The sequence below is a fragment of the Geotrypetes seraphini genome, chromosome 17 (genome assembly GCF_902459505.1).
Source record: "Geotrypetes seraphini chromosome 17, aGeoSer1.1, whole genome shotgun sequence".
Lineage (NCBI taxonomy): Eukaryota > Metazoa > Chordata > Amphibia > Gymnophiona > Dermophiidae > Geotrypetes > Geotrypetes seraphini.
In genome coordinates this window covers 46,785,046-46,890,189 of record NC_047100.1, presented here as the reverse complement: position 1 = coordinate 46,890,189, position 105,144 = coordinate 46,785,046, and the positions used below count along the sequence as shown (strand labels likewise).

Below are 105,144 nucleotides of genomic sequence, written 5' to 3'. Positions count from 1 at the left end.
GCATCTTTTAGTGACCCCTTCCCCACGCCATATCTTTTATGACACTATCTTGATAAAATTCTTCTCAGTTACAGCATCTACAGCCTGGAACTCCCTGCCTTCACATCTTCGGGAAGAGATCCCGTTCGATAAATTTAAATCTAACTTTAAAACTTTCCTTTTTAAAGATGCCTAATCAATAATAACTAATGGCAAGTCAAAGGAAGAGCATTCCCCTATCTCATGTACTGATCCAATTATGGTCTCCTTTCTTTAACTAACTTGTATTTCTCCCTTAATCCTTTCGTCTCCAATTTGTCAATTTAATCTAATTCGTCAATGTTTCCCCCCTTGATTTTAATAATTATAATTTTGTGAACCGCTTAGACAATTTTTGAAGCAGTATATCAAATTTTAAATAAAACTTGAAAATTTGAAACTGAAAAAAAAGGTTGAATCCTTCCAAAACAAACTATTTTTCCCATCTTTTTTTCAGCAACATACGGGTAGAGAAGAAAATCCCCACCCGAGGAGCTCTCATTCTGCAAGTACCCAATGCCGGTTGCATAACGGCTTGTATCAACTCTGGTGTCTGTTAAAAAGCACATCGCCTGGCACTGCTCATGGGCAGGGGACTGTTCGAGTTGTCGTTCACTTTCTGTTGGCCTTTGCATTTGAAAATGATTTGCATCTGAATAAATTATTGACATAAAGGTGCAAGGTTTGGTCACCAGTTGCCAGTCTTTGAGCCACTTGATTTCTTTCTTTTTTTCATGCCAGATCTACCACATACCGTAATTACAAACTGCCACGAAGAATCAGAGTTCATGATGTCTTTTTCTCTAATTCTGGGATCTGAGGTCCTGCTGCACCAGTTCATGTACTAAGGCCTAGATTCACTAACCTTACCGCTCGTGTCCTGACCACTTTGCGAACCCGACCCGATTCACTAACCTTCCTCCCGATCCGATCCGTGCATGCAAATGAGGGGGAAATGGCATGCAAATGTAGGAAGGCAGCGATTCAGTAAACAATTTCAGGAACACCGACTGGGCTGGCCGATCAAAAAAGAAGCGACTGCTGAGGAGCAGTCGCTCACATCCTTTCCGACTGAAATAACATATCCCTTGGGCAAAAGCCCTGCTCTTTGCCGCCCCGCTTTCTGCCGCCCTTCGAGCCCGTGGTTTTAACCCAAGGGTTAAAAGCGTGTTCTGTTCCTGGCTGTAGTGGGGCTCTTGACCTGCAGCGATCCCTGTGGAGCATGCCACCAATCACGTTCATTTGCATAAGGCCTAGTAGTGAATTGGTCAGCCTGCCACGGATCAGATAGGATCGGTAAGCTAAGTGAATCCAGCTTAAGTCAAAGTGCAGTGCTACAAAGTAGCCTTAAAAACTCAGGATTAGACCCAGAGCTCCTGAAAACAGCATGAGTGTAAGTGTACACCCGGCTGCCAGAAATGAGAACAGGTGGCAGCTGGAATGCAGCATGTCTGAGTTTTGGCTAGCTCAGGGCTTCATTTCTTCCTGGGAAGGTTATGCACTGGGTTATTTGCTTTTTTGCACAGTAGGTGGTGTTGGGACAAGTCGGAACATTCCATCTACATTCCAATCATTTGCAAGGCCTGGACAAAACAAAGGAGATCTGATAAAGAGAGGGAAGAGGGGGTACTTTATGTGATTCCCACAATAGTGACAAAGAGTAACAGATGTGTTTCTTGCAGGCCATATGTGGGAACAGCAAATTCAAACAAGTCATTTTCAGGATGGCTTTCCAGGCTAATACAGATAGATGCCTGTTTGAAAACACTCACTATTTCTACAAATTGACTACAGATCTCACAGATAGAGTTAATTCTTTTGCATGATGATTGCATCCATTGGCAGATTTACTTATAATCATGAGTTACTATTAAGATTTGCTACGCAAAAGACTTAACTCTTATCTGTAAGATCAGCAGTCAATAGATGATGGCAGGAAAAGACTCTCATGGTCCATCCAGTCTGCCCAACAAGGCGGCCAGAGCCACACCTGCTACTCTTTACAGACCCCAGTCACCCATGTTCAAGTTCCAGTTTTGAAGTCACCACTATGCTAATCATATATGTAGTCTAACATTGTAACATAGTAGATGACGGCAGATAAAGACCCAAATGGTCCATCTAGTCTGCCCAACCTGATTCAATCCAAAAATTTGTTGAGTTTTTTTTTTTTCTTCTTCTTCTTCTTAGCTATTTCTGGGCAAGAATCCAAAGCTCTGCCCTGTACTGTTCCAACTACTGAAGTGTCCGTCAAAGCTCACTCCAGTCCATCTACACCCTCCCAGCCATTGAAGCCCTCCCCAGCCCATCCTCCACCAAACGGCCATATACAGACACAGACCGTGCAAGTCTGCCCAGTCTTGGCCTTAGTTCTTCAATATTTACTATTATTTTCTGATTCTAGATCCTCTGTGTTCATCCCACGCTTTTTTTGAACTCCGTCACCGTTTTCATCTCCACCACCTGTCTCGGGAGCACATTCCAGGCATCCACCACCCTCTCCATAAAGCAGAATTTCCTAACATTGCTCTTGAGTCGCCCACCCCTCAGCCTCAAATTATGCCATCTGGTTTTACCATTTTCCTTTCTCTGGAGATGATATGTGATTATAACCAAGACTCCAAGAAATGTTGACCAATGTTTAACTTACCAATCAAGATGCCGTCCTCTCTGCCCTAAGCTACACAGCACCCCAAATACAATGATCTAACATATTGGAGGTGTCAAAACGTCACCTATCTCTTGCCGTTTGTGGGATACAAGCTGTAGAACATAGGGTGTGTCAATTTTAGGGATAGATTTTAATTTTTTCAAACTATACAAACTCCCAGTGACTGAATTATGCAGTTTTGCATGCCGAATCTGAAGCTATCTTCAGAAACTGCTTAAAGTGAGTTTTACCTACATCACATCACAGCTGAAATATGTAAAAATTAAGTCATATTTATTTGAATGGACAAATAGTTTGACCTACATCTGTAGCCACATAATTGTCTTTAAAATGTCATTTATGCAGTAAATGTTATTTAAACCTTTAGTTGGCGCTATTGCTCTGGTTCAACATCAAGGACTCCTTTTACAAAGCCGCGCTAGGGCCTTAACGCTTGGAATAGCACGCCCTAGATTGCCGCACGCTTTAGCCGCTACCACCTCCTTTTGAGCAGGCGGTAGATTTCCGGCTAGCACGCGCTAATCCGGTGCATGCAATAAAACCGCTAGCGCGGCTTTGTAAAAGGACCCCCAAGTTACGTAAAGCAGTCGTTTCGCCATTTGCCAATGAAAAGGTTAACAAAATCCAGTAACACGGCCATATCTTGTTTGCTTCTGTTTCAGCTCATGAGCTCCCTGTTGACCATCTGATCCCTAATATAATGTTCCTGCCTCTCCTGATTGCATACATGACCAGCAGCTTCAGTTGTAATTTTTACACAGCTTTCTATGGACTAGGCGTGTGATGGTCAGTCTAGACCAGTGGTCTCAAACTCAAATAAGAACATAAGAAGTTGCCTCCGCTGAGGCAGACCAGAGGTCCATCTCGCCCAGTGGTCCGCTCTCGCGGCGGCCCATCAGGCCCACTGCCTGAACAGTGGTCTCTGACTAATTTTACAAATTACCTCTAATCCTATCCCTCTAACCTTACCTCTACTCTTATCTGTACCCCTCAATCCCTTTGTCCTCCAGGTACCTGTCCAGACCCTCTTTGAAGCCCTGTAGCGTGCTTCTGCTTATCACATCCTCCGGTAGCGCGTTCCATGTATCCACCACCCTCTGGGTGAAAAAGAATTTCCTGGCATTTGTTCTAAACCTTCCCCTCTCAATTTCTCTGAGTGCCCCCTTGTAGGGCCACATTTTGGATTTGTAGGTACTTGGAGGGCCTCAGAAAAAATAGTTAGAACATAAGCAATGCCTCTGCTGGGTCAGACCTGAGGTCCATCATGCCCAGCAGTCCGCTCACGCGGCGGCCCAACAGGTCCAAGACCTGTGCAGAAATCCTCTATTTATACCCTTCTATCCTCTTTTCCAGCAGGAAACTGTCCAATCCTTTCTTAAATCCCAGTACCGTACTCTGCCCTATTACATTCTCTGGAAGTGCATTCCAGGTGTCCACCACACGTTGGGTAAAAAAGAACTTCCTAGCATTTGTTTTGAATCTGTCCCCTTTCAACTTTTCCAGATGCCCTCTTGTTCTTTTATTTTTTGAAAGTGTGAAGAATCTGTCCCTCTCTACTCTCTCTATGCCCTTCATGATCTTATAAGTCTCTATCATATCCCCTCTAAGTCTCCTCTTCTCTAGGGAAAAGAGACCCAGTTTCTCCAATCTCTCAGCATATGGAAGGTTTTCCATCCCTTTTATCAGACGTGTCGCTCTCCTCTGAACCCTCTCGAGTATCGCCATATCCTTCTTAAGGTACGGCGACCAATATTGGACGCAGTATTCCAGATTCGGGCGCACCATCGCCCGATACAACGGCAGGATAACTTCTTTCGTCCTGGTTGTGATACCCTTCTTGATTATACCTAGCATTCTATTTGCTTTCTTAGCGGCCGCTGCGCACTGTGCCGTCGGCTTCATTGTCATGTCCACCATTACCCCTAAGTCCCTTTCCTGGGTACTCTCATTCAATAACATCCCTCCCATTGTATAGTTGTACCTCAGGTTTCTGCTTCCCACATGCAGTACTTTACATTTCTCAACGTTGAACTTCATCTGCCATCTTGTCGCCCATTCCCCTAGTTTATTCAGGTCCCTTTGCAATTCTTCGCAGTCCTCTTTAGTCCGAGCTCCACTGAATAGTTTGGTGTCGTCTGCAAATTTTATTATCTCACACGTCGTCCCTATTTCTAGATCACTAGTTAATGTCTTATTAAAGAAACAACTATTTTGCATGAGGTAAAACAATTTATAGTTTATACATCTTTCCTTTTGGCTAAGTCTTAATAATAATATTGCCATTTATAGCTAAAGAGACATATGATCAAGAAACGGTTTTATTTTACTTTTGTGATTATGATAAACATACCGAGGGCCTCAAAGTAGTACCTGGCGGGCCACATGTGGTCCCCGGTCCGCAAGTTTGAGACCACTGGTCTAGACCCACCATGGACTTGCTCAGAAATGCCTTGATCTCTGTTGTTGTCATGGTACAGATAAGAGGTGGCTCAGAGACTCCGGAGCTCCAGTCGAGTAATTGGGTGTGTGTACTTGCCTCAGTGTCGATGGATGGCGTTTTCCTGGGTCTTACCTGGCTGTCTCCAAGGTATATCGTCTCATCTCCTTCTCCTCTAATCTTCTGCACTGCATCTCTTCTCTCCTGTTCCTCCTCACTGCACAGCATAGCTTACAGAAAACAGTTCTTTAACTATACCAAGTTGACCTTCTCAATGTAGGCATGACCATCTTCCTTTCCTCTTCTCATTGTTATTTTAACAGTTGCACCTGGAACAGGAGATGCCTCGGACCTTGTGTCCAATTGCTATTCATTTTTATATTGAACCGGTTTACCGTTTAAAATCCAGCACAGTACTTTACAATCATTCTTAAGTTTTTCAGATTCTTTCCTTTCAGGTTATGCTTGGAAATCCATATTCTCATGAACCGTAGAGCTGTTGTGTACTGAGTCTACTTGACTACTGTAACATCGCCTATTTAGCAATTTCCCAAAAGAACATGCAGCGTTTACAATTGATGCAAAATACAGCGGTCAAACTGATCTTTGGGCTGAGGAATTTGACCCTACTACCGGCAGCTGCATTGGCTGCCAATGGAGGCACGCGTAAAGTTTAAATTTGCCTGCTTCTGCTTCAAAGCACTACACGGACTTGCCCCTAAATATATAACTGACCTTTTTGTCTTCTCAGCCAACAGACACAAGAGAAGCTCACATTCCAACTTCGTTTCGCCCCCAGTGAGAGGTTGTAAACTGAAAAAACACCATGAACATCTTCTCTCGCACCAAGCAGCATCATGAGGTAAAGACCTAGAACAATTGCTTTTGCCCACTACTTATGAGGAATTTAGGAAACATCTGAAAACACACCTGTTCCTAAAGTATCTAGACAACTGATCCTCTCTTCTCTCTCCCCTCTATAGCGATTAACTTGTTCTATTGATCACTCTCTCCTCAAAAATGGATTTCCTGTCCTATTAACCCTCTTTCTTCCTCCCCTCTTAAAGTCAATCAATTTGTACCTTTGCTTAATCTTTGTAAACCACATAGAACTTCACGGTATTGCGGTATATAAGCTGTTATTATTATTATTATTATTGTGTGAGCCATCTTCAGTATGACAAAGGTCCTATTTCCAACAGAGCCGGATCCTTTGGCAAGACACCTGATAGTTCTGTAGCCACAGCTTTGATCTGTGCTTAAGCCTTTGATCACTTCATTGCTGAGCTGAGGAATATCAGGGCCAACAGCGATCTAGAGCAGTGTTCTTCAACTGCCAGTCCGTGGACTGGTGCCAGTCCGCAGAAATTTTCTGCCGGTCTACAGGGCTGGCACGTCCATCGGGCAGAAGACAGTGTTCGTCAGCTGACGGTCCATAATGCGATCAACGTGGCGTCTTCGGGCCGGCTCCCTGAGTGCTGCAGTGCAGGGAAAAGGCTCCTGCGCCTGAACCGGAAGCCTTCTCTCTGATGTCACAACGTCAGAGGGAAGGCTTCCAGATGAGGCGCGGGACGTGCGCTGCCCACAGCTTTGTGCAATGCAGTACTCAGGGAGCCGGCCCAAAGATGCCGCGTTGATCGCACCGTGGACCGGACCAAAGATAACACCGGGGGGCAGGCCAGAAGGCAAGGCACAGTATGGAGAGATAGAGACAACAACGGTAGGGGGAATGTTTTTATTTTTTTATTTAGTGATTGATTGACATCTGCTTGTCTGTTCAAGAAGAAATGCATTTGTTTCTTTTCCTTTTGGGGTTGAACTGCATCTTAGGGTTTGTTTGTAAATATTAGTACTTTTAGTTTATGGTCCTGCATTTGCACAGGGTTATCTGTTTTCTGGTAGGAATGAATGTTGAGAAGCATACAGTGTGCTTTGTGTAGTTTAATTTTGTGGTTAACCATTATGTGTTGTTAATATAAGATTATATTTTGTGTGTGTATATAAGAAGAATGAATGGAAAAAATAGTGTTACAATTAGTACTGTTATGGGGGCGGGGTCTGGGCAGAGATGGGCGGGGTCTGGCCCATGACTTAGCCCAGTGTTCTTCAACTGCTGGTCTGCAGACTGGTGTCAGTCCACAAAATAATTATTTTATTTCCACCGGTCCATAGGTGTCAAAAGGTTGAAGAACACTGTTCTAGAGGACTTAAATGTGCAGGGAAGCTTCGTGAATCTATGACATTTAAATTGGTGGAGATTTGGAACAAACTCCCAGACTCTTTAAGACTGTTAGATCAGCTACAGCAATTCCAGAAAGATTTAAAAAAACTTGGCTGTTTACACAATAGTATTCAAGATTATTAACTGACAAACTGTAATAAGTACATTTTATTTTTTTAAATTCTTATCTCAACTTAATTAATAGTACTGATTTAGGCATTTAGGCATTAATGTCTTCCCATCTAAAGCAGCCCCCAAGTGCCTGAATGGTACAAATAAATTATTGTCTCACAAAACTAGGGAGATAGCTGATATGAATCTGTGATGAATATATGAAATCACTTATCTTAAATCACAGCTCTTAAGATAACTTAGTAAAAAATAAATATTTCTATATTTGCTTTTTTTTTCCCAAAAGTTTATTGATAAAATGCAAAAAGATACATAACCATGAACAAGACAACCAACATCCCAGACAGTCACATCCCCCCACCCCGCCAAAAGTCATACTGGGATTCTTCAGTACGAGACAAAACAGTCCAAAGTAGAACAAGACCCCCCGTCCACAGCTGTTTAAATTGTAAGCTCTTTGAGCAGGGACTGTTTTCTTCTTCTTTGTGACTGCGTAAGTCTAGTAGCGCTATAGAAATAATTAATAGCAGTTGTAAATAGATTTATAAACAATAAGGCTACCTGAGGGAGAGGAAGTGTCATGGGAAGATTCAGTAAACTGAGGAGTAAAGTTTACCTGCAAAGGAAGATTGAAGCATAAGAACCTTATTACAAAAAACCCCCAAACCAGTAGCAATTTGTCATTGGAGGCAAGGATTAGAAGGAGGTGGCAGTCATGTGATGAAGAAATCTAGAAGGATTAGAATCTTGTTGAATGAGTGAATTGTCTTTAAATTGTACCTGATGGGAAGGCAAAGTTGCTGCTTCATATGTCGTAGATCAGAATGGCACCAAGGATACATTTTATTACAATGAAGAGGGACTGGACATGAGGGAGCAAGCGAGTCCAAGTGGAGTGAGTGAAATAGTAGGATCTTTTCCAGATAAGTCCCGCCAAAAAGTTAACCCCCACCACCCAAAAAAGATTATAAAAAAGAGGCGCGATCTGTATAAAGTAAAGTGGGGGGGTTCCCCCCCCCCCGTCGGAGCCCTTAAAAAAAAATGGTTGACAGTTTATCCTATTTTTTATAATGTTAAGTTTCATATCCTCTTTTTTATAATCTTTTTTGGGTGCTCTGACTTTACTTTATACACATTGCGCCGCGTTGTGGGGCTGTTGTGCTGAGAACTTCACTGGTAAGGTTGCGTGCGCTTAACTTTCGGCACGTCCACTTTTTCCATTAGTGGCGGGGCTTATCTGGAAAAGATCCAAATAGTATTCCAGGAGGAGATTGGCTGTGTCAAAGGAAGGTCACCAAAATCATTAGACAGTGAGACAGAAAGGAGCCGAGATCAAGAATAGATGTTTGGCAGGAGAATCTTGTAGAAGAAAAACCTGAACCAATAGCAAGTGAGGAATCAATAGTCCAGGTGAAAGAAATGAATGATCAGTCCCTGGGAGAGACAAGTACAGCGGTGATTGGCAAAGGCAGTCGATAACAGAGAGGGAATGAAAAGATCTAGAGCAGGGGTGTCCAACCTTTTGGCTTCCCTGGGCCACATTGGCCCCAAAATTTTTTTCTGGGGCCGCGCAAACGCTGCAGCAAAACAGAGGAGGGACCCAGCAAGACAGTAAACACCCGGGGGCAGCAGAGGAAAACACTGCATCGCCCTCGACCAGGGCCGCACAAAATACTTCATTGGGCCGCAGGTTGGACACCCCTGATCTAGAGCATTCACCATAGAAAAGTGGCAAAGAATGAGTCCAAATCGCAAGTCCAGACATCAAAGAGCATCAAATTAAACTAAAACTAAACTAAACCTTGGGTTTGTATACCGCACCATCTCCATAGTTGCGGAGCTCGGCACGGTTTACAGGAATTGTAATGAGAAGGAACTCCAAGGAAGGGCTAGATGAAGATTAGAGGAGAGAAGAATGTTAGAGGGCTAGGGTGTCAGAAGAGGGGGGAGTGTTAGGTTTTAGAGAAAAGCCAGGTTTTCAGATGTTTACGGAAGGGTTGAAGAGCACTCAGGTTTCGAAGAGGGGAGGTAAGGTTGTTCCAGAGCTCGGTGAATCTGAAGGAGAGGGAAGTCCCCAGTTTTCCTGGGTGGGAAATGCCTTTTAATGAGGGGAAGGATAATTTCGATTTTTGGGTAGGTTTGGTGTTATTAAGATTTGAGGAATTCCAAGAAAGTGGAATTAATGGAGGAAGGATGCCATGGAGGATCTTGAAAGTTAGGCAGATGCATTTGAAGTGAACTCTGGAAATTATCAGGAGCCAATGAAGCATCAACACACTAACCAGTGACCATAAATTAAAACAGTTCTTTTAAATCAAAGCAACCTTCCAAGGTGGTGCGAGTCAGAACAATAAAGTCTCTCAGATGTTAAAAATAAACGCCTGCTTCAGGGGCACCTTAAAATGCTCAAAACTGTAGAATCACACTTATTCAATTTTCTATGCTGTTCTCCCAGGGAAGATCAGAACGGTTTGCATGAATTTATTCAGGTACTCAAGCATTCTTCCTTGTCTGTCCTGGGAGACTCACAATCTATCTAATATATTTGAGGTAATTGGGTGGCTTGCCCAGGGTCACAGGGAGTAGAGTGGGATTTGAGCCTACAATCTCAACTTGCTGAGGCTGTAGCTTTAACCACTGTGCCACAGCCTCCCCCGGCTATTAACTGTTTAAAAGCACAAAGGGCCAGATTCTACAAAATCCTGAGTGGAGTAGAACAGGTACAAGTGGATCGATTTTTCACTCCGTCAAAAATTACAAAGACTAGGGGACACTCGATGAAGTTACAGGGAAATACTTTTAAAATCAATAGGGGGGAAATATTTTTTCACCCAGAGAATAGTTAAGCTCTGGAACTAAACTAACTAAACTAAACCTTAAGTTTGTATACCACATCATCTCCACAGAAGTAGAACTCGGCATAGAATTGGTATAGAAAGGAACTACAAAGAAAGTAGAAGGACTTAGAAAGAGAAGTTTAGAGAGAATTAGTATATCGATGAGGGAGGTTTGCTAGAGGTTGTGGTAAGAGTGGATAACGTAGCTGGTTTTAGGAAAGGTTTGGACAAATTCCTGGAGGAAAAGTCCATAGTCTGTTATTGAGAAAGACATGGGGGAAGCCACTGCTTGCCCTGGATTGGTAGCATGGAATGTTGCTACTCTGGGGATTCCGCATGGAATGTTGCACTCCTTGGAATTCTGGAATCTTGCTACTCTGAGATTCTGGAATGTTGCTACTCCTTGGGTTTTGGCCAGGTACCAGTGACCTGGATTGGCCACCGTGAGAACGGGCTACTGAGCTTGTTGGACCATTGATCTGACCCAGTAAGGCTAGTCTTATGTTCCTATGTTCCCACATGCCAAGTTTCATTCCTTTCCATTAATTTCTCTATGCTACAGAATCTGGAAATTCTCCCATAGAAATGTATTGGGGGTGTTTTTTTATGTTTTGGTTTGTTTTTTTTTGGGGGGGTGAGTTTATTTCTCTGGAATCCCCAGTCTGATTCAGCCCATTGTTGAGCTCTAATATAAATTTTTTTTTTTAGCAGTTTTTCCCTCATGCCAAGTTTCATCCAGTTCTTTTAAATGTTTGGAGAGTTGTTTTGCCTCCAGCCACACAGACATTTTTATCCCTTATGTCTAAATTCTTTCCTACTTCCATTGGATTAGAAATCATAAAAACAAAGGCTCTGGCATGTAGAATACAATAGAACGAGAGTTTAAATAATTAGATTGTCCCCTACAAAAAGCCCACTGGCCAGTTTACAATTCTAGTGGAAGTGCAAGCTGGTGTGTTTATGCCAACATTGCTTCGAAGGGAGGAGATGCGTGGGAGTTGTAAGAGCCTCTGGAATTCTGTCTGCAGGGACACATTACTGAAACTTCAAGCACAAATCCTTCAAGGACTGAATAAGGCTCCTTGTTCCTGACTCACTGTATCTCCTTGTTACACCAAACTCTGAATGTCAGACAAGAAACCCATTTAATCTTCCTGCTCTTTGTAGTAGGTATACATCCCCTGTACGGCCAGAGTAACGTCCCCCTCCCCCCCAGCCTCCTTCACCAGCACATATCGGGTGCAAAGTTTAGGACTGGATCCTTTAGAGAGACAAAATTGTCCTCAATCAGAGTATTTGTCTTAAAATGCCATTATGTTTCTGAATAACACACAGCGTATCTATTGTCAGTAGGGATGTGTTTGCTCTTTCAAATTACATGAAGCTTCTAAATATTCCTAGGTGAAGAGAACGAGAGGGTACTCGCTAAAGTTAGAAGGGAATAGATTCCGTACAAATGTAAGGAAATTCTTCTTCACCCAGAGAGTGGTAGAAATCTGGAACGCTCTTCCGGAGGCTGTTATAGGGGAAAGCACCCTTCGGGGATTCAAGACAAGGTTGGATAAGTTCCTACTGGAACAGAACATACGTAGGTAAGGCTAGACTCAAATAGGGCACTGGTCTTTGACCTAAGAGCCGCCGCGTGAGCAGACTGCTGGGCACGACGGAACACTGGTCTGACCCAGCAGCGGCAAATCTTATGTTCTTATAGCTCTACTAGATATACACTGTGCTGTGGAAATTCATGAAACATTGACAGCCCTGCCCTGTGGAAATTATAGGCGTCCTTTTATGAAGCTGAGGTAAGAAATAACTTTTGCATGCTCTTACAAGGGTCCTTCCCACACACTTAGGTGATAGATGCATGGAACAGTCTCCCAGAAGAGGTGGTGGAGACAGAGACTGGGTCTGAATTCAAAAGGGCCTGGGATAGGCACGTGGGATCTCTCGGCGAGAGAAAGAGATAATGGTTACTGCGGATGGGCAGCTCGATGACCTCACAATGCAGGTGCACAGTGCTTTAGCCTATAGGAAGAGGAGATGCAAATGTTAAGAGCCTTAGCCAATAGGGAGAGGAGGAGATAATGGTTACTGCGGATGGGCCATTTGGCCGTTATCTGCCATCATGTTTCTATTATCTCCGCAGCCATGAGCTATTTTCCATTTTTCAATGTATGGCTGCACGCTGAGATTGTCAGCACACGGTCTTTTACAAAAATTACTGCCGGGAGCACTTACCATCACCAATTTTGGAGGCAGTAAATGCTCCAGCTTAACTGTGTGCTAACCAGTTAACATATGGTAGATGCGTTTGTGCTCAAAAAAATTCAAGAAAAAATGATTACCGTGTGCTTCAGGTGTCCTAATAAATTTCCTTAAGAAATTGCAGGGAAACTTCCGATTGAAAACAGAAGGAAGTCAGAAAGTGCTTGTATCAAAAAGTAAACTGATCTCACTTAAAACCTGTCTATGGAGATTGATCAAAAACCTCCCATATTTGGTAGCTGTTTTCAGCAGTGGTGTGTTTACATCACCAATTCAAAATAGTTATTTAAAGCTTTAAAGGACTCTCAGTACTTTTACTATTGGGTCTCCTGAAGAAGAAAAATGAAACGGGGCCAAGTTGGGACCCCCAAACTTTTCATAAAGCTAAGTAAGTCACCTATTTCAAGTGATGTTTGCTTTCATGAAACATACAAACAAAGAATGCCATCATTTTTTAAGTAGTTTTAAAAGACTGTGATATATTCTTTAAATTTCCCTGGCTTGGAGCGTGATCATTATTGAAAAAGCTGCAATGACTGGAAGGTAAACTCTGTACCCATACTGGGGAGGTATATACCTTCCCTGAAGAGTTTCACGTCTCTGAGCAACTTCCAAATTTTTGATCAATCTCCTTAGACAGGTTTTAAGTGAGGTCAGGTGTCCTAATGGCAAAACTATGGTGGAATGCTTCTGCTCGCTTTGAGAGTGCCTTCGACTCCTAACTCCTCTCACCTTGGGTTCTGCACCCCCAACCCTCTATGTCATGTTAGATTGTAAGCTTTTCCAAGCAGGAGCCATCTATAAATGTCAAAATGTACAGAGCTGCGTAAATATTTCAGCACTATATAAGCGATTAGTAGTAGTATTTCCCTCCTGTTAGACCATTTTTGCTGAGTTAGGCATGAATTAGCCATTAGGGGCCAATAATTAAGAGAGCTTATCTGGTTAGTAAGACCTGATAACCCTGTAAGTCCTAGTAATACGAGAATTCAGAAGCACTGAATATTTCCTCTGAGTGCCCAGCCACTAGTGGTGGAGCAGTCCATGGCAATTAACTGGATAATTATCTAGGTGGGCACAGGCTATCATCTGGAGAAGTACCTGCATACTGTAAATTAAGACTGAAATAAATCTGTTCTAAGTTTATGTGGATTGGTTGACTATGGTTGCCATCCAGAGAACTGCAGTGCTGACCCTAAACATCTGTTATTTAACAGAAGCCACTATGCAAATTTCTCTTACTCAGAGTGGCCAGTGTTACGTTATGTTAATCAGATTTTCTATTCCGCCTTTATCTATTTAGAAGATGCGGTATATAAGCCTAAGGTTTAGTTTAGTTTAGTTCAAAGTCAGATTACACTAGAAGAGGTTGGGTCGGTTACCCAGAAAGTTACAATGGACAGTTTGACACAGACATTCAATAAAATACAGTTCGTAGTACAGGTAAAATCAGTACACCTATTAATACAATTAGGTTTGTAGTTACAAATACAGAGTTACAAGTAAGTCATCATTGGCTCTTTGTTTTGTCCCAGGAGTTGCATTAGACAGTTTAGAAATGGGCCTTTACAATTGCCATTCAGTTACTTCAGGGTTGGCGCCCTGTCTTGGTCGAGAAATGCTTTTAAAAATGTTCTGGACCTGAGATACGAGAGGCATTCAATAATTTATCTACCTCAGTAGGAAAGAAAAGAGTTTTCAAAAAGATTTTGTTTTATTTTTCAGCATGGTCCACTGATAACTCCATACATTTCACCTACTTTTCCTGCAGTGATTTTAACCCCTTTGAAAAAAATTCTATTTGACCTTCAGTTTCCTCGACGTCTTCATCACGGAGAGATTTCTTCAAAACTTGGAAAAGGAATTCATCCGAGAGTGCCAGGTCAGGAATGTAAGGTGGATGGTTCAGCTGCTGAAGCCCACGTTCTTGGATGGCAGCCTGTGATTGTCGTGACATGTGTATGGCACATTGTCATGAAGAAGTAGCACACCTGCTGTGAGTTTTCCTCGTCTTTCCTCCTTGATTGACTCCTGCAAAGCAATCATTGTGTTAGCCTAACTCTCCCCAGCTATGGTTGTCTTATGTGGCATGAACTCCATGAGCAAAAGTCCTTCATCATCCCGGAAGACAGTTGCCACGACTTTGCCTTTAGATTTTTCTGTCTTGAACTTTTTGGGGGTGGGGAATGACTTGTGCTTCCACTGCATTGACTCCATTTTGGACTCGGGATCTCATCTCCAGTCACCAAACAATGAAACAAATTCACTGAGCATCTCCAAGTTCTTCTGACAGCACTGGAGTCTCGTGGCCTTCTGACATGGCATTGGCATTGTTGGAGGGAATGGGACAATTCAGCACGGCTGTTTCAGAGCAGTCACTTCAGCATGGGACAGTTCATCGCAGCTGTTTCATCACAGCCCTTGGGTGTGTGAAGGGAAAGGAAAGAAGCACCAATGGGGAGAGGGGAGTAAATAGAAGATTAGATTATTCCTCCCCTCTCTTTCAAACCTCGGAGCTTCAGCAAGGTAAGCACTCACTATTACAACGGTCGCAATGAAACAGCCGCGGTTGAATGGCCGTGCTGAAATGGCTGTGCAGAACTGTCCACACTAAAATGACTGTGCTAAACTGGCCACGCTGAATCGTCCTAGAGGCATCAAAGAAAACATTTTTTATCTTATGTTTGTTTTATTCCTCACTGAAATCTATGGGAAAATTGCATTTTTTTTAAACTAAGTTGGCTGTAACAGCTAAAGCCGTACAAACCATGGTAAAATCTTTGCGGAACTCTACGGCTCCTGGACCCGACGGGTTTACATCAGAGTTTTATGAATTGTTGTTTCCCCGGGTCTGCGCTCCGCTGCTTTCCCATCTTGATCACTCCATCGCACAAGGGGGATTTTCCCAACACTCCAATGCTGCATACATAACTTTACTTCCTAAGCTGGGTAAAGACCCTCACCATCCGGAGTCTTAGCGGCCAATATCTCTTCTAAATGTGGACTTGAAATTTCTTTCTCATATATTAGCTGATAGACTCTCAGATATACTTCCTGATTTAATCTATCTGAAGCAAGTGGGTTTTGTTAAAGGCCGCCAATCTGTAGTCAGTGGTAGTCTGGATGCCAAAAAGATGTTTGGTAAAGTCCATTGGAACTACTTGTTCGCTGTTTTGCAATACATAGGCATTTTGGGTTGGTTCTATGGGGTCCTCCAGATCCCGTACCACGATCCTGTAGCTTCTGTATTAGTGAATGGCCGGGTAACTCCAGCCTTCTCTATCTTGCGGGGCACACGTCAAGGCCGCCTGCTCTCGCCCTTACACTTTATGATATACTTGGAGCCTTTACTCCATATTATTTTGAAAGATGGGAAAATGCGCGGTGTAGTGGTGGGGGAAAAGCAGATGAAGGTCTTGGCTTTTGCCGATGATATACTTTTAGTCTTACCCAATGTACAGCCTTCTTTGACAGCTTTATTGGGGCTGGTGGATAAATTGGGTTTTACTCAGGATTTAAGTTCAATAACATCAAATCTGTTGTCCTCCCGCTGTACCCTGCCATCCCTGCTGCTTGACAGGGAGCCTTCCCCTTAACATGGGCAGAGGGAGCTATAAAATATTTAGGAGTTATGATGCCCATTGATCTGACTCAGCTTTACACTCATCACTATCCGATTACGTTTCATGCAACAGAAGCTGGCGGTCTGGAGGGCCTATCCTATTTCCCTCTTGGGCAAGATTGCACTGTACAACATGTTGTTATTGCTCTGTTGGCTTTCAGATGCTACCCTTAACATTTACGCCTCGCACTCACATCAGTATAATTCGGGCCATAAACAAATACTTATGGAATGGAAAGAGACCAAGGTAGGCATATAGAGTTTTTGCTTCCCTGAGGGACAAGGGAGGGCTGGGTATCCTCAATATTCAACAAATCGCAATGGCGTGCCAACTTTACCATATTAACGACTGCTTTAGGGATCATTCAACTTTCTCTTTCACATCGGCAGAGACATCTCTACTACATTCCATTCATTTCAGTGCCTTATTTCACGCATCTCAGAAACACTTTTGCTCTCTTTTCCAGGCCTATCTGACTTACCGTACTCCGTTATGTGCATAGCTTGGAGATAGCTCTGTTCACTCTTAAAGGCTCGATCTGATTCTTCACCCTTGCTGCCTATACCAGGAAACCCTGATTTTGATCTGGGATGGACCTCTAAAGTAGTCCAACATTGGAGGGCCCGGGGCATCTGTTACCTCCATCAGGTTCTCATAGACGAAGGGGTACTATGACCCTTTTCATCTTTGCAAACAGAGTTTTTGTTACCCATTCAGGACTCCTATGCCTATTGGCAACTACAACCATTACATTTTTCCTTTCCTTCCGCATCTTTGACATTAGAATCTTACAAACAACTGAAGGAGGCCCTTTGCTTGGACACGCAATACGCTATCCCTTTAAGGTTCCACCACAAAAGTCTTCTGGAACTGCTGCCAGATTACGATTACTCGTGTCTAAGCACACAATGGTCTGCTGATTTGGGTGTGGCTTTATCAGTCGACAAATTCAAATATTACCTTCGAATGAAGTCTCTACTACAACTCTCAGTTCCCCTTTGGGCAATCACTTATATGTTGGCTATACAATATTACATCTCACCTAGTCATGCCTACCTTATGACCCTTTGTATGGACTCCAAGTGTCTGATATGTGGTAACTCCAATGCTACCCTGGGTCATATGTTTTACCCTTGCCCAGTTGTTCAGTGTTTCTGAAAAAAGATATTGCAACATACCTCTCTCTTGTGGTAGGCATGCTGTGTCTTAATCCCTCTGGTAATTTTTTCCCAATGTCCAACAGTCGCGCCTGTACTCAAGGGCATATGAGCCTTCCTCAAAATAGCTTTTATCTTAGGCATTAAGGCTATACTACTGCAATGGCTAATCCCAGAGACTCCTACTTTGGTGCAAAGAGGGGGGCTTATTATACAACATTTACAGATGGAATAGCGGAGAATACTCAACTTACACTCTCCTGGAGGCAGAAGGTTACAGTCTACTTGGAAGCCCCTTTGGAACTCGCTGACACCAACTACCCAAAGCAGATTATTCAACTTGCAATCTACAGTCTAGTATTTCTATCAAAGCAGGCCTGAATACTCTTAGCCGTCAGGGGAGGGTGGAAGGTGGGTAGGAGTGGTGGAGAAAATATAAAACTGTTTGCTTCAATGCATTTTCTCTATCTTCTATTTACTGCACTATAACATTGTTGATGCATATATGCTTTTTTGCATTGACTTAATAAAATATGTAAAAAAAACCCCTAAGTTGGCTGAGTGAGGACCTATATAATCACCAGGAAGGCAGAATTTTTCTTTTTTAGTTAAAAATTTCTGAAAAATTTGTTACAAAAAAATTAGGGATATATATAATCACTAGAAATAACTTTAAAAATTTCATTCTTTAAAGTAAATGTATCTAGCCCACCATACTGAGAGAAAACATTTCCAAATAGAAGGATGGAAAAAAAATGTAAAGGAAATGATTAGGACTAAATGTCTTAAAATTATCAGAAACCAGATTGTTAATTACATCCCTTATTTTAAGTCAAAAACTAAACAGATCATTTCAATTTATTTCTCATAAGTTTAAAGAAAAGATTCTAGTTGTGTTGGGTCGAAAAAAAAAACATAATTCTTATTTTGAAAATGTAGGAGACATTTATAGGGAAATTTTAAGAAGGTGGCTCCCAGACTCACAACTTTAGGTTTCAAGGCCAAAAAGGCCTTCCTCCTAAGTTACTTAGGTCTGGCCACATCTAGAAAAATCAAAATCCTGTCTCCACAAAATTTTGCATCTTTATTTTTGAAGTAAAGTTTCATGATCAAAATTCTTTCGCACAAGTGACCAACAGAGGGGATCTTTCTTGTATCATATCCTGAGAGTCCTCCAGGAAATTTGTAAGGTTAAATTCAATAGAAAAAAATTGATCCACTCCTTGGTTCAATATTTGTAACTTATTTTGAGATACAGTATATAGTAATAGTTAGAAAAAATCATAGTGTCAGCTGTATCCTGCTTACCCATTTAAACTGTATCTTCATTTGCTGATTGTACTTATTTTCGCTGACTTCCCAACCCCCCTCTCTGTTATACCTATATTCACTGATTGTACCCCTTTATTATACGTACATTCATGATTTGAACCTTTACGCAGACTGTCCTGCCCTTCTTTGTTGTACCTATTTTCTCTGACTGTACCTATATTCGCTGATTGTCCAGTCCTTCTTTGTTGTAAAACGCCTCGAACTATGGCTTTGGCGGTATATAAGAAATAAATTATTATTATTATTTACCAATCCCAATATCTCCTTGAGATACTTCCTAAAAAGTATCTCAGGAGCAGTGTTCCCGCTAAGCTGCGTTGACGTGCGCACGCGCACAAAATATTACCTCGCAGCGCACAAGTTTCTCGTCACAGCGCACACAGTGTAGAGCACAGTTCTTCAACCGCCGGTCCGCAAACAAAATCTTGCCGGTCCGCGAAGGATTCGGTCCCCGCCGCAACGAAAGGCCGGCGTCAGCTGACTTGCAACTTCCTGTTGCAGTCGCTGTGCCGGGACTCCTGCCTTCCACCGCGTTTGCCTCCTGCCTTGTCTCCGCACCTCCAGACCAGCAGCGGCAGCTGTGTATGCTTTTAACTTCGGCACAGAGCTGCCCCTAATCAATAGTTTAGCGCGGTTTCATAAGGCAGCCTCGGGGCCTTTGCTAGGCCGGCCCACATCGCATCATCGAAGCGGGCCGGCTATCAAAGGCCCCGAGGCTGCCTCATGAAACCGCGCTAAACTATTGATTAGGGGCAGCTCTGTGCCGAAGTTAAAAGCATACAGAGCTGCCGCTGCTGGTCTGAACTCTTGGGCCGCTGAAGGAGGGCAAAAAGCAGCTGTCCTGGAGGTTTCCCTTCCTCTCGCCTTTACAGGTTCCTTTTTTCCACCTTTTTTTTTTTCCTTCAAACGGCAACGGGCCCCCGCATCGACATCAATCAAGTAAGTTCCACTGTCAATCAAGCGGTTCTGCTCGGCCAAAGCTTCCCCTGTGACATGAGCCACCCTCAGGGGAAAGAAAGTGACCCACAAAGGTGAGGGGAAGGGGGGCAGATGATGGAAGTTGGGGGGGGGGGGAGAGAGAGAGAGAAGGGGCAGATGATGGAATGGAGGAGATGAGAGAGAGAGAGAAGGGGACAGATGATGGAAGTGAGAAGAAGGGAGAGAGAGCAGAAGGCAGATGGATGTCAGTTGAGAAGGGAGAGCAGATGCTGAATGGAAGTGGGGAAAGAACACATACTGGATGGAAGGAGGAGATAAATAAAGGGGGAAGAAAATAGTAAGATAATGGAGGGGTGAGGGAAAGGGGTGACAAGCTGTGTGTAGACACAGTGAAAAGAGGGAAACGGGACTAAATAGTAAGAAAGAATTTAATTTAGATGGAGGCAGAAAATAGAGAAGGAAGACCAGAGAAGAAAAGGGAAGAGAGAGCAGAGAATGATCAGATCTGAGTGGAGGAAATGAGAAGAGAGATATGCTAAAAACCACAGGGGGGAGGGAAGGATAGAGATGCCAGACCATGAGGGGAACAGAAGGAAGATGATGGATGCTAGACCAAATTGGGGGGTGGGGGGGGGCAGGAGGAGAGATGGCAGGGAAAGACAGACAGTGAATGGAAGGGGCAGATGCTGGACTGAAGAGACAGAGAAGGTTATCATGCTGCTGTACCGGGCCATGGTACGCCCTCACCTGGAGTACTGCGTCCAGCACTGGTACTTTAAGAAGGACACGGTACTACTCGAAAGGATCCAGAGAAGAGCAACTAAAATGGTTAAGGGGCTGGAGGAGTTGCCGTACAGCGAAAGATTAGAGAAACTGGGCCTCTTCTCCCTTGAGCAGAGGAGATTGAGAGGGGACATGATAGAAACATTCAAGGTACTGAAGGGAATAGACTTAGTAGCTAAGGCAGGGAGAACGAGAGGGCACTCTCTAAAGTTGAAAGGGGATAGATTCCATACAAACGTAAGGAAGTTCTGTGGTAGAAAGCAACATATTTATTTGGCTCATAACTTGCTGGCGCCCGATATTTTTAGCTCACAGTGAAAAAAGTTTGCTCACAACACCCGCCCGCTTAGAGGGAACACTGCTCAGGAGATATTAGGTGGGTCACTGGAAAATTAAGTAAACGTAAGTTCCTAGACCTAGCAGCATTTTCCATCGCTTCAAGTTTTAAGTGAATATTATAGGAATCTTTACTTGTCGATACTGAAAAAGATTTCAGGTTTAGGAGCTGGTTTTCAGTTGACCCGATGTTGGGTAGGTGGCTTATACAGTGCCTGATATCCCATGGCACTGTGAAGAGAAGAAAAACCGTCCAGAAGCCACAAATGATAAGGAAATTAGGCGCAGAGACAACGGAGCAAGAACCAATGTTATCCGTTGTCAGTGTCTTGCTAGGACATACTTCCTCTCACCAGGAAGGCAGATTTTGCGTAATTTTTTTTTCTTATTTTAATTGAGGCTCAAACACTATTAAAGGTAACCAATGTGTATTATGGGAATAATCTGTGGTGTAGTAGGGGGCATAAGAACATAAGAATTGCCGCTACTGGGTCAGACCAGTGGTCCATCATGCCCAGCAGTCTACTCCTACGATGGCCCTTAGGTCAAAGACCAGTGCCCTAATTGAGTCTAAAGACTGCTCTGGGTACCATCTTCATGGGGGGTGCCAATGTCAGCACCTCTCCTCCTCCCTGCCTCCCCCCCTCCCCCGCATACCTCTTTAAATGTTCAGGTCCAGGACATGACAGAAGGGATCCAAGGCTGGCACAAGCAGTAGGTGGAATATGCTGTTCACACTCATGCATTTATATTCATTAGGGATATCTTGAAAACCCGACTGACTGAGGGTCACCCAGGACAGGTTTAAGAACCCCTGAACTACTGCATAGTATTGATTTCTGTACCCACATTTGGGTGCCAGGATGTACGCCTGTTGGAAGCACGTGTAATCCCTGGTGCCCAATTTGGGGGCTCTCAACCCCCAATATTCTGTAACGCTATGTGCAAATTTTCAGAAAGTCCCTGACCCGTCCATGCCCTCCCATGGCTATGCTCCCATGGCTATGCCCCCTTTGGCGTGGCGTAGATTTGGGTACACAGTCAGATGCATGAACAAATCCTAATTGTGCCAATTAACATCAAAAATTATTGTTAGCACCAAGTTATTACAGTTAATTAACCAAGTTGCACGTGCTTCTCAGAATCACGCCCCCAAATTTCCCAGCACATACTTGGGTATCCTTTCTAGAATCCAGGGGTAAATGCCCACAAAGCACCATAAGTTAAATAATAAAATGCAAATGCATACAAAATGACTCATCATTCTGCAAAGTGAGTAAAGGAGCTTATGTTTCACCTTGCAAGCTGCATTATTCATGGAATGATAGCGATGGCATTATTTTTCCGCCGTAGGAGCATCTTAACGGGACCAGTGCAGGTTCTAGAACTCCACCTCTGATATCTTCAATCAGCACTCTCCATCCTTGAAAGCCTTTTCATCAAAACTGTGAGTATCCTTTCGCTATCTGCCTAGAACTTTGGATAGTGCAGAATACAAATATATAAATAATTAAATAAATAATACCCTCCATCCCCCAAAGTCTCTTCTTAGACAGCCCACCCCCCCCCCCATTACCCTCATCTCTCCAGAACTTACCAGTAGTCTCCCTGGTGACTAATAGAGAGGAGCAATTCTCTCCTGCCTCATCAGACCCATGTTCAAATAGCATCAAAATCAGGGAGGATTAATTAACTGGATGTGAATCAAGTAGGCGGAGCTTGTCACCATACTGATTCACTCAAAACAGCCTATTAGAAACCAAAGAGGATTGACAGGAAACTGCACCAATCAAAGACTGTGGTTTGAGTATATCAAGATGGCAGCATTGTGAGGAGACAGCTCCAGCATTATCATGTGATACCGTCTCCTGTTAATTAAACCTCCTTGGCCCCAAAATTCCCATAGTGTTACTTCCCTTACTATCACTAGGAGTCAGCTGACAAATAAGAAAGCGCGCCTTTATTTAGTAGCATATTGTCAGGACATCTGAGCCTTCCGACAGGGCCCACATTTGTGTTATCAGCATTTGACTGCAGAGGTGTTTGGTTAGCTCTATAATTCCAATCGTCCACTATAGCCTAAGCCATATGCACTTGACTGTAACTCGTTACATTAAGCATGTTTATTGAGATCACAGTCAGCCATGAAACTCAACTGAGTCTGTTGGAGAAACACATCAAAAGAGAACGCAAGTGACAGTAATATCAGTGGTAGGTTCACAGTTATGGAATTGTTTGCCTGACTATTTCAGGTTATGCAGGGATGTTAAATCTTGTTGTAGGAGAGAAACTCATTTGTTTGTGCAAGCTTTTTATTAGAATTAAGGCGATTTTGGAAGTGAAAACTGTGGAGACAGACGTGAGATTTTGTGGGATTTGTAATTGTTATTGTCAAACTGATGTGTGATTTTATGTTTGTTCTAAGAGGAATAGAAATGTTTAAACTAAATAAACTGAGCACTCGGCTGTGCTCCACTTGTTGGATCGTGGAGCTTTGCCAGAAGTAATGGGGCCCCATCATTATCTAAGGGCTGCTACCTCCATTGCAGAAACCGGCTCCCGTGGATGCATTCCACTGGTGCAGTAAGCTGTGAGTTAAGGATTTAGAAGAGATCAAGGACTCTGTTGTACTGATATGCAAAGTGTTCACAAAGCTGTAACTTTATCAGGGCTATTTTGTGGGCAAGGACCAGGTCCTCATAGCATCATAAAGCATTTGGTAGGGCTCTTCAGTGCTCCATTGCTAAATCGAGCCATTGAAGTTTGTGATATGCAGAGCTCGTGTAACAGTCCAAAAATAAAAACGTTAACACCAAGGTATGTATTAAAGTTCATGTACTAAGCAAGCCTGTAAATATTTGAGATCAGGCCAAAAAAGGCAACGCCCTGCTTAGTTTCTGGACGCCAAAGTGCACTGTACATTACCAGGTCAGTTTTGGATAGCGAAAGTGGGCTCTTGAGATTTGAAACCCCCGTTCTTCCTTGCATGTTTGCTGCTGCAGGATTACATTTGGGGGCATGAAAAATGCTGGCAGTTATAGTCTCAAGTTCTTTATACATTGTGCCTCGGGACTGCTACGTACTGGATTATACATCAGCAAGCGTCGGGTGCTTTCCCTCATGACACGTGGGGGTGATTACAAAATGTATCCTTCAAATAGTTTTCCTGTACAGTTAGAAAAGTGTAGCCTAAGAAGGCAGATTTCAGATGAACTGTCCTTCGATTTCTTCCTTCACGCAAGCAATATTTAGGGACTAGCTGTGCAGCGGCAGGAAAGAGGCGTGCGAGTCTGAGGTTGTCACTAGTAGAGGACAACGTAGAAAAGTACCACAGGCTCAGCCATGTGACTATTGTATGGTATAAAAAACAAAAAAACTCAAGTAAGGATGCTAATAAATAGTTACTCAGTAACAAAAAACATCCAATATTATTCACAGCATTATGTACTACACTTCCCCCTCCGTATTCGCGGTTTCTGTATCTACGGAGTCACTTATTCACGATTTTAAACCAAAAATTCCTTTTTCTTTTTTTGGGCTATTTTAAGCCCCTTCTTAAGCTTTACCTGATGGTCAGGGCAGGAGCGATCTTCCCACGCTCCTGCCCCATGCAGATCGCTCACAGGAAATGGCTGCCTTGAGCTCCTATCGTCGTCTCAAGAGACGACGGGAGCTCAAGGTAGCCATTTCCTGTGAGCGATCTGCACGGGGCAGGAGCGTGGGAAGATCGCTCCTGCCCCGAAAACCTGCTAGACCACCAGGTAAGGCTTAAGGGGGGGCTAACAGGGCTTAAAATAGCCAGGGGAAGCAGGGGTTATCCCAGGACAAGCAGGCAGCATATTCTTGACAGATGGGTGACGGCACCGACGGAGCCCCGGTACGGACAATTTTAGAGTGATTGCACTCTAAGAACTTGGAAAGTTCTGGTAGGCCGCACCGCGCACGTGCGAGTGCCTTCCCGCCCGACAGAGGCGCGCGGTCCCCAGTTTCTTAGTTTCCGCGGAGCTAAGAAGACATGTGTTCAACGGCTGTTGAATATTTTTTTTTCGATTTTTGCCTTCCACGCTCGCGTAAACCCATTGGAAAATATCATTTTCCTCACTTTTTCTTTATTTCATTGTAAAAAAAAATAAATTATAACTTAGTTATTTTTTCTTTTCTTTTGGTTTCGCCCCAGCGGGGCCTATTGCCACTATCGAAGCCTCGGGCTTCGATTTGGCTGAAGCCGTTTTTCCATTCATGCCCCCTCAACCTGGGTTTAAAAAGTGCCAGCGGTGCGCTCGGCCAATTTCACTAACAGACCCACATAACTGGTGTCTGCAGTGTCTTGGTCTTGATCATCGAGCGTCATCTTGTACCCGCTGCGCATCGTTAAAGAAAAGGACTCTAAAAAACCGCCAGATCCAACAGCGGTTACTTTTCGGTGCCGAGATGTCCAACTCCGCTGCACCGGCACCGACATCGGTTCCATCTCAGTCGGCACCTTCTTCATCGACACCGCGCGATACCGCGCCGGCGTCGCACCCCCCAGGTAAGCCGGCTAAGAAGCCTTCCCCGCTGGAGCGTCCTCCGGTCTCCTCTGCAGTGAGCCCAATCCTGCCGACCGTGAAACGCCAGCGGAAGCGCTCCGCTCCGATCGAGGTTAGCCCTTCGACATCGGGATCCTCTTCGGAGTGTAGAGCGGCACCCAAGGTACCACAGAAGAAAAAAGCGGTACCGATGCCCTCATTAGATGAGCGCATTGCCGCTGTCTTACAGGTTCAGCTCAGGGAACAACTCCAGCAGCTGCTTCCTGCTATCTTAACCCCGAACCTTCCAGACCCAGTCCGGTCTGAGCCGCCGGTACTGGTAGTGCAGCAACCCCTTCTTTCTGCTTCCACTACTTCGGTACCGGTCCACTCGGCCTCATCGACATCGATGCCACTCCTTGCTCCGGAGCCGAGACATCAGTCGGTGCAGACTTCGGCACCAGTACAACCGATGACATCTCCCGGTACCGTGTCGATGAGATCGGGTAAGTCAATGCGCAAATCACGACATTTAGAACCCTCGACTCCAGAATCCCGGGACCGTACATCTCATGTAAGAGACCCTGATCTGTGGGGTGACTCTGAAGAGCCTTTTCTTTCTGAGGGTGAGTGTTCCTCTGAAGAATATAATTCTGCGGTACCTGATCCATCTTCAAAGCAAGAATCCACATCTTTCACTTCCTTTTTGAAAGATATGTGTGATTCCATGTCCATTCCTTTGGAGGCTGAGTCTAAAAAATCTAAAGCTTTTTTAGACGCTCTTGACTTTGACCAGCCTCCCAAGGAATTCTTGAAACTACCTCTGCATGACATCTTAAGGGAGACATTCTACAAGAATCTAGAGACTCCTTTAACAATTCCTGGAGCTCCCCGTAAACTAGATTCTTTGTACAAGGTAATCCCTATTCCTGGATTCGACAAACCCCAGCTTCCACATGAATCATTATTAGTGGAATCTACCCTAAAAAAATCCTCAGGAGCTAGTGTATATGCTTCTGTACCTCCTGGCAGAGAGGGCAAAGCCATGGATAAATTTGGTAAGAGGCTTTACCAAAATGCAATGTTGGCTAATAGATCTGGCAACTATGCGTTCCATTTTTCATTTTATTTGAAACATCTCCTTACCACCATGGCTTCATTTGAACAGTACCTTCCCCAACGAAAACAACAGGCTTTTCATCAATGCTCCTCTTCTCTATTCCAACTTCGAAAATTTATGGTTAGGTCCATCTATGATATCTTCGAGCTTACCTCCAGAGCAACAGCTATGTCTGTGGCCATGCGTCGACTTGCCTGGCTTCGGGTATCCGAGCTTGATGTTAATCATCAAGATCGGTTAGCCAATGCACCGTGCCTGGGGGATGAGCTCTTTGGTGAATCCATGGACTCCACCACTCAAAAGCTTTCGGCTTATGAAACACGCTGGGATACTCTGCTCAAAACTAAAAAGAAGCCCCCTACTACACGGCCTTTCAGACAGCAGTCGGCTTATCAGCGCCGCTATGCAGCTCGACCATTGCAGACATCTTCCCAGCCACCTAGACGTCAACGTCAACAACAACGTCAACCTCCAAGAACTCAACAGCAACAGCAGCCTGTGAAGCCATCTCCACAGCCAAAGTCACAACCCTTTTGACTTAATTCTCCAAAGCATAGCCAGGGTTCAAATCTCCACCCACCTTCCTCAACCCATAGGTGGTCGTCTATCTCTTTTCCTCAGCCGATGGGAAATCATCACCTCGGACCAATGGGTCCTCAACATCATCCACCACGGCTACTCTCTCAACTTTCAAACTCTACCGGCTCTAAGTCCGCCAAAAGAGTCTGCTTTGAACACTCCTCAATCTGCTCTCCTTATTCAGGAAGTTCAATCCCTTCTCCTTTTAAACGCTATAGAGGAGGTTCCTCCAGATCAGCAGGGACAGGGATTCTACTCCCGTTACTTTCTAGTCCCCAAAAAAACAGGGGACCTCAGACCAATCCTAGATCTTCGCGATCTCAACAAATGTTTGGTCAAGGAGAAATTCAAAATGCTTTCTCTGGCCACTCTTTACCCTCTTCTCAATCAAAACGACTGGCTATGCTCTCTCAATCTCAAAGAAGCATACACTCACATACCGGTCAATCTAAACTCCAGACAATATCTTCGCTTCATGATCAATCGTCGGCATTACCAATACAAGGTGCTTCCTTTCGGTCTTGCCTCCTCTCCAAGAGTGTTCACCAAGTGCCTCATTGCGGTGGCAGCATTTCTACGCTCTCATCACCTTCAGGTCTTTCCTTACCTAGACGACTGGTTAATCAAGGCCGTCTCATCTCAGTCAGTTCTTCTGGCCACAAATCAAACCATCTTTTTTCTACAAATCCTGGGATTCGAGATCAATCTACCAAAATCTCACCTCATTCCCACTCAAAGGCTGCAGTTCATTGGAGCAATACTGGACACAATCCTGATGAGATCATTCCTACAATCCAATCGTCTTCACACTCTCCAATTTCTCTGTCAGCAGATACTTCCTCAACGTTCCATCTCTGCCAAGCAGATGATGGTTCTTTTAGGTCACATGGCCTCCACGGTTCATGTCACTCCCCTTGCGCGTCTCCACCTGCGCACTCCACAATGGACCTTGGCTTCTCAGTGGTCCCAGGCGACAGATCCTTGCTCACGACACATATCTGTGACATCATCGCTTCGTCAGTCTCTGCAATGGTGGTTGATATCCTCGAATCTGTCCAGAGGTCTTCTATTTCACCTACCTCCACATCAGCTTGTCATCACCACCGACGCCTCCCCTTATGCCTGGGGAGCGCATTTGGATGAGTTTCAAACTCAGGGGCTTTGGACACCTCAGGAAATGAAGCATCACATCAATTTCCTGGAACTCAGAGCAATGTTTTATGCCCTCAAAGCATTTCAACATCTTCTCTTTCCTCAGGTCCTCCTGCTATGCACAGACAATCAGGTTGCGATGTACTACATCAACAAACAAGGTGGGACAGGCTCTCGCCTCTTGTGCCAAGAAGCCCAGAGAATCTGGACTTGGACCATAGATCACCACTTATTCCTGAAGGCGATCTACATCCAGGGAGAGCAGAACTCGTTAGCAGACAAGCTCAGCAGAGTTCTACAGCCACACGAATGGACTCTCGACCCCTCGACCTTGCAGTCCATCTTCGACCAGTGGGGCACTCCTCAAGTGGACCTCTTTGCAGCTCCTCACAATCATCAACTGCCCCACTTCTGCTCAAGACTCTACACTCCTCACCATCTGGCAGCGGATGCTTTCCTACTAGATTGGTCCAATCTGTTCCTGTATGCTTTCCCTCCGCTACCACTCATGTTACGCACCTTGTTCAAGCTCAAGAGGGACAGAGCCACCATGATTCTGATTGCTCCAAAATGGCCCAGGCAGCATTGGTTCTCCCTTCTACTTCAACTCAGTTCCAGGGAACCTTTTCAACTTCCAATATTTCCTTCTCTGCTTACGCAACATCAGGAGACCCTTCTGCATCCCAACCTCCAGTCTCTACACCTGACAGCTTGGTATCTCTCGGGCTGACTTCACATGATTCTCTGCTGTCTCAGCCCGTTCGTTCTGTTCTGGATGCTTCCAGGAAACCGGCCACTCTTCAATGTTACCATCAGAAGTGGACACGGTTTTCTTCTTGGTGTCTTCATCATCATCATAATCCTACGTCCCTTGCAGTGGAGACATTGTTGGATTATCTGCTTTCTCTGTCTGACTCTGGCCTCAAATCTACCTCCATCAGAGTCCATCTCAGTGCTATCGTGGCTTTTCATGAGCCAGTCCATGGGAAACTCCTTTCAGCTCATCCCCTGGTCTCCAGATTCATGCGAGGTCTTTTCAATGTAAAACCACCTCTTAAAACACCTCCTGTAATCTGGGATCTTAATGTGGTTCTCTCCGCTTTGATGAAGCCTCCATTTGAACCTTTAGCTACTGCCACTTTCAAGTTTCTCACTTGGAAGGTACTTTTCCTTATTGCTCTCACCTCTGCCAGGAGGGTCAGTGAGATCCATGCACTAGTTTCAGACCCACCTTTCACAGTCTTTCATCATGACAAGGTGGTTCTGCGTACACATCCAAAGTTGCTTCCTAAGGTTGTCTCTGCCTGTCTTTTTTCCAAAACCTCATTCTCATCCCGGAGAACAGGCTCTTCATACTTTGGACTGTAAGCGGGCTTTAGCTTACTATTTAGATCGTTCTAAGCCCCACAGATCATCTCCCCAACTTTTTCTGTCCTTTGATCAGAATAAATCGGGACGTCCTGTTTCTAAACGTACGCTATCAAATTGGCTTGCAGCGTGCATTTCATTCTGCTATGCTCAGTCCGGACTAACACTGGAAGGTTCAGTCACGGCCCATAGAGTGAGAGCTATGGCAGCATCTGTGGCTTTCCTCCGCTCTACGCCTATTGAGGAAATCTGCAAAGCTGCTACTTAGTCCTCAGTTCATACTTTTACATCTCATTATTGTCTGGATGCATTCTCCAGACGGGATGGTCTCTTCGGCCAATCTGTTTTGCAAAATTTGTTTTCCTAATGGCCAACCTTCCCACCATCCCTCTTTTTGTTAGCTTGGAGGTCACCCATCAGTCAAGAATATGCTGCCTGCTTGTCCTGGGATAAAGCACAGTTACTTACCGTAACAGGTGTTATCCAGGGACAGCAGGCAGATATTCTTGCGTCCCTCCCACCTCCCCGGGTTGGCTTCTTAGCTGGCTTATCCTAACTGGGGACCGCGCGCCTCTGTCGGGCGGGAAGGCACTCGCGCGTGCGCGGTGCGGCCTACCAGAACTTTCCAAGTTCTTAGAGTGCAATCACTCTAAAATTGTCCGTACCGGGGCTCCGTCGGTGCCGTCACCCATCAGTCAAGAATATCTGCCTGCTGTCCCTGGATAACACCTGTTACGGTAAGTATCTGTGCTTTAAGGGCAGAACCGGCCCAAATATTATTCACGGTTTTTTAATATTCGCGGGCTGGCTCTGCCCCTACCCACCGTGGATACGGAGGGAGAAGTGTACATCCAAAACCTTGGAGAAAAGACATCAGTGTCTAAATGTTTGAAGTAATCAACGCTCATTTCCCTGAAGAAGTGAATAGCGAAACAGGGGGCCCTGTTGGAAAAAGATATTTTAGAAGAGGGTTCTGATTTAGCCACTTTTCTATATTAAAACCAATGAAATAATCACTCTTAATCGATTTCAAAATGTACTGTTTCAAGGATACTTCAACTGTTAGTAGATTTTACGCTTAGAGTCATGGAGACTCTGAGCATAAAATCTACTAACAGTTGAAGTATCCTTGAAACAGTATATTTTGAAATCGATTAAGAGTGATTATTTCATTGGATTTAGGACATTTTTTCTAATCACTCAACTCTAGGAAGTTTTGAGTCCTTTGCCCCCATCTGTGTTTATTTGGCTTTTCTATATTAAGCATTGGCTTCATTTGGACGATGTTTTCTGCTTCAAAACAAGGCCAGCACTAGGAAACTTCTAAAAGATAAGTGGCAATTTAGCGGGGGAGGGGGCATCTGTCATAACTTATTGTGGAAAACTGCACTTTCGACACTTTATGAGACTATAAAATAAGATGATTAGAGATTTCCTTAGACAGTTGCTCTTTGGCGTTTTTAGACCAAGGATGTGTCTCCCTGCTTCAAATTTGTGTAATATTGAAGCAGGAAAGTCCATGTGGAAAGATTGGTTTACTTCAAATGCCTACTGAGGTCTTTTCTCCAAGGTGCTGTGAATAATATTAGATGTTTTTTGTTACTGAGTGTACGCGTTTTATTTCTCGCGCGATGCACAAAGGACTTAAGTGTGGGTTTAGCTTGCAGGGTATATATGGCTGCAAATTGTATTGAAATGGATTAAAACCTATGGTAAAGAGGTAATTAAATATTACACATCAATGCGGAAAAGGAAACTGTCACTTTTGAGGAATGGAAATTTTTTCACATGGACTGAAGCACACTTCTGCATGTGAAATGCTCCCACTGGCTTTCAGCTATTTCCTTCTCCAGCAAAATCCTGTATTATGCAGGGGGAGGGTTCATAGACAACCCCGTGAAAGACAAAGGCGCGTGCCGACAACTGAGCGCAAGAAGGAGGTGCGCGCCGAAGATAATTACAATTTTTAGGGACTCCGACGGGGGGTTTTGTTGGGGAGCCCCCCCAGTTTACTTAATAGAGATCGTGCCGGCATTGTGGGGGGTTTGGGGGGGTTGTAACCCTCCACATTTTACTGTAAACTTAACTTTTTCCCTAAAAACAGGGAAAAAGTGAAGTTTTCAGTAAAATGTGAGGGGTTACAACCCCCCAAACCCCCCCACAACGCGGCGCGATCTCTATTAAGTAAAGTGGGGGAGTTCCCCCCACGCCCCCCCCCGTCGGAGCCCTAAAAACAGTAATTTTCTGCGGCGCGCACCTCCGCATTGTGCTCAACTGTCTGCGCGCGCCTTTGTCCCGGCGCGCTTTTGACCTGACACCCAGGGGGCGCAAGCCATACGTGGAATTGTGCTTTAGCCCATGCTTTGCCTCCATTTTTAGACAGTTATTTAGAGGTATCATGCTAGCAATAAAGAATATTGCCCTATTATATTCCATGCTAAAAGTTACATGCAGAAGCTAGGGCACCACCGTGCAAGATGGCTGCTGACAAGAGAGCCTAACTGCCTTCCATTTCTCATGCTCTCCTATGCACGCTCTACTGGGCCAAAGAGCCCGGACGTTGAAACTGCATAGTTCTTATTCTAAATTGTTCTGTGCACTAGGTTGAAGTTGCAGCCCCTCATGTTCAGTTCAAGATAAGACGAGCCAAATTTTTCTTACAAGGATTCTGAATAGAGAATGACATGGGGGTCATATTTGTCCCGTCCCCACAGGATCTCAATATCTGAGTCCTGTCCCTGCAAGTTCTGTCCCCATCCATTCCTGCAAGCTCTGCCTCAACTACGCAAGCCTCGAACACTTATGATTTTAAAGTGTGTGAGGCTTGGACGCACCGGGTAGGGGCCTGAGGCTCTGATTGGCCCAGATTGTTTATGGGAGGGGCCTTGAACAACCTGGGCCAATCAGAGCCTCAGGCCCTTCCCTGGTGCATCCCAAGATTCACCGGGGAGGGGAAATCCCACTTTAGAAGACACATCAACAGCTGGGAGGAGGTGTCCACGTCCCTCCAGCTCATCTGTTGAGGTAAGAGGAAGGGGGTGGCGGAGATGGGGAAGGGGGGTCACTACTAAGTGGGGGAGCGATTGGGTCACGGAGGGTAGTTTATGCAGCAGGAGAGAGCGGGCAGATCAGTGAAAACAATTGCTGGGACACTACAGATATCCAGGGAACATGTTGGGTCGTATGAGCATAATCTATGAGTATGCAGGAGCTCTTAGCCAAGTGAGTGCCCAAATGTTTGAATGCGGACAAGAAACAATGTTGAGTGGACAATTCCAAGTTGATTTTGCAGCATTTTCAGTAAGCTGGTACCAACTTTTTGGAACGACTAGTTAATATTGATGAAACATGATTACAGCACTATGTTCCTGAGATAAATCAACAATCCGTGCAATGGCAGCACTCAAGGAAATTCAAGACCCAAAAGTCATGGCCACAGTTTTTTGGTATCAGGAAGGTATTGTAATGACTGTCTATCTTCCATGGGGCCAAACAGTTAATGTAGAATACTGCTGTAACTTGCTGTGCCGATTAAACCGCCCACAAACGCTCCTACAGCCACTTCATCCCCCAATTCTAGAACCAACTCCCCCCCAAATCAGATTACAGAACTCATTGATGACCTTCCGGAAAGCGGTAAAAACCCTCCTCTTCAACTAAAATTACAACCGCAATCTACCCCTCACCCCCCCTAAACTCTCCCTCCCTTCTCCTTTCTGAACCTCTACTTATTTTGCTATATAGTCCTTGTACTTAAACTACCGTATAGTCTTTGTATTGTCCAAATGTACTCCACTGTGAATGTTTGCTTGTAGGCCATTCCGAGCTACTGGGAGGACGGGATAAAAATCTAAATAAAGAAAGAAAAAATTTAAAGAAAAAAAGGAGAGAAAAGCTGCGGAAAGGATCTCTTTTTGCAAGACAAAACGATGGATGTTTTGACGCAGTTGGGGTTTTGACGCAGTTGGGGAACATCCACCCTAGTCACCAGATCTTGCTTTGACTATTTTCTGTTTCCAAACCTTAAAAAGAGTTTGAAAGGGTGAAAACATTTGAGTGATTGAGAGGTGATTGCAGCAGCAGAGCAGTATTTCAGTGACAAGACATCAGAGTATTTTTTGGAAGGGTTATAGAAACTTCAGACACAATGTGCCAAGTGTGTTGAACTTAGGGGCGACTATGTGGAATAACTTGTAAGTGTCATGGCTCTACATCATTCCCTTCTTGGGCTGAGAACTTTTTAGCATCCCCTCGTATGCATACTTTGTAGGAAAGGTGGAAGAGGGGAAATACGATAGAGATAATTTAAATACCTACCTAGCAAAAATGCGCATGAGGCGAGTCTCTTTCATTTGAAAGGAAGCTCCGGAATGAGAGGGCATAGGATGAAGTTAAGAGGTGATAGGCTTAGGAGCAATCTAACAAATTACATTTTTACAGAAAGGGTTGTAGATGCGTAGAAAAGACTTCCAGTAGAGGTGATGGAGAAAGAGTATGACCTAGATTTACTACATCTTCCGATCCTCTACCGACGATCGCAAAACCAGTTTTACTGGTTTTGCGATCGTTTCCCAACCCGGACCTGATTCACTAAACGGCTCACTGCCCACTTAATGATTCGATCCGATCCATGCAAATTAGTAAAATCCCATGCAAAATAGCCAAGTGATTGATTCACTATCAACTGCATGGCTATTTTGAATCGTATTTTACTATCCTAAAATCCAACTGCTGCCGACACAGTTACCAACAGGTCTGTCGGTTTTTTGACAGGCCTGCCTATCATTGTTATCCTTTTTTTTTTTTTTTAATGGCACAGATATTATGCGAGTGTTACACACTGTAACATTGGGGCCCTGTACTTAGCTTCTAAAGCTACCTTATCATTACTTTCTCCACTCTCTAACCCGTCAACCCGTTTCACTAGGGCAGTCATGACATTCGCAATTCCTTCCAGTTCTTTTTCTCTCATCCTATTGACTTGCTCTTGCATTTCACTTCCTTGAAAGTTTCTAGAACCTTTCCAAACTGCTGTTTATGTTGTTCAAGCTGGTCCTTCTGAGCATGCTGCTGCTTAGCCCATCCTTTCATTTCCCCGTGTTTGTCTGCTAGATTTTTGCATAATGTCTTTACTTCCCCAACACATTGATTTGCTGGGCTTGACTTTCTGCAACTTGCATTTTAACCTGATGTAATTGTGTGTCCATCCGGGTTATAAAATTTTTAAGAGTTTCTGACAATTGGTGGCATTATGCTAAAATTTCCCCTCCAATTTTCTCACTGAGTTGTTCCGATAGGTCTTTCGTAGAAGGGGGACTAGCTTCTGTCCGTGAACTTTGTATCAGCTCCCACTTTTGCTGAGCTGCTTCCAGCTCTCCCTTCAAGGCCAATATTTCCGCTTGGAGGGCCATTAGGCTTCCCTCCACTGGACCCCCCATTGTCCTCACCCAGGGTTTCAGGTGGTTACGGGGTCCCCTGGGAGCTGGTACTCTGTTCTACCCCCTTATTGTCTCTACACCCCAGTTTCCGCCTGGGGTCATCTTCTCGTGTTTCCTCTGGGGAACTGGCTCCTGTTGACCCAAATCCATTCTGTCCCCTTTTCGTGTCTGGAAGCCATACCCATTGTTCCAACTTGGTGTGCCAAATTCGCTCACACACCATTTGGGCGAAACGATCTCCGGACTGGACCCTATACTAGGTATCCCCCTGGTTAACCAGCTGCACGGCCAAAAGCCCTCTAAAGTCAGGGTCTATTACTCCTGCAGCCACATCCAAAGAGTGTTGCAGCGCTAACCCTGACAGAGGAGCTATCCTTAAATAGGAGCCTGGCGTGGAAGATACATGTATGTCCGTAAATACCAGAGCTCTTCCTTTGGCCGGGATGACTTCCCGCCGCCCTAGCATAAGCTTGTATCAGTGTATGAACTTTGTCTGAAAGGGGAACCCAGCGAATAATCGGGCACCACCCCTTTCGACCCAGCCCTCATGGTTCACGCCTCTGCCAAGAAGGGAATCCTACCTGTCTTCACCCCCCCCCCCTTACTTTGGCTGCTAGCACCCATCTGGCCCGGTTCCCAGGAGTACCTTTCCTTTTGCTCCCCAGGATTTCCTCTTGGGTCATTCCTTGAGTCTGGCATAGCCAGTCCCTCCCTGGCTTGCACTGCTCAAGCTCCCTTGACTTGTGAGTGCCACATCCAAGCCTACGTGGGAGAGGCACAGGCTTCAGCTCTCCCTGGGCTTTCTCCTGCTGTGCAATTAACCTAAGCAGGTGTGTGCCTAAAGGAGCCAGTGCCTGTTTCATAGACTATGTCCTAATAGTGCATGGCTTAGGTATAAAGGTGTATTTACCCCCATAATGTCCTGAATCCTCCCAGGGCTGCTGCTTTTGGGAAACCTCCTCAGAATCTGAGTTCTGGTCCATGTTAGTAGTAGAGCTGCTGCACTGATCATCTCTCCTCAGCTTCAGGGCTATGTTTCTAGGCTTTTTACTTGGCACAAGGCTAGCTGTAGTGCTAGGCTTGTGACAGTATATGTAAAAATAAGTCTTGTCTCCCCTATTATACCATGTCAGTTATTTTTTTTTTTTCTTCTATTTGCATCTTTGCTTTCCTGACTACTTGACCAGCCTCTCCTAACTTTTCCAGATATTTTTGCCTGTTTTCCTCTTTCTGACATCTTTTGTAGTTTATGAAAGCTGACCTCTTTTTCATTACCCTCTCAGCTACTACTTTTGAGAACCAGAGTGACTTCTGTTCCTCTTACTTTCCTTACAAAATGGTTTGTTGCCCTTACAATCACTCCTTTAATTTTACCCACTGCTTTCCTACTTCTTCCAGATGTTCCCATCCAGACAATTCCTTGGCCTGATTTTTAGACGGGTCTATCTGGCTGCTGAACTTATCAAGCCAGCCAATGAGACCATTTGCTAAATTAACACGACTGGTGGTAAAACAACCCATCTTTAATGGTAGTCTACTTTCGCAACTTCCCCATGTATTTCTTTATAACAAGCATAGCTGGTACAATACAACCAAGTGCTCTAAGCAAACCTACTCTCTAATTAATTTTCAAGCCCTTACCCTGTTGGTTCCTCTAGAGAATCATAATTGTTCTATAAAAACATCTAATTGGACATAATACTATTTAATATTAAACCATGTTTCGGAGGTAAAAGTATTTGCTATATTAAATTCCCCCTAAATGTTCATAATGACAGTTTCAATATGACAAGTATTTAGGTACATGTTTTATTAGTTTTACTTAAGCAAAATTTCTGATAAGAACATAAGAACATAAGAACATAAGACTTGCCTCTGTCGGGTCAGACCGGAGGTCCATCGTGCCCGGCAGTCCGCTCACGCGGCGGCCCCTCAGGTCCAGGACCTGATAGTGCTCCTACCCTAAAACTCACATATGCTTTTCGCTTTTGTCCTGTAGTGTAACCTTCTATCTATACCCTGTAATCCCCTTCTCTTTCAGGAAGTCATCCAGTCCCTTTTTGAAACCCAGTATTGTACTCTGTCCTATTACCTCCTTTGGAAGCGTGTTCCAGGTGTCCACCACCCTCTGAGTGAAGAAAAACTTCCTTGCATTCGTTTTGAATCTGTCCCCTCTCAGTTTTTCTGAGTGACCTCTTGTTTTTGTTGTCCCCGCTAGTCTGAAGAATCTGTCCCTATCCACCCTCTCTATGCCTTTCATGATTTTATATGTCTGTATCATGTCTCCTCTCAGTCTCCGCTTTTCCAGGGTAAAGAGCCCCAGTTTGTCCAACCTTTCGGCATATGAAAGGTTCTCCATTCCCTTTATCATCCTAGTTGCTCTCCTCTGGACCCTCTCAAGTATCGCCATGTCTTTCCTAAGGTACGGCGAACAGTATTGGACACAGTATTCCAGATGCGGTCGCACCATTGCTCGATACAATGGCAGGATGACCTCCTTCGTTCTGGTAGTGATACCTTTTTTGATAATGCCCAGCATTCTGTTCGCTTTCTTTGAGGCCGCTGCACATTGCGCCGCTGGCTTCATTGTTGTATCCACCAATACCCCCAGGTCTTTTTCTAGGGTGCCTTTCCCCATCTCCCTTCCTCCCATCGTATAGCTGTACATGGGGTTCCCTTTCCCGATGTGCAAGACCTTACATTTCTCCACATTGAAGCTCATCTGCCATCTTTTTGCCCACTCGCACAGTTTGTTCAGGTCGCTCTGTAGTTCTTTGCATTCCTCAACAGTTTTGACCCTGTTGGAGAGTTTTGTATCGTCCGCGAACTTGATAACTTCACATTTCGTGCCCGTTTCCAGATCGTTAATGAATATATTGAACAGCAGCGGTCCCAACACTGACCCCTGGGGGACACCACTCGTGACCTCTTTCCAGTCAGAGTAGTGTCCTTTTACTACTACCCTCTGTTTCCTATCCATCAGCCAATTTTGGATCCATCTGTGGACGTCCCCTTCCACCCCGTGGTTCCACAGTTTCTTCAGCAGGCGCTCGTGGGGTACCTTGTCAAAGGCTTTTTGGAAATCCAGATAAACTATGTCAATGGGGCTACTACTTATTTTTAAGGAATAAAATTTAAATTGATCCATTACTTTTGATAATACTGTGAAGAACTTATATGCCTGATGGACAGGGCAGGATTAATTTGTCGAGGGCCCCCCTGCTCCACCCCACCCCACCATATGCCCAGGCGGAAACAGGAAACTGCATCAGAGGGAAGCTTTGGGCAAGCAGCACCACTTGCACAATTACAGTTCCCGTTGCCTTTCTTACCCGCGTTGCTTGCTTGTTTTACTTTCCGTCGATGAGGGGGCCGTGTTGCAGATCGGGGTGGGGCCTGCGTTGCCAATCAGGGGGGGCCCACGTTGCCAATCGATGGTGGAGGGGCTCATCGCCGTTTGGAAAAAACAATGTTGATGCCCTCCTTCATCGGACCCCCTGACCATTTCGGGCCCTAGGCACGTGCCTATTTGGCCTATTGGTTAATCCTGCCTTGCCGACGGAAGAGTGGGACTTGGCTATGATTGTATGTGATGATCTTAAGGTGGCCAAACAGGTTGATTTAGGGAGTTTATGGGGCTGTTGATGTTTTTATTATGCAAGTCTGGCCATGATTTCTGTGTTTCACTTGTATCAATGCAACCGTTAAATAAAGAATTACAAAAAAAAAGGTGTTCAATGATGCCGTCCTTTATCAGCACCTCTATCATCTTTCCCGGTACCGAGGTCAGACTCACCAGTCTGTAGTTTCCCGGATCTCCCCTCGAACCTTTCTTGAAATCGGTGTAACATTTGCCACTTTCCAGTCTTCCGGCATCCTTCCCAATTTGACCGACAGATTGGCTATTAGTTGAAGCAGTTCAGCTATAGCCCCTTTCAGTTCCTTGTTTACCCTCGGATGGATGCCTATCAATCTGCCTGCATACCTCTTCTAGACTGACCGTCAACCCTGTCAGTTTCCCATCTTCGTTTCCTGCGTATAGCCTGTTGGCTTCAGGTATGTTGTGTATATCCTCTTCGGTAAATACAGATGCAAAAAATGTGTTCAGTTTGTCGGCGATGGCTTTGTCCTCCTTTAGCACTCCCTTTATTCCATGGTCATCCAACGGCCCCACCGCTTCCTTCGCAGGTCGTTTCCCCTTAATATATCGAAAGAACAGCTTGAAGTTTTTTGCCTCCTTGGCTAATTTTTCCTCATAGTCTCTTTTGGCCCCTCTTACCGCCTTATGGTATCTGCTTTGATGCTTTTTCCAGTTTTCATCCGTTTTTGAACTTTTCCATTCCTTAAACGAAGTCTTCTTGTCTCTGATCACTTCCTTCACCGCTACAGTGAGCCATGCTGGTTTCTTGTTCTTTTTCCTCTTGGATCCCTTGTTGATACGCGGTATACATAGACTTTGTGCCTCGGTGACTGTGTCCTTAAAAAGGGACCATGCTTGCTCTAGCATTTTTACAGTGCTTATCCTCTTCTTAATCTTCTTCCCCACCATGAGTCTCATCCCTTCGTTATTCCCTTTTCGGAAGTTCAGTGTCATGGCCGTTGTTCTGGATCAATGCTTTGCCCCTGTGTCCAGGTTGAAGTGGACCATATTGTGATCACTGCTTCCCAGCAGCGTCCCTTCTACTTCTATACCTTGCGTCGGTCCTCGTAGTACCTTTAGAATTAAGTCCTGAATCGTATTTCCTCTCGTATTTTCCTTGATAAGTTGTTCAATTCTGGAGGCCACACCTTCAAAAAGATATGAAAAGGATGGAGTCGATCCATAGGAAAGCTACTAAAATGGTGTGTGGCCTTCATGATAAGGTGTATTGGGACAGACTTAAAGATCTCAGTCTGGAAGAAAGGCGGGAGAGGGGAGAAATGATAGAGATGTTTAAATAATATAAATGTGCATGAGTCAAGTCTCTTTCATATGAAAGGAAACTCTAGCGCTGTTAATAAATAGCTTCTAACTTTGTTAATTCTACTTAATTTGTAACATCTTTTAACCATTGTAAACCACATAGAACTTCACGATCCTGCGGTATATAAACTGTTATTATTATTATTATTATATATTATTATTATATAGTAAAAAAAATGCTTTTTCAATCTCCATATGCTAAGAAAAGTTAGATCCTGCTTCCACCAACAACATTTCGCCGTCCTTGTCCAATCCATCATTCTATCCCGACTCGATTACTGCAACTCCATCTTTCTAAGCCTAACAAAGAAACATCTTCTCAGACTTCAGCGGATTCAGAACACCGCAGCTAAATTAATCTTCGCAAAAGGCAAATTTGACCACGTTTCCCCGCTTCTGTCTAAGCTTCACTGGCTCCCAGTCTTCCTCAGGGTTCGCTACAAATGCGCTTGTCTTACCTTCAAATCTCTTCACGGCATCCTTCCTCCCCTCTTCCCACTATCTTGGCTCTCGAGCACTCACTCCACCAGACCCACTCAGAAATTCAAACTATCCTTCCCTTCTCTAATTGGCATCACCCATACAGGAAAACATGGTACATCCCTCCTCTTCAGGATCACTGAGCTGTGGAACAGCTTTACGGCCCATCTTCGGAGTTCGACCTCCCTCCAACACTTCAGAAAACATCTGAAAACCTGGCTTTTCACCAAAATGTAACCACTCCCTCCCTCTCCATTATTCTATGTACCTCCTCCATCCTTGTTCACCTTACCTCTTCCCCCTTCCATTGTAGTTCCTCCTCTTTATTTTTAATCCCTGTAAACCGTGTCGAGCTCCACTTCTGTGGAGATGACGCGGTATATAAACTTAAGGTTTAGTTTAGTTTAGTTTAGTTTATTATTTCAATACGAGGGCATAGGATGAAGTTAAGAGGCTCCAGAGTAATCTGAGGAAATACTTTATTATGGAAAGGTTGGTAGATGCGTGGAACAGTTTCTGAGAAGAGGGGGTGGAGACAGAGACTGTGTCTGAATTCAAGAGGGCCTGGGAGAGAGAAAGAGATAATGGTTGGTGCGGATGGGCAGACTAGATGGGCCATTTGGCCTTTATCTGCCAACATGTTCTATGGATTCTTGATTCTATCTCAAATCCTGCTGCTAGTCTAGTCACTATCCTTCATTTCAGTACAATGTTTGCATCTTGCCTCTTTTGTTGATTTCAGCTGCACTGTTTCCCTGCCACCAGCTGTTTCTTTTCAGCATGTTCACTTATCATTCTTGGAAAGGTGTGCCTAAAAATCCCTATACAACTGTTGGAAGAAAGGAAGCTGCTCACTGATGGCTTTCAAACCTCACTTATTTCTAGATGAAGTAGGGTCCAGGGTCCAAAGCTTTTCAGCGGACTGAGTCCTAGAGGTTTTTATGTGGTTTGCCAAGTTTTAATATTATTTTAATATTAATAAAGTCCATCTCAGGAACATCATTTCTCCACATTGTTTTTTGTTTCTTCTTGGATTTGTCTGTGGAGATCATTGAGTCAATTCTCTTGTTTTCGTGGACAGAGAGAAGCAATGAGTTTTCTACTATTTAAAGGAAGGACATTATCTGAGAGACCCTCTCCCAAGAACTTAAAATAGTTAAACTAGGAGCTATAAAAAGCTTACTACCCAAAGCTTGGCTGCATACTCTCATTCCTGCACATAAAAGGTCAGGCCTGATTCCCAGCACTTTGAAATCATCGTGAGTTTGCTTTAGAGTCAGACTGGCATATTGCGCTTGGCGTCATTATACATTTAAAAAACAAACATGATTCTCTCTTTACCAGGGACCCAGGAGGCTCTGGTTTATTTCTGGGTGTATCCTGCACTTGATGTTTTTCTTTCTTTTTTTTTTGCTTCAGTGTTTTCTTGTCTCTCGAGTTTCCAGCTGAACCAGTAGCTGTCCTAACTGGGGCCATGGTGCTGAGTTTTCATTTACAGGTACCCAGGAATTGTCCCTGTTTTCATTCCCTATTTCCAACCAAACTCCATCAATACTAGTGACAATCCTGTAGCAAAGAAGAGTTTAACCTTGACCCCTCAACAACATGGTAAAAGCAGGGCTGGATTAACATTATATTGGGCCCTAAGCAAACATATTTGTGGCCCTCTCCCCACACCATCATTTCACCTCTCCATAAGAAGCAGAGAAAAATGCAGAGTCTAGGTGCAGGTATGCTAGCAGTAAGCTCTATTGAGCAGGGATTGTCTCATGTTTTAATGTACTGCGCTGCGTATGTCTAACAGTGCTATAAAAATAAGTAGAAGTAGTAGTTTGTGAGTGAGCGTGGGGACCAAGCACATTTATGAATGGAGAAGTTTTGTGGTTCGAGCTGGAGAGATGCCAAGTTACCCAGTTCCAGGAGGGAAATTCTGAACCAGTCCTAGATTTCTTCAACCTTATCCTGGTACATTATGGAACCCAATGGGTTGGATTCTAAAAAACAGCTGCTGATCACATGTCGGTCATGCATTGGCAAGGTTTGTAGAATTGCGGCTTCGTGAAAGGTAGGTGCCAGAAATGTAGGCCAGGGTTTTCAAGGTTAGGGTTACCATATGGCTCTAGTAGCCTGTTCTCATGGTGGCCAATCCAGGTCACTAGTACCTGGCCAAAACCCAAACAGTAGCAAGCAGTAGCAAACAAAACCCAAGCAGTGGCTTCCCCTATGTCTTTCTCAATAACAGACTATGGACTTTTCCTCCAGGAACTTGTCCAAACCTTTCTTAAAACCAGCTACGCTATCAACTCTTAACACATCCTCTGGCAATGCATTCCAAAGCTTAACTATTCTCTGAGTGAAAAAAAATTTCCTCCTATTGATTTTGAAAGTATTTCCCTGTAACTTCATCGAGTGTCCCCTTAGTTTTTGAATTTTTGACAGAGTGAAAAATCAATCCACTTGTAACCGTTCTACTCCACTCAGGATTTTGTAGACTTCAATCATATCTCCCCTCAGCCTACTCTTTTCCAAGCTGAAGAGTCCTAACCTTTTTAGTCTTTCCTCATAACGAGAGGAGTTCCATCCCCTTTATCATCTTGGTTGCTCTTCTTTGAACCTTTCCTAGTGCCACTATAGCTTTCTTGAGATAAGGAGATCAGAACTGAATACAATATTCCGGGTTAGGTCGCACCATGGAGTGATACAGAGGTATTATAACATTCCTACTTTTGTTAACCATTCCTTTTTTAATAATTCCTAGCATCTTGTTTGCTTTTTTTGGCCGCTGCCACACATTGGGCGGAAGGTTTCATCGTATCGTCTACAATGACACCCAGATCCTTTTCTTGGGTGCTAACCCACAAGGTGATTCGAGTTATTCTTCCAATGTGCATCACTTTGCATTTGTCCACATTAAATTTCATCTGCCACTTGGATGCCCAGTCTTCCAATTTCCTAAGGTCCGCCTGCAATTTTTCACAATCCGCATGCGTTTTAAGAACATTGAACATTTAGTGTCATCTGCAAATTTAATCACTTCACTTGTCATTCCAATTTCCAGATCATTTATAAATAAGTTAAATAAGTCCCAGTACAGACCCCTGTGGCACTCCACTGTACTTTTCTCCATTGAGAAAAATGGCCATTTAATCCTATCCTTTGTTTTCTTTCCAATAACCAAGTCTTAATTCACAATTGAACTTTCCCTCCTATCCCATGATTCTAATTTTTTCAGGTGCCTCATGAGGAACTTTGTCAAAAGCTTTCTGATTATCTAGATACACTACATCACCCAGCTCGCCTTTATCACGTTTGTTCACACCTTCAAAGAAGTCAAGCAAATTTGTCTTTGTTTGCCGCGAATTGCAGGTTTAAGTTCATTTCATAGCAATGCACAGTAATTTTCACTGCCTGTGTTCTTGGTAATGTACCAGAATAGGCCCCTTCATGTCCCAAAAGACAGTTAACATGATTTTTTGGGAGGAGGGCTGCTGTTTGAATTTCTTCTTCACTGGAGAAGATGGATGTCTCCAACTCCATGCTTTGTCTTTTGCTCTCTGGGTTGTAGTGATGCACCCATGTCTTGTCGCTGGTGACAGTTCTCGCCAGAATACGTGGATCTTCTTTATACCGTCTCAGGAACTGGGTTGAAACCTCCACACACTTGTTGCTTGTGCAGATCACTCAGCTGTTTGTGACATAATATTATTCATGTTTTAGGCCCCCTTTTATCAAGCTGCATTAAGAATTTTTATCACTGGCTGCTGCGGTAAAAGCTCCGAAGCTCATAGGAATTCTATGAGTGTCAGAGCTTTTACCGCAGCAGCTGGTGATAAAAAAAACCCTAACATGGGTTTACAGTTTGTGCGTTTCTCGTAACCTGCATATGCAGGTAAGGCTAGTCTCAGTTAGGGCACTAGTCTTTGACCTAAAGGCCATGGCGGGAGCGGACTGCTGGGCACGATGGACCACTGGTCTGACCCAGCAGCGGCAATTCTTATGTTCTTATAGTATTGCTTTGCAAATTAATTAGGACAGTATTAAAATGATATTGAATGTAAGAATAGCTATATTGGGTCAGACCAATGGTCCATCCAGCCCAGTATCCTATTTTCACAGTGGTCAATCCAGGTCACAAGTACCTGGGGAAACCTCAAATAGCAGCTACAGTCCATTCCCTGCTCCCCATCCCAGGGCAAGCAGTGGCTTTCCTGCGTCTGTCTCAATAGCGCTATAGAAGTGATTAGTACTGTAGTAGCCTTTTCCTCCAGGAACTTGTCCAAACTTTACATTTTCGGAGGAGACCTTCTGATGCCAGCAGATATTCTCCATCTCCACCCCCTTTTAAATAATTCTTTCCAACGGCGGATGAGGTTGGCAAAGAGAAAAAGATACCGACGCCGAGAAAACCCCCCCTATCGCGAATGGAAATTTCTGTGGCTTTGACTGGTCCTTCCCTTGAGGGGCGGGAGAGCACGAGAGCCGTGAGGCGGGGCTTCACAGGGAAGGGGCTCAACCATGCGCAAAGGCAGGGGGGTTATAGAGGGAAAGAAACGAGAAGATGAAAGCAGCTCGTTAAGGGAACGGTTTGTTTTGAAAGCTAGGACGCATTTTCGGCTTCGGAAAACCGCGGTTTTCTTAAGTAGTCTGCGAGGGGGGAAATTGGCTGGTTTCTAGGACCCGCAGTAATAGCGATGCACCCCTTCGTGTAAACGGCACGATTCCCTTTTTCAGGCCGGAACGTTTTTGGCGGCGCGTTCGCTCGGACGCGCGCGCGCACGCCCTCCTCGGATTGGGGTTGGCGGTTGTTGGGTGACGTGCCTCAGCTCGCGCGCTGGAGTTACCGGGGGGGCGTCGTCGTCAGGTGGTGGTGACGGCGGCGGCGGAAGTTAAGTTGGGGGAGACCCCGGAACGGCTGCTGCTGGCGCGTGAGGCCAAGTTTCGGCGCTGGCAAGCGGGAGCCGCCCGGGGGGGGGGAGGTCCTTCGGGAGCGATGTCCGCACCTGCTGCCTCTCTTCGGGATGGTGAGTTCGCCTTTAATCCGCTGCTTTCGCCTTCGGCCATTACCTAGTGCCGGGGGCTCCCGCTTCCTCTCTTAGTTGTCCGAGTGGCGGCCTATTACTTTTTATAGCCGCAGCTGGTCCTAAAAAAAGGCCTGGGGGGGGGGGAGGGGGAAGCAGGAATTGGCCTTATTTTTCTAGCAGGAGGTGCTGCTTCTCGCCTATGGAGGAGAAGGGTCGAGTTAATCAGTAATGTGTAGGTTTGGGCTCGAGCCATACCTGCATTTCGACCCACTGTGGAGCTGCTTGTGCAGGGGGGAAGGGGAAGTAAGGTGGTCGGACGAGACGACCCCCCCCCCCTTGTCCTTTGCTTGCAAGTCTTTCAGAAGCTCCTTTGTTGCACCAGAGATCTGGCTGGCACTGGGAGTGTGTGCAGGCCTTAAAATGCAATAAGATCTATATATATTTTTGTTTTTCTTAAAGACATGCTAACGAATTGTATTGTGGCAAGAGTGAGGATATTTTAAGGCGGTCTTATGTTGTATAAGGGTAACTAAAAATCGGCAGAGGCTTTCCCAAGAATTGTCATGTTCGAGGGCATGACAATTTAATTTCAACTTTGTGCTTATGAAACTGCCTTCTCCATTTGGAAATTGAATTTAGTATCTTAATATTGCATCTGTTAGATCACTTCTGTTGGACACCTAGTTAATGAGTTATTGGTTCACTGCAGACAAGATTATATATATTTTTTTAAACCTCTGTAGTTCCTTTTAGAATGAGTAATTTCAGGTGCTTGTTTGAAGCTGTGACTGTCTTTAAAGCATGAATTTAGAAACCTTTCATTTGGAAGAGTGCAGTACAGACATGCTATATAATCACATAAGGAGAGAAGCCCTTGGGAAAATCTAAACTTGCTAAACTTTTTTTCTTTGGTTTTTTTAAGATGTTTTTCCCCAAGTATTTTTATTCTTTCCAAATCTATGGTAACAGAATGGCAGTGGCAGACTAGAATGAGGGTTCCTCCCTCTCCCCACCTGAAAAAAAGGGCTGTACCATGGTCTTGTCCATTCCTGCCAGCAGATGGAGGTAGAAAACTGATCTTTTCCTGTGACATCACTGGTATAAGGAGGGTTTGTGCTCACTCATTAGATAACTCCAGATTTTTTCAGTAGATGGTAGTCTAGGGTCCTTGGTCTAACTCTCAGAAATGAAGGCTGGTGTTATAAGAATTACCGCTGCTGGGTCAGACCAGTGGGCCATCGTGCCCAGCAGTCCGCTCTTGTGGCAGCCCTTAGGTCAAAGATCAGTGCCCTAACTGAGTCTAGCCTTACCTATATACGTTCTGGTTCAGCAGGAACTTGTCTAACTTTGTCTTGAATCCCTGGAGGGTGTTTTCCCCTATACAGTTTGGCCCAGTCTACCAGCTGGATCCTTGGACCTGATGAAGCATGCAGTATTGTTTTGCTGCTCTCAAGTTCTCATCCTTGTATGATCACTTGGTGAGGCATATGACTTAGCCCTGCCACAGGAAGTGTGGGTTCCCATCTTCCCTTGCTGCCCTTGTATCTTGTGGAGTTCTGCACCCCCCTCTGCCCACTCCCTTATAGCTCCAGGAATACAAGATTGATTGACTGGGTTTGCCTGGTATAGCATTATTACGTTGTTTAGGAAATAAAACTAATTAAAAACCTTGAGGAGCAAATTAGGTCTCGGTGCATTATGCATGCCTGCTGCCTGGCACTGGTAGACCTGCCTGGCACTGGTAGACCCACAGAACGCCACAGCTGCACTAGCCTTAGAGGAAAGGACTCCCAGAGTACTTTTTGATATTCCTGTCTAGAGGTAGGACCTATGGCCCCAATGTCTGGCAGGGATGAAGGCCATTTAGGGCTTTCTCATGCTGCAATGTATGTTGAAGGGGGGGGCCTGGTTACTGGGGATGTCCCAATGGAGCCCTGAACCTCATGTGACTCCAGCACCTCATCCTGTTGACTAAGCAGATTCTGGCAGCAGAGACTGAATTCCCCTTCAAGTGGAGGGACCTTTAGATTTTTGGAGGATTCTGTTAGAGATCCACCTACCCCCCAACCTGGTGCCAAATGATGCCAGCGGACCAGGGTCTGTCTGGGGTTCCAGTGGTGGTGGAGCCCACTTTTGGCAATAAGACCCTTCTGGCTGATCCTCCAGAATAAGGTCTCCTAGAGATGGTTGCCCAAGGTTAGACACGAGCTGGCCTGTCCTATGCCAGTCACCTTCATTGTCTCCCCCATGTGGCTTGGAGATAAAGTGATGAGCATTTAGAACAGGACTTAGTGAGGGAACATGGATTGTATTGGATGGCTGATATACCATCTAATAAAGATTGCTAGCTATACAATCAGCTTTAAATGCCAAATTACGTGAAAGAGCGAAGGTGAATGCCTAATAGAACCTATTATTTATTTATTTATTTTAAAAAATTTCTATACCGTTTACAACTAAATGGTGTACAAGGTATACATAATCTTAAAACATCATAAAAAAGACATACAAAAGATCTTAAAACTCATAGCTAAAAAAATGCTAGCAAAGCTTTACATAAAAAACAAACCTTAAAAGTGATAAATATTAATATTGTGTCGTGGATACAAATTAATATCATAACTGTGGATTTCAAACGATTCATCAAGTTTACTTAAGAAGAGAGTTTGACTAAAAGAAAGCATCAACAAACAAGCTTTGTGTTCAGAGTAACAAATTTAGAACACATCCTTGGCTCGGCCCAAACACCATAGAATCTCAGAGATAATCAGTGATAGAATATCTTTAGAAGTTCGTATATATAAATTGCTAATGGCTTAACTTTATTTTTTTTTTTCCAGCAGCTTTATTCAGATCAGAATGTAGGCGAGTCATCCCATCATTTTAATTTAGATAATTTAGCGCTCCCTGGTTAACTGAAGTGGAATTGGAAACTCTTGATTCCCCTTCTGTTATCGGGCATTAAAATGGTGTTTCAGTCTCTTACACTGAGTAAATCCACTGGTCCAGACAGGTATTCCGTGAATTTTCATTTGCTTGAGTCCCAAATAGCTGTGGCGTTGAGATGATATTTTGCATGCGTCAATGGGGGAGGGGGGTGGGAAACCTTACCACCAGAGACTAATCAGGCTCTGTCACCCTTATTTCAAAACTAGGCAAAGATCATAATCTTGTGATGACATATAGACCAGTATCTTTATTTCTTTATTTAATTCGATTTCTATCCCGTCCTCCCAGTAGCTCAGAACGGGTTACAAGCAAACATTCACAGTGGAATACATTTGGACAGTACAAAGACTATACGGCAACTTATTGATTGAATGTTGACTTAAAATTCTGGCAGAAATTAAGGCCTAGTGATATCCTGCCCCGCCTCATTTATAAATATGAAGTGGGCATTGTCAATGTAAGGTAGATTTTGACAGCCTGGGAATATTGTCGCATAAAAAGGAGGCACTGACTCTTAGTTGTGATGCAGAATAAACCTTTGGTTTGGTTTCATGGCTTTCTATACTATTGTATTTCTATACTATTGCCTCCTGAGGTCTCTGATCTCTGTATTTCCTCTGAATATCTACTTATTGTATTTCGCTGAATGTCCAGCACTCTTGATTGTAAACCGCCTAGAAGTCGCAAGATTGTGGCGGTATAGAAGAATAAAGTGATTATTATTATTATTTCTTTGTCATGTTTTGGAACCATTTTAGTTTCACAGGATATTTTTTGTAAATCATATGTTCACTATCTAATGACTCCAGGGCTGCAGTTGTGGCAAATGGTGCCTATGCTTCCACTTTTTCCAGTGAATACAGGCTGTCACCTTTCCCAAAACTACTTGTCCTTTTTATGAAGCTGCTATTGCAAAGTGTTGATACAACTGGGGATATTTGGAGTGAATTGGTGGTGGTGGTGGGGGTCTAACTTTTTTTTTTTTTTTGTAAGGTGGCTTTTACTGATGTTTGTTTTATAATACTCACTAGATTTGTTTTTGTTCATTCAATTTTCTATAGCGTTCTCCCAGGGTAGCTCAGAACGGTTTACATGAATTTATTCAGTTATCCAAGCATTTTCCCCTGTCTGTCCCGACAGGCTCACAATCTGTCCAATAATGCTCTTCAATCTGTCCTGTTCATCTTTTTGATTCCTTTGGGCCTCTAGCAGGATTTAAGTTGAATGATCAAAAAAATAGTGACTAATCCAGTAAACACCATCCTCTTCTACGAAACCACGCTAGTGGTTTTTAATGCAGAGAGCCGCGCTGAATGCCCTGCGCTGCTGCTGACGCTCATTGAGTTCTTATGAGCGTTGGGAGCAGCGCGGCTCCCTGCGTTAGAAACCGCTAGTGTGGTTTCGTAGAAGAGGGGGAATGTCTGCAGTCTTTGCTAGACTGAGTGTTCCATTTTGGGGGAGGGGCGCAAAGCCACTAGAAACCTGGGTATGCAGTTACGGAAGTTGCTCGAAAAAATATATGAAGTAAATACCTTCCTTTTTTTTTTTTTTTTTTTTGCATTTTTAAATACCTATTTATCAGAAAAAGGACACAGAAAATGGAATTACAAGGTAATTAGGTATCAATAAATCACAAGGATAATGAAAAAAAAAAAAAATCCAACTAGCCCACTTCAAGATAACTGATATTACAAAAGAAATAAGAAAACATGAAGAATATCAGTTAGGATAACTCTAATATATTAGACAGCATTGTCTTTCTTTTCTCCCTGACCCTCATTATGGTATTTCTTATTGCTTTAACTGTAGTGAATCCCAAAGATGCAAACACTTGCACGGAAATTTAAGGAAAAAAGTGGTGCTAAGATTTCAAGGCCAAAATGACTTTGACTAAGTTGTGTGGCCCTAGTAACATCTGGAAATATCAATTTTAAAACCTTTATTTCTTAGCTTCGCTCACCACTTTGCAGAAAAGGGTTATCTCTTCCTACCAGCAGGTGGAGGTAGAGAAAACATTGAATTCTACTAGTGGCATCCCTGGATATGCTGTGGTGCCCTCTGAAAAGATTCCTGTGGTTTTTTTTCTATCTTAAGAATAGCCATACTGGGTCAGACCAGTGGTCTGTCTAGCCCAATATACTGTTTCCACAGTGGCCAATTCAGGTTACAAGTATTTGGCAGAAACCCAAATAGAAGCAAGCAGTGGCTTCCCCGTGTGTCTCAGTAGTAGGCTGGACTTTTCCTCCAGGAACTTGTCCAAACCTTTTTTAAACCCAGGTACCCTAACCACTGTTACCAGAGCTTAAATATTTTTTGAGCGAAATATTTCCTCCTATTTGTTTTAAATGCATTTCCATGTAACTTCGAGTGTCCCCTACTCTTTTTGTAAGTTTTGAAACAGTAAAACAATTCATTCTTATCCATTCTGTACAACTCAGGATTTTGTAGAGCTTAATCATCTCCCCTCAGCTGTCTCTTTTTCCAAACTGAAGAGTCCTAACCTCTTTAGCCTTTCCTCATATGAGAGGAGTTCATCCCCTTAATCATTTTGGTCGCTCTTCTTTGAACCTTTTCTAATTCCACATTTTTAATTTTTGTTTTGAGAGAGTAACCAGAATTGAATGCAATCCTCAAGGTGAGGTTGCACCATGGAGCAACACAGAGGCATTGTGCTCAAATGATTTGTATTGAGGCAAACTTACACAGATACAGCTTTTACAGATGGACGAAACAAAGCTCAGAATTAACAAATGGAGAAAAATACAATCTAAAAAAATATCCCCAACCCCCCCCCTTTCTGGAGTCTCACACAGCAGCATTATAATAATCTTGGGTTTTATTTACCATCCCTAGCAACATGTTTTCTTTTGGCTGCCACCGTACATTGGGTGCATGGTTTCAGCATATTGTCTACGATGACACCTAAATCTTTTTCTTGGGTACTGACTAGAGAATGGCACGGGGACAGAGTTTGATCCTGTTCCCGAGGACTATCTCCTCATTTGAACAATGATTTTATATTTCAATCTTTTTATTAAAGTATTAAAAGGGACAATATTTTGTAAACTGTTTATAAATCAGAAATAGAGCCTTTTATTTCTATCAGATTTTGGTACAACCTTCCCAAAGATTCAGTTGCCTATGTTATCTGGGAAGGTAATTGGATTGTCTTTCAGACAGGGGTGTAGAAGACCATCTCTGTGCAGCTCTGCTAGGCTTTCCTATGCCAGGTGCTGATGTTCCGGAGGCAGGTATAGCGTTTTTATTCTGAGCTTTGTGGGGGTTCGACCGGGTCTTTACTTTGCCCCTGCCATGGTTATCTGGCCACTGTGGATATGGGGCGAGCTAGTGAACCATAGAACAGAGGACCCAGGCCCATAAGCCACTCTAACCACTATTTCAGTGGTGGAAAATGTGAGCCTACCAAACTCCTCAAACCCTACTCTACTGGCATATAGGTGCCACCTACGGCCATAAGGGCTACTGGGGTTGTAGACAGGTGGGTATAGTGGGTTTTGTAGTGTTGGGGGGGCTCACCATGATCTATAAGGGAGTTGTGTTGAGATTTTTGTGACATTCACAGCAGTGCCCTATAAGGTGCCCCATTGCTCAGTTGCTATGTTTGGGTGGCCAGTCCATCGCAATGCTGGCCCCTCCCATGTCCAAAAGTCTTGTTTTGGACGTTCATTTTTGGTTGAGAATGTGGTATAAAGATAGACATGGTGGCGGTTAGGACAATCAAATGCCTGGACATATAGATAGATGATTTTCGAAAAAAAATTATTTTAGATGGACTTTTTGAGAATGAACATTTTGCCACTGCTGACTTTGGCTCCCTATGTCCAAATCAGACTTAGACATTTCTTTTGATTATTCCCTTCCATGTGTTCAAAAGAGGCATAAAAGCTACCATGATATTGTGAAACAAACAAACCCTTTGTGGAGGACTACAAAACAGGCATAAAGTTCATAAAAACAATTAGCCCAAAACATAAGAACAGCAGAAACAAAAGTGATTATTTTAAAAGCATAAGTGTAACAAAATCCTACCTCTCTGGATAAATAGAATTAGAAATAAAACTAGAACCTTAATAAAATACATATCTTAAAACATGAGTGCACTGTGTACAATAAAACTGGTTGTAAGATGCATAAGAGAGAACATGCAAGGTAAAAAAAAAAAGGCCATGTTTCTAATAATGTTGTCTGGGCAGAAGAAACACCACATTAGATAAATGGAATATAGTCAGCATCTGATTTAGTCTTACCAAGACCCTGGCCGCTCATCCAGTTTGGGTGCAATACCCCTGCACCTCTCAGACATAGGTTTTTGTGTGTGTGTTGTTTTTAACTCGGGCAAAGCTAATTAGGTTTAAACGTTATTCCTTTCTGCACAGCATAAAGCGATTGTTGGGGGGAGGGGGGGAAGAAATTCCAGAGTGCAACCGAGAGAGCAGGGGGATTAGCACAAGTGGCAAGGCAGGCCCATATACACCAGCCACGTGGCAGAGCATGCCTGCTAGTGTTTGCAAGAACTGGCACATCAGCATTCCCCCTGTAATTTCCCCACCTGAGCACAGTAGAGATAGGTTATAGAGCTAGTCAGGGACTACTGCTCAGGCAATGGGCCTGATGGCCCGCCGCGCGAGCGGACCGCTGGTCGAGATGGACCTCTGGTCTGCCTCAGTGGAGGCAACTTCTTATGTTCTTGTCCAGTTTGTCTGCCTTGACTAGACTGTAAGCTCTTTTGAGCAGGGACTGTCTCTTCTATGTTTTGATGTACACCACTTCGTATGTCTAGTAGCGCTATAGAAATAATTAGTAGTAGTAATCTGCTAGCTCTCCGATTGACTACTCAAAACGCAACAAAATATATAGCGAGAAGGGTTGTATGTTTTTGTTTTGATGGTTTTAGGTTGCTGGTGTTTCAAGGCAAAGTCTCAAATGTGAAAGCTTAGTTGAAAGTCGGTTTTGAGCCTTTGGAGTGACTCCTTACTTTATATGGATTTCCAAACTTTTTGCAACTCCCTTTTTGACATGGACAATTTGGAGGATTTGTAGCTGCAATTGCCACTCTTTAAACAGCATTTTGTGAGGCTGCAGTCGGGCTGCTTTTAAGCTTGCAGTGTAATTGAAGCAGCTGGACTCTTGGTGTTAAGCTAAGTATTTGTTTATTTTAGGACTTTCCATTGCTTTTGCGACTGTGTTCTCAGGAACTTTGCTTGTGATCCATTTCCCCTCTTTATTTTTGTGTGTTTATTGTAGACTTCAGTAGAAAGTAGAGTTCTTATGACAAATGTTTGTTCCAGCTCCTAAATCACTGTTTCTTGTACAATCCTGATCTATTCCTGGACAAGTGGGTTATGCATCCCATACATAATTTTTTCAGCCTGCCTCTCTTACCTCGGGACTGCACTCAGGTTTCCAGTTGCTTTCCTACAAGTGAGAGAGTAGGAGTTAGTCTTTTCTGCTCTCGTTTAATTTTTCTTCTACTCAGTATTTTTGTGTTTTTGCATCTTTGTGTGGGGACAGCTCTGGCTGTGGGAGATCACAGACTTTGTGGATAAAGTCTGTTTCCAAGGGGTTGGCTGCCTTGCAGTGCACCTCCTGGACAGCTTGCACTTCAGATTGGGGCTCAGGGGCTGTTCCCTTGGGAGCTGGCTCACCCCAGGCTGCATGGCTCCATGGAGGTGTGTCTGGGATCAGAATTGTCTGCGTTCCTCTGCAGGTCATGACGCGGTGCTTTCCGTAGGTAGTGGAGGTCCCCAGCCATTGGAGTCGGGCCAGAGGGGCAGTGAGAAGACCATCGGTCCAGTTTGCAAGGCTTGTTGAGGCAGAGGATCGTCCTGTAAGCTGCTTCAGCTTCCCTTTCTGCAGTTCTCAGCACAACGAGTACAGGGCTGACAGCTTGTCTCAGTGATTTTTTGGGGAGGCTCTTCAAGAGTGTGTTTTGGGTGGTACATTGTCAATAGCGCGCAAGACATTGGCAAAGAAAGAACAAGTGGAGAGTGCCAAGGTTGACGTGTTCTATTAATTCAAAATGAATACAGAAGCACATGAATTAAAACATATATATAAAAGATCTATAAACGTCATGTCCTTATATTGAAAAGATCCAGCTGATGACCTGACATGGTCCATGTTTCGGCACCCAGGTAGAGACCTGCCTCAGGGGTGTGTCAATTGGCCTGAAAAGAATACACTTAACATGAATAAAAACTCCATAATTCAAACCAAAATTATCATTTATCATTGAGAGAATTATATCAGAATTATGATTATCATTGAGAGAATAATATCAGAAAAATAAAATAATAATAATTTGTTCGGACAAGAATTTTCATTGACAGCGTCTTAAGAGTGGGAATTTTGAATTGGGCTCACCACCCCATTTGTTTTGATACAAGCACTTTATTCCATTTTGGGTTCCATGAAAAAGACAATGAAACATGGTCCGTGTCGGGACCCTCACAAAAACCAGTCGTCTTGCATGGGGCTATGTAGAAAAGTGATAACATAGAAGATGACGGCAGAAAAGGGCTACAGCCCATCAAGTCTGCCCACTCTGCTTACCCACCCCCTGTCTATGCCCTAATGACCCAATTTCCTTATCTTGACCCTCGTAGGGATCCCACATGGGTATCCCATTTATTCTTAAAGTCTGGCACGCTGTCTGCCTCGATCACCTGCACTGGAAGCTTGTTCCAATGATCAACCACTCTCTGTGAAGAAATACTTCTATTAAAGCTGTTAAATGTAGTTTGCCTTTACTTTTTGATTTACCCTCATGTATAGGAAATGAATAATATACTCTGTGCAGTGCTGCGTGCATCTGGTAGCACTATAGAAATAATTAATAGTAATAGTAGTTACTTATATTCTGTATCGATTGCAAGCATGCAATATACAAGGCATTTCATCACTGCCAAAGGTAATCATTAGGCTATTTTTTTAAACCCTAACCTGTTAAAGCTGGGATGTAAAGGCTAAAGCTATGCCATTGTGGATTTTTTTTTAAATTTTATATATAAAAGAAATTACAAACACTCGGGAACCTTTTAATCTAAATGAAGGACAAAACTTAAGTAAAAAGAATGAAGCTACACTTCATAGTCTTTTCTATAAAATAGGATATAAAAGAAAATCAGAATCGTCTTTTGTTACTAATTCAAAAACGTACAACCTAACAACTTAGAACACGGTTTGAATATTTAAATAAAAAATAAAATATATTGTTCTAAGAAACGGAATTGGGAGCTCCCTGAAGACAGTTCAGGATCAAAGTAAGCTTCTATTCCAGGCAAGACCATCAGAGAAGTGAACTCCAATGACTAACTCCTTTGAGTAAATAAATGCATGATGTTATGATGATCAGCCAGAGAATAGCCCCAAAGCTGACTTCAATTACACACCAGGGCAGCAGCTTGCACCTGAGCAAGTTGGAGGTCAATCCCTTCCTTCTGCAAGCTTCGCCTACAGGAAGGCCGAAATCTGAGACCAAGAAGATTAAAATGGTGAGAGTGCTCTCTCCTTACACCAGGCCAAGAAGAGGTGCCACTCTCGCAGAAGCTGCTGAAGTAGCTCATTTGTGTGCCTGAAGCAAGGTAGATGACTGCCTCCGAATAGCCCTTCCTGATCAGCTTGACCTCTCAAATGAGAGGCCATAAGACTAAAGGGAGACAGATTCTCCATGGGGATAGAACCCTGCATCAGGAGCCCCAGCAGAGGAAGCTGAAAAGGCCGATTCTGCTACAAGATGAATCAGCTCCATATACCATGGCCATCTGGGTCAAGGAGAACCACAAGTCAGTGTGATGAAGCACTTTTCCAACCATTGGCCAAGGAGAAGAACAGAGAATTTGATTTTAATACTTGATAATACTGCTCAAACTGAAGTGCTAGAGCGGTTTACAAGACTAAAAACATCACATAAAAACATCACACAATACAATAAAATTATCACTATCATTATCATAATATAATGACACAATTCCTTAATAATAAACCCTTTAATTACAATATTCAATATCAACCACCCATTATCAGTAAATCTTCATATGTCACCATGGCATTCAATTTATAACTTTGCAACAATCCAATTCAATTTATATCGCAAATTTTTTTCCGAAAACTCAAATAACTTTGCATTCATTGTATTTCATAAGAACATAAAAATTGCTGCTGCTGGGTCAGACCAGTGGTCCATCATGCCCAACAGTCCGCTCACGCGGCGGCCCTCTGGTCAAAGACCAGCACCCTAACTGACAATCTATTCCACAAACTAGAACCTGCATAACAAAATGTCCCTTTTCATGTCTTAACCAAGATCAGACTCTGCTCATGCCTGGAGAAGCACCTCTCTTCCAAACTGTACTCTTCTACTGAAGAACCTAGATGTTCTGGCTAGATGCCCTCGTCAAGCACTGGGGAACCCCACCACTCCATACTCCAGCAGAAGACTGCTGAAGGATTGTTATCATTCCCCAGGAACTGGAGATCTCCTGCTAGGGCGTCGACAGCCATCACATGTGGTGATCTTCCCTTTAGTAAAAGGATGTACTTTGTCTTCTGGGTTCTAGCTCAGGGAGGGTCTGAATTTCCGGGGCAGCAGGGAGCTCTTCCCATTGACCAGGGGTCCCAAGCAGTGTCATTAGGTCTAATTTTGTACTGTGCATTGAAGCACAGAAGGTTGCAGAACGCGGAGGGGTGGGTGCTTCTTTCTCATTACTGATCCCATCTCTGATGATGGTAAGCTTCTTCCAGACCTTGCACATGACCTGATGGCTGTATGGGTGTTTTGAAAAAAGGAGTTGTCCTCCTTAATTGTCAAGTCATTAGAGCCTCTTAATATTAGTTCTCCTGAGTCTACCTCTCAATCAGTGGTGAATCTCAAGAAGAGACGCACCAGGACACCCTCCAGGACCTTCCCAGTGCATGTGGTGATGTAAGAATTGATTGCAGTGCAGTGGGATTCACCAGACTCATAGTCTCAATGTTGCCAGAGCCTTGGCCCAGCTTTACCCTCTCTCTCCTGAGAAATTGGAGAGACTAAGGCCTAAGTTGGATACGCTAGTAGCTGCTGTCACCAAGACTACTACTCTGTGTGGAGGGAGGCATTGTCTTGAAAGATGTTGAAAATAGAAAGTTTGAGTCTACCCTGAAGCTTTCCTTTGAGGTAGCAAATTTATCTCTACGGGCTGCAGTTCCTATGCAGTGAGAGTGTGCCTTGGTTGGGTACAGCAGGCAGCAGACTTCTGGGAGGAGTTGGGATCCTATCGGCTGCCTCCCTTCCTGAGCATGGATTCGGGCTCACTTATTTGGCAGATTCCCATTATGATCTGGTGCATGCATCAACTAAACAGATGACTTTGGCTATCATGGCTCTGCATTCCCTGTGGCTTCGCCATTGGGCCGCTAATACGGTTTCTAAGGAGTGATTGATAAAGCTTCCCATTAGGCAAAAACTCTTCAGAGAAGGCTTGGAAAAGCTGGTTAAAGGATCTAGTCAAAGTAAAGTCTCAGCATCTACCAGAAGATCGCCCCGGGGTCCAGCCCGGAAGACTCCGGTGCAAACTAAGTACCGGGAATCTTAAGTAGTACCACCCAGGTAGATTTCAGTCTTTTCAGAGGCCCAAATTCCAACTGAAGCAGTCCTTTCGAGTGGGCAAACAGTTCGGTCCACAGTCAATCCATACTCCTGCCAGTACTCGACCTGCCCAGTGATGGGTGGCTAGCCTGCTCCCCCTTCTCTTTAGATAGTGGGACATCTGTCTCTCTTGTGGAGAGTGGGCCAAAGTTATGATGGACTAGTAGATCCTAGATATAATTCATGAAGGTTACAAGTAGGAATTTTCCTTCAATCGCCAATTCCTTTGGGGAGTCTCCTTGCTGCTCCTCAGCCAAGCAAGAAGTAGTTCTGTCCACTCCATTCTCTGAGAGAAATGGGAGCGATGACTCTGCCACAGACAGAACTTTGCAAGGGCAGGTACTCTATTTATTTCATTGTACACAGAAGGTGTGTGTGTGTGTGTGGGGGGGGGGGGGGGGGGCTCCTGTCGCACAGTGCTTGACTTAAGAGGGTCAACCAGTTCTGCAGGCGCAGCGTTTTAGGATGGAAATTCTGCGGTCCCTAATCGCAGCCGTACAGCCAGGGTAGTTCCTTACTTAGCTGGATCTTAGGGAAGCATGCTTCATATTCCCATCTTATCTCCCCCCTCCAATTATCAGTTTCTGCATTTTGCAGTATTGGGGTCAGCACTAACAATTCATTGCATTGCCCTTTGGTCTATGGCTCCCAGGAGTTTCAGGAAGATCATGGTTGTGGTGGCAGCGTTCTTAATGCAAGGAAGGCATTTGAATGCATACATACCTGGATGACTGGTTGATACAAGTGGACTTGGTGCAAGAACACCGTCAGGCTATCAGCAGGGTGATATTCATTCTTCAGAGTCTCGACTAGATAGCGAATGCCTCCAAGACCCACCTGGAACCGACGCAATGCCTGCAATATCTGGGGGTGGTTTTTGATATGGCCAGTGGTTTAAGACATAAGAATTGCCATACTGGGACAGACTAAAATCCATCAAGCCCAGTATCCTGTTTCCAACCTAGGTCCCAAGTACCTAGATCCCAAGTAGTAAACAGATTTTATGCTGCTTATCTTAGGAATAAGCAGTGGATTTCCCCAAGCCTTCTTTTTTAGGAAATTATCCAGCCCTTTTTTAAACCCTGCTAAGCTAACTGATTTCATTGCATTCTCCAGCAACAAATTCCAGAGTTTAATTGCAGAGGCTGAGAAGTGGGGCTGAGAAGCTCATTCTCACGGCTCAGGGGAAATGGAGCGTGACAGAGTCAAGGTGTTGAGGGCAGTACAGCTGTCCCTGTTATCCATTCAGAGGCTGATCAAGGGAAGCCAGTCAATGTGCTTTCGGACAATGTGACAGTGGTGGCCTACATCCAACAGGCAGGGAAGAACTTGCAGCGAGAGGATGGCAGAGGAAATCAGATTTCTCTATAAATAAATAGTTAGCCATGGATTGACCCGATGACACTGGATGTTCTGCCTCAGAAAACATAAGAATAGCCATACTGGGTCAGACCAGTGGTCCATCTAGCCCAGTAGCTTGTCTTCACAGTAGCCAATTGAGGTCACTAGTGTGTCCTTTCTTAAAACCAGCTGTGTTAACTGCTCTTGCCACAACCTCTGGCAGTGCGTTCAAGAGCTTAACTATTCTCTGAGAAAAAAATTTCCTCCTGTTGGTTTTAAAAATATTTTCCTGTGACTTTGAGTGTCCCGTAGTCTTTTGTAATTTTTGACGAAATAAAAAAATCAATCCACTTGCGCGGATCGGCAGGAATTTTCTTCGGACTGGCACCGGTCCGTGGACCAGCGGTTGAAGAACAGTGATCTACATCAGATGCTTATGCCAGGGTGTTCGAGTCCTGGTAGAGAGGGATTTTGCCATTTAGTAGATATTTGCTACAGATTTTGGTTTTCTTATAAAAAGAATGCGAGAGAGAATTGGCAGCCAGTTCACTGCATGTTCAGGTGGCAGTGCCGACTTGTTTTCGGGGGTGTCTACAGAATTCTTTTTTGTTGCTCATCTGGATATTGTGTTTTTCCTAAAAGGGTGGGTTGCTTGCGTCCTCCCCTGAGGAGGCCTTGCTTGAAATGGCAGCTTAATCTGGTGCAATCCTTACAGAAGGCTCCTTTTGAGTCTCTGCAGCAAACTATGGTGAAGGACCTCACTTTAAAAACGGTGTTTCTCGTTGCAATCATGTTGACTTGGCAAGTGTCCGAGTTTCAGGCTCTTTCCAGCGTTTCCCGGAGGCTGGGTCACAGTCTGGACAATTCTGGACACCTTTCACGTGAATCGGCCATTATTCCTTCCAGCTTTTAAAGAGGAAGACTATCTGGACCAATTTTGGCAACTTCACCTGTTGGATGTTCGCAGGGTCTTGTTGTGCTACTTACAACATGAATGAATTCTGCCATTCAGATAACTTGTTTGTCTTCTTCAGTGGTCCAGCTAGGGGCATGATGACCTCTGTGGCGACAGTGGCTTTGGCCTGTATCTTAATGAGAAAGACTTCGCTTTGGTCTCTGAGTGGACAGATTCTCAAAACTAAAGTCTGTCTGTAATGTGCTCGCTAAACGGGTTTCAGCTGGTTTAGCGTGCATATATTTTAGCGGCTAATTATTAAAACAGGTTATCGTGGTCTTTTCTGAGTTTTCTAGCCACCAAGCAATGCCCCACCCCATGACACCCCCCAACCGACAATGGGAGAGATGCCCACTCCCTCCCACTACCACACAACCCCCTCCCAACACCCTTACCGTGCATCTGATGACCCCCATCCCCTCCCCCTTATTTACAATGGCTGGTCGGAGGGATGCCTACTCCCTCTGGCCAGCAGGCCTGCCTCTTCAAAATGGCGGGCCTTACCCTCCCTTGTACATCCTGATTGGAGCCTTAAGCCCCTCCCCAGCATATCCCAGGATGCGCCAGGGAGGAGAAAGCCTGGGGAGGGGAGGTGGGGTCATCATTGGCACAGGGGGATATCATTTCCCACTGCTGGGGGGGTGTTGTGGGGGGCATTTCTGGGCAGCAGGAGGGAGTGGGCATCTCATGCTGCTGGGGAGGGGGTGTCAGGTGGGGGGTTGCTTGATGTTGGCAGGAGAGAGTGGGCATTTCTCCTGCTGCTGTAGGGGTGGGCGGGGGAGCTGCTTGACTTCAGTGGTGGAAGGAAGTGGGCATCCCTCCTGCCGATCTTTGATTTAGGGGTTGGGTTTTTTTTTTGCGTTCTGCACATGTGCTGATTGCTATTGCCAGCGAATTTAGTGAACCTTCGCTACTCTCCGCTAACCTCATTTGCATGTGCGTTTTTGGAGAATGACTTACCTTTTTGAAAATTGCTACAATAATGACTGCGACAGCAGTTCATTGGTTTTTAACATGAAGTTTTGAGAATCTAGCCCTGAGAGTTTATTCTACTAGGGTGTTAGCAGCGTCCTGGGTGAGTCACTGTCCTTTTTCTTTGAAGACATTTCCTGAGCGGCTACTTGGTCGTCAGTGCATACTTTTGTCAGACACTACAGAGTGGATGTGGCAGCATGGTCAGAAACCTCCTTTGGAATGTCATTGATTTCAGCTGCGTTGGCCCACCCTGTTTGAGGACTGCTTTGCTACATCACATGTCTCTAGATTCGTCTGCTGCTGATGACAGGGAAGGTAAAATTATGACTTACCTGATTGTTTTCTTTCTCTTAGTCACAATAAACAAATCCAGAGGGCCCCCCACCCACTGTCATGTGGTGGGTTTCTGTCTGTCTCTGCTTGTTGCCTTTGCCTTGTTTTTTTGCATGGAGACAAGTTACAACTGGATTATTTCTGGTTGGTGATGAAATGGTGAGGAAGAAGCTGTCTGTGTTGGCTCCTTTTTGTCTAGAAAAATACTGGGGAATCGAGGAGCATGCCACCCGAGGTAATGGATCACAGCTTTGGTATTCTCTGCCTTCGCCTGCTGGTGGATTAGACTTAACCAGGGGTGGGGAATGAGGGCCGCAATCCAGTCAGGTTTTCAGGATCTCCCCAATGACTATGCATTCGAATTTACAATAAAGCTGTGTTATAACATCAGTTGAATTATTTCTCACATTCGCATAAATCTATAACACAAAAAAATACAAAATATTAAGTCGTCTTACAATAAATTTTATTACCATTGCCTTCATAGCTTGTACTTGCATCTGAATTTTTTTTTTTAATATCTTTATTCCTTTTTACATTATACAAACAAGTGTACAATAAATCAAGTCATACTATACATTCTTCACTTGAAACTTTACAATCATCTTATACCATAAATTACCTCCCCTCCCTCCCTTTCCAAATATTTTTGTAACTACTCATCCTAATGTCATAAAACCCACCCTCCCACCCTATACATACTAAATGGGGATAAATTCATTTATTTATTATAGTAATCAATTAATGGTCCCCACACATCTTTAAATTTCTTATAATATCCTCTCTTAATCGCCAATGTTTTTTCCATTTCATACACATGACACACCGAACTCCACCAGAAACAGTAATTCAACCCCCTGTAGTCTTTCCAATTGTATGTTATTTGTTGGATGGCAACTCCTGTTAAAATCATTAACAGCTTATTATTATTCGAGGAGATTTGACTTTTGGCCCTCATAGACATCCCAAACAAAACTGTGTCATATGACAGGGCCACATGATTCTCTAACATACAATTTATTTGTCCCCAGATCAATTTCCAAAAATTATTAATAAGAGGACAATAAAATAATAAATGATCTAGGGTTCCAGCCTCAAGATGACAATGCCAACATCTATTAGACTTAGAGCAATCCAATTTTTGTAAACGAACAGGGGTCCAGAGTGCTCTATGCAACAGGAAAAACCATATTTGCCTCATAGACGCAGACAATGTACATCTTATCCTCCAAGACCAAATACGTGGCCATTGAGATGCATTAATTTTATGCTTAATCTCAATGCTCCAAGTATCTCTAAGTACAGTCCTTGGTTTTTTATTTAAATAGCCAGATAATGTTTTATACCACTTGCATCTGAATTTAAAAATAAGTGTTATATCGCAAACGTTATGGTTGAAATAAATTTGTCGTTAGGTGATTATTATTTTGTATTTTATTATGTTATATAATTATACGAAAGATGAAAATTCAATTATAAATTCGGGTATTAATTGTGGAAGCTGCATCATAAAACTCCTGCTTTTCATATATCAGTGAATATGCATGAGATATTTGCATGCACTGCCTCCATTGTATGTAAATAGATCTTATCCGTATTTATTGGGGAAATCCTGAAAACCTGACGGATCTGCCTCGTGGAAATGAGATGGCACGCCCCTTTCCAGCCCATCCCCGCTAAATCTAAGGCCTGATTGGCCCAGGCTGTAGAAGCCTGGACCAATCAGGCCTTAGGCATAGCGGGTCCGCCCATCCCCACTAATCCTAAGGCCTGATTGGCCAAGGTGCCTAGCCTGGGCCAATCAGGCCTTAGATTTAGCGGGAATGGGCTGGGAAGGGGCGTGCTGTCTCATTTCCACGAGGCAGACCCGTCGGCCAGACGGCAGCAAGACCCGTCCAGCTGACCAACATTGAAAGGTTAGTTGGGGGAGGGAGATTAGTTGGGGCGGGGGGTCGTTGGGCTTTCCGGCAGGAGGAGTTGGGCATCCTCCTGTCGGCGATTACGAGTTTGGGGGAGAGGGGGGTCCGGCGTCTTTAGAGAATCGGGTTAAATTAGACGCGGCCGCTATACTTATGGCAGCAAGGGATCTCCTTGCTGCAATATGTATAGCGGCCGCCTGTCCCATCACCGACAGGAGAATGCCTAACTCCTCTTGTCGGAACCCCGAGCCCCCTCCCCCCCAAACTCGTAATCGTCGACTCAACGGTAGCGCAAGGAAGATGGAGTCTGTAGAAAAAGCCTGGTCCCTACTCAAGGGCACGGTGCAAGAGGCACAGAACCTGTACATCCCCAGATTCAGGAAGGGGTGCAAAAAAACCCGAACAAAAAACCCAGCGTGGATAACAACTGCAGTGAAAAAGGCGATAAGTGACAAGAAAGCATCGTTCAAAAAATGGAAAAAGGACCAAACAAAGGACAACCAAAAGGAGCACAAAGAACACCAAAGGGAGTGTCACCGTGTGGTTAGAAAAGCTAAAAGAGAATATGAGGAGAGACTGGCGGGGGAAGCAACAAACTTCAAATCGTTCTTCAGATATGTGAAGGGGAAGCAACCGGCAAGGGAAGAAGTGGGGCCATTGGATGATGGAGACAAAAAAGGAGTGGTAAAAGAGGAAAAAGAGATAGCAGACAGGTTAAATAAGTTCATCACGTCAGTCTTCACGAGGGCGGACACATCCAATATTCCGGAACCGGAGGACATCGTAAATGGGGATCGGGATGAAAAGCTGGTCCAACTAGAGGTAAGCCAAGAGGATGTCCTCAGGCAGATAGACAGACTAAAGAGCGACAAATCGCCAGGTCCGGACGGCATTCACCCAAGGGTACTCAAGGAACTAAGGAACGTAATAGCAGAGCCACTTCGCCAAATATGTAACCTATCCTTAAAAACTGGAGAGATCCCGGAGGATTGGAAAATTGCAAATGTCACACCCATCTTCAAGAAGGGTTCAAGGGGGGACCCGGGGAACTACAGGCCGGTGAGCTTGACCTCGGTCCCGGGAAAAATGATGGAAGCACTGATTAAGGACAGTATCTGTGAACACATAGAAAACAATGGACAGCTAAAGTCGAGCCAGCACGGCTTCTGCAAGGGTAGGTCATGCCTCACAAACTTATTGTACTTCTTTGAGGGGGTAAACAGACAGGTGGATAAAGGGGAATCCATTGACATCATTTACCTTGACTTTCAAAAAGCCTTTGACAAGGTACCGCACGAAAGACTGCTTAAAAAGCTGTGGAGACACGGGGTGCAAGGGGAGGTCCACCGATGGATCAAAAACTGGCTGGCAGACAGGAAACAGAGGGTTGGAGTGAAGGGCCATTACTCAGACTGGCATGGGGTCACGAGCGGAGTTCCGCAGGGGTCGGTGCTGGGACCGCTCCTGTTCAATATATTTATAAATGACCTGGAGGCGGGAACAAATTGCGAAGTTATTAAATTTGCGGATGACACCAAACTTTACCGCAGGGTTGAAACCATGGAAGACTGTGAAGATCTGCAAAGGGACCTAACGACGCTAGAAGAATGGTCCAAAAAATGGCAAATGAACTTTAACGTAGGGAAATGCAAGATCATGCATGTAGGGAAAAAGAACCCGATGTTCAGCTACAAAATGGGAGGATCACTGCTAGGGGTAAGTAACCTTGAAAGAGACCTGGGAGTGATGGTGGACACGTCTTTGAAGGCGTCGGCACAGTGCGCCACAGCCTCAAGAAAAGCAAACAAAATGTTGGGTATCATTAAGAAGGGTATCACGGCCAGGACAAAGGAGGTCATCCTGCCACTGTATCGTGCAATGGTGCGACCGCATCTGGAGTACTGTGTCCAGTATTGGTCGCTGTACCTCAAAAAGGACATGGCGGTACTTGAGGGAGTCCAGAGAAGAGTAACTAAACTGATAAGAGGTATGGAAAACCTCTCATATACTGACAGACTGAAAAAGCTGGGGCTGTTCTCCCTGGAAAAACGGAGACTTAGAGGAGACATGATAGAAACCTTCAAGATCCTGAAGGGTATAGAAAAAGTAGACAGGGACAGATTTTTCAGATTACGGGGAACCACAAGTACAAGGGGGCACTCGGAAAAATTAAAAGGAGACAGGTTTAAAACAAATGCCAGAAAGTTCTTATTCACCCAGAGGGTGGTGGACACATGGAACGCGCTTCCGGAGGCTGTGATAGGCCGGAGCACGTTACAAGGCTTCAAAGAAGGTTTGGATAGGTTCCTAGAGGATAAAGGAATTGAGGGGTACAGATAAGAGTAGCGGTAGGTTATAGGGATAGTCTGGGACCATTGCTCAGGCAATGGGCCTGATGGGCCGCCGCGGGAGCGGACCGCTGGGCGAGATGGACCTCTGGTCTGCCTCAGCGGAGGCAACTTCTTATGTTCTTATCACAACCTTCCTGGTCTCTCGGGGCACCAAAGATCATTTCAGCCTGTCAGTTCCTCTGGTCACCACCGGCCACTCACTCTGGCCCCTACCAATCACTCCGATTGCCAGCCTCTTGAGTCCCCACTGGTCCTGGACACCACTGGTACCTCTAGTTGCTGGCCTCTTGGCTCCAGCCGGTCCCTCACATTTTTTCACTGGTTACCACCGGTCTCTGACACCGGTTCACTGGTCTCTCCACTAGCCACTGTCAACCCAAACTTCCCCAGCACAATGGTCTCTCCCCAATCCCTCTGGTCACTTCTGAGGACTCCCCCAGTTCTTCAGGCACTCTGAAGACTCTCCCTGATCCCTCAGGCACTCTCTCTCTCTGAGCACTGTCCAGGTCACTCAGATGCCCTCCAGTCTCTCCAAGGTAGGCGAATACAGGGCAGGATCTCTCTCTGCTGCTTTGTGCCCCCCTGTTAGCACCAGTCAGCACTGGACAGCACCTCTACTGCACTAGGCACTGACCAGTACTGGGCTTACTGGGTGTTAGGCCGAAGCCAGCATTCCTCCTCTTGAGGGTTGCTCAGCTCCTGCAGGAAATTTGCCCCTGAAGGAGCTCTTGGTTTTCTCTGCTTGGGACCTGTCCTTTTCAGTACTACTGTTCCCTCAGGTTGAGTGGACAACTCCCAGCAGTCCTTGCAAGATGGTATGCAGATTAGTTTGCTCTTTCAACTGTTCAGGCGCCCTCCGCTGACCTGGGAGAGGAATGTTATCCTATCTTTCTGTTTTGGTGATAATCTTTTAAAAATATCTTGTTCCGAACCATGCACTTTTGAGCAGCTGTCAGTTTTCTCCCAATTACTAGTTTAAAAGCTGCACTATCTCCTTTTAAAAAGTTGATGCCAGCACCTTCTTGAAACTACACTTTAATTTGTGGTTTCCCTGTAAATATATGGTTCCAAAATAGTCTTCTATGAACTTTCTCAGTTGTATGTGTCTTAGAAGGTAGAGAGGTCAGCTTTCCAGACCTTCCTAGTGATTTGAGTCCTAATGGTCCAAGTATAGTATTTGGATGTACTGGGTATCCTTTGTTTTTATTTGTACTTCATTCACCTCCTTGTGAATTTCTTTCCTTGACTCCCCTTAATTGTGGACCACTTTTGTGTGCAGTCTTTTGCTAATTTCAAGTTATTTGAAAAGAAAATGTTAAATTATGAATTAAATGTGTTTGATATTTTTTCCTTTCAAATTCTCAATTGTACTAATTAAAGTCCACAGGAAATGATCATGAAGCTCCTGTGGCTCTATACATGTTTGTAATAGTCACTCCTGTAAGACCCCTCTCCCCCAACTCCATTGATCTGAATGTCGCTTCACATCGATGTAATAAGTTTGTGAATTAGAGAACCATTCTCTTGTAAAGCTCACACTGCTATTCTCATTGACCAAATATTTTCATAGTAAGGAAGGAGTGTGCAGAGTTTTCATACAGTGGTCTTTTTCTTCTCTTGAAAACAAATCTTTGGTAACTTTATATAGAACAGGGGTAGGGAACTCCGGTCCTCAAGAGCCGTATTCCAATCGGATTTTCAGGATTTCCCCCATGAATATGCATTGAAAGCAGTGCATGCAAATAGATCTCATGCATATTCATGGAGGAAATCCTGAAAACCCGACTGGAATACGGCTCTCGAGGACTGGAGTTCCCTACCCCTGATATAGACGATATATAGAGATGCATACAGGTTAATCGCATTGTGTAGCTATCCAATTGGATCTTCTGTTTGGACCATAGAAACAGAATATGATGGCAGAAAAGGGCTTTCGGCCCAATAAGTCTACCCACTCAAATAACCCTACCCCCTAAGTTCTTCTTTGAAGTGAACACATAGGTTGATCCCATTTGTTCTTAAAGTCAGTCACGTTATTGGCCTCAACTACCTGAAGTGGAAGATCATTCCAACGGTCAACCACTCTTTCGGTGAAGAAGTACTTCCTAGTGTCGCCATGAAATCTCCCGCCCCTGATTTTTAGCGGATGCCCTCTTGTCGCCCTAGGTCCTGTAAGTAATAAGATGTCTTCTTTCACCTCAATATGGTATTTGAACGTCTCTCATGTCACCCCTCTCTCTGCGTTCCTCGAGAGAGTATAGCTGCAACTTATCTAGATGTTCTTCATATGGGACATCCTTGAGTCCTGAGACCATCCTGGTGGCCGACCGTTGAACCGATTCTATTCTCAGCACATCCTTCTGATAATGTGGCCTCCAAAATTGCACACAGTATTCCAGATGTGGTCTCACCATTGACCTGTACAGCGGCATTACCACTTTGGGCTTTCGACTGACAAAACTTTTCCGGATGCAACCCAGCATTTGTCTAGCCTTGGATGAGGCTTTCTCCACTTGATTGGCTGTCTTCATATCTTCACTCCCAGGTCCCGTTCTGCAACAGTTCTAGTTAATGTCTCACCATTCAGAGTGTAAGTTCTGCATGGGTTCTGCATAACTTTACACTTCCTGGCATTAAAATTCAGCTGCCAAATAGTAGACCAGTGCTCCAGTAAAAGTATGTCTTGTGTCATAGTGTCGGGCACGGTACCTCCACCCACTATGTTGCATAATTTAGCATCATCTGCAAATAATGCAATTTTACCCCGAAGTCCTTGAGACAGATCTCGTATGAAGATGTTAAATAGGATTGGACCCAGGACCAAGCCCTGCGGTACTCCACTGTGCACTTCCGACTTTTCAGAGGGAGTACCGTTTACCACCACTCTTTAATGTCTGCCACTGAGCCAGCCTTTAACCCATGCAGTTAATATTTCTCCTAGCCCCATGGCATACAGTATGCAGTCTGAGCAACATATGAATTTCAGAACTATTGAATAACATATGTTCTGTTTTTAGCTGTGTTCCTGATGCTGCTGTCAATCAGCATGCAACTGATTGCTTAGGTCAGCATAACTTATCTTGTGCTTGGACACTTGTAACTGTCATTCAATTTTCATCCACTTTTATGTTCACTCTCAAGCAAGTTGTGTGGGTGTGTTTTTTTCCTTTACTATCAAATGGGAGTGTGGAGGAGTGTGTGGCGCAGTGGTTGAAGCTACAGCCTCAGCACCCTGGGGTTGTGGGTTCAAACCCCACGCTGCTCCTTGTGATCCTGGGCAAGTCACTTAATCCTCCATAGCCCCAGGTACGTTAGATGGGTTGTGAGCCCACCGGGACAGACAGGGAAAATGCTTGAGTACCTGATTGTAAAACCGCTTAGATAACCTTGATAGGAGGTATATAAAATCCTAATAAAACTTAAAAAACTTAAAACTTAAAAACTTAAATGCAGTAAATAAGGTTATTAAGTTGTATATCCTCATCCAGTGACAAGCAGAATTGTTCAGTTTTATGAAGACAGTAGTATTTGTATTGCATAGTCCCTTCTCTTCTGGAGTGAGCTTATTGACTTAGTTCCAGACGTGACATAACCTGAAAAACTGAGAATATGGAAACTGCTGCACATGAACAGAAGGATCTGCAGGAATATCTTCAAAAGCTATGACAGTATGTTTGTGCTTCTGGATGTCTGCCATATTTATTTCACATCTGGAAGCTTGAGATTTTATCTGGCAGTGGTTCCCGAGGAAGGCTATTGAAATAGGGCACCCTGTTAGCCCTTGGCATTCTTGTATTGAATGCTGATCTCATGCAGATAAGTTTACAGTTCTATTGTGCTTAGTGCTAATAAAGAGGATTCTGCGAATGCTACAGTGCCTGGTTGCAACTGCTTTGAAGTGGTTTCAGTGTTTGAATCGGGATATGAACAGACCAGTTTTTTAGTTTCTTGATTTCACATTGTAGGAAGGCCTATGATGAGATTGCAAGCTTTTAATGAATTGCAACAAATTGAGGATTCTCTTGAAAGGTCACTTGGATACACAAAGTCAGAGGCGTGAAGAAAGTACAAGAGTTTTATTCACAGCATGCAGGGACTCTAGTGCAGTTAATAGCCTGCCTACTAGAGTGTCAGAAACAGGAAATACATGGACTTTTATGCCCTTTTCGCAAACTAATATATGCAAAAACTACAATTTTCATTTGTTACTTCTATAACTTTCTACAATTATTATTGGTCCTAAGCCAGCACTTATGATAATTCAGGGGTACAACTTATAGTCCTATAGGAAACTAGCTCATCTAAATCTAAAGCTTATCTAAATCTTACAGGTCTAAATGTTACATGTACAGAAGGGCAGGGCACATCATGGCTCAAACTCTTATCTATTTAGCTTACAATGTGGTAAGGCAGGGACATACATTTTAGGCAGATGAGGTCAATAGATTGTACACTGTTTTCAGCTATGTAGGCCAGAGCAATATTTTTATTTTTATTTTATTTATAATTTTGAATACTATACAATATCCAACAGTTCAAAAGAAAAAAGGATATCACATAAAATAAAATAATACATAATCAAATCATACAAACAAAATTCCTTTCAAGCCCACATAAATGGAGAGCATATCTTGCTATTTCTAATAAAATAAAATTCAGGAAATATAAAGAATGGTTATTCTTGGTTCATAATTATGAACATTGATTCATTCCTTAATCTAGGATACTTATATTAATTCTCCTCATATTCTAAGTAAAGTGAAACAAATCTCATTTCTATTTCTTTTCTCTTGCAATTAGGAATTGTTGTAGTTGTATTGGATCCCAAAAAGAATATTCAGTACCGTGTTTCCCCCATTATAGGACCTCCTCCTTTAGTAAGACACCCCCCTTTTTTTCCCCCACCTGGGAAATATAAGGCCCCCCCCCCCCCGAAAATAAGGCACTATTTGGCAAGCATGTCTTGGCGATCCAGAGTACTGGTACAGTACCGTATGTGTGGTCACACAACTTCCTGCTTCCGCTGTCCAGGAAAACAAGCCCAGGAACAGCCTCTGTACACCGAGGCCCTGATTCTCCAAAAGTGCGTCCCGATTTTAGGCAGCTGTAGATGTCCTACAGCTGTCTAATCAGCCAATCGGGATGCACGTTTTTTTTTTTAAAAAATGCTCCCCAGGCAGGCCGCCCGGGAGAGGCGTCCCATACTAAACGCCGATTCTGTAACCGGCGTCTTTAGAGAATCGGGTTAAATTAGACGCGGCCGCTATACTTATGGCAGCAAGGGATCTCCCTGCTGCAATATGTATAGCGGCCGCCTGTCCCATCACCGACAGGAGAATGCCTAACTCCTCCTGTCGGAACCCCGAGCCCCCTCCCCCCCAAACTCGTAATCGCCGACAGGAGGATGCCCAACTCCTCCTGTCGGAACCCCGGAACCCCCTTCCCCCCCAAACTCGTAATCGCCGACAGGAGGATGCCCAACTCCTCCTGCCGGAAAGCCCAACGACCTCCCGCCCCAACTAATCTCCCTCCCCAACTAACCTTTCAATGTTGGTCAGCTGGACGGGTCTTGCTGCCGTCCAGCCGACGGATCTGCCTCGTGGAAATGAGATGGCACGCCCCTTTCCGGCCCATCCCCGCTAAATCTAAGGCCTGATTGGCCCAGGCTGTAGAAGCCTGGACCAATCAGGCCTTAGGCATAGCGGGTCCGCCCATCCCAACTAATCCTAAGGCCTGATTGGCCAAGGTGCCTAGCCTGGGCCAATCAGGCCTTAGATTTAGCGGGAATGGGCTGGGAAGGGGCGTGCTGTCTCATTTCCACGAGGCAGACCCGTCGGCCAGACGGCAGCAAGACCCGTCCAGCTGACCAACATTGAAAGGTTAGTTGGGGGAGGGAGATTAGTTGGGGCGGGGGGTCGTTGGGCTTTCCGGCAGGAGGAGTTGGGCATCCTCCTGTCGGCGATTACGAGTTTGGGGGGGAGGGGGGTCCGGGGTTCCGACAGGAGGAGTTGGGCATCCTCCTGTCGACGATTACGAGTTTGGGGGGGAGGGGGCTCGGGGTTCCGACAAGAGGAGTTAGGCATTCTCCTGTTGGTGATGGGACAGGCGGCCGCTATACATATTGCAGCAAGGAGATCCCTTGCTGCCATAAGTATAGCGGCCGCGTCTAATTTAACCCGATTCTCTAAAGACGCCGGTTACAGAATCGGCGTTTAGTATAGGACGCCTCTCCCGGGCGGCCTGCCTGGGGAGCATTTTTTTTTAAAAAACGTGCATCCCGATTGGCTGATTAGACAGCTGTACGACGTCTACAGCTGCCTAAAATCGGGACGCACTTTTGGAGAATCAGGGCCTTAAATGTTTTTCTGGTTTGTGATGACCTGTACCATATACAGGTAATAAATGTCTTTTTTTCAGCAATAAATGTGTACTGTATTCTTCTTCATGGAAAAATAAGACATCCCCCTGAAAATAAGACCTTGTGCATATTTTGGAGTTTTTAAAAATATAAGACAGTGTCATATATTCGGGGAAACAGGGTATCTAATAGTTTGATCATACATTTACAGGGAAACTTCAAATAAAAGGATGCATCCAGTGCCAGTACTCTATCCTTCAATTTCAAAAATTCTTTCCTCCTCAATTGTGTAGTTCTGGATACATCCGGAAAGATCCTGACCAAATCCCCACAAAATTTTGTCAACCTATTTTTAAAATAAAGTCTCATAATTAACATATTATCCATCTCGCTCATGCATGTTATCACCAGGGTGGACCTAGTCTGGATCACATCCTGTGTGTCTTCCAAAAACTCAGTCAAGTTTACCTCCGGTGTGACCAGATGGTCCTCCCCCTGGGCAGATTCAAGTTTTTTAAAGGGAGTATAATAATAATTATTTATTGAAAAATTCTCCGCATTGGCCAATCCCAGTACCTCTTTAAAAAATTTCCTTAATAAAATCTCAGGTGATAACAAATGAGTTACTGGAAAATTGACCAAGAGTAGATTTTTCACTCTATTCATATTCTCCATAGATTCAATTTTAGAATGTATAACAGTTGAATCTTTAACAGCTGATACAGAGACAGCTTGCAAATTATTACATTGATTTTCCACCACATTTAGTCGTTTATCCAAACAACCTAGATTAGCGTCCACATTTTCTAATTTAGAAGAAACTGACTGGGAGTAGTCTCCCATTTGCTTCATCATTGTCCTTAGAAACCCTTCAACCCTAGATATACCTAACCATAAGTCTTTTAAGGTAATATCCTGTGTTTCTTCTGTTCGTGTGGTTTCGTCCACGCCACCAGTGAATGTTAAAGGTTTAGGTATTTCGGTATATACTAATTTACTTGAATGAGTGGATGAAATCACTTGAGCATCAGATACAGTGGGGGTTATATTCCCACTATCACTGGGTACTGGATAAAGGGGAGGAGTGCGATTGAGAGGACTCATTGAAGCTCCTGACAAAGAGGAGTCTGTGTCCGGTGGTATCACTGGTGGATTTCCCGATAGTAATAATAAATGTCTATCCATTGGGCCCGCTACCACTGGTGTAGAGCTTTTGGGTTTTATCTTTCTTTTCCCTTAAAGTCTGTTCTCTTAAAGTCATATAGAAGTATATAGAAAGATTTTATATATTACCAGATCAGGATCCAACTCCGGGCTCCTCGTGGCTCCAAGGGGGCCCCTTCGGCCACGCCCTGTGGCTGTGGCCGCAACCGCGACAGCGGCTTGAATTTAAAGCAATAGAGACGGACCCGGTGACATCAAGGGGTCTGTCTCTGCAATGCCTGTCTGGCTGGAAAGAAAGCAGCAAAACCGCTGCGGCAGACAACCCGAAGCCAGGCACGAATCCCCTCTGCTGTATCCACAAGTTAGCAAGGCTCCCGACTAGCCGCGACAGCGGCTTGAATTTAAAGCAATAGAGACGGACCCGGTGACATCAAGGGGTCCGTCTCTGCAAGTGCCTGTCCGGCTGGAAAGAAAGCAGCAAAACCGCTGCGGCAGACAACCCGAAGCCAGGCACGAATCCCCTCTGGCTGTATCCACAAGTTAGCAAGGCTCCCCACCAGAGCAATATTTTAAACAACAGTTAACCATTTCATGACCCTACACTCTCATTGTACATCACCAAATTCAGAAGTTGGATGTTTCCTTTCTGAGGGTCTCCCTTCTTCATTATTATCTTAATATGAATGATACACATGCTAGTGACATTGTTTATAAGTGCTTGCACATTAAAATTTTGAGTGAACAGAGATTGGGGGTTATTTATACAGTAAAACCTTGGTTTGTGAGCATAATTTATTCTGGAAGCATGCTTGTAAGCCAAAGCACTGGTATATCAAAGCGAATTTCCCCATAGGAAAAAAATGGAAACTCGGACGATTTGTTCCACAAACCAAAAACTTTAATATAAAATACTGTATGTACTTGTACTTCAAGACCTCACTCTTTTAGAACAGTCACTACACTCCTGCAGCGTCTGAGAGAGAGAACCATCAGCTCAGTTGTGATGATGTGATGCATATATACTGTATGTACTCGTATTTCAAGAACTTATTTGTTTAAAACAGTCACTCCACTCCCGCAGTGTCAGAGAGAGAAGAACCATCGGCTCAATTGTGGTGATGTGTGTATACTGTATGTATTTGTATTGCAAGACATTGCTTGTTTATCAAGTTAAAATATAATCAAATGTTTTGCTTGTCTTGCAAAACTCTTGCAAACCAAGTTACTTGCAATCCAAGGTTTTTACTGTATTTTGAAATCTGACCACCTGCCTACCTTTCCTACCACCCCTTCCCTTCCTCATTCCTCTTTTACTTGTTCTTAGCTCTGGTGCTGCTAGGGGGGAAGACCCCCTCCCCAAACCATGGAAAAAGAATAGTGGCGTCAGCATTTTTAAGTGGCTGTAGACCAGTAGTGTCCTGGGTGTCTTCAGACTTCTGTGGTTGGCAGCACTAGCCTTTTGGAGGGCTGGACAAGCAACCCAATTGTTCCAGGTGCCTGCAGGCTTCAGCAGGGCTGGACAGTAGTTTGATGATATCTCAGAGTGCCTCTAGGCCTCTGACATCTGGAGAGGGATCATCTGGCCTCTCCCAGCAAGGGGGGGGGGGTGGAATGTGCTCAGTCGTATAGTCTGGAAAATGTGAGGCAGCAAGTGCCTTTGGGCTACAGCTGGGCTCCTGTAATCATTCTCTAGTCTGGACAAAAGTGCTAAGGTGACTTTTTCCTTAGGGAAAAGTTGAGCAAAACTGAAAATATCTCTCTGAATGATGACTGAGAGAAAATCTTGAAAGGGAAGGTATATATAAATATCTAGAGTAGAAGAAGGAATAATTATGTAGCAGAAATCCCTGAGAGAATCAGTCAAGAATATTACAGAAGGCTAAAATTGATATTGAAGAGTGCATTAACATCACTGAATGAGATAAGATCATATCCCCTGCCAACTCCACTTAAGATCATTGATGAAAGAGAACTGCTTTTAGGAAGTGACTCCCCCTCCCTTGTTTTTTTTCTCTCCCCCTCTTACCTTCTTAAATTTTATTTTTGCTTCGATGTATTTTTCATAGCCCCAACCCCAGTAAACATAGAAATCTAAAATCTCCTTGGCAATGTTTGGACACCTTTATGCAATCTCAATCTCTCCCTTGACTGTTCTGATTTCTGTTGACCATTTACTTATATCCTTCATTTCTCTTCCTTTCTCTCTTCTCCTTTTCTTCCTTCCTCCTGTCACCCTTTATTGATGCTGGGTTATTTGCATAAATTTTTATAGTAGAGTTTTATTGTCTTCCAGATGCATATGTTTATATTTAGTTTCTTTGCATCTGCTTATTACATTTTGCATCTTATTCTCATCACTTTTTGTATTTTCAAAAATTTAATAAAAATTTTGAACTAAAAAAAAAAAGAAATAGACGGCCCATCTAGTCTTCCCACCCTAATGACCCTCCCTTATCTTTTCTGTGAAAAGATCCCATGTGACGATCCCATTTGGCCTTAAAATCAGGCACGCTGCTAGCCTCAATCACCTGAAGTGGAAGACTATTCCAGCGATCAACCACCCTTTCAGTGAAAAATAATTTCCTGGTGTCACTGTGCAGTTTCCCACCCCTGATTTTCCACGGATGCCCTCTTGTTGCCATGGGACCCTTGAAAAAGAAGATATCTTCTTCCACCTCGATGCGGCCCGTGAGGTACTTGAACGTCTCGATCATGTCCCCCCTCTCTCTGCATTCCTCGAGTGAGTATAGCTGTAATTTATCTAGCCATTCCTCGTACGGGAGATCCTTGAGTCCCGAGACCATCCGGGTGGCCATCCTCTGGACCAACTCGAGTGTCAGCACATCTTTGCAGTAATGTGGCCTCCAGAATTGTACACAGTATTCCAGATGGGGTCTCACCATGGATCTATACAATGGCATAATGACTTCAGGCTTACGGCTGACGAAACGCCTGTGTATGCAACCTATGATTTGGATATGGATGAAGCTTGCTCCACTTGATTGGCAGTCTTCATGTCCTCACTGACGATCATCCCTAAGTCTCGTTCTGCTACAGTTGTTAGGATCTCGCCATTAAGGGTGTAAGTCTTGCATGGATTTTGGCTGCCCAGGTGCATGACTTTGCATTTTTTGGCATTGAAGCTGAGTTGCCAGGTACTAGACCAGCGCTCCAGTAGGAGTAGGTCTGGAGATGAAGAAAAGGAAAGATGCTAGACCTCCAGGGAAGGGAAATGGAAGGGGAGGACAGAGATGGAAGATGTATGGTGAGCACAGAGAAAGAAGAAAACGTCAAATGGGCAGAAGATCCTGGAGAGCAAGTTAACAGAAGACAAACGGAAACCAGAGCCTGGGACCAACATGATTTGAATAATGACCAGACAAAAAAAGGTAGAAAAAATAATTTTATTTTTTGTTTTGTGATTACAGTATATGTCAGACTTGAAATGTGTATCCTGCCAGAGAGGGAAAGTCTTGTTTGTTTGTTTACACTACAGTCAGCATGGGTAGGATAGGGCAAAGGGAGTGGGGTGGGTGAAGGGCTACAAAATCCACCAGGACATTTGAAAAAAAAAACACCCAATTGGATAGGAAAAGCAAATCGAATCGAAAATTTTTTCCATGAGTCAGGCAGCACTAATGCTCATTGGTAAACCAGTATCCTCTATCTCCACAGGCAGATGGATGGTCTCTCCTGCTCCTGGTTTCATGATTTTATAAGTCTCTATCATGTCCCCTCTAAGTCTCCGCTTTTCCAGGGTAAAGAAGCTATTTTGGACAGCAATATTTGAAGTGAACTGGCTGGGGGAATGGGCCAGTGCAGTCTCTTATTCTGTGTTCTCCCTGTTGACACGTGTTTATTCTGTGATCTGTCCTTCATCTTCCTGCACTGCAGGAAGCTTCTGTCAGTCCTGAGGGTCCTCCTCTTTGGGAGCCCTTGGAGGAGGGGGATCTTCCCCCTGAATATGGAGATAATGCCAAGGTTTTGGGACTGCTTTTATAAAGAAAAGCTGTGTGCCCTCATTTTGGATGCTTTGACAATGCTATCTATTGAAGATCCTTCAGCACCTGCATCATAGTCTTAGGAGTTGTTTGAGATGAAGGGCCTTACCTATGCACCCAGATATCCAGGACTTGTTTGTGACTGAGTGGCAGTCTCCAGTTATGGAGCTTAAGGTGGGATGAGTCATAAGCTCAATTGTATCCCTTGTTGCCTGAGGAGAAGGAGAAATTTTAGTTGCCCAGAGTGGATTCGCTAATGTTGATGGTCACAAAGACGACTACCCCACCAGTGGAAGGGGAAATGGCCCTACAGGATAGGAAAATAGAATATGTGCTAATGTAATCATTTGAGGTGGCCCCTCTGGGTCTTCAAGCTACAATTTGCAGATCCTTTGTGGCTGTTAGAGGCTGGGCTGGCTTACTTGGTGATTGCAATTTGACATGCTTGGTGCTTTGGCTCAAGGTATGTCCTTGTCTGTAGTGGCACAAAGGCAACTCTGAGAATGTATCTGCTGCCCAGTTTCACAACCAATCTTGACTGGTAGGTGCTTCTTTGGAGAAGACCTAAATAACATAACGAGCGAAGGAGCTAGATGAAACCAAGTCACAGTGCCTGCCACGAGATAAACCAAAGGGTTCAACCCAGTTTGCTTTGGGGTCCTCCCCTTCCAGATTTTGTGACGGTAGGTGTTTCAGACCTGGCTATCTACAGTTTGGGCAGAGTGCTTGTTTTCCAAACAGGCAGTCTTCCTTTTATTTGGACAAAAAGTCTGACTTGCAGCTGGAGAGATCCTCCATTGCCTCTCATAGTACTCACTGTGGCAAGGCAAGCCCACCTCTTTGCCGTCCTGGTGGGAGGTCATCTTCAGCACTTTGTGGAGGAGTGGGCCTTGATCACATCATGGAGGAGTGGTGCTTGAATGGCAGCCCCAGTACTGAAGCCGATGCTGTAAGGTCTGGGTCCACTATGTGGCAAGACGGATCAGGAGTTAGCTTGGCTGGCGACTCCAGCAGTGTTACTGATGCTGGGTGGACTTCTACAGCCTGAGTCCCATGTGTGGCTATATGGATCAGTAACAAGCATGCACATTTTTTTACCACATTTATATAGTCTGAGTACAGGTCTTGTCTATTTCAGGGGAGAGGGGGAAAAATATCTTATAGTGGAACTTGGCAAGTAAAATGAATAATTACTGGATTGTTAGTTTAACATTGCCTCAAAAATGAATGTGATTGTTGGGCAGACTGGATGGACTATACAGGTCTTTCTGTAGTCATTTACTATGACTAGTGGACCTTAGAAATTCTCAGGGAAGGCTACATGCTAAGAGTTCTCTTGCAGGTTGCATCTCTCTCATTGGAGCCTCCCAGAAGAAGGAACGCCAAGGAAGCAATGACTCGAGTAACCGTGGAGTCCCTGCTTGCTCTGAATGCATTCATTTGATCCATCTGGGAGAGCTGGAGCTGGGGTGGTACTCGGTTTACTTTGTGGTGCCCAATAAGGTCATCGCCTGTTGACCGGTGTTGGATCTCAAGGGCCTGAATTTTTGCATGGAAACCTTACACTAAGTCATTTGTTTTGGTACAGCTGGGAAAGTTTCTTATTACTTTAGACCAGTGGTCTCAAACTCAAACCCTTTATAGGACCACATTTTGGATTTGTAGGTACTTGGAGGGCCTCAGAAAAAATAGTTAATGCAAAATTGCCATTTCTTTAATAAGACATTAGGTAAAACTCTTTATAGTTTATAAATCTTTCCTCTTGGCTAAGTCTTAATAATAATATTGTCATTTATAGCTAAAGAGACATATGATCAAGAAACTGTTTTATTTTACTTTTGTGATTATGATAAACATACCGAGGGCCTCAAAATAGTACCTGGCGGGCCGCATGTAGTCCCCGGGCCACGAGTTTGAGACCACTGCTCTAGACCTAATAGAAGTTGATTTATTTTTCTTATCTCCTTTTGGCTAGCTCAACAGCGGTTTCTGAGGATTGCAGTTCTAGGATGTCATTTCCAGTTTAAAACAACCAAAACAAAGACAAACCTTCTCCCCCTTTCCCCCCCCTCCCGAAAAAGTAAGAAAATGACAAACTACAAAAATGTGGGGTAGAATTGTTAGTAATGAAAAATCACAACCTTTTGTTCATTATTATAAAAGGAGGCAAAACTGAACCTTCTCATTGTTTTTATATGCACGTTTGTCAGTTTAACAGTGGTGAGACCATTAAAGGAAAAAGTTTCCGTGGTGTTTTGGAGCAGTAATCCCAAAGAGGAAGACAATTTAGAGCAGGGGTCTCAGTCCCTCCTTGAGGGCCGCAATCCAGCTGGATTTTCAGGATTTCCCCAATGAATATGCATGAGATCTATATGCATGCACTGCTTTCAATGCATATAATTGTTTCACATGATCTCCTGAGGAAGCCAAGGGCGAAACGGGCCCCATTGGGATTGTGATTGAGCTGAAGCCTTATTGATATCTGAAGTTAAGTTCCACATTTACAGTATTTATGAAATATTTATGATATTTATTATTTTAATACAAAAGAAGTTTACATTGGGTTGGAGGTGGCTTTTGCTGCTCTATAAGGAGCTGGGTTAAGACTAAGGTCTTACCACTGTTAAACTGACAAATGTGCATATAAAAACGATGAGAAGGTTCAGTTTTACCTCCTTTTATAATAATGAACAAGAGGTTGTGATTTTTGATTACTAACAGTTCTACCCCACATTTTTGTAGTTTGTCATTTCCAGTTTAAAGCCATATCCTTTGATCTGGCCGTGGACATTTTCCAAAATTATGTTTGTAGTGGAGGCAGCATTCCTGCAGCGTCAGGAATAAGGGTTCACCCATACCTCAACGACTAGCTCATTTGAGCCTCGTCCTCTGACAGCGAAATGGCATCTATTGTGTGCCTTCTGCAACCCTTAGGCTGGGTGATCAGTATTTGAAATTCGACAAAGGAGAGGATCTTCCTCAGTGATCACAGGTGGGTGACGCTTCTTCATGAAATTCACATGCTGCTTTGGCAGGTCAGATCTCGGACTTGGGGTTGTGTCAAGCTGTTCTATGAAGTGGTGCTATGGGTGTGGGCTTACATGTGCCATCCAAGAAATTTTCTACAATACAACCTGTAATCTTTTCAGTCATGGTGCCCTCTCTTTGGAACAGTCTTCCTCTGCATAAAAAACAAGAGTCCTCTCTCCCTGTATTTAAGACCAAGCTCAAAACGTTTCTCTTCAAAGATGCTTACAATACCTAATCTAGGATCCCATTTGCTTTCCCTGAATAATTCTCTTTGCAGGTTCTTAAATCCAAACACCTCCCTAGAGGCGAACCAGCCCTTCTTGTTCTACCCTCCCCTTTCCCTCATTTATATATATATTTTTTATCTCGATGTATTTTTTTGCAACCTCTTGTACTATGTTAGTCTTAAGTTATGTAATCCCCCCTTCACTAAATTCGGTGATGGGTTTTTCTTTTTTCCCCCTTTTTAATATTTGCTTTTAAATTTATTTTATTACCGATATCCTTTTGATAGACGGTATATCAAGAAATTAATAAACTTGGCATGTGCCCCCTTCATTATTCTTTCCTCAGCTGCTAGTCTCCCAGAACTACAATATTCTCCATCCTTCTCAATGAATGGTGTTCAATAATCAACAATGCTCTTGAAATCTGTTAATCTCCTTGCCAGCGTTAAACACCTCTGCTTGGTCCTTCGTCTTTTTATTGGACTGACAGTATTAACCTGTCTTTCCCTTGTTCCTCTCTTCCAGACACCCTCCCCCCCCCCCCCCCCAAATCTCACCCTCCTGCTGGAGTACTCTGAACCAGTAGCTGCTGGACATCCAGTGAGGGCTGAGTCAGTTTGGCTTGACCAGTCTCTGCTGCTGAGTACTAATTGCATTCCCAGGAGTACTCAATGAAGGCCTTTCCTGAGCTGGTTCCCAAAGGTCACTCATGATTATTCATTACAAAATCTCTAACTAAAGGAAAATTCAAGTCCATTGCATGGCCATTCAAAATATTGAGTAGTCTAAACCTGCACCATGTCCTTGAGGAGCAAATCACGTGGAACTACTTTTTCTCTGTCTCCTTCCACTGGCAGACAGACATAACCCAGCAGGTTTTAGACTATAGTCTGGTGGGACTAAAGCAAAGAAAATAATTAGTAGGTAAAATCTAATTTCTCTTTTTTTTGGACCTTTCATATAGGTGTTATTAAATTACCCTCAATTTATTAAGCTAGCCCAATAAAAAAAATAATAATTTCCTTAAATAGCTTTCATTTCAATGCAGTGTTATGGTTGAAATTAGTCAGTTGTTAATGATAGCAATTAGACCAGATTGTGGTAACTTGGTTTGTATGTTTCCTATTTACGCATCTTAAATGTTGTACCAGGATATCAGTAAGTGAGGCTTTCAACAGGGTGATCTCTTCTTTACACTAATGCTGATAAATACCATGTATACTCTGATATAGGATGAGATTTTTCGACCAAAAAATGGCCCACAAATGGGGGTCTCATCCTATTTTCAGGTCATCACCCAGTGACCACTCGATACCCTTCTGGACTTGCTGCAGGTTTGCCGTTAGGCCAGGACAAGAGGGATCCTTCCCGTCTCTCGTCCAGCCGATACAATTTTTTACCCTTCCTCCCTCCCACTTTTCGTATACCTGGTGGTGCAGCGGTGTATGGGCAGGAGTGAGCTGTCTGTGCTCCTGCCCTGTGCTGAGCCCCAAGTCCCATGCGAACTGGTGGCAGCCATTCAGGGAGCAGCGCAGGGCCGGGTGGGAGTTCGAAAAGTTCACTCCTGCGTGCCGGCCCGGGTGTGCCGCTGACAGCTGGCCATGAGATTGGAAGGAGGGGCGGGGCGCCAGAAGCTCACTTCTTCCCATATACCGCTGGACCAACAGGAATGCAAAAAAAGGCAGGGGGTAAAAAATTGTTAGTATCAGCTGGGATGGGAGACGGGAGGGATACCTCCTGTCCCTGCCTACCACTAGACAACTCTAGGGGGAAGAGGGGACAGGGAAGAAAGGGGGGATAGGGTGCAGAGCCTGGCAGTTAGTGAGGGGGGACAGGGTGCAGAGCCTGGCAGGGAGTGAGGGGGGCTGGGTTCAGAGCCTGGTAGGGAGGAAACACTGGGTGCAGAGCATGGCACTTGAATATTAAGCCTCCATCTTATATTCGAGTCAACCGTTTTCCCTCCTTTTTTGAGGGGGGATGGTGGTCTCGACTTATATTTGAGTATATACGGTAATCAGTTGGAAAAAATGTTCTAGATGTGTTGTAGGATCTTTCTTGCCTGGGAGGTTTTTTTTATACCTTATATAGACCTACGAGGACCGCCAGAGAAAGATTTGCTACTTGCAGACAGAAAAAGATGCTGTAATAAGCCTTTTATTTTGGTGGGCTTTATCTGCTGCCTTTTTCGTGTTTTACTCCTCAAGACTATAATTAATAATAATAATAACTTTATTCTTATATACCGCCAACAATCTTGCGACTTCTAGAATTTGATAAAGAAATGTTCCATTATTTGGAGTAGAAAATCTGCAGCAGTCTGTTGTACAAAGCAGATATTTAAAGACTGCTGAGCAGGTAAGGTAATTGACTAACCAGCTGATTAGGAAAATTGGACGGCTGAACTAATTTTTTTAAAGGATCTTGATTGGTTAAAGTCTAAATCTACTTTTTAGTTGTCATGCCAAATTTAATTGAAAAGAGTTTGTGTTGGAGTCCACATTGAATGATTGTTTTTGTTTCCTCTTTAGGCTCCTGACAATAGCTGGGATGGAACAGAACTGATGTGAGGAACTTCAGCAAACACAAAGAGGATTTAGATTTCTGCTTGCTTCTATTTTTCCTATTGTTTGCTGAATTTGAAGAATGAGGGCTAGAAGGAATGAAAGAATTATGCTGCTGCTTACTCCACTAAAGGGGACATTTTTGGTAGTGCTTCTGATAGTCACCTCTGTCCTGCCTGTCTGGGCCAGTGATTTAACAGAAGTTAAGAGGGACTGGGAAAACCAGCTGGAGGCATCCATGCATTCTCTGCTTCCAGAGGTGAAAGAGACATTAGCACCAGTGATGGGGATCCCTGATAGTGCTGCAGTTGTAGGCCGCTCCTTCAGGATTAGTATCCCTACAGATGTAATTTCTTCCACTGGAGACATAATCAAGGTGAGGCATTGTGTATACTTAGAAATGTTGACTTTCAATACAAGAGAAATTTTGCTACCACTCTGTTGCAGCTACAAACCACATCACAAAGAGAAATATGCTGTACCTAAAATCTTTCACTTTCTCTATGAAGAGAATTCACCTTTAAAAAACCCAGAGGAGCACTTGATTTTTGAAGCCCAAGACTAGGAAAGCATGATTCTTTGGTCTACTAAATTTTATGGGTACATATGTGCACATGGGTACATATATAGAGGCATGTATGTATAGAGGCAAAATCACAGCTTATTCCTTGATATGCTGTCTTCGTTTGGATTCCTTGAATCTCTCCTCTCCTGGTTTGCCTCCTACCTTTCCCAAAGCACCTTTAGTGTATGTGTTGGTGGGTTCTCTTCTGCTGCTACCCCACTAGCGGTTGGTGTACCCCAGGGTTCTGATTTGGGACCTCTTCTCTCTCTACACCTCTTCCCTCGGTGCCCTGATCTCCTCCCATGACTTCCAGTATCACCTATATTATGATGACTCTCAGATCTACCTCTCTACACCTGAAATTTCACCTAAAGCCTGCTTGTTTGGCTAACATTGCTGCCTGGATGTCCTGCCGTCATCTGAAACTATATATGTCCAAGACTGAGCTGCTCCTCTTTCCTCCTAAACCCTCTGCTCCTCCTCCTTTCTCCATCTCAGTAAATAATACTGTCACTGTTCCAGTCTCCTCTGCTCGCAACCTTGGAGTGGTCTTCGATTCTGACCTCTCATTGTCTACGTATATCCAATAAGCTACTAAGACCTGTCACGTCTATCTCTTCAATATTGACAAAATTCATCCCTTCTTCTCTGAGCACACTACCCAGACCCTTGTCCAAGCTCTTGTAACCTCACGCTTAGATTTCTGCAATCTACTCCTAACTGATATTACATTACATTAGTGATTTATTTATTCCGCCATTATCTTGTGGTGGTATCCCTCAGTGTCGCCTTTCCCCCTTGCAATCTGTGCAAAACTCTGCTGCGCGACTCATTGTCTACCAACCTTGCTAAGCTCATGTCACCTCTCTCCTTAAGTCACTTCACTGGTTCCCTATCTGCCATCGCATACAGTTCAAGATCTTATTGCTGACCTACAAGTGTGTTCATTCTGCTGTCCTTCAATATCTCTCCTCGCTTCTCTCTCCTTATACACTTCCCAGAGAGCTCTGTTCCTTAGATAAGCCACTCTTAGCGTTACCCTTCTCCTCCACTGCCAATTCCAGACTTCGTTCCTTTCATCTAGCTGCCCCCTATGCCTGGAATATATTGCCCGAGTTTGTCCGCCAAGCCTCTTCCCTTCCCTTTTTTCAAAGCAGATTGAAATCCATCTTTTTGATATAGCCTTCAATCCTTAACCCTACTCCTCTTCCCTCCAACCCAACCTGCTGATTAACTGTTCCCTTTAATTGTATCCATGACATCCTGTTTATCTGTCTTGCCTGTTTCGAGCAGGGACTGTTTTCTTACCCTTTGACTGTGCTGCGCTGCGTGCATCTGGTAGCGCTATAGAAATAATTAATAGTAGTGGTAAGATTCTCAAAACTAAAATGTGCCTTTAATGTGCTCACTAAAACAGTTCCAGCCAGTTTAGCATGCATGTATTTTAGCGGTGGATTATCAAAACTAATTACCACGGTCTTTTTCGAGTTTCTAGCAGTCTCTGATACTGCCATGCAAATGTAATACGAGGTCATTAATATTAAAATGATTATTCCAAGCAATTCTCTATTATCACTGAGTGATTCCCTAATCTGCCACATTTGCAGCCAAAATTTGCCAATAGGTCTGAGCTGTCGTAGCCTTACTTTCTGATCAGTTCCTGAACGCTAATTGGCTCAAGCACTGACAGGAAAGTAAGGTTTGACAGCTCAGATCCCCCACGCAAATTAAAATTTAAAAAGAAATCCCGAATTGAAGATCAGCAGGAGAGATGCCCATTCTCTCCTGCCACGCTCACACAACCTCCAGGCACCACCCCTAGGAGTAGGAGAGATGCCCACTCTCTTATGCTCGCATAGTCCCTCAACTCTGCCCACCCTCCTGCAGTGGGAGGGATGTTCATAAGAACATAAGAAGTTGCCTCCGCTGAGTCAGACCAGAGGTCCATCCTGCCCAGCGGTCCGCTCTCGTGGCGGCCCATCAGGCATAATTGCCTGAACAGTGTCCCTGACTAATTTTGTAACTGCCTCTAATCCTATCCCTATTACCTACCTGTACTCCTATCTGTACCCCTCAATCCCCAGGATGTTCACTCCATCCTGCCGTCACCCAATTCCCCCCCCCCATGATAATTCCCCCCACCTCTCCTTACCTTATTCAGGAAGTTGAGCCACAGGCACACTTACCCCGCTACGGCTGGCAGGCCTACCTCTTACAAAATGGCAGGCCTTCCCCTTCCCATTGCATCCTGAGATGTGCCAGGGAGGAACCTAAAGCTCTGATTGGATGCACTGGGAAGGGGAAAGGCCGCCATTTTGTAAGAGGTGAGCTTGCTCACCGGAACGGGTTAGATGTTCTTCTGACCAAACTTCCTGAACAAGGTAGGTGGGGGTGGAGGTGGGAAATCTGGGGCACAGGGGGAGTTGGGAGGGGAGTTGGGCGATGGTGGGAGGGAATGGGCAAGCCTCCTGCTGTGGGTGGGGAAGGGTGGAGTCGGGGAGGGGGTGGATTGTACGAACGCGGCGGGAGAGAGTTGGCATCTCTCCCGCTGCCAGGGGTGGGTGCCCAGAGGTTGTGCGACTGTGGCGGGAGAGTGGGTATCTCTCATGCCGTAATCTTTGATTTGGTTGGTTGTTTTTTTTTTTTAATATGCGGGTGTATTCTGGCTGTGTGATGATCACTACCGCCAGCAACTCATCTCAAGTAAATTTAGCAAGCCTACGTGAAGCTGAGTTGCATGCTGGGTCTTTTGAGAATGACTTGCCTTTTTGAAATCGTTTACAATAGCAACCTCGTTAGCAGCCCTTCGGATTTTACTTTGAAGTTTTGAGAATCTTCCCCTCAATGTTTTTTTGTTCATTTTCTTCATGAACCTTTAGTTCTACATCTTCCTTGATGGGATTAGGATGCTACAGAATCTTTCAAGGAATTCCAGATTTAACCTTTTCTTGCTCTTTGTTTCAATTTTCTGGTCCCACCCTTTGCTTTTAACCAAAATGTTGCCACTGCTATACTTGCAAATGTAAATATGAACACTGCCAACTTTTGTTGTGCAGGCTTATAGCTCAAAATGGGAGCATTTAAAAGACATTGGCAGTGTTGGTGCATTATTTTAAAGGAGTGAACACCAACAAGAAAAACAAAAGGCCACCACAGGAAGTACAAGTAGAAGTACATAAAGTGGAGTCTTAATGTACTCGTACTTCAAACGTTGGTAGTCGAGTCAATAATGGGTCTCTGACTTTGAAGTCTTTATACTTAAATTAAAAGCTTTATTGGAATGACCCTTTGTTGGTATGACCCAGCATGAGGTATGTTTTGGCTACGCAAGCCTTCCTCAGGGGTCATATGGTCAACAAACAAAGTGAAAACCTAATATAAAACATATAGAGAAAGAGAGACTTAAAAATACATAAAACCAAAAACTATAAATTTAAAATTATCTAAATAAGCTTATATGTATATTTATGTAAATAAACTTAAGACTATCAAATAAGCCACATTGCAAAGAGAGCGAGAGTGAGAAACCAAAAGTGGTGATGAAGAATTGAAATATATATACAAAATATAATGGTATATGCCCATGACAGCATTGTAGTGCATCCTATATAATAAAACTCTAAGCATGCATGTGCACTTAGGGTTTCGTGTTCCCTGCTGCTGTGGTGTGTGATCCGTGGCCGTGTTCCATTTTAGAACCCGGCGGCAGGGAACATTCTGGCCACTCCCTTCCTCCCGCCCTCACTCACCATTAGGAAGCGCAGGCAAGCTCTCTCCCTGCCCGCGTCCTCGGCAGGGAACACACCTCCCGCCCTCACTCGTCGCTGCCGCCGCCACTGATCCTCCTCTTCAAAGCAGCCTCTGATCATGGCTGACTTTAAAGAACCTCGCAGGCCGCTCTCCAACCTCAGTAGCATGTTCCCTCTGATGCACAAGATTGCGTCAAAGGGAACGTGCTCCCGAGTTGGAGAGTGGCCTGTGAGGTTTTCTAAAGCCGGCCACCACGATCGCAGGCTGCTTTGAAGAGGAGCAAGCCAGAAGACGCCGGGATGGATGGAGGGAAAGAAGGGGATCAATACCGGGGCCAGGGGGAGAGGAAAAGGGAAAGGGGTCTGCTTTGGGGGGAGGGGTGTGCTGGGGACAGACAGCTTTGCTCTGGGGGGAAGATAGAAGGGGCCATGGAGAGACAGGGAGAGGGAAAGGGAGCTGCTTTGGGAGGGAGGTGTGCTGGGGACAGACAGCTTTGCTCTGGGAAGAGACGGAAGGGGCCATGGAGAGACAGGGAGAGAGAAAGGGGGCTGCTTTGGGGGGGAGGTGTGCTGGGGACAGAAAGCTTTGCTTTGGGGGGGAGACAGAAGGGGCCATGGAGAGACAGGGAGAGGGAAAGGGGGCTGCTTTGGGGGGAGGGGTGTGCTGGGGGGAGACAGAAGGGGCCATGGAGAGATAGGGAGAGGGAACGGGGGCTGCTTTGGGGGGGGAGGTGTTCCAGGGACAGACAGCTTTGCTCTGGGGGGAAGACAGAAGAGAACCATGGAGAGACAGTTAGGGAAAGGGGGCTGCTTTGGGGGAGAGGTGGGTGCTGGGGGCAGACAGCTTTGCTCGGGGGGGGGGGGGGGGAAGACAGAAGGACACAGACAGCGGCCAAGGAGAGAGAGATAAAGAAACACAGACAGACAAGACACATCTATTCTAGTACCCGTTAATGTAACGGGCTTAAAGACTAATTGTATATATTATCCACATGTTTTTCTAGTAGTTGTGGTGAGTTATTTACTTTTCTGCAATCTTTCCCGCATTTCTGTGTATATTACATTTATGACATATACACCTTTACATAGGCTAGCGGGATCAAGCTGAATTACTCTTATTTTCAGTGACATTTACTTCCACTTTCTTTTCCCACTTTTGTTTTCACTTACGACTGTGTTTAGTACATTCTTGAATTAGCAAGACTTTGGTGTTTTCCAATTGCGGTTACAAATTTTTTTTTACTTACTAAATAACTTTGGCAGTTCTTCACGCATTATATAATGATGCAAACACTTTCTCACATGGGTTATTTTGGGTTTTTTATTTATTTATATTTAACGACCATAAAATACAAGTAATAACACTTGATTATGGAATACAGACCTTCTTATATCTCCAGGAAATTAAATAATAATGAAAAAGCCTTCCTTAGACCACTAAGTTGAGAGGCATATACAACTAGGGAGAATAAGAAGAAAATATTAAAATTTAAGAGGAACAGGCCATCAATTGACTAAACCCATTGCATAACAAAAAACCTTTCAATTTCTGGAGAGATTTTTTAAGTCTAAGAAAGATGCAGTTGCTCTGGTAGGAAAAACATATATTTGTTTCCTAAGTAACGAACAGTACATTTACATGGGTATGCTAATAAGAAGGTAGCCCCCCAATTTTTTTACTTTGTCTCTCATTATCAGAAATTCCTTTCTCCTATCCTGTGTCACCTTTGCGACAACAGGATAAACCTAGACTTTTTAAGCACAAAAGATCTTCTGAGAGTTGTTAGGGAGAAAAGTTTAAACAAAAAAACAAACCTTGTAATAATGTTTCCCTACTCCTGGATTTACACATTTCCCCCAAAATAAACAAATTGGCACAACTGTACTGTGTTAGGACTTTACACCTCAGAGAGAGACATATGAGGGGTATTCAGTTGCATCTAAATCCTGCTGGAAAACGAAGGAAAAAAAAATCAAGGTTGCTCTTTCCGTCACTTCTGAAAGTGAAGTTTCCAAAATATTAGAAACATCCTCCAATGGATTTACCTCCTCTTGAGCTTTTTCTTGATGGAGAATCGGATCACTATTTGAAACCTGTCCAACCTTATTCAGTTGTGGCGAGAGGTAATATATCTTATTAATTGGTGGAATAGCTTGAATCGGACAGGACAGGATTTCAATTAAATATTTCTTCAGATTGGACCTGTGTAACTTGAGTTGAAGATTTCAGTTTTTCCAGATAGCTGAGATATCTCCTGGACTGATTTTTCCACCATACTTTCCAGTTTATGGAGTTCTTGCCAAATCCCTTCCAGTGTGATTGTCGCAGGAGCAGTTGTAAATTCAGCGGCTTCCTCACTCACAGCAGAGAAACTGGGTTCCTGGGCTCTTGCCTCCTCTCGGTTATTCACATTAATAGCGCCTTCCACTCCTGTTTCAAACTCCAGGAAACCCCGTATATGTGCTGGATACGGCAGGTTGAAAGTTGCCTGCAGGGACAGAGATACATCGTGTCCCAGAAACGGGCCCGATTCTCCCTCACTGAGCCCACGAGCAGGACCCCTCTGGCACAGCATTTGAGCAGTGGATCCAACGGTGAAGCGATCGAGAGTGAGCTGGATGGGAGACTGTACGGGCTGGAGAGGGCACAGCCCAAACTGTCCCCTTTCTTTTTGTATGCAGCATTCAAAAAAAAGGCAAGGAAATAGCAGGTTATACCAGCCCAAACTGTTAGCGTCTAACACCTCCGACAGTCCACCATCTTGTTACACCTCTCAACTGTCGGGGTTATTCACTTATTATAAATGACATTCATTGCCACGCTATTATTACTTTATGGCTTTACCTGCAATGTCACTCACTATATTTTTGTATTGTTTAGATTTACTATTTTAAAATTGCTGTAACTTATTTGATTGCAGTTTTCTTAACATAAGTTCTATGTTTCTCCTGCCACATACGAATATTTTCATATACAAATTGAAAACCTTAGCATACTGTCTTTAGTAAGTAGTGTTCTTTTTTGCTTTGAATTTGCCTGTCAATTGACATATTTAATATCACATGTCCCATTTCCCTAGGGTTATACATACTGTTGTTCACTTTTACAGAGATATTATTTCAATGACCCAATGGATTTTGGGTAGGTTTCTTATTTCTGTTCACTATTTCCCAATCCTTCTTCCAGCTGTAGTGCTTTATCCATCTCATACTTTTTATTGACACTCTGGGCATACACCACTTGCTATATTTTTTTAATATATTTTTTAAATTTCCAATTCTTCATTATCGCTTTTGGTTTCTCACTTTCGTGCTCTCTTTGCAATGCATTTCCTTCAGGTGCTGGGCTTTATGGCGGTCTCCTTGGAAGTTGTCCCAGGGATGAGAGCACATATGCGGCCACTCCAGGATTCTCTCCAAGTGGTCAACGCAATTGTGTACTTTACAGATGCAGTTGCCCTGGTCTTCTGGGACAAAACACAGCTTAAGTTGGTGGATCCAGGGGGATGCCTCTCAGAATCAACTCATGGGTAATCCTCGCAACTGACGCCAGCCTAATTAGCTGTGGTTGCCAATGGCTCTGGTTGCCTGATCCAGGGCAAGTGTACCCCATTAGAAAGCAACTTGTCCATAAATCATCTGGAACTGAGAGCTTAAAACCCAAAAAGTCAGAAGGATTGTGAGGCCCTACTTGGTGCTGAAGGAGGTGCAATCTTTCCTGACAGGAAAGGCAGTCATGGTGTTTTCAGACAATGCCACAGCGGTAGCTTATGTAAACAAAAAAGGGCACAAGAAGCACTTCCACTATCCCTGGAGGCACAGACTGGGTTCACTTACAGGCCCTCTCAGCTGCTCACATGGCAGGAGATGAGAACATCCAGACTGATTTTCTCAGCAGGCAGACTCTGGATCCTAGGGAATGGTCTCTGTTCCAGAGGGCATTTCCATCATTATGCAACGCTGGGGAAGGCTGGAAATGCATCTCATGGCCACAGCCAAGAATGTGATGGCTTCCCAACTCAGCTCTTTGACTCTAGAAACCTAGGGTTGGATGCCCTTGTTTAGTCCTGGCCACAGAGTTCCTACTCTGTATGTTCCCCCATGGGCCATGGTGGGCTGGTTCATTTGCAGGATAGCAAACCACCAGGGGCTGATGAGCTTTGTTGCTCTGGACTGACCCCATTGGCTTTGGTATGCTGATCTGGTACGCCTCCGGAGAGGCAGATCTCTTAAGCTGCTGGTTAATCATGGTCTCCTCAGTCAGAGTCAGGGTCCAGTTCCTATGGATAACCAGAGCGTTTTGGTCTTAAATGGCATGGCTCTTGAGCACACAGCCCTAACTTTTAAGGGTTATCATTTCTACTTAGAGCAAAGAAGCCTGCAACATTTGGAGGCCTATGCAAGGACCTGGAAGGCTTTCCAGTTATGATGCCCGAGAGGGCTCCCATTCTGGTGATTCTAGCATTCCTGCAAGCTGGTCTTGAAAAGGGTGTAGCAATTTCATCTCTCGAATTACAAGTATCTGACCTCTCTTGCTTTAGAGCTCAGAGAGACATATAGTTGCTGGCTTCTGAGGAGGGTGCTCAGATTGTGTTCCCCATTCCTGTCTTGGGACCTTAATGTTGTTTTGAAGGGTCTATCTCGAGCTCTGTATAAGCTCTTGTCATATGCATTCTTCTTGGGTTTTACAGTTAAAACCGTGTTTTTGGATGCCTTAGTCTTGGCAAGACGAATCTCAGAGTTACAGGCCCTCTCCTGTAGAGGACCTTTCCTCCAGGTTTATGGAGTCTGCAGATGGTACCTTCCTTTCTACTGAAAGTGGTTTCTGCCTTCCATATCAATCAGGAGATTTCATTTACCTGTGTTTCACCCTACAGGTTCGGCAAAACAGGACAGAATTTTGCAGAGGCTGGTTTTGCGTAGAGTCCTACTTCACTGCCTGGAGAGGCCTAATGATTCCTAGCTATCCGACCACCTTTTTGTGCTGACCAGCCAATTAAGGCAAGATAAGCCATCTTCCAAGGCTTCAATTGCCAGATGGATTTGCATGGCAATTTCCTCTTCCTACATTGCCTGCGGTAAACAGCCCCCTATCTCAATCGCAGCACATTCGACTAGAGGTGGCTGTTTCATCTGATGACATTTGTAGAGCATCTACTTGGTCTACTCTCCACATCTTTACGAGGTTCTACAGAGTGGATGTGGCAGCTCCAGAGGATGCCACCTTTGGATCCTTGGTACTGCGGGCAGGCTCATCTGACCCTCCCTAGATGTCTGACACTGCTTTGGTATGTCAGCTATGGTGCAGAATCCTGTGTCTTTGCTACAGAATGAAAGATTAGAATCTTACCTGGCTAATCTTCTTTCTGTTATAAGACAAAGGATTCTGTATCCCTGTACAAACCTTTAATTCGCCTGATTTCTGCCTTGGACGTTGCTAGTGTCCATCTCAGGATCTCTTCTCCTGTCTCTTAAGATTTAGTAGAGATAAAATTATAGGAACATGAGTGCTCCTATTCTCTTTCTCCTTGGGGGTTTTATGGCTCCTGCTAGTTGCACTTAGGTTGATTTCTGTCTACTAATGTGCTTAATTTATTATTCAGTGTTGATTGTTAATTGTTAATCCATCGTTCCTTTCTCATAAGTTTACAGAGCAGAACAGAGTATGATATGTCACTTGGAAAGATCCCCGTGCCCCTCCTTCTCTCTTCTTCTGTTTCAGTGTCATTCGATTGCTTTGGTATTAACTGAAGAGGAAGCTGTTCTCCATTGCAGAAGGGGAGGAGTTCAGATTTTTTGAGTGACATCCTTCTGCAGATTCTCAACTAATGGGAAGCAGCAGCTATGGTACATAGAAACATAGAAACATAGAAAAAGACGGCAGAAAAGGGCTATAGCCCACCAAGTCTGCCCACTCCAAATACCCGCCCTCTGATTTCACTTCCCCAGGAATCCCCTGTGAATATCCTATGTCTTATAACAGAAAGATTATTAACAAGGTAAGAATCTAATCTCATTACTTTATGTGTTATATGGGACATGTATTATTTCAGACTAACCTGCAGTTTGTTCATGTGTTGAAACATCCTTCCATTACTTGGCTATTCAGAATACGGTGAAAAGCAAAAGAAGACCCCGATATTCCACAGAAAAAGGAGCAATCCAGCAAAGAAGCAAACTGTGGACAGTCAACTGTGTTCTCCACATCAGACCCTTGAGAAAGGCTTTGTTAGCCGAAACACGGCCCATGTCAGGTCCATTAGTCTCTTATACAGTTGATATGAATATATATTTTTTATAATTGGTTGAAGATATTTTGAAGAAATAAAGGAGTCAAGAACATTGTGTTTTGTCCACAGTTTGTTTCATTGCTGGATTGTTCAGAATACGGAACATTTCTGTGGCTGCACACTATCCATAAAGGGTGAGTCACAAAGAACTACTTTTTCTGTCTCCATCTGCTAGTTGACAGACACTACCCATTAGTTCTGGACTGGTCTGGTAAGACATAATTTTTCCATGTTCCACTGCATCTACCACATGCCTAAAATAAACAGTTGATATAAGTATGGCCTACTTATTAAAGAAATGACATTATATGACCAGTGTACTTGTACAATTGATACTTGCTAGATAAAGTGAAAGTAAAATGTAGTATTGAGAAGAAACTTCACCATATTAACAATAAATGAAAGTAGCAGCTGTTTTAAGGCTGTCTTTTATGTATTTATTTTAGATGTCTGAAGCTGGGAAGGAGACTTTGCCATCTTGGTTGCACTGGGAACTGAAGTCTCTTATTTTGGAAGGTCTTCCACTTAACACAGATAAGGGAGTTCACTACATTTCAATGACTGCAATGCAGCTGGCATCCAATGGTTCTTATGTACCACAAGTCACAGATGTCTTCTCTGTTGAGGTTCATCCAGAAGATTATAATGAGCCACAATCCATGCGAGCATCTGTACATGAAACAGATGAGATAATACCATTCACCTGTGGTGCAGATGAGCCAGTAACTATTCTGACTGTAATTTTGGATGCTGACTTAACTAAAATGACACCAAAGGAGAGACTTGAGCTTTTAAATAGAATGAGAAAATTCTCCGAAGTAGAACTGCATCACATGAAACTAGTTCCAGTTGTAAATAATAGACTTTTTGACATGTCTGCCTTCATGGCTGGCCCAGGCAATGCCAAGAAAGTTGTAGAAAATGGAGCCTTACTATCATGGAAACTTGGATGCTCTTTGGATCAAAATAGTGTTCCTAATATTAGCATGGTTGAAGCACCAGCTAAAGAAGGTACAATGTCTGCCCAACTTGGATATCCAGTTGTTGGGTGGCATATTGCTAACAAGAAACCTAACCTTCCAAAGAGGATAAGAAGACAGATTAATGCAACGCCTACTCCAGTGACTGTTATTGGCCCACCTACAACTGCCACCCAGGAACCACCAGTCAGAATTATTCCTACACCCACTTCACCAGCTGTTTCTTCTCCAACAGAAACAACTGCTCCTCCAGCCAGGGAACCTATACCATTACCTGGAAAACCTACAGTTACTATTAGAGCCAGAGGCCCTATTGTTCAAACTCCAACTCTGGGGCCAACACAACCAACCAAAGTGGAAACAACTAGTACAGTGATAGACCAGATTCACCCAACAATATCTAGACCTAGTTATATGGAGCCTACTGCTATAATAACACCACCAACTACAAAGAGACCCAGAGTAACTACTATGAAACCTATGACGCCATCAACTACGGATTTTACAACACGGCGACCTACCAAAAAACCCAAAACTCCTAAACCCAGACCCCATGCTACTACCAAAGCACCTACCACAAAGATAGACACCACATCCCCCTTAATCCGTGTACGCAGCACTACTAGTGGAGTTCCCTACACACATGAACCTAATACTGCCCCAAAACTCAAAAACCACATTGACCAGGTTGTTGCTTGGGTAGGTACTTACTTTGAGCTCAAAATTCCATCAGATACTTTCTTTGATAAGGAAGATGGGACTACTGATAAACTAAAACTGTCTCTGAAGCTGAAGGACCAGCCAATGCTAGAAGAAAAATCTTGGGTACAGTTTAATAGTACTAGCCAGCTTATGTATGGCATACCAGATTACAGTCATGTAAAGAGACACGAATGTTTCCTGTATGCTACAGACAAAGGTGGCCTGTCTACTGTGGATGCTTTTGAAATCCATGTTGGTGAACTGCCACATGCAAATGAGACTGTTGTCAAATTCATGACCAAATTCCATGGTGATCATAGTACAGTGATCAATGACATAAATAAAAAAATTATGTTAGTCAAGAAATTAGCTGTTGCTTTTGGGGACAGAAACAGCAGCACTATTACTCTGCAGAATATTAGCAGCGGCTCTATTGTAGTGGAATGGACAAATAATACTCTTTCTTTGCATCCCTGTCCTAAAGAACAGATAGAAGCCATGAGCAAAAAAATTGCAGATGACCATGGTCATCCACACCATGTCTTTATCAAAACCATGGAGCCAGAATTCAAGCCCATAAATATTTCTGTGATTGGCACAGGCAGCTGTAGGTACATTCAGTTTGTTCCAGTGCGCAAAGATGAGAGTATAACTTCAGTAGTAACACCAACTCTGGCTGCAGATAAAGATCCACAGAAGAGCAGTGAGGATGATGTGTACCTCCATACAGTAATTCCTGCAGTGGTAGTTGCAGCCATTCTACTCCTTGCTGGAATCCTAGCTATGATATGTTATCGCAAGAAAAGAAAAGGCAAACTCACCATTGAGGATCAGGCAACATTTATCAAGAAGGGAGTGCCTATTATTTTTGCAGATGAATTAGATGACTCCAAGCCCCCTCCTTCCTCAAGCATGCCATTGATCCTTCAGGAAGAGAAGGCTCCTCTTCCACCTCCTGAATATCCAAACCAAAATATGCCGGAAACTGCCCCATTGAATCAAGATACTCTAGGAGAATATACCCCACTGAGGGATGAAGACCCCAATGCACCTCCATATCAGCCTCCCCCACCTTTCACTGCACCTATGGATGGAAAAGGCTCACGCCCAAAGAACATGACCCCATATAGATCACCACCTCCATATGTTCCACCTTAAAAAAAAATTAGATACACTTTTATTTTTATAGGAGAGGAAGGAAAGAGGGGCCTCTAAATTCCACAACCAGTGTTGTCTGCAGACTAGATCAGGAATCCCAGTTTGAAATGCCACAAGTGAAAAAATAAGTAAACAACGTCCTGGATAAGAGAATGATGGATTTTTTTTAAACCTCCGTCTTCTCCACTTAGATGCTTCTGGGACTTCTTGGGTAACTATTTACTTAATTTCTATTGGTCCTTTTACATCAATCTACTACACACACAGAAAATCTACACACAAGAAATTTTTTTTCTGACAGAAATATCCTAAACCTTCAAGAAAAAATAAAGTTGAACTTGCAGTAAGCACTGGGGTAGCCCTTAAGTTCTCTGGTATGCCTTTTAAACTGTCCTGTTTATTTTCTATTCATATCTGTAGGTACAGGACATAATGAGAGGAGCTAAAAACATCAAAAGAACTTTCAGAAGTTCAGTATTGCATTTTTACATTTAATCTACCTGAATTTGTATGTAAGGAATTTTAATTTTGTTTTCAGTGGATGAGATGGTTCATGAGAATTCTTTCAAGAAGAAATTACATCTCTATGTGGTGGTTCAAACACAAGTAGAGGGACCCATCAAAAGAATCCGAGTTTGCGGTCCCGTTTTCCTTCCTCCAATATAAAATATGCTCCACAGTTTGGATCTTAACTCTTTGGTACACAGAAAACTATAAACTGGTTGTTTTTGCAGACCTACTGCTGACCTGACACTAAAGCTGTTAGTACTGTTGGTAAAAAAAAAAAAAAAGGCAGTGTGAGGCATATTTCCTTGCATTAAAAGGATATTTCTACATTATGTAAAAAGGAATGGTCTGTATTTTAATAAACTAGTTGCTCTTTAGCATTGTTGTGATTGGCAAATCTCTATAGAAAAAGGACTACCAGCTTCACCATGAAGCCTTCATTGCCTATGCTAAGAACCATTTTCTAGAGGGGAACTGGATTATCAACTGGTTGTCTTGAGTGCCACAAAGTTCATTAGCATTGACGTAATCATGAAGGAAAGGGGAAAGGGTTTTGACAATATTTGCCAAGAGATCTTTTGGTAGAGATGCAATATTTTTATGTAGTGTGAAACTAATTCTTCACTTTGGGAAGAATTGTGTGGACTCGTGTTCACACAGGTTTTCATTTCCACCCTCTTCTGCTGTCCCAATTGAAGTACACAACACACATACTTTGCAACCCAGAGCTTTTCCTTTTATGATGTGCTCGCATTGGGAAGTGACTAGGAGAGGAGGAGAACACCAAGCGCCAGAAAATAGCCGAGTGAAAATATTCTCAGACCTAACTTTTTACTAAACTTTTGATACTGCCTCATTTTGTTTTCTTAAAATAATTAAAAAGGGTAATGCTTAACAGCAGTTTGTATAAGCATCTGCTTCTTAGTATTGACTCGGTGAAATGTTTTTTTGTTTTTGTTTTGCATTCTCTTAGATCATTGTCCAAGTGTTATAGCCTTATCTAAGTTTTTCACTCTTCAGTGCACATCTTTTACTGTTTATTGTATAACTTTATTGGCTATCATGAACCTGTGCTTTTCCTTCTTTGGTTTAAATCGTTTTCAGCATGATTTTTCTTGGCAGTTTGAAAGTTTATCTTGTTTTGGTACATTGTTAGGGAGAAAAGTTTTTAAACAAAAAAAAACCTTGCAATAATGTTTCCCTACTCCTGGATTTGTGGGTTGGGATGTCACTGGTTGACTTTGCACAACACAGACGCTTATAAGCCATATTGACTATTTTGCAGAATTTGTGTGTGCGGACATGGCCAGTTAGAGCTGAGTCAATAAATGGGGAAAAAAAGCTTGAATTTCTCACTAGGTTAAAATCTCCCCCCTAAGTTTCAGAGCATGACAATGGGAATTACACATTTCCCCCAAAATAAACAAATTGGCACAACTGTACTGTGTTAGGACAATACCTTACACCTCAGAGAGAGACATATGAGGGGCATTCAATTGTATCTACCTCAGTAGGAAAGAAAAGAATTTTCAAAATTTTTAGTTTTCAGTTTAGTCCCTTGATAGCACCATACGCTTCATCCACTTTTCCTGCAGTGACTTTAACCCCCAGGACATCACAGCTTCCTTGACATCTTCATCACTTGAAAACCGCTATCTGCAGAGAGATTTCGTCAAAACTTGGAACAGTAAGTAATCTGAGTGAAGACTGTAGGGTGTATGGTTCAGCTGCTGAAGCCCACAGTCTCGGATGGCAGCCAGTGATTGTCAAGACATGTGCACCGGTGCATTGTCGTGAAGAAGCAGCTTGCTGCAAGTTTTTCTCCTTGATTGACTCCTGCAAAGTGATCATTGTGTTGGCGTGACTCTTCCCAGTTATGGTTGACTTGTGTGGTATGAACTCCCGAAGCAAAAATCCTTCCATCATCCCAGAAGACAATTGCCATGATTTTGCCTGCAAATTTTTTTATCTTGAACTTTTTTGGGGTGGGGGATGAGTTGTGCTTACACTGCATTCACTCCATTTTGAATTCAGGATCTCTGTGAAAGACCCAAATCTCAATTCCAGTCTTCACTTGAATTATTTTCTAAACTGTAACTGCCGAGATGTCCATGTCTTCAGCTATTCAGGAAACCTTAATTCGTCTGTCTGACAAAATTAAATCCTTGACTTTCTTGCCTATTTCTGTGGAAGTTATTTCCACAGGCTGTCCAGTGCGAGGGTCATCTTCAATGGGCTCTATCCCACTTAAACAGTTTTTTTCAATATTTTACTAGGATGATGAGGCAGACTCACCATAAACTGCAATCATGCATTCATAAATCTCCTTTGGCTTTTTTCCTTCTTTTGTGAAAATTTTTATCACTGAATGGTGCTCCAAATCTAGCAGTTGACATCCTGCCTCTTGGAATGTTAGAATCGCACTGAGGCGCAGTGGTGCATGAGTAACCTTGAGACATGTTGAAACATGGAAAAGGCTCACGCCCAAAGAACATGACCCCATATAGATCACCATCTCCTTATGTTCCACCTTAAAAAAATTAAATACACTTATTTTTATAGGAGTGGAAGGAAAGAGGGGCCTCTAAATTCCACAACCAGTGTTATCTGCAGACTAGATCAGGAATCCCAGGAATCTCAACACACCTGCTACTTTCTTTCATACTCGGGTAGATAAATTATTGAACACCCCTCGTAGCAGTAAGCACATGTAAGTTTCTCTCCATATTTGCGGGGGTTAGGGGCAGAGCCAGCTCTCTGATATGGAAAAATCGCGAATAACTTTTAGGACCAACTCTGATCCACCCCGCCTTCCTCCCGCCTTTCTTCTTACTTGGTGATCTAGCAGTGAAGCAGGGCAGAAGCGATCTTCCTATGCTCCTGCTCCATGCACAGCCATCAACAAAAATGGATACCATGAGTTCCCGCTGTAGTCTTGTGAGACTATGGAAACTCGCAACAGCCTTTTTTTATTTTTTAATAGCTCTGCACGGGGCAGAAGTGTAGAAAGATTACTTCTGCCCCACTTCACTGCTGGACCACCAGGTAAGGTGTGGAGATGTCCAGGAGGGAGGCGGGGGTGGTTCAGAGTCGGCCACTTAAAAGGATTAGAGGAACTCAGAATTTTCATGACTCTGTGCATTAACTTAGAATCATGGGTCACGGCACAGGGCAGGAGTGTAGGAAGTTCGATCCTGCCCCATTTCACCACTACACCACCAGGTACGGCGTGGAGAGGTCCAGGAGGTGGAGATGGGGCAGGGTTTAGAAACTCGCGAATAACCAAAGTCGCAAGTCCTAAACCTGCAAATTTGGAGGGAGAAGTATAGAGCCAGATGCCATTTTGCAACTACAAAACACAAAATAACTGACTGATTTTATTTGTTCTTTGTTTCATGCTTCTCAAAGTATTACCTCTAGTGCAGCGGTGGGCAAACTTTGTCCTCGAGGACCGCAACCCATTGGGTTTTTCATAATTTCCCTAGTGAATATACATGAGATCTATTTGCATGCAGAAGAGGCAGCGCATGCAAATAGATCTCATGCATATTCATTGGAGCATCCTGAAAATCTGATAGGGTTGTGGCCCTTGATGACCAGAGTTGCCCACTCTTGCTCTAGTGAAAACAGTATGGATTTTTGTTTTTTGGAGGGAGGGCTGGAATATAAATTGTAATACCAGACACTCATTGTTCTAGGGAAACCGATCATAATTTATTTTCTGGGGCTGGTCATTAGACAATAACCTAGTATCCTTTGGCAAGGACTTGACTCTGAAAGATTTGAAATATAAGAGTTGTATATTATAAAAAAAATATTTTAAAAATAGTTATTGTTTTGAGTTACTAGAATACATGGGCAACTTAAAGATCTCATTTTGCAGTATTAAATTTTAGATCAAAATTGAAATATGCCAAAGTTGCCACATTTTTAAAGGTCTTTTGTTGGAGTATCTGCAGATGGTATTTGTGAGCAAAGGAGCAGTGCAAATGCATGTGCTTCAGCAGCTCATAAGAGGGTTGCCTCTTGAAAGGGGGAATACTGGGAAGATTGTTCTATGTAGAGAATGAATAAATGTATGATGGGATTTATTTTATTTTTATTTTTTTTAGTCATTGATGTAAACTTGGTCTGTCTGATTATGTGAATTGTTATGATGCAAAGAACAAACACCTACTAGGATTTCTCCTTTTCTGTATATTCTGCTTTCTTGGTGCTCAAGTTGAATTTCCAGCATTTTGATGTCTGAAATGGTAAAGTTGGTTTCAAACCTCCTACCCCCATACACCTGAAATTGATATGGCCAAGTGCTTTTGCATTGGAAAGGCCTTCCAAAGTAATTTTGTAGTCCTTAGCAACTGCAACCACTCTGTACTGGCCATGCGCAAAATATGTGGGGCCTTGGCCCACTTGTCACTATAGAAACCGAAGGCGAAGGGACAGTGAACAGAATAATAATGTCATTCTAGCCAGTCTCCTTATTTCTTACCACCAGTGCGGTTTGTTTATGCCACTAGACACTGTAATATTGAGAGAAAATTTTTGTATTAAGTGTTCACCTACCACTGATGTGTTTATTTCCTTATATAAGATTACTTTAAAAGATGTTTTCTGCATTCTGTATAGATCATATCAACTAAATAAAGCAGTGTACTTTACTACAAATCGGTTGGTTTAGGGGCTTTTCCATCCAGCCTGTTTTTCAGTTTCCTTTTTTTTCCCTTTATATCCTTGAATGACTGCTTCCAAAACACTGATTTTATCACACACCATTTATTTAATTTAAAAATTTATATCCTAAGCAGGTTACAAAATAAACATAAATTATTAACACATGGACATAATCCAACTCTCACAAACAACAACATTCATATCTACATCCTCCTTTTCCATGTAAAATACAATAATATGGATACATTGATTAAACAAAAAGCAGCTTAGCATATTGAAGTACTGTGGCATCTACACACATCCTTGCAAGGAAGGTCAACAGCAGCGATTGCATTTTTAAAAAAATGCTAGCTGTAGTTTAAAAAAAAAAAAGTGTATATAAAGTTGCTATAAGGACAGGTTTATAATCAAGGTGTCCTTATTTACCTTTGTGTGTGTGTGTGTACAGTCCATTCTCGTTAATGCAGTCATGATTCACGATTTTGCCTATCAACAATTACATCAGCTGCATCCAATATTCCCCCATTTGCGGCACTGTGTTTATGTATTCATGGGCCGGTACTTAAACTGCTTTTTTGCTTTCACCTCGCTGTCAAACTGTGCTTCCAGTTATAGCCCCCAAGCATCTGGAGAGTGAATTATAGATACTTCATGCAGGATTCTAACCCTATTTTCCAGTGCAGTAGGAATGGTATGCTGAACCGTAGGATTGTCCATGCCTACTTGCGAGCATTCTACAGAAGAAGCCAATTGCAGGTTTTCAGTTCCTCCTCCTCCTCGGTCTCTGCTGCCCTCTTCAGTTCTTTCTTTTGCAAGTAAGCATGAAGGTGTTCTGATCTCTCTTTATTTTTGCAAGGTATTTTGCAGTCTTTCTCGGTTCATAGGTTTTACACAGCCCCAGGACTGGATGTGCCTGCTTGCAGAAGAGCAGACTCTGCAGCTGGCAGATGTATTATTCAGAGAGCTTTTCAGCCAGCCTGCTGAATATTTGTGGAGCTCTGGGTTCTGGCCCCTCAGCATTTGCTTGCTTCCTTGACTCAGCTTGAGTGCAATCTGTTAGGCATCAATCATGTTCTTTGGAGCATTCACAGTGATGGCTGTGGTTTTGCCCCCTTTTCAGTGGTCGCTGTGGCCGGGGGGGGGGGGGGGGTTGAAAGTTCGGTCTAACTGAAATCCATCTGGTATCCCTAAGATCTTGGCTTGACAGCTGACCAGCATAGACAGATTACTGATTCCATACGACCCACCAAGATCCTTAAGGTCCATATCTCAATTTAACCTCAACATTCCTTCCCTAAAAAATATCGGCACACGCCGTACCTCAATTTTTTCAGTTACAGCCCCTACAATCTGGAACACTCTTCCACTATATTTAAAAATGGAAAAAAACTTAAAAAAATTTAAAAGTAACTTAAAATGTTTCCTTTTTAACGAAGCTTTTAACTGAAAAAAAAAAAAAAAAGAGGCACATTTCAGAGATCAAATAATTAATACTTGTTTTTAATTTATACCCTTCCCCCTAATTCCTTTTGTGTTTACCTTAAATGTTTCTTATTTTTATTTTATCAATTGTATTTCTTACCCCCTTTACCAATCGTGTCTATTGCATGCCTGTCTATAATTACCTAATACGTCAGTCATGTTGATCTTAAAAGTTTGTATTAAATGTTTTATTTACTTTTTTCTGTAAAGTTATTTTTATTCTGTACAACGCTTTGAAGAAACGAAAAAGCGTTTAATCAAAAATTGAATAAACTATAAACTATGGATTGAGGCAGAAAATCCCTCCAGATCCAGCTACTTGCTGGAGGTGCTGAGGCAGGCTGCATCGCTTTTTCCCCTGCACATGGTTTGTGAGTATAGGCTGTCATAGCTTATAGAGAAAATTGGTGGGGTGGGGGGGCTAAAACTGTTTTGACTCTTTCTATATGTAGAGCCTTGCTCCTTCTTCTCCCCCCAATCCTATTTTTAGTGATTTTTGGTCAGCCCTGAAGCATTTTAAAGCCATTTTTTTTTGCCACCGTGGCCATCTTGGATGTCACAATTCTTTTTCTCTTTTCTCAAACTTTAAAAACACCCCTTTTTGCCTCAAAATGAATAAGAATAGAGTCCTCAGACTCTGATTCCCCTACATCATGCCTTATTTGCGTTGGAGGTGTGATTGAAGAGCTTCCATGTGGCATGAGGAGGGGGAAAAGAAGCTTCAGGCTTAGCCCCTATGCAGTTCTTTAGGGCTGCAAAAAGGCAGATGGACCTGTTGGGAGTGAAACACCTTCTGGGGTCCCAGGACAGCATCTCTTCACACCGTAAGAGCATAGAAGCTTCACAGCCTAAGAAAAGTTGTCTGCTCCAAGGGACAGGGAGACTTGCCCTCTCAGACCTTTACCTCAGAGTTTATTATTCTCTGGCAGGCTTATGCACTAGACAAAAATCCACTAGTCCAGCCCGCAAGTGAGCAGATCAGTGCATTAAACTCGAAGTCTCAGACCACTTTCTTCCTAAAAGTGGAGAATATTCTAGACTATGAATATCATTCAGACAGGGACTTGGAAAATGAGGGATCAGATCTGATCCCTTTACTGTCCCAAAGAGATGATCGACACATCCTCATTCAAAGGTCCAAGAGTATCAGCTATAGATCAGGATAAAATCCCTTCATCTACCAACTTTTTAGGTCTTCGGCCCTAATGGAGATAATTATCAAGTCCCTCCTAGGATTGAAAATAGACTCTGCAAAACTTGTCTTCATGATGTTCTCTCCTGAGCGGAATCTGGACTCATAAGAACATAAGAATTACCAGCAGATCCCAGGTAGTAAAACAGATTTTATGTTACTCATCCTTGGTATAAGCAGTGGATTTTTCCAAGCCATCTCAATAATGGCTAATGGACTTCTCTTGTAGGAAATTATCCAAGACTTTTTAAAGGTAACTGATTTCACCACATTTTCCGGCAACGAATTCCAGAGTTTAATTACATGTTGTGTGAAGAAATATTTTCTCTGGGTTTTTTTAAATCTATTACTTAGTAGCTTCATCACATGCCCCCTAGTCCTAGTATTTTTGGAAAGAGTGAACAAGCAATTCATATCTACCTTCCATTCATTATTTTATAGACCTCTTATATCACCCCCAAGTCATCTGTTCTCCGAGCTGAAGAGCCCTAGCCACTTTAGCCTCTCCTTATAGGGAAGTCGTCCTAAACCTTTTATCATTTTCGTTGCCCTTCTCTATACCTTTTCTAATTCCACTATATCTTTTTTGAGATACGGCAACCAGAACTTCACAGTATTCAAGTTGCGGCTGTGTACCATAGAGTGACACAAAGGCATT

General features: G+C 43.7%; 1 protein-coding gene across 2 annotated transcripts; it reads left to right on the top strand.

Moving 5' to 3' along the window:
• The first annotated feature begins 44,909 nt into the window (after positions 1–44,909).
• On the top strand, positions 44,910–98,447 carry DAG1 (dystroglycan 1). 2 transcript variants are annotated; one of them, XM_033926088.1, is made up of 3 exons: positions 44,910–45,380; positions 83,158–83,566; positions 94,241–98,447. In XM_033926088.1, exons 2-3 carry the CDS (start codon positions 83,273–83,275, stop codon positions 96,632–96,634), a joined length of 2,688 nt encoding a protein of 895 aa, XP_033781979.1. In that variant the 5' UTR covers positions 44,910–45,380; positions 83,158–83,272; the 3' UTR covers positions 96,635–98,447. The 2 variants fall into 2 exon arrangements, with proteins under 2 accessions (XP_033781979.1, XP_033781980.1); XM_033926089.1 differs by lacking the exon at positions 44,910–45,380 and adding an exon at positions 46,059–46,445.
• The last annotated feature ends 6,697 nt before the right edge of the window (positions 98,448–105,144 follow it).

Coding starts and splice junctions, on each gene's coding strand:
- DAG1 (XM_033926088.1), top strand. CDS start 83,273: ATGAGGGCTAGAAGGAATGAAAGAATTATGCTGCTGCTTACTCCACTA. Junction 83,567..94,240: donor CCACTGGAGACATAATCAAG/GTGAGGCATTGT, acceptor TATTTATTTTAG/ATGTCTGAAGCTGGGAAGGA.